The sequence below is a fragment of the Oncorhynchus masou genome, chromosome 22 (genome assembly GCF_036934945.1).
Source record: "Oncorhynchus masou masou isolate Uvic2021 chromosome 22, UVic_Omas_1.1, whole genome shotgun sequence".
Taxonomy (NCBI): Eukaryota; Metazoa; Chordata; class Actinopteri; order Salmoniformes; family Salmonidae; genus Oncorhynchus; species Oncorhynchus masou.
In genome coordinates, this window is record NC_088233.1 from 27,641,417 (window position 1) to 27,785,595 (window position 144,179).

At 42.7% G+C, this 144,179-nt stretch overlaps 7 protein-coding genes across 16 annotated transcripts in view; 5 read left to right on the forward strand and 2 right to left on the reverse strand.

The window, feature by feature from the left end:
• Positions 1-2,874: 2,874 nt before the first annotated feature.
• LOC135509273 (dynein light chain roadblock-type 2) lies at positions 2,875-7,198 on the reverse strand. Its single transcript, XM_064929787.1, has 4 exons — positions 7,097-7,198; positions 3,690-3,765; positions 3,345-3,512; positions 2,875-3,138 (listed from the first exon to the last, which is right to left on the reverse strand). Exons 1-4 carry the CDS (start codon positions 7,097-7,099, stop codon positions 3,095-3,097), a joined length of 291 nt encoding a protein of 96 aa, XP_064785859.1. The 5' UTR covers positions 7,100-7,198; the 3' UTR covers positions 2,875-3,094.
• Positions 7,199-21,944: 14,746 nt separating this feature from the next.
• LOC135509268 (26S proteasome non-ATPase regulatory subunit 7-like) lies at positions 21,945-25,697 on the forward strand. Its single transcript, XM_064929781.1, has 8 exons — positions 21,945-22,078; positions 23,261-23,352; positions 23,516-23,608; positions 23,726-23,823; positions 23,979-24,059; positions 24,228-24,319; positions 24,480-24,678; positions 24,954-25,697. Exons 1-8 carry the CDS (start codon positions 22,005-22,007, stop codon positions 25,200-25,202), a joined length of 978 nt encoding a protein of 325 aa, XP_064785853.1. The 5' UTR covers positions 21,945-22,004; the 3' UTR covers positions 25,203-25,697.
• Positions 25,698-27,235: 1,538 nt separating this feature from the next.
• LOC135509270 (hypoxanthine-guanine phosphoribosyltransferase-like) lies at positions 27,236-35,979 on the forward strand. 3 transcript variants are annotated; one of them, XM_064929783.1, is made up of 9 exons: positions 27,239-27,530; positions 27,941-28,047; positions 28,659-28,842; positions 29,232-29,297; positions 32,160-32,177; positions 32,475-32,557; positions 33,245-33,291; positions 33,826-33,902; positions 34,565-35,979. In XM_064929783.1, the coding sequence occupies exons 1-9, from the start codon at positions 27,516-27,518 to the stop codon at positions 34,610-34,612; spliced, it is 645 nt and encodes a 214-aa protein (XP_064785855.1). In that variant the 5' UTR covers positions 27,239-27,515; the 3' UTR covers positions 34,613-35,979. The 3 variants fall into 3 exon arrangements, with proteins under 3 accessions (XP_064785856.1, XP_064785855.1, XP_064785857.1); XM_064929785.1 differs by lacking the exon at positions 27,239-27,530 and adding an exon at positions 27,624-27,843; XM_064929784.1 differs by lacking the exon at positions 32,160-32,177 and having other exon boundaries at positions 27,236-27,530.
• Positions 35,980-38,729: 2,750 nt separating this feature from the next.
• nudt7 (nudix (nucleoside diphosphate linked moiety X)-type motif 7) lies at positions 38,730-42,472 on the forward strand. Its single transcript, XM_064929782.1, has 3 exons — positions 38,730-39,156; positions 41,333-41,491; positions 41,908-42,472. Exons 1-3 carry the CDS (start codon positions 39,001-39,003, stop codon positions 42,256-42,258), a joined length of 666 nt encoding a protein of 221 aa, XP_064785854.1. The 5' UTR covers positions 38,730-39,000; the 3' UTR covers positions 42,259-42,472.
• A 742-nt stretch (positions 42,473-43,214) lies between these two features.
• On the forward strand, positions 43,215-72,528 carry LOC135509264 (NACHT, LRR and PYD domains-containing protein 3-like). Of its 7 annotated transcripts, none has more exons than XM_064929769.1 (26): positions 43,215-43,303; positions 46,485-46,600; positions 46,782-46,901; positions 47,198-47,311; positions 52,758-52,835; positions 52,913-53,026; positions 53,104-53,217; positions 53,802-53,886; positions 53,977-54,199; positions 54,321-56,136; positions 56,292-56,465; positions 56,706-56,879; positions 57,268-57,441; positions 57,660-57,833; positions 58,124-58,297; positions 58,490-58,663; positions 62,096-62,269; positions 62,419-62,592; positions 62,792-62,968; positions 64,882-65,058; positions 65,479-65,637; positions 67,469-67,642; positions 67,887-68,060; positions 68,308-68,481; positions 69,162-69,335; positions 69,808-72,528. In XM_064929769.1, the coding sequence occupies exons 2-26, from the start codon at positions 46,560-46,562 to the stop codon at positions 69,884-69,886; spliced, it is 5,385 nt and encodes a 1,794-aa protein (XP_064785841.1). In that variant the 5' UTR covers positions 43,215-43,303; positions 46,485-46,559; the 3' UTR covers positions 69,887-72,528. The 7 variants fall into 7 exon arrangements, with proteins under 7 accessions (XP_064785841.1, XP_064785843.1, XP_064785844.1 ...); XM_064929771.1 differs by having other exon boundaries at positions 46,785-46,901; XM_064929770.1 differs by lacking the exon at positions 43,215-43,303 and adding an exon at positions 43,953-44,145.
• On the reverse strand, positions 70,075-89,083 carry LOC135509266 (nuclear factor of activated T-cells 5-like). Of its 2 annotated transcripts, XM_064929777.1 has the most exons (12): positions 88,808-89,083; positions 85,243-85,371; positions 82,656-83,328; positions 78,506-78,689; positions 78,202-78,392; positions 77,918-78,090; positions 77,576-77,710; positions 77,366-77,418; positions 77,151-77,283; positions 76,854-77,035; positions 74,421-76,656; positions 70,075-74,287 (listed from the first exon to the last, which is right to left on the reverse strand). In XM_064929777.1, the coding sequence occupies exons 1-12, from the start codon at positions 88,875-88,877 to the stop codon at positions 73,914-73,916; spliced, it is 4,533 nt and encodes a 1,510-aa protein (XP_064785849.1). In that variant the 5' UTR covers positions 88,878-89,083; the 3' UTR covers positions 70,075-73,913. The 2 variants fall into 2 exon arrangements, with proteins under 2 accessions (XP_064785849.1, XP_064785850.1); XM_064929778.1 differs by lacking the exons at positions 85,243-85,371; positions 88,808-89,083 and adding an exon at positions 83,903-83,972.
• Positions 89,084-95,922: 6,839 nt separating this feature from the next.
• LOC135509274 (WW domain-containing oxidoreductase) overlaps positions 95,923-144,179 on the forward strand; it is a 188,293-nt gene continuing 140,036 nt past the window's right edge. Inside the window, exons 1-5 of the mRNA XM_064929789.1 lie at positions 95,923-96,381; positions 96,547-96,611; positions 97,221-97,278; positions 101,199-101,368; positions 118,438-118,544. Of these exons, the coding sequence (XP_064785861.1) occupies positions 96,275-96,381; positions 96,547-96,611; positions 97,221-97,278; positions 101,199-101,368; positions 118,438-118,544 (507 nt within the window). The 5' untranslated portion in view covers positions 95,923-96,274. The remainder of the gene's footprint in view (positions 96,382-96,546; positions 96,612-97,220; positions 97,279-101,198; positions 101,369-118,437; positions 118,545-144,179) is intronic.

Consider the following 144,179-nt stretch of genomic DNA (forward strand, 5'->3'; position numbering starts at 1 on the left):
TGTCATACTATCCAGGTCTGTGCCCAAACAATTCGAGCTTATACTTCTAAAAATCCACCTTTCCAGAAATAAGTATCTCACTGTGGTTGCTTGTTATAGACCCCCCTCATCCCCCAGCGGTGCCCTGGACACCATATGTGAATTGATTGCCCCACATCTATCTTCAGAGTTCGTACTGTTAGGTGACCTAAACTGGGATATGCTTAGCACCCCGGCCATCCTACAATCTAAACTAGATGCACTCAATCTCACACAAATTATCAAGGAACCTACCAGGTACAAACATAAATCCGTAACCATGGGCACCCTCATAGATATCATCCTGGCCAATTTGCCCTCTAAATACACCTCTGTTGTCTTCAACCAGGATCTCAGCAATCACTGCCTCATTGCCTGCGTCCGTAATGGGTCCACAGTCAAATGACCACCCCTCACTGTCAAACGCTCCCTAAAACACTTCAGTGAGCAGGCCTTTCTAATCGACCTGGCCCGGGTATCCTAGAAGGATATTGACCTCATCCCGTCAGTCGAGGATGCCTGGTTGCTCTTTAAAAGTGCAAATACATCCTGTGGCGTACTGCATTAGCATCAAATAGCCCCCGCAATATGCAACTTTTCAGGGAAGTCAGGAACCAATATACACAGTCAGTTAGCAAAGCTAAGGCTAGCTTTTTCAAACAGAAATTTGCATCCTGTAGCACTAATTCCCCAAAAATATGGGACACTGTAAAGTCCATGGAGAATAAGAGCACCTCCTCCCAGCTGCCCACTGTACTGAGGCTAGGAAAAACTGTCACCACCGATAAATCTACGATAATCGATCATGTCAATAAGCATTTTTCAACGGCTGGCCATGCTTTCCACCTGGCTACCCTTACCCCACTCAAGAGCTCTGCACCCCCCACAGAAACTTGCCCAAGCCCCCCTCCTGCTTCTCCTTCACCCAAATCCAGACAGCGGAGGTTCTGAAAGAGCTGCAGAATCTGGATCCCTACAAATCAGCAGGGCTAGACAATCTGGACCCTCTCTTTCTAAAATGATCTGCCGAAAATGTTGCAACCCATATTACGAGCCTGTTCAACCTCTCTTTTGTATCGTCTAAGATCCCCAAAAATTGGAAAGCTACCGCAGAGGGGAAGACACTCTAGACCCAAACCGTTATAGACCTACATCCATCCTGCCCTGCCATTCTAAAATCTTCGAAAGCCAAGTTAAACAGATCACCGACCATTTCGAATCCCACCGTACCTTCTCCACTATGCAATCTGGTTTCCGAGCTGGTCATGGGTGCCCCTCAGCCACACTCAAGGTCCTAAACTATATCATGACCTCCATCGATAAAAGACAGTACTGTGCAGCCATCTTCATCGACCTGGCCAAGGCTTCAACTCTGTCAATCACCGCATTCTTATCGGCAGACTCAATAGCCTTGGTTTCTCAAATGACTGCCTCGCCTGGTTCACCAACTACTTTTCAGATAGAGTTCAGGATGTCAAATCAGAGGGCCTGTTGTCCGGACCTCTGGTAGTCTCTATGGGGGTGCCACAGGGTTCAATTCTCGGGCTGACTATTTTCTCTATATATATCAACGATGTCGCTCTTGCTGCTGGTGATTCTCTGATCCACCTCTACACAGACGACACCATTCTGTATACATCTGGCCCTTCTTTGGACACGGTGTTAACAAACCTCCAAACGAGCTTCAATGCCATACAAAACTCCTTCCGTTGTCTCCAACCGCTCTTAAATGCTAGTAAAACTAAATGCATGCTCTTCAACCGATTGCTGCCCGCACGTGCCCGCCCGGCTAGCATCACTACTCTGGACGGTTCCGACTTATATGTGGACAACTACAAATACCTCGGTGTCTGGTTAGACTGTAAAGTCTCCTTTCAGACTCACATTAAGCATCTCCAATCCAAAATTAAATCTAGAATCGGCTTCCTATTTCGCAACAAAGCCTCCTTCTCATGCTGCCAAACATACCCTCGTAAAACTGACTATCCTACCGATCCTTGACTTTGGCGATGTCATTTACTAAATAGCCTCCAACACTCTACTCAGCAAATTGGATGTAGTCTATCACAGTGCCATCTGATTTGTCACCAAAGCTCCAGATACCACCCTCCACGGCAACCTGTATGCTCTCGTTGGCTGGCCCTCGCTACATATTCGTCGCCAAACCCACTGGCTCCAGGTCATCTATAAGATTTTGCTAGGTAAGGCCCCGCATTATCTCAGCTCACTGGTCACTATAGCAACACCCACCCGTAGTATGCACTCCAGCAGGTATATTTCACTGGTGATACCCAAAGCCAACATCTCATTTGGCCGCCTTTCCTTCCAGTTCTCTGCTGCCAATGACTGGAACGAATTGCAAAAATCACTGAAGCTGGAAACATATCTCCTTCTCCAACTTTAAGCATCAGCCGTCAGAGCGGCTTGCGAATCTCTGTACCTGTACACAGCCCATCTGTAAATATCACGCCCAACTACCTCATCCCCATATTATTTCTTTGCTCTTTTGCACCCCAGTATCTCTACTTGCACATCATCATCTGCACAGCTATCACTCCAGTGTTAATGCTAAATTGCAATTATTTCACCTCTATGGCCTATTTATTGCCTTTATCTCCCTAATCTCACTGTACATAGACTTTTTCTATTGTGTTATTGACTGTATGTTTGTTTATCCCATGTGTAACTGTGTTGTTGTTGTTGTTTGTCACACTGCTTTGCTTTATCTTGGCCAGGTCGCAGTTGTAAATGAGAATTGTTCTCAACTGGCCTACCTGGTGAAATATATATATTTTAAATCATATCATACATGTGTGGACATCGGAAACAGGAAAAAACGGACATCCAGACATACAATTGTTATGACATCCTTGTTTATTGTTTTGAATTGACGACAATGGCTAAGGAAGATAATCAGTATATAGAGTAAGGCATCATATTGCAGAGTTTCAAAAGTAGACAAAAAAGAAAATACAAAGAAAGCAAAAAGTGTGGTTCAGCTAAACAAAACATATATTCTTGAGAAAGATCAGTGTGTGAGGAGCTACAGCCTGACTCTCACAGGAACATCCTGGGGCTATTCACTGGGGTTCTGGATGACTATCAATAGATACTCCTTGTCTGAAAGAGAGGAGAAAACAAACTGTAAAACCACTGAATGTGTCTCATTACATTTCACTGAATGTGTTTTATTAAATGCAATTGTTTCATTTACTTTACCTTAAACAATTAATGAAATAGTTCACAATATCGATATGTCAGATATATTGATGTTCACATGTGTCTGGGCCTCCCTCGAGAACCTGAACCACCTCTGCTTCACTCACCAGGTGCCACCATGATCTCATGCTTCTTGGAGCGGATGCGGAGGAAGGTCAGGTCGTTCTGAGGGTCGATGTCTCGGACTGTGCTCCTGGCTTTCATAGTGAGCTGGTGCAGCAGACCAGCATACTGCACCGTAGTGGAGTTGTCTAAGGTAGTTCTGATTGGGATACCTGAGAATGACCAACACATAGCATCAACTTTAGTAGAGGTGATGAGAGTAGTACTGATTAGTTAGCCTGCTAGATACATTCAAATTGTATGTCTAAAGTGTAAAATTGTCTCCACATATTTGCGGCTATAGGTACAGCTCCTATAAGAGAATATAGGCATGGGATTGTATTGCTTACCCTCGGCATTAACAACTATTGTTCCAATTACACCTTTGTGAGTTTGAATTCTCTTTAGTGTCTCCTCAACTTCTGCCTGTTTAGGGGAGAAAATAAAACAGCACAAAATCTTTATGCTTTAGCAAGCAGCTTTAGCACGCTCATCTGACCAAGACCCTCAAGACAGTCAACAGTTAGCATAAATGTTACCACATTCATAGAAGCTAACCACTTTAGCGACTATTGATGATATTATCTTCTGACTGGGGAAGTTTTGTTAAGAGCCTTGAAGCTTGCTCTAAACATTAACATGCATCGCTTGCGGTATGTTTTTGGAAATATAAGCAATATATCTTCAGAAATAAATACATTTACAAAAAACAAAAGCTTAAATTCCTACACACCTTTATAGGGTTAGTGTTCCCACATGGCCATATCCACATGTAACATCGCTGGTTTATGGAAAACAGACGGAAGACATAGTCGGCCAACTGTGATAATTGGCTACTGTATCTAGCGTGCTCCGAACACCTGTGTGTAAGTGTAGTTCGTCAACTGGAGGCACACAAATTGTGGATCTGTGCAAAACTGCTACAAAACTGCCCAAGAACACTAAGGTAACCTGCCTAAATGACTACCGACCCGTAGCACTCACATCTGTAGCCATGACGTGCTTTGAAAGGCTGGTCATGGCTCACATCAACACCATTATCCCAGAAACCCTATACCCACTCCAATTTGTATACCGCCCCAACAGATCCACAGATGATGCCATATCTATTGCACTCAACACTGCCCTTTCCCACTTGGACAAAAGGAACACCTATGTGAGAATACTATTCATTGACGACAGCTCATCGTTCCAACACCATAGTGCCCTCAAAGTTCACCACTAAGCTAAGGACCCTGGCACTAAACACCTCCCTCTGCAACTGGATCCTGGGCTTCCTGACAGGCCGCCCCCAGGTGGTAAGGGTAGGTAACACATCTGCCACACTGATCATCAACACAGGGCCCCTCAGGGGTGTGTGCTCAGTCCCCTCCTGTACTTCCAGACTGCATGGCCAGGCACGACGCCAACACCATCATCAAGTTTGCCGATGACACAAGTGGTAGGCCTGATCAACAACAAGGATGAGACAGCCTATAAGGAGGAGGTCAGATACCTGGTCGTGTGGTGCCAGGACAACAACCTCTCCCTGAACATGATCAAGACAAAGGAGATGATTGTGGACTACTGGAAAGGGGCCTCCCGGGCACGAACCCAGAGTCTCTGGTGGCACAGCTAGCGCTGCGATGCAGTGTCCTAGACCACTACGCCACCAGAGACTCTGGGTTCGCGCCCAGGCTCTGTCGCAGTCGGCCGCGACCGGGGAGCCCGTGGAGCGACACACAATTGGCCTAGCGTCGTCCGGGCTATGCCGGTAGGGATATCCTTGTCTCATCGCGCACCAGCGACTCCTGTGGCGGGCCTGGCGCAGTGCAAGCTAACCAAGGTAGCCAGGTGCACGGTGTTTCCTCCGACACATTGATGCGGCTGGCTTCTGGGTTGGAGGCGCGCTGTGTTAAGAAGCAGTGCGGCTTGGTTGGGTTGTGTTTCAGAGGATGCATGGCTTTCGACCTTCGTCTCTCCCGAGCCCGTACGGGAGTTGTAGCAATGAGACAAGATAGTAATTACTAACAATTGGATACCACGAAAAGGGGGGTAAAAATTTAATAAAAAAAATAAAAAAAGGAAAAGGAGGACAGAGCACACCCCATTCTCATTGACAGGGCTGCAGTGGAGCAGGTTGAGAACTTCAAGTTCCTTGATGTCCACATCAACAAACTATCATGGTCCAAACACACTACGACAGTTGTGAAGAAGGCACGCAAAGCCTATTCCTCCTCAGGAGACTGAAAAGATTTGGCATGGGTCCTCAGATCCTCAAAAGCTACAGAGGGTAGTGCGTACGGCCCAGTACATCACTGGGACCAAGCCTCCCGCCATCCAGGACCTCTATACCAGGCGGTGTCAGAGGAAGGCCCTAAAAATTGTCAAAGACTCCAGCCACCCTAGTCATAGACTGTTCTCTCTGTTACAGCACGGCAAACGGTACCGGAGCGCCAAGTCTAGGTCCAAAAGGCTTATACCCCCAAGCCATAAGACTTCTGAACAGCTCATCAAAGGGCTACCCAGACCCCTCTTTTACACTGCGGCTACGATCTATGCATAGTCACTTTAACTCTACATATTACCTCAATTACCTCGACTAACCGGTGCCCCGCACATTGACTCTGTAATGGTAATCCCCTATGTGTCCTCGGATGGGTGTCCTCGGATGGGGCCACAGTGTCTCCTGACCCCTCCTGTCTCAGCCTCCAGTATTTATGCTTCAGTAGTTTGTGTCGGGGGGCTAGGGTCAGTTTGTTATATCTGGAGTACTTCTCCTGTCCTATTCAGTGTCCTGTGTGAATTTAAGTGTGCTCTCTCTAATTCTCTCTTTCTTTCTCTCTCTCTCGGAGGACCTGAGCTCTAGGACCATGCCTCAGGACTACCTGACATGATGACTCCTTGCTGTCCCCAGTCCACCTGGCCGTGCTGCTGCTCTAGTTTCAACTGTTCTGCCTTATTATTATTTGACCATGCTGGTCATTTATGAACATTTGAACATCTTGGCCATGTTCCGTTATAATCTCCACCTGGCACAGCCAGAAGAGGACTGGCCACGGCCTGGTTCCGCTCTAGGTTTCTTCCTAGGTTTTGGCATTTCTCTGGAGTTTTTCCTAGCCACCGTGCTTCTACACCTGCATTGCTTGCTGTTTGGGGTTTTAGGCTGAGTTTCTGTACAGCACTTTGAGATATCAGCTGGTGTACGAAGGGCTAAATAAATAAATACATTTGATTTGATATATAGCCTCACTATTCTTACTGCTGCTGTTGAATTATTTGTTACTTTTATTTATTTATTTTACTTATCTACGTTTTACTTAACACGTTTTTCTTAACTTCTTAAAGCATTGTTATTGGGCTTGTAAGTAAGCATTTCACTGTAAGGGATACACCTCTTATATTCGGCGCATGTGATAAATCAAATTAGATTTTAATTATAGCTATGATTTTTATTTGAAAGACTCTTCCTGATATAAAAGATAAGGGGAATATCAGAATATGTTTCGAAAACAGGTTTGAAATCGATGATTGCCTTTCCTAAATTGTGGTTCACATGGAGCTAAATGCGGGCGAACGTAACCACTGAAACCCCTTTAGGAAGGGTTTTCGAGAGCTAGCATAACGTTAGCTAGCAAGCTTAAGTAAAGTGGGATGGGTTGATAATGGATATTTGTTGTTGTTGCCGTCACGTATCTACCATTTACATAACTATTATTAAACACTTTACATGAGGCAAAACATGTCATGTTAAAATGATTAATTATATTTTTTGTACCATATTTGAAGGTACTGTCAATGTTGTTGTTGTTGTCCAGCAGGCAGATTCCTTTCTTCACTCCTGTCGCCTTCTGTTCTTTCTTCCTCAGTGATACCGCTGTGAAGCAGGCAAGAATAACTAAGTATTTCTGGGTCACGGATTTTTGGAATTCTTCAGAATAAGAGTCCCGTCCTGTAAACTTTGTAAGTGAATCATTTGGGCGAATATTAAGGAAAATGTGCACAATTGTCGATATATTTTACATAGAAAAACGAATTAAACATATTTCTATGAAATATTCTTTGATTTATTTGTTGATTTTTTTTTCAAACCTAAATGGTTAACAATGTTTTTGTGTGTGTACGCCACAGGAGGTTGGTGGCACCTTAATTGGGGAAGTCGGGCACGTGGTAATGGCTCGAGAGGAATAGGTGGAAATGTATCAACAACATCAAACACATGGTTTCCATTCCATTCGCGTCGTTCCAGGCATTATTATGAGCAGTCCTCCCCTCAGCAGCCTCCTCTAGTGTACGCCTATCATTTATTGCACCATACATGTGTCTCTGTGTTCTACTCAGAAGCACTTCTAGAATCCACATCCACAGATTTTACATCCCAATGAGTGTCGCTGCTCATTCTGCGGCCCTTAAAGAGTGGCATATCATCTTAAATCCAATCTGTTTTCATATTGGACATATTGCACTGTACACAATTTTCTGTATGTTGTGTCGCAGTTAAAGGGGGGCGCTTCTAGTTTCCAAATCCACAGACTATACATTACGAAGAGCATTGCTGCTCATTCTACAAACAAACAATCGGTTTATTCAAAAAGTCAAGAGAGAGACGCAATTTGGTAAAAAGCATGATTTATTCATAACAAATATCATGATGAAGTAAATTAATTAAATACTTTTCATGAAATTGATCATCAACAGTAACACAGAAGTTTCAAATTATGTGTAATCTAACAATTCCACAACAACTACATAATACACACAAATCTAAAAGGCTGGAATAAGAATATGTACATACAGTGCCTTGCGAAAGTATTCGGCCCCCTTGAACTTTGCGACCTTTTGCCACATTTCAGGCTTCAAACATAACGATATAAAACTGTATTTTTTTGTGAAGAATCAACAACAAGTGGGACACAATCGTGAAGTGGAACGACATTTATTGGATATTTCAAACTTTTTTAACAAATCAAAAACTGAAAAATTGGGTGCGCAAAATTATTCAGCCCCCTTAAGTTAATACTTTGTAGCGCCACCTTTTGCTGCGATTACAGCTGTAAGTCGCTTGGGGTATGTCTCTATCAGTTTTGCACATCGAGAGACTGAAATTGTTTCCCATTCCTCCTTGCAAAACAGCTCGAGCTCAGTGAGGTTGGATGGAGAGCATTTGTGAACAGCAGTTTTCAGTTCTTTCCACAGATTCTCAATTGGATTCAGGTCTGGACTTTGACTTGGCCATTCTAACACCTGGATATGTTTATTTTTGAACCATTCAATTGTAGATTTTGCTTTATGTTTTGGACCATTGTCTTGTTGGAAGACAAATCTCCGTCCCAGTCTCAGGTCTTTTGCAGACTCCATCAGGTTTTCTTCCAGAATGGTCCTGTATTTGTCTCCATCCATCTTCCCATCAATTTTAACCATCTTCCCTGTCCCTGCTGAAGAAAAGCAGGCCCAAACCATGATGCTGCCACCACCATGTTTGACAGTGGAGATGGTGTGTTCAGGGTGATGAGCTGTGTTGTTTTTACGCCAAACATAACGTTTTGCATTGTTGCCAAAAAGTTCAATTTTGGTTTCATCTGACCAGAGCACCTTCTTCCACATGTTTGGTGTGTCTCCCAGGTGGCTTGTGGCAAACTTTAAACGACACTTTTTATGGATATCTTTAAGAAATGGCTTTCTTCTTGCCACTCTTCCATAGAGGCCAGATTTGTGCAATATACGACTGATTGTTGTCCTATGGACAGAGTCTCCCACCTCAGCTGTAGATCTCTGCAGTTCATCCAGAGTGATCATGGGCCTCTTGGCTGCATCTCTGATCAGTCTTCTCCTTGTATAAGCTGAAAGTTTAGAAGGATGGCCAGGTCTTGGTAGATTTGCAGTGGTCTGATACTCCTTCCATTTCAATATTATCGCTTGCACAGTGCTCCTTGGGATGTTTAAAGCTTGGGAAATCTTTTTGTATCCAAATCCGGCTTTAAACTTCTTCACAACAGTATCTCGGACCTGCCTGGTGTGTTCTTCATGATGCTCTCTGCGCTTTTAACGGACCTCTGAGACTATCACAGTGCAGGTGCATTTATACGGAGACTTGATTACACACAGGTGGATTGTATTTATCATCATTAGTCATTTAGGTCAACATTGGATCATTCAGAGATCCTCACTGAACTTCTGGAGAGAGTTTGCTGCACTGAAAGTAAAGGGGCTGAATAATTTTGCACGCCCAATCTTTCAGTTTTTGATTTGTTAAAAAAGTTTGAAATATCCAATAAATGTCGTTCCACTTCATGATTGTGTCCCACTTGTTGTTGATTCTTCACAAAAAAATACAGTTTTATATCTTTATGTTTGAAGCCTGAAATGTGGCAAAAGGTCGCAAAGTTCAAGGGGGCCGAATACTTTCGCAAGGCACTGTATACGGATGAGCGATGACCGAGCGGCTTAGGCAAGATACAATAGATGGTATAAAACACAGTATATACATATGAGATGAGTAATGTAAGATATGTAAACATTATTATTAAAGTGGCATTATTAAAGTGACTAGTGATCAATGAATTAAAGTGGCCAATGATTTTGAGTATGTATGTAGGAAGCAGTTTCTCTGTGTTAGGGATGGCTGTTTAACAGTCTGATGGCCTTGTGATCTAAGCTGTTTTTCATTATTGGGCAAACCAAGAGTGCAAGTCTGGTATGGAATGGCGTTTTATTTCACACTGGAAGCAAGAAAATAGTAAACTAAAATAGTAAATGTATTGTTTTGTAATTAACATATAGTCCTGAATTATTCAGTCAGCAGAGAGTTAAAACAGTACAAAAGGGCAGACTGGATCTTGATTTTATGAACACAAACAATGGATAGTTTTTCCTGTACAGGGCTTTATTTATGTATGGAAAGGAAAGGGGGATACCCCGTCAGTTGTACAACTGAATGCCTTCATCTGAAATGTGTCTTCCGCATTCAGTCCAACCGCTCTGAATCAGACAGGTGCGGGGGCTGCCATAATCAACATCCAAGTCTTCGGCGCCCGGGGAACAGTGGGTTAACTGCCTTACTCAGGGGCAGAATGACAGATTTTTACTGGCCCAACGCTCTAACCACTAGGCTACCTGCCGCGTGTAATTTGTGTGGTCTAATATGTATGTCCAATATGAAAAACGGATTGGATTTAAGCCACTCACGGCGCAGTTTCGTGGGAAGCCCCAGCAAGGTCCAAGCAAGGCCAGAGAGATAAAATGCAGTTTTATAGCTAATCTCATGCTATTTTACACATTTTGCAATGAGGTTGAGAAAAAGAGATGCTGTTTTAGAGCTCATGGATTCTTCAAAGATTGGACAATGTAAACTTTTGCTCCACAATATTTGCCTTAATATGAACAAAATGTGAAATATATATTTTGATAGACCAAAGTATCAGCTATCACACCATGTAACCAAACAACCAATTTTTAATGTGTATTTTTTTTAAATAAAATGCAACTAACTGGATTTATGTCAACTCTGTCAGACACCAGAAAAGGCATTTCATTTTTACTATCAAATCCAATTTTATTTGCCATAGACACATGGTTAGCAGATGTTAATGCGAGTGTAGCGAAATGCTTGTGCTTCTACTTCCGACCATGCAGTAATAACCAACGAGTAATCTAACCTAACAATTTCACAACAACTACCTTATACACACACATGTAAATGGATGAAGAATATGTACATAAAGATATATGAATGAGTGATGGTACAGAAAGGCAAGATAAGTAGATGGTATCGAGTACAGTATATACATATGAGATGAGTAATGTAGGGTATGTAAACATGTAAAAATGACATTGTTTAAAGTGGCTAGTGATACATCTATTACATAAAGATGGTAAGATGCAGTAGATGATATAGAGTACAGTATATACATATGAGATGAGTAATGTAGGGTATGTAAACATTATATTAAGTGGCATTGTTTAAAGTGGCTAGTGATACATTTTTTACATCAATTTTTCCATTATTAAAGTGGCTGGAGATTTGAGTCAGTAAGTGTTTAAAGGCCTCGATTGTTCAATTCTAACATTAGATTATTCAAATATCTAATACAAATCTTGAAACTTCCTTTTGTTTTGTTTTATAGCACTATTAAATGTTCCAGGGCTAATTTCGTTAGCATTTTGATATGCTTTTTCTAGATTTAGAACATGAAATTATTAAGCAAACATTATGCCTTAGGCCTAGCACAGAAAATACTTCAATTGTTTAAGCACATGTTGCGGAAAAGTGATGACAATATATTTTTTTGAATAATGGGGTTAGCCATCAATGGCAGAGTTGACAAGCCACTGACAGAGTTGACAACAGATACTCAAAACAGATATATTTTTACCTCTAAAAAATAAAAGTTCAATACAAACATGGGAAATTACTCCCTGATGAAGGTCATGCAGCCAAAACGCGTCGGTTTTTAAAAACGTTGTTTCTATTGAACATGCCATACTAATAAAGGTATTTTAATCAATTATATGAAGAGTGCCTTGGTCCTCCTTTCTATTTGATGACCAATTTACCCCTTTTACCAAAGAGCACCTTCTAGCTAAAATGTACTATTGTGTACCTTAGTAGCGCTTCCCTTCCTCCTCTTTCTCCTTTGGGAAATTATTCATTTGAAAATCCCCAATAAAGTTGATGTTAGACAACAATATACCAGAGTTTATGTTTTACAGCATTTAGACATTTTTTTTTATTAATAATTCAGGTGATTTTTTATTTAATTTATTTTTTTCACCTTTATTTAACGAGGTAGGCAAGTTGAGAACAAGTTCTCATTTACAATTGCGACCTGGCCAAGATAAAGCAAAGCAGTTCAACACATACAACAACACAGTTACACATGGAATAAAATAAACATACAGTCAATAATACAGTAGAAACAAGTATATATACGATGTGAGCAAATGAGGTGAGATAATGGTGGTAAAGGCCATGGTGGCAAAGTAAATACAATATAGCAAGTAAAACACTGGAATGGTAGATTTGCAGTGGAAAAATGTGCAAAGTAGAAATAAAAATAATGGGGTGCAAAGGAGCAAAATAAATAAATAAATAATGTACAGTACACAGTAGCAATCTAGCTTTTCCTCTATTGCTTTATGACTCTAAAACCTAATTAGATGTAATATATTTTAACCAAAATCCATATTATATTTTAATCTATCAGGCAGATGGAGTTTAGAGTCCATGGTTGTGACTTGTGACCATGATTATTCCAACATTGTTTGTTAAAATCTATCAAAGTAGAGAACTTTACAGACAATGGGTGGTCTTGTTGCACTATATGAAATAAGGGATCCTTATTATATATAGTGTAATAAGAGGACATGAATAAGGGATCCTTATTATATATAGTGTAATAAGAGGACATGAATAAGGGATCCTTATTATATATAGTGTAATAAGAGGACATGAATAAGGGATCGTTATGGCAGTGGCAATTTTAGCATGGAAACCTTGGTGGGGGTTGTTTTTAGATGCATGCCAGCAAAGCCACTACACAACACAACACTAAACAATACATGAATTGCACTATAACGGTGACAAACGGTGCCCTTCAAACTGTTAGGGCCTACATAAAGCTGTCCCAACAGCAATCACCAACACCTTTCTGCTACTCCTTGCTATCAGCAGAGCCTTGTCTGGCAGCGAAACAGTTCATTCAGCCTCGTTTATTGCCTTTTTTAAAAACATAGCTGATGTGGCTGACTTACTACTACTGACAATTGAGATGTACAAACTATGGCATAACCGGACGACGAGCGGATAAGAGGCAATCTGTAATTTCGATTAAGACATTATTGAGAGAGCTCGGACGGACGTAGTCAGTATAACTATTTGTTCAGCACTTTTGAAGTGTACAGCTGACTTACTACTACTGACAATTGAGATGTACAAACTATGGCATAACCGGACGACGAGCGGATAAGAGGCAATCTGTAATTTCGATTAAGACATTATTGAGAGAGCTCGGACGGACGTAGTCAGTATAACTATTTGTTCAGCACTTTTGAAGTGTACAGCGACAGAATTCAGAACATGGGCCGTTCTTACAGAATTCTCTACACCGAGTCAGAACCGTACGATAAATAAAGGGGGCATATAAGCAGACAATGAAAGCTTAATAATATTCAATGATGACATTTCTCTAAAACAGGCTATAGGCTACATGTGCACCACCAAGTCAGAACAGTAGGCTAAGTTATGAGGGTAAAAGGGACCAAATTATTAGGGGGAGGCACATGAGCTACTGACAGCTTACTACATAACATACACTTAGTATTACTTTCTTAGCTACAGTATACAAATCTCCATGGCATATTACATCAGTTATGCAGCAGCTTACAAGAAATTGTTGGACTCACCTTATTGTGCTGAGCTCACTTGAACAGGAAGGTGGCACGGTAGTCTTTCATGGGCAAATTTTGTGGTCAGATTTTGTCATCAAAGTCTGGCATTCTCTGGATTCATGGTGCTTCCAAGACAACTTGGAACTCATGATGTCAGTGATCTTCAGGTCAGAACTCTAGAAAGAGGCTCAAGTTCCCGAGTTGCAATTCCGAGTTGGAAGACTGTTCAAAGCGTAATTTCCCAATCTGAGCTTTTTTTCCCAGAGTTCCCAGTTGTCTTGAACTCACTGAAGTCTGGGATTTCCCAATTCTGAGTTTCCAGTTGTTTTGAACGCAGCAGAAGTCATGCTGGATTGACAGCATGGCCAATGTTGAATATTTATCCTTTCAAGCTTGGAAAAGAGACCCTTAAACCCAGACTTGGACCACACACCCACTCCACTGAATAGCAGGCTAGTGATTGCAGTTAGCCACTGATTCCTTCCAAACCACTCATTGTTGAATTAGCGATTCCAACTTGTTGTGTAATGTTTATGTCCAATAGCCGATGAGCACCGATACATTTTCATCTATAATTTCTCTTCATTATTTCTCTTCACATGACAAGGATTTAAAAGGATTTGCCGGTAGATTGTCAGCTTGATTCATGATGATGATTTCTAGCTCGCTAGCTAAGATTTTGAAGATATGTCCAATCAACTCTACGATAGATATAATGTGATTTGACTTTAACTGTGGCCAATGACCTTGAACATTCTTGGATGGGCACTTCTTATGTAACTGGGTGCAATGGGCTTACATTTTCGAGGTCTCCCTGTAGATTTTGCGGTGACCAAGTGTCCCATGAGTGACAGAACACTGAGCCAGTCACTGCACAATTAGTGAACATTACCAACCCCTAAACTCCATATTTTCCGCTGGCTGCCCCACCACCACATAAAGCATTGAGCTAGCCTGAAACACCTGCATTTTGGAGCTGCCTTCCTCAAGAAAGCATTGTTTGCAAACTGATATGTGACATGTATTAATACCTGCAGACAAGGGGGGTGCTGTGGTTGTTTTAGACTATGATAAATATAAAGAAGAAATTCAGAGACTACTCAGTAATGAACGTTTCTATAGAGAACTGAGTGTTGATCCCACACAGGTGTTCCAAAGGGATATATGCTCTAATCTGGAGCCCTATTAAACCACCTTATCTCAAAACCGGAATATGAATATCTTTGTTGCAAATGTGCCATACGTCCATGCTTGTACATTTTACCGAAATTACACAAACCTAAAACACAACCAGGCAACTATTCAGGCAGACCAGTGGTTGCAGGAATAGGCTCAATGCTAGAGCCTTTGTCGAACTTTGTAGACTCTTTTATTAAAACTAATGTGTAAGCATTGCCATCACATGTAAAAGACTATATAGACTTCATAAACAAGATCTCACCAATAACGGGTTTAAAAGAAGACTGTATTTTGGTCACATTAGATGTCGAGAGTCTATGTACCAGCATTCCCCATGTGGGGTTGCTGGCAGCACTAGCACACTATTTGAGAGACAGATACTAATGAATATCCACCAACTAACTTCATTTTAGAGCTGGCGGAATATGTTTTGACATATAACTATTTTAGGTTTGATGATGAATATGATGAATCCAAACGAATGGAACATCGATGGGCTCCACATTCGCTCCGAGCTATGCTAACCTTTATGTGGGTCTTTTTGAAGAACGTTTTGTTAACAATCCATTTTTGAATAAAATCCTGGAGTGGTATCGATATATTGACGACATGTTTTGCATATGGGAAGGAACTGATAAAGAGCTGTCCGATTTTATGGCATTACTCAATGACATTGACCCAAATCTTTAAATTCACTATTGAACGTGACACTCCACGTGTTCATTGCCTTGATATGCGGATTGAGAAATCAAATGGAACCCTGTTTACAACTCTGTATAGGAAAGAAACGGACAGAAATACTCTATTGCAGGTAGACAGCTTTCATCCTGAGCCTTTAAAAGGGGGACTTCCAAGAAGCCAATTTTTCAGACTGCGCCGTATATGTCACTCCACAGAGAATTATCTAGAAAAAGCAGCGGAGATGCGCATTAGGTTTCCAAGAAGAGGCTATTCGCACAATGTGTGGATGAAGCTCTTAATTTGGCATTGGAAAAAACACGAGATGAACTATTACAAAAAAGACCGCTAAAGCTAAAGAACACTCCGTAATGTTCACAACTACATATACTTTGAACTCGCGTAAAGTGGGAGGTGTGGTCAAGAAACACTGGCATATTTTATCATCGGACCCAGTTTTGCCGGCGGAATTTAAAAATCCACCACTTATTGTGTATAGGAGAAGACAATCAGCCAGGCCCTTTTACGCCCTCTACCAAATGGTAGCTATAAATGCAGAGGATGCGCACAGTGCAACAATATGATAAAGTGTGAATATTTCTGCCACCCACACACAGGAAAACGGTTTCAAATAAATGACATTATTACGTGTTCCACCACCCATGTTATTTACATTATTAAATGTCCATGTGGGCTATGCTATCTCGGTAAAACCTATCGTTCTCTCAAACAAAGAATTAGTGAACACAAAAGTTCAATCAGGAGAAACGACAGGGATTATCCAGTCGCAATACATTTCAATGACCTGAATGAAGTATGACATTTCTACCTTTTAGATTTTGTGGCATAGAGAAAGACAGGGGAGGGGATATTAATATCAGACAGGGGAGGGGATATTAATATCAGACAGGGGAGGGGATATTAATAATACTCTGAGTAAAAGAGAATGTTTTGGGATTTTCACCCTACAGACATTATTTCCTAAAGGACTTAATGATGAAATGCCTATGTATGTTATGTTGTGAATTTGAACATGAATTATGTGCCTATTTAAGATTTCTCTGTTTTTCGTATGATGTACCCAATGACTAATGTAAACTTGCTATGTTCTCATTGTGATTTTACAAACGTGTTTCATACGTCTTATTTATACACTTTTGTAATATTTATGAAATGCATATTGATATATTTGGTAGCACTTATTTGTTTCCCCCTTGCCTTCAACCCCATTCGATGTGTAGAACAGATGTGGGAGGGGCTAGGTCTACATAAGGGGGGACATTTTTTTTTAAATCACAAAAGCTCTGACGAAGGCCGTGAGGCCGATAGGTAAGCTTATTAAATATCAGTGATACTATCAAGAGCAGTGTGCGGTTTCCTTTCTCCTTCATCTTGTTCAATTGTTGCCATGCACCTGCAAATTAGATTGCTCAGATGTGCAAGTGCCTTTTGAATTTTTTAACATGTATTAATAACAAAATAACAAGCAAAACAGGCAAAAAAATCTAATTCAAATAATATTCATAATAATATATATTTTTTTCTTTTTGTTAAACAGGTGAGGCTCAAAACAGGTGGGGCTCTGCCCCACATGCCCTGAATGACTTGTCGCCACTGCCTTATGGTATAGCTCAGGGTTCCCAAACAATTTCTATTGGCACAAGCACTGTTCACGCCCCTCTTGTTTTTTAGCCAATCAATATTGTTGTAATGTTTGATCTACACAAATCACGGCCTGACCACTCATTAGGCAGAATTAGGCAGCCACCTTCGGCGGGAGAATGAGGACATGAAACCTCACATAATACTGCACAAAAACAGTAACAATTTCTCTCAACCAGTGGCATATGGGCTTTTTAGGTGATCGCTGATGCAACCCTGTTATAAGCAGTGCCATGTTTGTCAAAGGCAGGGGTGCAAAATATTTTGCTTGTCCATTTCCAGCCCACCTCTCCAGGGTGCTGTTGGAGAGAGTTATTGCTGTGGTGCTCTAACATAAATCATGTAGCAGATATAGGATATGGCCGAAAGAGTATGTGGCATTTTATGTAGCCTACAGGAGATAAAATGTATGACAATGTAATGAGATGGACACTGTTTATACCATGCAGGTTTCTCCGATCAAATAGCCTAACCTAAATGGCACCCAATCAAATAAAGCATCTGCTGTCATGTTGACAAACATATCCTAAAAACAGGACAGGTCAAAGTAAAATGGACAATCACAACTGTCCAGGAGTTTCACCCGGGTGTCATGATCAGTGGTTTTAAGTTTGTATCTGTCCATTTTTGACAAGCTGATCATAGCGAAAAAGAAAATACACTATATATATACAAAAGTATATGGACACCCCTTCAAATTAATGTATTCTGCTATCTCAGCCACACCCCTTGCTGACAGGTGTATAAAATCGTGCACACAGCAATGTAAACTCCATAGACAGACATTGGCAGTAGAATGGCCTTACTGAAGATCTCAGTGACTTTCAATGTGGTACTGTCATATGATGCCACCTTTCCAACAAGTCAGTTTGTCAAATTTCTGACCAGCTGCGAAGTGTTAGGCCACACAAGCTCATAGAACGGGACTGCCGAGTGCTGAATTGCGTAGCGCGTAACAAATAGTCTGTCCTCGGTTGCAACACTCACTACCAAGTTCCAAACTGCCTCTGGAAGCAACTTCAGCACAAGAACTGTTCGTCAGGAGCATCATGAAATGGGTTTCCATGGCCGAGCAGCCGAACAAAAGCCTAAGATCACCATGCGCAATGCCAAGTGTTGGCTGGAGTGGTGTAATGCTCACCGCCATTGGACTCTGAAGCAGTGTAAACGCCTTCTCTGGCATGATGGATCACGCTTCACCATCTAGCAGTCCAATGGACAAATCTGAGCTTGGCGGATGCCAGGAGAATGGTACCTGCCCGAATGCATAGTGGGTAGCTACTTTTGGGTAGCTGATATTCAGAGCTTAAATAGCCAAGTTGATTAGTCACAGGAATCAGGACTAATAAAGCCAATGCAATGGCCTGTTTTACAAATGGTGGACCTACAACACGGATGAGCATTCATAAAATCCCATTGCAGGCAGACATGGTAGGCTATACATCAGTAAGCACAAGCCAATGTCGTTTGGAAAGCTTTTTTTGGTCCTGTCTGGACCGGACACCTTTTTTGTTGTTGGTGTTTTACAAACGGTAGGCTTACCACATAAATAGGCATCCATACAATTTAATTCCAGACAACACTGTGGGCTGCTCAGTAAGCACGGACTGACTCCGAAGCATTTTGGATTTCTATTTTGGTGCAGTCTGGACCAGGCTAAAATTCCACATTCACCGACATTGGTTTTTGATCCGGTCTTGACCAAATCTGAACCAATCATTGGCATTTTTTGGTCTCACCTAGTGCGGCAGAGTGGCAATAACCGGCCCTGACCCAAATATCACATGAATAACACATTAGACATGGCAAAATGTATAGAATTGCCAGAAAATTACTCTAAGGTATGCAATGATTTACATGACAAGAGGAAAACTGATGATGCACTATCCAATTTCGAAATTGCACCTTGTGCATTCTACTATTACAACTTCAAGAGTAAGTTCAAAGCCAGACTGCGTTCCTTTGAAATTGTGATAATTTGCTTCAGACAAGCGCATTTCCAGGCATAGAGCTGACATGGAAGTAAATAATATTGAAAGTATTTAGAAAATTCCCAAAACAAACCTTTTTCCTTATAAAATTCCCCTAGATGTACATTTTAAACTCAAAATAACTTTCCCTGACTTTGGAGAATTCCATATGAACACATCATACTGCTTGTGGGCTGTGGGGGTGTGCCACACCAGTGAATTAAGCTGATAAGCCACTCTTTAATGGCTGCAGAATGAGCAGCCAGGCTCCTTGGGTTGTAAACTCTCTGGATTTGGAAACTAGAGGTGCTCCTGTGTAGAATGGACCCCCTTTTACTGCGACACAATGTACTGCACAGGAAATTGTATACGGTGCAAAGAAATGTATACAAATAATAATAATTTGATGTTTTATTGCCACATACACAGGATAGGGTCAGACATATACTGTATATGTCCAATATGAAAAAACCTACTTAACATTGTGCAATATGAATGGGCTAATTAAAAATTGGATTTAAAAGTGTTTTCTAAAGTTGATTATTATAATTATAATAAAAATGGTATGATTAATATTGTTATTACTATTATTATTAATAGTAGCATTATAAATACTGTTTTGTTATTTGTATTACTGTTGTTACCATAATAACTATCTAGTAATCATTACTTTTAATGCTGTTAACAATAATGTCAATGCTATAATATTATTTGTGCTATAAAGGAGATTAAATGTTTTCCTTTTTTCCTGTTGTTAAACAAAATGTCCGTATAGTTTATGGTTCGGCAGCCCCGGACCCCCATTGGAAAGGCTAGATGTCAAACAGGGGCAAGAACTCAGAATATGTAATGGGGCACCTCGGACCTCCCCAGTGGCTGCACTACAGGTGTCGATGGGGGATATGCAGATTAGGAGACAGCAGCTGGCAAATAATTATTGGGTCAACCTACAGGGACATGGGGTGTCTCATCCTGCGAAAGGGATTTGACAGGCATGCTGGAAACATGAGCAAAGACCTAACACAAGCTTTGGGTGGGTAATACCCAAGCGAATGAGATGGGACTGTATGGAAGGGAGTTTAGTCCAAAGGTAACTATTCCCGCCTCCAGTAGTTGAGCTTGTCACGACTCCGACCGAAGGACGCTCCCCTTCCCGTTCGGGTGGCGCTCGGCGGTCGTCGTCGCCGGCCTACTAGCTGCCACTGATTATTTCCTCCCCCTCCTTATGTGTTTATTGAGGGCACCTGTTTTGAGTTAGGTAATATAGTAGTGAGGCTTTATTAGTCAGCCGGCCCGCCTGGTTCCTTGTGCGGGATTAATTATTGTGACCGTCTGTTTGGTGTACTTGTATGCACGTCTATGGGTTTCGTGGTTTTTCCAGTACAGTTTAAGTCCCCCTGTTTGGGGCATTTGTTTGTTCATTACGCCCTGTGTTTTCGTGGGGTTGGCTTATGTTCGCCGTTTCTTTGTGCATTAAAATAGCACTCCCCTGAACTCTTTGCTTCCTGCGCCTGACTCCTCACCCACCACACTCAGATCGTTACAGATCTAGAAGTTTTGGAGAGACTACAGAAAGATAGGGAGAGTGTTGATCCATCTGATTTGTTTAAGAGACACTGTGTATAAGACAGTAGTTTAGGAATTGTTAGTTAGATTACTTGTTGGTTATTACTGCATTGTCGGAACTAGAAGCACAAGCATTTCGCCACACTCGCATTAACATCTGCTAACCATGTGTATGTGACAAATAAATTTGATTTGATTTGATTTGAGACGTATGGCTACTGTGTATCAGGAATTTGTGACCATTTACTCAGATGATTCAAAAGATCCAAGGACAGGACGTACTGGGTCAGCATTTGTAGTGCAGGACTGTGGGGTGGCAGTCGGGAAACGTATTACAGATCATATGGTTGTATATACAGGGGAGCTGATGGCCATACTGTTGGCCTTGCAGTGGGTGGAGGAAGTCCAGGCAGACAGAGTAGCTATTTGCTCTGATTCATGTGCAGTGTTGATGAGTCTCCAGTCCTTCAGGTCACATAGCAGACAAAACCTGCTTTATGAGGTGCTACTAACCCATATCAGGATTAGACAGATGGGTATACAGATAATATTTACTTGGGGTCCCAGCCCATGTGGAGGTGGAGGGCAACGATGCAGTTGATGTACTGGCTAAACAAGAACTTAGTAGTGGGGATGTTAATGTTGTAGTTTCAATGAGCAAGTCAGAGGACTGATATGGACAGTGATGGTGCAGAGATGGCAGGAGCAATGGAATAGAGATGCTAAGGGCAGGCATTTATTTCAATTACAGAGGAAAGTCAGGGTGGGGAGGACAAGAGAAAGGGACAGAAAAGAGGCTATTTTTACAAGATTACGGTTGAATAAGACTTTAAATGTGATAGGAAAGCATCCAACAGGAAAGTGTGATTATTTGCAAGGAAACAGAGACCGTGGAGCATGTATTGCTACAGTGTGGACAGTATCGTCGGGAAAATGAGAGGCTGAGATCTAGTATGAGGGTGAAGGGGATACGGGAAATTAGTTTAAATAGTATATTGAGTAGAATGTCATTAGTTATTGTCTCAAATATTTTGTTATATTTTTTAAGAGAAACGAGGCTGGCAGGTAGGATTTAGTTTCTACCCGTCTCTGGCCCACACTCCAGTTCAGTAGGTGGTGGGAATGCACCATGACGTTGGATGCCAACTGCCGATAATCCCCACCGAAAAAGAAGAAGAAGAAGAAACAATTCGACAGGAAGTAGCTAGCCAAGCAGCTAGCATCCTCAAACACTTTGCTTCAAAAATGCCGGAGTTAGCGGTAGAAAATGTTGTTGTCCATCCACTTGTGTTGCTCAGCGTGGTGGATCATTTTAATAGGTATGTAATTAATAATATATATGTTTGAAAATCACATCCATTCGCTACTTCTGCTAGCTTGCCACTTTTGTACGAGATGATGATTTTGCAGCCAGGCTTGGCTAACGTTAGCTGGCCAGCTAACCTGCTGAGTCAGAAACCCATTTGAAGCTGTGCATTTGTTAGCAATGACAGTAGTATATCTAGTTAGTTTATTTTGTCTGGTAAATTGTAATAACAGGCAAATAGTTAGAAACATTCACTAATTATGGAAGAATTTAGCCACCGCATCATTATGGATCAGAGTAGTTAGCTAGCTAACATAGCTAGGGATAAAGTATTGTAGTTGGCTTATTCAGGTGTTTCCAAACCCTTTCACTCGGGTCTGCCTTCTTCCAGCATTGGAGAACATCCCGCGCCCCCCACGTCTATTTTTATTGGTGCAAGCACTATTTATGACAAACTGTTAACACCCCTCTTGTTATTGTTGTCGACTGGGGTGGGGAGGACATTTAGCAGATTTAAAGTTTATTTCCTGAAATTTTACACATTTTGTCATGGGATGCAGAGAACATTTTGCGGTTTCATAACACATTTTCTTGCAATTCTATATATTTTGCCATGTCTAATGTGTATTCATGTGATAGTTGAGTGACTCAATCAATACAACAACATCTATGGGCTACAAAACCTTGCTAAAGAACGTTTGCTGACATGAGCTAGTTGATCTGGACATTTCTGACAAGTTATAAATACCTCTCTGAGGTCTGCAATGACTTACATGACAAGAGGAGAAACTGATGATGCACTACCCAATTTCGAAAATGTACCTTGGGCATTCTACTATTACAATTTTTACGAGTAAGTTGAAAGCCGGACTGAGTTCCCCCTGCCCTTTGGGAACCACTGAGCTAATTAACTAGTTATGTTAACTTTCTTAGAGATGCACTCTTAAACTTTTGTATAATTTCAGCCAGTAGTTTTTAAAGTGGTACTCATGAGCAAAAAGTGGTCCCAGTTTTTTGTGTACTACGTCATCCATTTCTTATTTACGTCCTGCAATTCATATATGTTACGAATCCAATTCGTACTATATGTTCCAATTTTTTTGTGATTAAGCTCATGGAGCGTGTCTTAAGTTTTTGTTTGATTTCCACTAAGACATCCTATGATATTGATTGTGTAAATGTTCTCTTTTGACAGAATAGGGAAAGTAGGCAACCAAAAGCGAGTAGTGGGTGTCCTCCTCGGCTCTTGGCATAAGAAAGTCCTTGATGTGTCCAACAGCTTTGCAGGTGAGTTATTCTCCTTCCATGTACTAAAATAACGTGTTTGTGACTAGTTTATAACATCTTTATCATATTTGTGAGAGAACTCAAATAATAATTATGATCACTAAACGTTTAGCTATATAGCTAACCCTGATGGATCCAATATTGATTGTGTGTTTTTTGCCAGTGCCTTTTGATGAGGATGACAAGGACGATTCAGTGTGGTTCCTGGATCATGACTACTTGGAGAATATGTACAACATGTTCAAGAAAGTCAATGGTGAGACCACACACACACACTATAGATTATTACATTTGAACTATATACATTCAGTCTCATCAACTTCTACATAGTGTGGCTATGAGATTCTTAAACCTTTCCTTCTCTTCTCTCCAGCCAGAGAGAGGATAGTGGGCTGGTATCACACAGGTCCAAAACTACATAAGAATGATATTGCCATCAATGAACTCATCAAGCAATACTGCACCAATTCAGTAAGTGCTTTCCACGCAGTAAATATTCCACATTAATACCTAAATATCGGTAAGAAATATGTCTCATCTCCTGTTGAAAGGATTAAATTGTATTGATAATGCAGCAGATAATTAAGTGAACATTGACTATGTTTGTATGGCACTTTCCCCCTCAGGTATTAGTGATCATTGACGTAAAGCCTAAGGACCTGGGCCTGCCTACAGAAGCCTACTTCTCGGTGGAGGAAATACATGACGTAAGTGGAGCATAGACTTGTTTGAGACGAAATGACAAAATAATTCAAACCCTGGACCAGCCAACCATAGGGGCTGTGGGCAGATTTTGGACTGAGCATACAATTGATCATTGTGAAAGGAAGGAAGACTTTTACTCTAAAAGGGTTCTTGTCTCTTCACTCTTCCAGGACGGCACCCCAACCTCCAAAACATTTGAACATGTGACCAGTGAGATTGGAGCCGAGGAGGCAGAGGAGGTGGGCGTGGAGCACCTTCTCAGGTACACCATTTTTTTAACTGGACTACGCAGACACCAAACATTTCATGGATTTTCAATTATTTCTACGGTTTCAATTATTTCTACGGTTAACACACCGAACAGACTTGCACTAATGTCGACTAAACTTGATATATTCTACCCTATTTTCTTCCGTCTACAGAGACATCAAGGACACAACAGTTGGTACTCTGTCACAGCGTATCACTAACCAGGTACATGGCCTAAAGGGGCTCAACTCCAAGCTGCTGGACATCAGGTCTTACCTGGAGAGAGTGGCTGCAGGCAAGTTGCCCATCAACCACCAAATCATCTACCACCTACAGGACATCTTCAACCTGCTTCCTGATGTCAACCTTCTGGTAAGCTGGGGTGTAGGTTTAGGATGGGGATGGGGTAATGTGTGTGAGTGGGCTGGGTTCTGTGGGAGAAAGGGGGCAGGGGGTGGCTGGCATGGTAATCAATATTAGCTTTTTTATTTTGAAGGAGTACACAGATTCATTATCCTTCTCAAATCGAACACATGGTATGATCTACTTCATTACAATAAACAGATAGTCTGGCTTTTTTCACCAGATTTTCACTGTTTAGTTCATCATTATACACAACGCCCTAATCCTGCCACTTCTCCCTGCAGGAGTTCACAAAGGCCTTCTACCTGAAGACCAATGACCAGATGCTAGTGGTCTACCTGGCATCCCTCATCCGCTCAGTGGTGGCTCTCCACAACCTCATCAACAACAAGATCTCCAACCGTGATGCTGAGAGGAAGGAGGGACAGGAGAAGGAAGAGGGCAAGAAGGAGAAGAAGGAAGACAAGGAGAAGAAGGAAGAGAAGGAGAAAGGCAACACCTCATCTAGGAAAGATGAGAAAAAGAAGAAATGAGTGTGCACTATTGGTGTTCGTCTTTGTCATACCCTATTCCCCTGGATAGTGCACTACTTTTGGCCTGTGCCACAGTCGTCTGTATATGGGTCTAGCTAAAAGTAGTGCTCTATATGGGGGTCTGGTGTCATTTGAGACTTGCCCTTTGTCATAACTGGCACTGAATAACTATAGTGCTGAGGGTGACAGGATGGTTATGTGTGTTGGATGTTCTCTTCAATGAGAACATGTTGGTTCTGCACCATCTGGGCTGCGTTTAGTAGGGCACAACGTTACAGAACCTCAGATAGAAATCCATATTGTAGAACAAACATGCCTTTTTGACATGTGAAGAGTCAGGTCAGCTCTATTCTGGTATTTCTATCTACAACTTTCAGTAAATTGCCCCCTCCCGAATGTGATCCTTTGTGTGTGTGTGTAGTGAAAGAAACCTTCAGTTTCTGTATCACTTCATTAAAGTAGGGTCATATTAAATCATTTTTGTTAAGTTTCTAAGTTGTAAATCTTTTCTTTTGTCCCTTGCCTTTGTTTGGGTGTATTTTGTTGTACTGTATGATATTTCATCTCATAGAAACACAGGGAGGAGAATTGTGAGTTTATGAAGCCACGCCTGACATTTGTGGGGAAGATTCATTCAAGTCTAGTAATGGACTGCATATTATGAATCTCTAACAACACAGGCGATACCATGTGAAGAGTGGTTTGAAGTTTATTTTTCCATTTGGATTAACTGTAGACAAAGATTATTGATAAAGGATCTATACTGGGTTACGTGATGACACAACCTTTACAGCCAAGGAACTAATAGTTCCTGAAGTGCCTTCAGAAAGTAATCATACCCCTTGACTTATTCCACATTTTGTGTTACAGCCTGAATTCAAACTATATATTTTTCCCCCTCACCCATCTACACACAATGCCAATTTTTAAAATTTATATTTTACCAAGTAAGTTGTGTTCTCAGTCATTCTCATTTACAGCAATGGCCTAGGGAATAGTTACAGGGGAGAGGTGGGGGATGAATGAGCCAATTGTAAACTGGGGATGATTAGGTGACCATGATGGTATGAGGGCCAGATTGGGAATTTTGCCTGTAATGACATACAAAAAAAAAAAAAAAAAAAATACGGAAGTATCACACCTGAGTCAATACATGTTAGAATCACCTTTGCAGCGATTACAGCTGTGAGTATTTCTGGGTAAGTCTAAGAACTTTTCACACCTGGATTGTACAATATTTGCACATTATTCTTTTAAATATTCTTCAAGCTCTGTCAAGTTGGTTGTTGATCTTTGCTAGACAGCAATTTTCAAGTCTTGCCATAGTTTTTCAAGTCGATTTATGTCACTAACTAGGTCACTCAGGAACATTCAATGTCGTCTTGGTAAGCAACTCCAATGTAGATTTGGCCTTGTGTTTTAGGTTATTGTCCTGCTGAAATGTGAATTTGTCTCCCAGTGTCTGTTGGAAAGCAGACGGAACCAGGTTTTCCTGTATGATTTTTCCTGTGCTTAGCTCTTCTGTTTATTTTCATCCTAAAAAAAACTCCTTGCCGGTGACAAGCATACCCTTATCGTGATGCAGTCACCACCATGCTTGAAAAAATGTGGTGGTACTCAGTGATTTGTTTGATTTGCCCCAAATATAACGCTTTGTATTCAGGACAAAAAAAAAGTTCATTTCTTTGCCACATTTTTTGTAGTTTTACTTTAGTTCCTTATTGCAAACAGGATGCATATTTCTGTACAAGCTTCATTTTTCACTGTTATTTAGGTTAGTTAACTTCAATGTGGTTGACGCCTCTGCGTTTATTACTATCATCCTTGTCATGACGCAGCACTAGGTTAGTATGGCGAAGATGCGTTTCTGGTAGATTTGGATGTGTAGATATATATTCTAACATACAGTAAAATAACGGTAGGTATGTTTTTTTTGTACGACAAACTGCTTATAGGCTTAGATTATTTTCACACTAACGTCAGTAGCTAATTCGAAAATTGTACCATGCAATCGATGGTATGCAACAAGGAATACAGCCGTAGGATTTTATAAAATGTTCAAGTTAGATAAATCAGATTTTGGTCGGTAAAATGGATTGTGACGTCAGGGTTTAAAACCCCCAGGGGAGCGAGAGCAAGGTTGGAGTATCGTATGTAAGCTATTCGCCCACGGTAAAGTCGGCAGTAGGCGAAGAAGAGCGAGCACGAGAGACGCACCACCCACCAAGCTAAATAACATTCTTATTCCCTATTGATCAGGGCATGACTCCTCAAATATCACCCTAGTGAGGCGTGAACAGCAAGAGCGGTGATATGGCCTATATCCAGGTAAGGTGTACGCTGTCCCTATGTTATATTTGTAATGTCAGTCAGACCACTCGTCTTGCTCTGGGGTGAATGGTAATCTGCAGAATGGACGTTTCTGAGTTGTGTCGGAGTGTGGTTTCATAATGACATCAGGGTTGCGGGGCGTGATTGATCACTGGGTTTTTACTCCGGTGTCAGATGACATAATTTCAGAATTCACGCAGCTAGTCCGACCAAGTAGGCTAGTCTTAAAAGCGGGTCTGCACCCTATCTCTGTCTCACCCACAAACCGGTGGTTTAAAGCAATCTTAAACGTTGCCAGGGCTCCTGGCTGGTGTGTGTGTGGAGCTTCAGTTTGCTAAGACTTTTGGTCACCTCAATTGCACATTTCTGTGCCATTTCCTAAATGTGTTATCTCTTTGCTCCTTCAGATACCCGATGATGAGAAGGGGTATAAATTGGACCTCTTCTGTGTCCCCAAACACTATGAGGAGGATTTAGACCAGGTTATCATCCCCCATGGACTGATCATGGACAGGTAAGTCAAACATCACCACTGGACTGGCACTCTTGGGGACTGGGTAGGCTACTGTACTATAACATAATTGCACATTTTCTTATTCCCTTGTGGAGTAAATCAGAACTCTAATTTTGTACAAATTCCTATGCCTCCATTGTTTCCTTAATTTACACCGTGGTTGCTAAGGTACTTTGTCGGATTCAGCTCACTGACATATTTGTTAGACAAATCAGTGTTAGCCATCGAAACCAGCAGTATTTTTTTTTTTTTGTAATGGTGTATAGCCATCATCAATTTGCATTGCAGACAGGGAGAAGGCAAGCAGCAGCCTTATGAATGAAACACACTGTTCATCGGATACCCTGTTGTAGAATGCCAAGTTAAACCCTGTTATGAATAGTAGGACTCCAGACAGATCATTTGATTTGACCCAGTCAGCAACTTTTCAGCCAGTTTTCCACACATTGCCAATACTAGCCTTAAACCATGATGTTCTGACTGACCAGATCACAAACCATCTGAAGATTGATTGATGTGCCTGCCCAGAAATTTCAGGTCCCATGCCGTTGTATCGCCCTCTCTCCCTCTCTTTTTTTATCCTTCTCTCTATTCCTTCTGTCTCTCTCTAGGACTGAGCGCCTGGCTCGTGATATAGTCCGGGACATGGGGGGACACCATATAGTAGCACTGTGTGTTCTCAAAGGAGGTTATACATTCTTTTCTGACCTGCTGGACTACATCAAGGCCCTAAATCAGAACAGCGATAAGTCTGTCCCGTTGACTGTGGATTTCATTAGGCTAAAGAGCTATTGCGTGAGTGAACCACTCCACGTTTCTCTCACTCTCCTTCAATAGCCTCCAATTGTGTAAGAAAGATGGCAATCTTTATATGTAAGCAATGCAGTTGTTGCTTATTCTGTCTCTCGCTGTGTGTGTTTAGCCTGGTCTCAGATCAGTTTGTTTAGCCAACCCCTCTTATCTGTTGTCTGTCATGACAACAAACATGACACAAGGGTTGGCTAAATCACAATGTGATCTGCTACTAGACTCATCTGATGCATGAGCAGATAACACTTCCATTGGCCAACACGGTGATGTCTTTTAATGTATTACTAGATGACCTTATGATTATTTAGAGTAGACCATCACCCTCTTCCTGGGTGAGATGTGTAGTTTTACTGATATGTGTGTATTGTCCCCAGAATGACCAGTCTACAAACATTGTCAAAGTTATCGAAGGGGACGAGCTCTCAACTCTAACCGGGAAGGTGAGATTTGATTGCTTGACATAACCACAGATGAAATACAAAATATTTTAGGAGTGAAGTTGTAATCCTTTAACCAATGAGGTGCTGTATTTGTTTAATATATATATATATATATATATATACACACACACAGTGGGCAAAAGTATTTAGTCAGCCACCAATTGTGCAAGTTCTCCCACTTAAAAAGATGAGGCCTGTAATTTTCATCATAGGTACACTTCAACTATGACAGACAAAATGAGAAAAAAAATCCAGAAAATCACATTGTATGATTTTTAATGAATTTATTTGCAAATTATGGTGGAAAATAAGTATTTGGTCAATAACAAAAGTTTCTCAATACTTTGTTATATACCCTTTGTTGGCAATGACAGAGGTGAAGACTTACAGAAAACATTTGACAAGGTTTTCACACATTGTTGCTGGTATTTTGGCCCATTCCTCCATGCAGATCTCCTCTAGAGCAGTGATGTTTTGGGGCTGTTGCTGGGCAACACGGACTTTCAACTCCCTCCAAAGATTTTCTATGGGGTTGAGATCTGGAGACTGGCTAGGCCACTCCAGGATCTTGAAATGCTTCTTACGAAGCCACTCCTTCGTTGCCCAGGCGGTGTGTTTGGGATCATTGTCATGCTGAAAGACCCAGGCACGTTTCATCTTCAATGCCCTTGCTGATGGAAGGAGGTTTTCACTCAAAATCTCAGGATACATGGCCCCATTCTTTCCTTTACACGGATCAGTCGTCCTGGTCCCTTTGTAGAAAAACAGCCCCAAAGCATGATGTTTCCACCCCCATGCTTCACAGTCAGTATGGTGTTCTTTGGATGCAACTCAGCATTCTTTGTCCTCCAAACACAGTAGCGTGGGGCCTGGGCCTTCAGTGAAGTCCTACACAGTCCCACCCGAATTAATCCACCTCTTATTACCATCATTATGATGCCATGGCTCTAGACACTATACATTTAGACAGAAACGCAGTATAACCAGGCATTGCGTCACCTTGAAATTGACATTTTTATTCAGAGAATTGCAGGGGAAGAGTACAATACCTTTTCGTTGAGCTGTAGATCCACTCGGGTGTCCCCAAAAGTTTTCAAAAGCACCATTGCTTGTAAGTGCCCAGCTGTACTTTGGTGTCTCGTTGCTGCCTTGGTTAGAGAACTCAGGTTTGCAAAGCCAGTGTGGCTCCAAACACCAAATTGATCACTTGTAAATAATAGGCATTCCCAGCAGTACAGTTTGCAGTGCTTCTTGGAGCCTGTGAGTCATTGATAGCGCCCATAGTTGAAAGTGGCGAACGAACCCCTTTCCCGCCTGTGACAGGCTTTGTAGCGTCGGCGTCTACCTCTCCTGACAATGTCTAACTTTTCTTGAAAAGTTTGTCTTGAGAATGGCGTTATAATTATATCCTCGACCAAATCGATATCTTCTCCTTCCGCCATTGTGGGTTGAAAAAACAGCTTAGTAGTACGCAAATTAATTTGTTAATCAATTTCAGTTTCCTAATTCTGAGACCTGCCCATATAGGACCTGCCTCTCAATATTGGTAATCCAATCAAAAGACGTGCACGCACTACGCCTGCTAGCTGGCTCCTGTGTAACACTGGAGCCAGCCAGCAGGCGTACAATAGGCATTTATTTTCCATTCACTTTAAGCTACAAGTGCCCGCACTGTTGATTCTGAAGGCCTGAGGACAGATTTTAGACCCCTGGCAACACATGATGGCTGAATATGATTGGATAAAAGATCTAACATAAAGACCAGCCCTCCAAATCTCAACCTGGGGCTGGAAGCAGTGCAACCAAGAGGAACGCTATGAAATGAAGAGTGTAACTCTTACTCTGGGGAATAATTTAATTCATATTTGTGGGAAAATATATTAAAAAAAATATATATATATATTCTGATGATGTTTAGGCCAGCAGAGAAGGTCTTGCTGGCCCTGACGGCCCACCACTGTCTAAACACGACGAGTTGAGTTTTTACCAAAAAGTTATATTTTGGTTTCATCTGACCATATGACATTCTCCCCATCTTCTTCTGGATCATCCAAATGCTCTCTAGCAAACTTTAGACGGGCCTGGACATGTACTGGCTTAAGCAGGGGGACACGTCTGGCACTGCAGGATTTGAGTCCCTGGCGGCGCAGTGTGTTACTGATGGTGGGCTTTGTTACTTTGGTCCCAGCTCTCTGCAGGTCATTCACTAGGTCCCCCCGTGTGGTTCTGGGATTTTTGCTCACCGTTCTTGTGATCATTTTGACCCCAGGGGGTGAGATCTTGCGTGGAGCCCCAGATCGAGGGAGATTATCAGTGGTCTTGTATGTCTTCCATTTCCTAATAATTGCTCCCACAGTTGATTTCTTCAAACCAAGCTGCTTACCTATTGCAGATTCAGTCTTCCCAGCCTGGTGCAGGTCTACAATTTTGTTTCTGGTGTCCTTTGACAGCTCTTTGGTCTTGGCCATAGTGGAGTTTGGAGTGTGACTGTTTGAAGTTGTGGACAGGTGTCTTTTATACTGATAAGTTTAAACAGGTGCTATTAATACAGGTAATGCGTGGAGGACAGAGGAGCCTCTTACAGGTCTTACAGGTCTGTGAGAGCCAGAAATCTTGCTTGTTTGTAGGTGACCAAATACTTAGTTTCCACCATAATTTGCAAATAAATTCATTAAAAATCCTACAATGTGATTTTCTGGATTTTTTTTTTCTCATTTTGTCTGTCATAGTTGAAGTGTACCTATGATGAAAATTACAGGCCTCTCATCTTTTTAAGTGGGAGAACTTGCACAATTGGTGGCTGACTAAATACTTTTTGCCCCACTGTATATGTGATCAATTGTCTTCTAATTTCCTTTGCAGAATGTTTTGATAGTTGAGGTAAGACCAATTTCCCTGTCTTTTTAGCACATAATCTGAATATTCAGTCTCTGTAAATGTTAAAACGGCTGTACATAAATGTGTGGCGCACACTAGCTCTCTCATGAACTATAGCTGTATGACCAGGGTGCAAATCACATTCACTAATGGGTGTACCCTAAAAGAAGTGGGCTGTACCATCGCTGTAGTTGTCCACATTTATATTGAATTGCTTCCCTTGAATTGTTGTTGGACTTCCTTGCACTCCTTAAATTGAAGCCCCTTATGCAACGTTATCTGTCCTGCTGACGTGTTTAGGACATTGTGGAGACTGGGAGGACTATGGAGACACTGCTATCACTGCTGAGTGAATGCAATCCAAAGATGGTCAAAGTCGTCAGGTGAGAACCGATGTATTAAGCACGCAGTACTTATTTTTATCCCATTATTGTGCTTACTGAACAGTCCCTATAAGTGCTGTGTAGCCCTGATTTAGACAGAGAAGTGGTTCAGCTCAGAATGTCACTCTCTGACTGCATTTACACAGGGGTCCAAATTCTGATATTTTTTTCACTAATTGGTCTACTGACCAATCACATCAGATATTGTCACATTAGATATTTTTTTTAGAGCTGATCCAATTGGTCAAATGTGACTATCTGATGTGATTGGTCAGTAGACCAATTAGTGGGGGAAAAAAATCGATCTCGACAGCAATATTAATGACCGCACTCTCTATCTATTGTAATGCGCACTCTCCCCTTAAGCACTGATTTAGAGATGGTATGTGACTGGATCAGATTAAGAGTTAATCTATGTACCATACTGTTAATTGAACTGTGGATGGGAAATCCCTCTGCTATGGAAGGGACTATTTTACTCTAGTTTAGGTTGTAGATGGCTGTGTTGAGCGCATTTATAGCTATGCTATGTTATTGAACAATGCAAGGCCATTGAGTGGATTATATTGTTTGCTGTGTCATTGAGATTGTTGAAGACCATGTCATTGAGAACAATGCATGCCATTAAGAGCATGGTTTGCATAGAGATCCTATTCAGTTTTGTGCTTGTATGCATTGTCCTTTCAGCCTTCTAGTCAAGAGAACACCAAGGAGCTCAGGATACAGACCAGACTGTGAGTTCTGCCGTGTTTTGTGTGTGTCGTGCATGCCTTCCCACCGTTGATACACTGCTGTACTCGAAAGAGTCTTTGGCAGGATGACCACGTATAATAGTTATATTTTTCGCATGGAATTAATGTGCATATCTAACGACCGACTTTGAATGTGTAGGTCAACATGGTACTCTGGTACTAATATTCTACACACACATGGTTAGTGATGTATGTCATTCCTTTAAGTCAGAGTTGGATAAGCTTTCTAAGATGGTTTTGCAAGGACAGCTGTTTACCTTTGACCTGCTCTGTGACCCTTGAAGCTAAAGGGTCAACCCCAGTCACAGACAACAGGAGTCAACTAGCTGACCTCCAGAGATAGAAAAGAGGAACATACTTTATATCTGTGTTAATGTTATGAAATGCTAATGCAAAACTCATCCCATAAGATCTTTTGATACTGCTAACTTAATACTGCACAGCAAGATGTCTAACTTACATGTAGCTTATTATTGTATTGTGCAGTAAATTATGTCCGTATCTGTGTTTGGTCAGACATGGGGTTTGAGGTGCCAGATTGGTTTCTGGTGGGATATGCCCTGGACTACAATGAGTACTTCAGAGATCTCAGTGTAAGTTCGCTGCATTAGAGAATATAACTGCATATCAGGATCATCTCCATCTGAGATTCAGCCAAATTCAGTCAAAACCTAGTGAAAGATGTACACTGAGTGTACAAAACATTAGGAACACCTTCCTTAATATTGAGTTGGACTCCGTTTTGTCCTCAGAACCGCCTCAATTCGTCGGGGCATAGACTCTACAAGGTGTCGAAAGTGTTCCACAGGGATGCTGGCCATGTTGACTCCAATGCTACACACAGTTGTCAAGTTGGCTGGATGTCCTTTGGGTGGTGGACCATTCTTGATACACATGGGAAACTGTTGAGTGTGAAAAAACCATCAGCATTGCAGTTCTTGCCAAACTCAAACTGGTGCACCTGACACCTACTTTTGTCTTGCCCATTCACCCTCTGAATGGCACATACACAATCCATGTCTCAAGGCTTGAAAATCCTTCTTTACCCTGCCTTGTTCCCTTCACCTACACTGATTTGAAGAAGAACAAGTGACATCAATAAGGGATGGTTGCTTTCACCTGGTCAGTCTGACATGGAAAGAACACTTGTTCCTAATGTTTTGTACACTCAATGTATGTATGAGGGGTCAGTTTAATCAAGTCTGCTGTTGGTGTATTCTTTTTACACTTTACCATGTGTTTTTGCTCTGTGCAGCACATCTGTATACTGAACGAGAAAGCAAAGGAAAAGTACAAAGTGTAAGCTGAGGCGATGGACAGATGGATGACGAGAGACTCGGACCACTGTGATGATCCTGAGCTTTTTAGGGTTCTGAACCTTATTTATCTGTGTATGAAACCTATTGTGAATTCAGTTTGCAAGATACTATTTGAGAAAACAAATGTATTGAATTCATATTTTTGTTCCCCAAGAAGTGTAACAGTATAATTTTAGACCGTCCCTTCGACCATACCCGGGCGCGAACTAGGGACCCTCTGCACACATCAACAACAGTCACCCACGAAGCATCGTTACCCATCGCTCCACAAAAGCCACGGCCCTTGCAGAGCAAGGGGAACTACTACTTCAAGGTCTCAGAGCAAGTGACGTCACCGATTGAAACGCTATTTAGCGCGCACCGCTAACTAAGCTAGCCTTTTCACATCCATTACAGAAGCAATGGGATGAGTTATGTGTTTTAAGTAGAGGATTCGTGTAAAGATAGTTATGGGAGTACACTTTTTATTTAGATTTGTTATTCTATATAATATCGGGGCCTTGGATGCCTCTCATCTGATTTCTGTTAGTAAGGATGGATTTTGTTATGTTGCTTAATACAATCCACAGGATCTCAGGCGACTGGACATATCCACAGTAAAGTCATGTACTGCATTGTACAAACCAGTGACGCTGTTTAGCTCATATGCCTAGCCCATGCAAAGACAAGCCTGGAATGTAATGTAATAATTTTGTTTAATAATGGCAATGTTTTTATTCACATTAACAATCCTATTTTAATATTGCTGTGAATCTTACATTTTTGTGTTAGAGAGAGATGCCTTCCATGAATTGACTTTAAAGAAAAGAGAAATCCGCACACTTGTTTTTTCATTTTTCTTGAAGCATTTAAGGCCAAGACGCTGACATGCAGTTGAAGTCGGAAGTTTACATACACTTATGTTGGAGTCATGAAAACATGTTTTTCAAGATCATGAGGAAGGAAAATGATGTGGATATATTGAATCAACGTCTCAAGACATCAGTCAGGAAGTTGAAGCTTGGTCGCAAATGGGTCTTTCAAATGGACTATGACCCCAAGCATACTTCCAAAATTGTAGCAAAATGGCTTAAGGACAACAAAGTCAAGGTATTGGAGTGGCCATCACAAAGCCCTGCTCTGTCAGGAGGAATGGGACAAAATTCACCCAACTTATTGTGGGAAGCTTGTGGAAGGCTACCCATAACATTTGACCCAAGTTAAACCATGTAAAGGCAATGCTACCAAATACTAATTGAGTGTATGTGAACTTCTGACCCACTGGGAAATAAAAGAAAGAAATAAAAGCTGAAATCATTCTCTATTATTCTGGCATTTCACATCCTTAAAATAAAGTGGTGATCCTAACTGACCTAAGACAGGGAAGTTTTACTACAATTAAATGTCAGTAATTGTGAAAAACTGAGTTTAAATGTATTTGGCTAAGGTGTATGTAAACTTCTGACTTCAACTGTACATAGTTGTGGGAAGTAGGGGTGCTGAGTGTTTAATAAATATTAAGATAAACATTTTTTTCACAAAGGTAGTGGGGCTTTACTAGTATTAACGGACCGATATAGATTTCTGTAACATGGGCAAAAACATTGAGACAAAGTGGTTTGAGATGATATGGCTCAGTTGGTAGAGAGTGATTCCCACCGGGGACCAGCATGAAAATGTATGCACTCACTACTGTAAACTGCTCTACTAAAATGTAAAAGGAATTAAGACCATTTCAGTTCACATTTAGAAATAAGTTGCATTTGCAAAGTATTTCAAAACTGGAAAACATATCAAGCAAGTATTTGTGTATTCAGTCCCAAGTATTATCAGATTAACTGTTTTGTACAGAACCACATTGGCTTGCGAAAGTATTCACCCCCCTGGCATTTTACTTACTTTGTTGCCTTACAATCACCCCATTGTATCATGAGATTTACACAACATGCCTCCCACTTTATTTATTGTGAAACAAACAAGATAAGACAAAAAAACAGAACTTGAGCATGCATAACTATTCACCCCCCCAATGTCTCTATAAGCTTGGCACATCTAGCCACTGGGATTTTTGCCCATTCTTCAAGGCAAAATTGCTCTAGCTCCTTCAAGTGGGATGGGTTCCGCTGGTGTACAACAGCCTTTAAGTCATACCACAGATTCTCAATTGGATTGTCTGTGCTTTGACTAGGCCATTCCAAGACATCTAATGTTTTCCCTTAAACCACTCAAGTGTTACTTTAGCAGTATGCTTAGGGTCATTGTCCTGCTTGAAGGTGAACCTCTGTCCCAGCCTCAAGTCTCTTGCAGACAAACAGGTTTCCCTTAAGAAATTCCCTGTATTTAGCACCATCCATCGTTACTCCAATTCTGATCAGTTTCCCAGTCCCTGCCGATGGGGAAACACATCCCCACAGCACGATGCTTCCACCAACATACTTCACTGTGGGGATGATATTCTCGGGGAGATGAGGTGTTGGGTTTGCGCCAGACAGAGTTTTCCTTGATGGCCAAAAAGCTAAATTTTAGTCTCATCTGACCAGAGTACCTTCTTCCATATGTTTGGGGGGTCTCCCACATGCATTTTGGCGAACACCAAATGTGTTTGCATATTTTTCCTTTAAGCAATGGCTTTTTTTCTGGCCACGCCCATGAAGTGGGAAGGCAGGTAGCCTAGTGGTTAGGTCGTTGGACTAGTAACAAAAAGGTTGCAAGATCGAATCCCTGAGCTAACAACGTAAAAATCTGTTGTTCTGCCCTTGAACAAGGTAGTTAACCCACTGTTCCTAGGCTGTCATTGAAAATAAGAATTTGTTCTTAACTGACTTGCCTAGTTAAATAAAGGTAAAATAAATAAATATAAAAAGCCCAGCTCTGTGGAGTGTACAGCTTAAAGTGGTCCTGTGGACAGATATTCCAACCTCCGCTGTGGAGCTTTGCAGCTCCTTCAGGATTATCTTCGGTCTCTTTGTTGCCTCTCTGATTAATGCCCTCCTTGCCTGGTCTGTGAGTTTTGGTGGGCCGCCCTCTCTTGGCAAGTTAGTTGTGGTGTCATATTCTTTCCATTTTTTAATAATGGATTTTGAAGGTGCTCTGTGGGATATTCAAAGTTTCAGATATTTTTTTATAACCCAACCCTGATCTGTACATGTCCACAACTTTGTCGCTGACCTGTTTGGAGAGCTCCTTGGTTTCATGGTCATTGAAAATAAGAATTTGTTCTTAACTGACTTGCCTAGTTAAATAAAAAATAAAATGGTGCTCCTTGCTTAGTGGTGTTGCAGACTCTGGGGCCTTTCAGAACAGGTGTGTGTATATAAACTGAGATTATGTGACACTTTGCACACAGGTGGACTTTATTTAACTAATTATGTGACTTCTGAAGGTATTGGTTGCACCAGATCTGATTTAGGGGCTTCATATCAAAGGGGGTGAATAAATATGCACACACCGCTTTTCTGTTTTTGATTTCTTTGAAATAAGTTATGTTTTTCATTTCACTTCACCAATTTGGACTATTTTGTGTATGTCCATTACATGAAATCCAAATAAAAATCAATTTAAATTACAGGTTGTAATGCAACAAAATAGGAACAATTCCAAGGGGGTGAATACTTTTGCAAGGCACTGTATCAGACTCAAGTTACAAATGCTAGTGAACACGCAAATACAATTAGTAAAAAAAAAAATCACAAATGTAGTGCACTGGGCCTTTACTCGTCCTGTATTAGAGGATCAAGAAAGACATCTTCAGCACAGGTACTTTTTTTTGCCGGATCGCAGCACCCCCTCCCCAAACTACTTCCCGCGGCGCATGACCTTCATAATAAACCGTGCCTCTAGCAAGGTAAGTGTGCAGGTTTATTTTTCTTATGTTATCTCTTTGTTACCCTTCACCTGCAACACGATAGCTCAGCTGTGCGAGTGTCTTTTTGAATTATGGATTGACTTGAAAATGGGTTGGTATATTATTAATTTCACGGCAGTTATTTTAGATGTTAATTTGAGGCACAACTGTTCAACATGTCCGTGCAAAACATAGAGCGTTATCATTTTCCAAGATGTTGGTCTCTGGTTCCCCGCTAGATGGAGTGCCCTACATTTTCTTTATCCTGAAGGGACTCGCTTCCGCAATCCGCATGCAAACACTGTGGCCTAATGTCAAGTGGAAGCATTGTAGCAACAACGATCGTTTTGCACAGCAGGTGCCTGTCCGAAGAAAATATTTAATATTGGGATAGTAGTGACAGGGCGGCAGCAGGATTATAGCATTCTGAAGCTTTTCTCCTGTACAGCAATAACACACTCAAGCTATATTTTATAACAAAAACAAGGTAGGCTATTGGTATGTTTCACTGTGAGGTCTTTGCCTCTGGCTACATTGTTGACCTTCAGGATGGACCTAAAAGAAAAGACAGCTGCCATATTGAAGCAATATGAAGTCGGGAGCAGATTCTCGTACTTGCCGGTCTTGCCCAAAGCCTCGGTGTTGATACCGCTATTTGTGAGGGACGGAGAGGTCCACATGCTGATGACTCTACGCTCCCAAGAGGTCAGTAATATGGCTCGCCCTTACTCCTTAATTTAACTAGTTTACCTTAACTATTATGTAATCGATTCTTAGGCCTACAGTTTTTCCTTTGACCATACAAAATTGTGTTATGAACATTGAAAGCATTAATACAAAAGTAAAGCATGACAGTGTTACATCTAAATGTGTGAAATTGTCCACTGAATTTATAAACATAGCCTTTGGTATTTGTGCGTTAGCATGCGTGAGTGTGCTTGTGCACTGCACGGTGTGCAAATTATAGCACATTGCGACGTGTGAAATATACTACTCAGTTGTGGTGAGTCGCTCTTTTTGAACGGATCTGGTGAACGAATCGCATCGATGAGAGCCGTTCATTTGGCTCCCTGATTCGCATACTGCTGGTACTGCTTTTTGAGATCAAAACGTTTTTCTGCTGCTAAATTACAGAAGTGTTCTCCAAAGAATGTGAATCCTTACAGCAGAAACAATAAATAGTGGGGAGAGAGGGTCAATCTAGTTCACGATTATTTTTTAAAATTCATTGCAGGCCATCCAAATAATTTGGCCAGGTGAAGGGAAAAAAAATGTATTTGAACGTGCATTTCAAGATCTGACACAATGGTAGCCAACCTTTTGGGCTTTACATTAGAGATTAGCAACATTTTCATGGTTCTCGGTTTATTTTTAAGCATTTTGAATGAAGATTTGTTTTTCGAGACAAATTAGCCGGCTCAACGAAATTACTCGAAATGCCCATCACAACTCAGCTTGAAGTGTCCCCATTTGCCCTAGCGAATAGCTAGCTTTTCATGTGGTGCGGACTGGTAAGAATCACATCAAATGTTATTTGACACGTTATTTGCCATATTTGTTATTTGCCACGCTTCGTAAACAGGTGTAGACTGGCAGTGAAATGCTTACTTACGGCCTTTCCCAGCCTTGCAGAGAAATGAAAATAGAAAAGTAGAACGGGTAATAAATACACAATGAGTAACGATAACTTGGCAATACACAGGGTACCGAGTCGATGTGCAGGGGGACAAGTTCATTGAGGTAGATATGTACATATAACTAGGGATAAAGTGTCAGATAATAAACAGTAGCAGCAGCATGTGATGAGTCAAAAAAAGTTAGTTAACCGAATAGCTACCTGGACAAACTATTTAGCAGTCTTATGGCTTGGGGGTAGAAGCTGTTCGGGGTAGCAGAGAGAACTGTCAATGACTAGGGTGGCTGAAGTTAGAATTTTTTTTAGGGCCTTCCTCTGACACTGCCTGATATAGAGGTCCTCGATGGCAAGGAGCTCAGCCCCAGTGATGTACTGGACCGTACGCACTACCCTCTGTAGCTCCTTGCGGTCAGATGCCAAGCAGTTGACATACCAAGCGGTGATGCAGCCAGTCAAGATGCTCTCAATGGTGCAGCTGTATAACTTTTTTAGGAAATATTTTCCGCCCCCTGAGGTGGTAGAGGCATTGTCGTGCCCTCTTCACAACTTTGTTGGCATGTGTGGACCATGATAGTTCCTTAGTAATGTGGACACCGAGGAGATTGAAGCTTTCGACCCACTCCACTACAGCTCCCTCGACGTGAATGGAGGCGTGCTCGCCTCTCCGTTTCCTGTAGTCCACGATCACCTCCTCCCTATAGGTTGTCTCATCGTCGTCAGTGATCAGTCCTACCACCATCATGTTGTCTGCAAACTTAATGATGGTGTTGGAGTCGTGCGTGAACAAGAAGTACAGAAGGTGACTAAGCACGCACCACTGAAGTGCTCCTGTGTTGAGGGTCAGCATGGCGGATGTGTTGCCTACTCTCACCACTTGGGGGCAGCCCATCAGGAAGGCCAGGATCCAGTTGCAGAGGGAGGTGTTCAGTCCCAGGATCCTTAGTTTAGTGATGAGCTTTGAGGGTACTACGGTGTTGAACGCTGAGCTGTAGTCAATGAACAGCATTCTCATATAGGTGTTCCTCTTGTCCAGGTGTGAAAGGGCCGTGTTGAGTGCAATAGAGATTGCCGCTTCAGGAGGACACTTATGGGCCAGCTTGGCAGACGTCCTGGGTTTGCACCAGGTATCGGCCGAATCGGGAGGAAGTGGTACTCTCTAAGCAAGCAGCGTGATGTCCTTTACACAAGAAAACAAAATGGAATGCTGTAGAACTCACTCTTTGTCTCTCTCGCTCTGTGCTGTAGCTGAGGACCAACGCAGGCGAGGTGTGTTTCCCAGGTGGGAAGAGGGACCCGAGGGACAGGGATGACGTGGACACGGCTCTGAGAGAGGCAGAGGAGGAGATAGGCCTTCCTCCTGACCAGGTGGATGTGGTCTGCACACTCTTCCCCATTATGAACAAGGTACACATGGGGAGAGGTTGCTTTTACATGAACAAAGATAAAACGTTTCAAAGCAGACTGATGATTTCTCAACATCCCCACTATCATGGTGTAGCAGGATTCAACAGGATTCTGGTCCTGGAGGACTATGAAAAATTAAAAATAAACTGCTGATAGCATAATTAGCTGAATCAGGTGTTTTATTGAATCGGGTTGGATAAAAATCCTGCACTCCAAGTAACTCCATGACCGAAGTTGGAGAACCCTGCCCGGTATAGTACAGTATATTTTGGAATTAGATATTGCCAATAGATTACAGGTCATACTTCTCGTCAGAGATATTCATACTTTCTCCTCTCCCCTCTCTAACACATCTTTTCTCTTCTCCCCTTCAATTCCCCTCGCCCCTCTTCTCTCTCCCTCCTCTCGCTCTGTAGAGTGGTTTGTTGGTGACTCCAGTGGTGGGGTTCATTGAGGCCTCATTCTCTCCTCGCCCAAACCCAGCCGAGGTCAGCGCTGTGTTCACTGTCCCTCTGGAGTTCTTCACTAGAGAGATAGACCACTCATCCTTCAGCGCGACTGGAATTGCTGGCTTGCTCCACAGTTTCCAGTTTCCGGACCCTGAATCAGGCATCCACTATCAGATATGGGGCCTGACTGCCATTTTGGCTATACTGGTCTCTGTCCTAGCCCTCAGAAAAAAGCCTGAGTTTGAGACTGGTTTTGATTCTGATGACCCGGTATCTTTCTTCCAACACAATCTGAACAAGAGGATCAGTAAACTATGACATATATCAATGTTAAAAAAAATAAATGATTTTTAACCAGATAAATATCTCCATTGCATTATATAATTTTCCCTAAAATGTAATTGTTCTGCCAACTGTAAATGTGGAATCATGTGCAATACCTACATTCTTTACAAAATGTATTTTTATTTTTACTTTGAATGTAATTTGTGAATATTGTATATTGATGACAATAAAAAAGTATGCTATTACAGTTTGAATCGGTAAATGCATCCAGTTGAGTTCATAAATGTAACGTGTGAGAGGAGAGTGGGCAGTGGCCTGTTTAGAGCTATGTGGAAGGACAAGACTGAGTTGATACCTGGACAAGGGCCTGTATTCACAAAGAATCTCAGAGTAGGAGTGCTGATATATAATCAGGTTAGCCTGATTAGATCATAATGAATAATATTGGACTAGATGACTGATAGGGGGCGCTGTGTTGAAGCCACCATGCCTCCATCTTGGCACACATTTCTGAAGCTATAGAAATGCATTTGTCTATAATCGTTTTTGCCACATTTATTCTATTAAGACACCTTAATGAATACCCAGTAAATTTGATTTGTAGGCCAAAAATGAAAAATATTGAAACTTTTTTTTAGGTTACTAATGTTACTGTCCCTACTTCAACATAACAATACTTAATTTTGTCCTCAACATTTTTTTATTGAAATATTGTAGAACTCTCGATGGCCAATACATAGCATCAGAAATCCAGGGTTTATTTTCATCATTGGTTCTAACCTAAATCAGAGGACTGGCAGGACAGGAGCTTCAACTGAAGCAGAACAATGTAGAAATAATCCACCGCTGTATATGCAATATGAGTTCAGTGAATATAGTTTTAAATGCCCTGAAATTATATCTACAATAATTCATCTAAAATTGCACATGACCTACACGATCACACCATAGCTAGATATCCAATCCTAAACTCTTGACTTCAGCTCCACCTCCTCCAGAGTCAGGATCTTATTGAACGATGCTAGGATCCATTTTGAGGAAATGAACATGATCAAAACATTTGAGTGGACTGATTAAAGTAAGTGGATTGTGATTGTTTATTATAACACAGACAGAAGGGCTATTGTCAATGTAATTCATGGTGTTAGATAGCAGCTAATACAACTCACCAGCTGTAATGATAACGAAACAGAATGTTATTCAAATGGTGATTCAAAAGTGCCTCTATAGCTAGGTTTCCATCCAGTTGGCTACATATTTAATATATATTCTAAAATCCTACCAAACTGACTTGTTGCAGGTGTTTCCACCATAACGACTCGTCGTGGATAAAAATCAGGGCTTGATTGTGTTGTGTTAATAACATTTAGACTACGTTACCCAGCAGACTATGCGGATGGTTAAATAACGCCTTGCATGGCCAAACATTGAGTTTTCTAGCTGAAGTATATGTTCATTAAAAGTAGTTAAACCTATGCCCCGGTTTGTCATTATATAAGGAACAAACAAAACAGTGATGACAGTGCACACAAAATATAAATTGTTAGCTTAAGTTTTCATGTACCGAATAAAAATCTAAAGTTGAGTGTGTAAAGAGCGTCAATTCACTAAACTGCGGTAGTGTATGGCAATTTATTTGTCATGAAAATCCATAAAACAATTTTATGTTCGCTATGTAGCCCTTCTAAATTATTTAAATATTTGTCAATGTATTTGTCATATGGGAGCCACCATACCTGCATGCGCTCAACAGATAACGTTATGTTCTAGCTCATGAACTGAGGATAGTTGTAGCTAGCACACCTGAGAAGTTTATAAAGAATTTCGCTAGTCTTGTTCGTCTACATAATAGTATTCTCTCTTGAAATCGGAGTTCTTCGAGTTTCGTAGCCTGTCTGCCTGCGATCGACATCAACACAGGTAGGCTACAATGGTTTTAAAATATGTAGCCTATTTAACTGATAAACCTTAGTTTACAGCCCAATACATTTCAATCGCGTCCGAATACTCAAACTAACGTACTAATTGTGACTTGAATTGAGTATATAGTATGCTTATTGGACATAGTATGGATATTGTTCGTATGCCAAAAGTTCCCGGATGTCGTACTAAATTGGCCAAAATATACATGCAGTGGACACTATTTTCGTGATTTTTAGGGCCCATAATGCAATTCTACAGAAAATTCTGAAAATATGCAGGCGAGGTCCGAGGCATGTTGAGGTTTCCAGGGTTAGAGTAGTGCAGAAGTTGTTATATGTTGAGGCAGTGAAGAAAGTAGAGGAAAATGGGTCAAGGGGGAGGGATCCTGAGAGGAGTGGTGTGCGTAGATCTGTACCAGTACAGAGGGATAGGCCCACAAGTGATGTTTCAGTGAGATTGAATTTTTAGGAATGGTTATCAACTGTACTGCAGGGATGGAACGTAAATCGCAGAAAATTGAGGTTGTGGTAGCAGCTGCAGAGTTTTTTTTGTGTGAGACTTGACATCAGAAGAGTTACAGGGTGTGTTAAGTGATGGTGTCCCATCCTTTCAGGTTGTTGACCTGAGGTAGGACTAAATAGATTTAAATAGTGGAGTAGTGTGGTGTTATTTTTTTATGTATTTTTTGTGAGTTGTGTGAGATGGTATTTTTATTTTATTTTTTCAGGCAAAGTGTTAGGGAGTTGTACTCCAGTCTAAATCAAATCAAATTTTATTTGTCACATACACATGGTTAGCAGATGTTAATGCGAGTGTAGCGAAATGCTTGTGCTTCCAGTTCCGACAATGCAGTAATAACCAACAAGTAATCTAACTAACAATTCCAAAACTAATTTCTTATACACAGTGTAAGGGGATAAAGAATATGTACATAAAGATATGAATGAGTGATGGTGCAGAGCAGCATAGGCAAGATACAGTAGATGGTATCGAGTACAGTATATACATATGAGATGAGTATGTAAACAAAGTGGCATAGTTAAAGTGGCTAGTGATGCATGTATTACATAAGGATGCAGTAGATGATAGAGTACAGTATATACGTATACAAATGAGATGAATAATGTAGGGTATGTAAACATTATATTAGGTAGCATTGTTTAAAGTGGCTAGTGACATATTTTACATCCTTTCCCATCAATTCCCATTATTGAAGTGGCTGGAGTTGAGTCAGTGTGTTGGCAGCAGCCACTCAATGTTAGTGGTTGCTGTTTAACAGTCTGATGGCCTTGAGATAGAAGCTGTTTTTCAGTCTCTCGGTCCCAGCTTTGATGCACCTGTACTGACCTCGCCTTCTGGATGATAGCGGGGTGAACAGGCAGTGGCTCGGGTGGGTGTTGTCCTTGATGATCTTTATGGCCTTCCTGTAACATCGGGTGGTGTAGGTGTCCTGGAGGGCAGGTAGTTTGCCCCCGGTGATACGTTGTGCAGACCTCACTACCCTCTGGAGAGCCTTACGGTTGTGGGCGGAGCAGTTGCCGTACCAGGCGGTGATACAGCCCGCCAGGATGCTCTCGATTGTGCATCTGTAGAAGTTTGTGAGTGTTTTTGGTGACAAGCCGAATTTCTTCAGCCTCCTGAGGTTGAAGAGGCGCTGCTGCGCCTTCTTCACGATGCTGTCTGTGTGAGTGGACCAATTCAGTTTGTCTGTGATGTGTATGCCAAGGAAATTAAAACGTACTACCCTCTCCACTACTGTTCCATCGATGTGGATAGGGGGGTGTTCCCCCTGCTGTTTCCTGAAGTCCACAATGATCTCCTTAGTTTTGTTGACGTTGAGTGTGAGGTTATTGTCCTGACACCACACTCCGAGGGCCCTCACCTCCTCCCTGTAGGCCGTCTCGTCGTTGTTGGAGATGAGAAGGTGACGGTCGGTAATGCAACATTTATTGGATGCCAACTGCTATTAGACCTAATGATTGTTTCTAAATTATGTCTGAGTGTTGGTGGACCCCTGGCTATGTATACATTTAAATAACAAGACATTTGTGCCATCTGGTTTGTTTTTAATATAAGGAATTTTAAATGATTTATACTTGTACTTTTGATACTTAAGTATTTTTCAGCAATTACATTTACTTTTGATACTTAAGTATATTTAAAATCAAATACTTGTTCACTTTTTTAACTTTTACTTGAGTCATTTTCTATTAAGGAATCATTACTTTTACTTAAGTATGACAATTGAGTACTTTTTCCACCCCTGGTTGTTTGTTTCACCAAAGTATCAGGGTTTGTCAGCATCAGTACAGTATATGGTGGTTGTGTGTTCTCAGCGCTGCTTCACTGGGTCAAGTTCTAATCCTGGATTCACCTGGTCTGCCCATGAGGAGGGGGCCACTGACTCTAAAATGAGTCTCCCTGAACCCAACATTCAAACAGATGCTAGGAGGTAAGAGGAGAGATATTGTTCTCACCCCTCTCTTTCCCTCTGTATGTGTTTTTGTGTGAAGGAAGAATACCCATAAATAATGTTAACTTAATTACCAATATTACTATTACAAAAACACATTACACTATTCATTGTAAGAAGAAATGGCTAGGGATTCAATGTCAGACCACATTGTGTTCAGCAGCCCACTATGTCAGGAGAGACCTGGGTCTCCTGTACCTGGCTGTGTGTCTATGAAGAGTGATGGGTCCATGGGACACCCAATCAACGTGAGAGAGGCTGCCCTCTCAACTGTTCAAAGGTGCCAACTAGTAGTCACTTTTTCTTTGTATTTCCTGTTTCACTTTTTTAAAGGGATTTGGTTGATGTGGCTTAAACAACATTTTACCCTTGTCTTCCCTCTTTATTTATGATCTAGATCAAATATTTCTATGATATTGTATCATGGTAGCCTGAAATCCAAAACCTGTTTTGCTAACATTCCATTTCATGCCAAACATTTGGTGTCACAAGGAGTGTAATGATAACTCAAACAGACTGGTACAATAGGCTGTTATATTCCAAATAATTTGAAAATGGCAATGTGCATTTTTACAGGGTCTGTCAGGAGAGACCAGACTCACCTGTGCCCAGTTGTGTGTCCATGAAGAGTGATGGGTCCATGGGACAGCCAATCAACTTCAGAGAGGATACCGTCTCTACAGAACAAAGGTAAAGCAACCAGTGGTGTCTATTTATTACTTTTCTTTTTGGGGGCTGGGGGTGGAGTGCGATTCGACGACATTGATCATTTTCTCTCGCTACTTTCAATGATTTACTCAGTGTTGGGGTCGTTACTGTTAGGGTTTGTTCCCTACGTCCTTCTTTGTCAATCATTGGTTCATTGGTGAAATTAGCATTATGACAGTATCTTTAATTAAATCATTCAAAAATCTTTATTAATGCAATTGCAGACAGAAGTTGACAAACAAGAACATAGCACGCATGTTTCTGAGTAAGTTCCGCATCAATCAAAAGGTCTCAAGTTGTTTTATTAAAAAGAAGTCCCACCTTAGTGATGTCACTCACCTTTTTACTCCTGAGACCAAAACCCTGCATCCATAGCTATACAAACATAGAGTTTCAGTGTTTATCTAAAAGCTAGGCAATAAATGTCCCCTCCCCAAAGTTGATTTATAGTGGAATGTCTGAGTAGTCTCTCATCTCCCACACTCCCCTGCAGAGTTCTCTCAGTCACACATTATAAGAGAGAGAAAGAGCAAACAACTGTGGAACAATTCTAAAACTATATAGTGTATATATATATATATATACACACACACACACACACACACACACACACACACACACACACACACACACACACACACACACACACACACACAGTGGGGCAAAAAAGTATTTAGTCAGCCACCAATTGTGCAAGTTCTCCCACTTAAAAAGATGAGAGAGGCCTGTAATTTTCATCATAGGTACACTTCAACTATGACAGACAAAATGAGAAAGAAAAATCCAGAAAATCACATTGTAGGATTTTTAATGAATTCATTTGCAAATTATGGTGGAAAATAAGTATTTGGTCACCTACAAACAAGCAAGATCTCTGGCTCTCACAGACCTGTAACTTCTTCTTTAAGAGGCTCCTCTGTCCTCCACTCGTTACCTGTATTAATGGCACCTGTTTGAACTTGTTATCAGTATAAAAGACACCTGTCCACAACCTCAAACAGTCACACTCCAAACTCCACTAGGGCCAAGACCAAAGAGCTGTCAAAGGACACCAGAAACAAAATTGTAGACCTGCACCAGGCTGGGAAGACTGAATCTGCAATAGGTAAGCAGCTGACATTTCCCCATTTGAGACTAATTAGTGTCACAGCTTCAATCATAATATTCTCCTCTGAAATAAAATAGATTAGGCAAATCCCCCAGATCCATTTGATCCCAGGGATGCCTTTCTAAAGGGTGAAACAACTCCTGAGGTTCCTGGAATGCTGGTGGGGGTGGGAGAGTCTGGCTATACTCCCATTCCTCTTGTGTCCTGGGAAGAACCACAGAGTTAAATAAACAATGGGATTAAGAGAAATTAGAAATGCATCAGTATCACCTTCTGTACTATTTGTATCAGATTCCACCAACACCATCATTCCAGCATGTTAATGAGCAGTTAGTCATTTTCTTACAAATATAAACAGTAACCAAAATCTCCAAACCTCCCACCAGAATAAACAATGAAAACAGAGTCAACCTATATTTTCCTATCACATTTCCAAATTTAGCATTAAACCAGTCACCAATTTTGTCAAAAAGAGATTTTTCAGATTTTGAGAGTTTTACTAAGATCAGCAATCTTATCACTAATTTCAGTCATATTCTCGGAGTCAGGGAGGAACATAACACAATTTTCAGGATCAATAATACCTAGTACGTTACACTGTCCTCCTTCCTTCGCCGAAAAGATCATCTAAAGCCAACTCATGGCGGCTGACTACTGCTTTCAGATTTCAGACATCTAATGAGAGTTGGCCAAATCCTTGGACTGTTAAATTCATATGGGCCTGTAAAGAATAGGTTAAATTGTTTACCCACTTTCCTAGGACAGCCACATCCCAGGAGTGTGATAGACATACCATAAATGTCACCCGGGTGTAGGACATGACCATAGGCTTCCTGATAGTCTGGGATGAGTCGTTTGGCACGCTTCAGTACCCCAGAGTTGATTTTACCTGTTTCATTGAAAAGTGACCGGCATTCTTTAACATGAACATTTCTGTTCTCCTCAAATAACAACATCCCCCCCCATGCAGGAGGTAAAGTGAGATACACCTTATCACTGCATACTCACATTCCTTCAAAAAGTGCTCCCATTCCTTCCTCTATCCTGGAAAGGTTTACACCTGTCACCTGTTGCTGTAAGTCTAACACACTAAAATCCCCTTTATCATAGGAGAAACTATCACTATACTCTTCTCTCAGTTGACCCATATATACACGACAAGCTCTAGTATCTCTCATATCTTCCCTCTACCACATTAGGTAAGTTTGCTCCCTTCTTGTGACCACCCCAACATACATGTGTCCCATAATCCCCAAATGTTCAACAGTCTTTCTAGCCAAGCACTTTATTATACATAAGTCAAAAGAAAAAGTAGTCCTACCAGGAGTGGAACAATCATGGCAGTCAAGGACATCATTACCTTACCCATCAAGTTTCCAAATACACCATTAAACCAGTGTCCAATTTGGTTAAATATGGTGTTTTCAGCTTTTCCCAGAGTACCTCCTAATCTAGCCAGGTCATCAATTTTTTTTATTTATAATAGCTGTCATGTTGTCAGAGGAGTCAGGAAGCAACATGACACAGTAATCCTCATCGTTTATTCCAAGGGACCTGTAGGCCCCTCTGTCTTTAGCCAATATGTGCCATTTCGTCTCTGGTCACTACTGCCTTCAAATTCTGCACATTTAGTGACAACTGAGTAAAACCCTGTTTTATCAAATTAGTAAGGACCTGCACGGAGTATGTAAAATTGTTAATCCATTTACCCATTACTATAACTTTCCATGCTGCTTCCTTCCCCCTTTGACCAACATCAGAAGAGTATAATTGATTTTTCTTTGTCGAGCCCTAGTTTTGTTCCTTTTCATAAAATGGGGGAATCTAACTCCAAAATCATTCTTTCCAATTGGTACTGCCTGGGTTTCCCACAGAAATGCTGTGGAGGTGTGTTTCTGGAAAATCATTACCCATGTGCCAGATGTGTTTCCCATCCTCTGTAATCCTATGTACAGTGGGGAGAACAAGGACAGTGGGGCAAAAAAGTATTTAGTCAGCCACCAATTGTGCAAGTTACAGGCCTCTCATCTTTTTAAGTGGGAGAACTTGCACAATTGGTGTCTGACTAAATACTTTTTTGCCCCACTGTATTTGATACACTGCCGATTTGACAGGTTTTCCTACTGTAATTTTTATCATGGATACACTTCAACTGTGAGAGACGGAAGAGAGACGGAATCTAAAACAAAAATCCAGAAAATCACATTGTATGATTTTTAGTAATAAATTTGCATTTTATTGCATGACATAAGTATTTGATATCAGAAAAGCATAACTTAATATTTGGTACAGAAACCTTTGTTTGCAATTACAGAGATCATACTTTTCCTGTAGTTCTTGACCAGGTTTGCAGCAGGGATTTTGGCCCACTCCTCCAGGTTTCAGGGGCTGTCGCTGGGCAACACGGACATTCAGCTCCCTCCAAAGTTTTTCTATATGGTTCAGGTCTGGAGACCAGGCCATTCCAGGACCTTGACATGCTTCTTTTTTAAAATATATTTTCTATTTTATTTTAGCCCCTTTTTTCTCCCCAATTTTGTGGTATCCAATTGTTAGTAGTTACTATCTTGTCTCATCGCTACAACTCCCGTACGGGCTCGGGAGAGACGAAGGTCGAAAGTCATGTGTCATCCGAAACACAACCCAACCAAGCCGCACTGCTTCTTAACACAGTGCGCATCCAACCCGGAAGCCAGCCGTGTCGGAGGAAACACTGAGGAAACACTGAGGAAACACTGAGGAAACACTGAGGAAACACCGTGCACCTGGTGACCTTGGTTAGCGTGCACTGCGCCCGGTCCGCCACAGGAGTCGCTGGTGCATGATGAGACAAGGATATCCCTACTGGCCAAGCCAGACAATGTTAGGCCAATTGTGCTTCTCCTCACAGACCTCCCGGTTGCGGCCGGCTGCGACAGAGCCTGGGCGTGAACCCGGGTCTCTGGTGGCACAGCTAGTGCTGCAGTGCAGTGCTCTAGAACACTGCTCCACCCGGGAGGCCCTTGAGATGCTTCTCACGGAGCTACTCCTTAGTTGCTCGAGCTGCATGTTTCGGGTCGTTATCATGCTGGAAGACCCAGCCACGACCCATCTTCAATGCTCTTACTGAGGGAAGGAGGTTGTTGGCCAAGATCTCGCGATACATGGCCCCATCCTCCCCTCAATACGGTGCAGTCGTCCTGTCCCCTTTGCAGAAAAGCATCCCCAAAGAATGATGTTTCCACCTCCATGCTTCACGGTTGGGATGGTGTTATTGGGGTTGTACTCATCCTTCTTCTTCCTCCAAACACGGCGAGTGGAGTTTAGACCAAAAAGCTATATTTTTGTCTCATCAGACCACACGACCTTCTCCCATTCCTCCTCTGGATCATCCAGATGTTCAATGGCAAACTTCAGACGGGCCTGGACATGCGCTGGCTTGAGCAGGGGGACCTTGCGTGCGCTGCAGGATTTCTAATCCATGACGGCGTAGTGTGTTACTAATGGTTTTCTTTGAGACTGTGGTCCCAGCTCTCTTCATGTCATTGACCGTGTAGTTCTGGGCTGATCTCTCACCTTCCTCATGATCATTGATGCCCCACGAGGTGAGATCTTGCATGGAGCCCCAGACCGAGGGTGATTGGTTCTGGGATTGGTTCTGCTGCTTTCCTAGTGTGAGAGTGAAGAAGACTTACAACAGCAGTTAGTTTATTCATGTACTCAAGATGGTCACACATTATCTATCGGTCAGTCATATGTCTCACCCCTGGGGTGTTCATTGGTGGTCTTGTTAACATTTCATAAGGTGTACACCCAATACCTTTGTTAAGCTGCTGCGCATTTTCATGAGACGAGGTAATCCCTCTACCCATGTCATTCCTGTGGAATGGCATAGTTTGACAAGGGAGCATTTCATGTTCCTCTTAGCCCTCAGTAACTCTCGTTACTCCGCGGTTGATAGATGGACACAAACTTCTGGTCAGTCAACATCCATCATTTTGGCCATTTGGTTAACCACACCTCCTATGAGATGGGTCCCATTGTCTGTAGACAAACCTCAGGTATTCCAAACCTGAGTATAATTTTGCTACTGTTCGCGCAATGCAGTTGGATGGTTCCACCCACCTGATAAACCTGTCAATTATCACCAGGCAGTATCTCTTTTCTTTTTGCTCTATCATGTCTAAAATCCATAGCTATGTTGACAAAAGATCCTTTTGGAGTGGGGAACTTCCCTGGTTGCAGTTGAGTTCCCTTGTCTATATTATATTACAAACATGTCGCACAACGATAAATGAACTGCTTTACGTGCCAATTCAAATTTCAAACATTCTCCTCCAGCTGTGTGTCTATGAAGAGTGATGGGTCCATGGGACAGCCAATCAACTTCAGAGAGGATGCCCTCTCTACAGAACAAAGGTAAAGCAACTAGTGGTGTCTGTTTTTTCCCTGTAGTTCTCAACATGATTAGAAAATAGCAATGTGCATTTTGACAGGGTCCAGCAGGAGAAACCATACTCACCTATGCCCAGCGGTGTGTTTATGAAGAGTGATGGGTCCATGGGACAGCCAATCAACTTCAGAGAGGATGTCCTCTCTACAGAACAAAGGTAAAGCAACTAGTGGTGTCTGTTTTTTCCCTGTAGTTCTCAACATGATTAGAAAATAGCAACGTGCATTTTGACAGGGTCCAGCAGGAGAAACCATACTCACCTATGCCCAGCTGTGTGTCTATGAAGAGTGATGGGTCCATGGGACAGCCAATCAACTTCAGAGAGGATGTCCTCTCTACAGAACAAAGGTAAAGCAACTCGTGGTGTCTGTTTTTTCCCTGTAGTTCTCAACATGAAGAGTGATTGGTCCATGGGACAGCCAATCAACTTCAGAGAAGGAGAGGCTAGAACGTTCTAGCTATACTAAAATATTAACTTATTTCTGGCTCTCTTTTTCTCATTAACATGCACTTTTTAGTTTTTTTAAGCTCATTACACTCTTCAATATATTAGTATTTTTGTATTGTAAACATTTTAGACCAGGGATCCTCCACTACATTCAGCCACAGGGCCCTTTTTCTTTTTTTCTTGAGCGAATGGTCAGGAGGCCAAAAGATGATTACAAATTATTTGTACACTGCAAATTGACAGAAAGAAGCCCAAACCAATATAAAATGTGTATGCCTTGCTAACATTTGTATACGATCACATATATCCCTATTATGCATGGGAATTAAAATCACTTGGAGCTGATTTGCTGGTGTTTTTACAATCTTCTATGTCCAACAATAAAAATCCTATAAAAAAAAGAAAAAATCTATTCAACTTATTTTTTTATCAGATAAGTTGGGGGGCAAATAAAATCACCGCCTATCTCACATTATGTCCACAGAGACCAACAGGAAATATCAAAGTCCGAGACCCTGAATGATCAGTCTACCCAGAGTCAGCTAACAGACCTCTCCTCCATATTCAAGGTATACTGAAATTGATATTACCATTGAACATCTAGACATATTGCAGATTGCACCTTATTCAAGGTTTTAACTTTATTCCTTTAATTCCAGTTGCTTGAGCAACATATCATCAGTTTTGTGAAAAGTGAGTTGAAGAGGTGGAAGAGGCTTCTGACTCCAGATTACCCAGAAAGCTTTGACAGTCAGGAGGAAGATCAGGAAGTGGTGGATGCTGAACATCAGGAGAGCAGTGCCAGATCGGAGACTCTTAATATCACACTGCACATCCTGAGGAACATGAACCAGAAGGAACTTGCTGATACACTTGAGAAATGTAAGAGCTCTGCCAAACACTCAATTGTTGATCACAGTCCTATATGTTTTTCATATCAATCATTATTTACAAATAGTATGTGATTTAATGATATCTTAAACATCCTTGCATTTCCATTCAGACGAGCGTCATGATAGGTGCCAACATAAGCTCAAATCCAACCTGAGAAAAAAGTGTGAGCGTGTCTTTGAAGGAATTGCTAAGCAGGGGAAACCTACAATCTTAAATAAGATCTACACAGAGCTCTACATCACAGAGGGCGGAAGTGGAGAAGTCAACAAAGAACATGAGGTGAGACGGATTGAGACAGCATCCAGGAGACCAGTAGAGCAAGAGATGCCAATCAAATGCAACGACATATTCAAACCCTTACCTGGACAAGTCAAACCTATCAGAACTGTGCTGACAAAGGGAGTCGCTGGCATTGGAAAAACGATCTCTGTGCAAAAGTTTATTCTGGACTGGGCTGAAGGAAAAGCAAATCAGGACGCCCACTTCATATTTCCTCTTACTTTCCGGGAGCTGAATTTGATGAAGGTAGAAAAACACAGTTTGATGGACCTCCTCAATCATTTTTTCATGGAGACAAAAGAATCAGGAATGTCTATCTCTGACAAGTACAATGCTTTGTTTGTCTTGGACGGTTTGGATGAGTGTCGACTACCTCTAGACTTCCAGAACAATGAGAGCTGTTTTGATGTCACAGAGTCAACCTCAGTGGACGTGCTTCTAACAAACCTCATCAAGGGGAATCTGCTTCCATCTGCTCTCCTCTGGATAACCTCCCGACCAGCGGCAGCCAATCAGATCCCTCCTGAGTATGTGGACCAGGTGACAGAGATACGAGGGTTCAATGACCCACAGAAGGAGGAGTACTTCAGGAAAAGAATCAGCGATGTGACCCTGGCCAACAAAATCATCACACACTTGAAGTCATCAAGGAGCCTCCACATCATGTGCCACATACCAGTGTTCTGTTGGATTTCAGCCACTGTTCTACAAAGATTTTTGGCTGGAGCAGAGAGTGGAGAGATCCCCAAAACTCTGTCAAAAATGTACATGCACTTCATAATGTTCCAGATAAAACAGAAGAATCTGAAATATCATGGCGACAATGTCATTGATCCCCACTGGGATAAAGAGATGATTCTGTCACTGGGAAAACTGGCATATGAGCAGCTGGAAACAGGCAACCTGATCTTCTATGAAGAGGACCTGACAGAGTGTGGCGTTGATGTCAGAGAGGCATCTGTGTACTCTGGAGTGTGCACTGAGGTCTTCAGGGAGGAGTTTGGGCTGCATCAAGGGAAGGTTTATTGCTTTGTGCATCTGAGCATCCAGGAATGTCTTGCAGCTTTTTATAGGTTTCTCTCTTTCAATGATGACTTCAACACAACAAAAAACAATCAGCAGTCCATCCCCAAGAATCTGAAGAGGCGAGTCAAAATAATGCCTGCAATTCACTTCTATCAGAATGCAGTGGATAAGGCACTACAGAGTGAGAATGGCCACCTGGATCTTTTCCTCCGCTTCCTTCTTGGCCTCTCGCTGCCATCAAATCAGGCTATCTTTCGAGGCCTACTGAAATGGACAGGAGGTCGCTCAAAGATTGACACGGAAACAGTTGAGGTCAACAAGAAAACAATTGATTACATCAAGGAGAAGATCCGAGAGAATGCCTCTTCAGAGAAGTGCATCAATCTGTTTCACTGTCTAAATGAAATGAATGACCCAACCCTAGTGCAGGAGATTCAGAGCTACCTGAGCTCAGGAAATGTCTCAGGAGCCAAACTCTCACCTGCACATTGGTCAGCTCTCGCCTTTGTGTTGCTGACTTCAGCAGAGGAGCTGGGTGTATTTGACTTGAAGCAATTTAGTGGATCAGATGAGGCTCTTCTGAGGCTGCTGCCAGTGGTTAAGGCATCCAAAACGGCTCTGTAAATAATGTCCCTGTGTAATGCAAGCAGACATGAGCCAATCATGCTCCTTCATTCAACTGAATCCTCTCTAACAACATTTCCCAGTTTCATGAGATAGCAAAGCTAGTGGGGATGAATGACTTTTATACTTTTTTACTCAAATTTTCTTCCAGGTTAAATAAGTGTAGCCTCTCAGTGATGTCCTGTGGAGCCCTTGCCTCAGCTCTCTGCTCAAGCTCCTCTAGTCTGATAAAGCTGGACCTGAGTGACAATGACCTCCAGGATTCGGGAGTGGAGCTGCTCTCTACAGGCCTGGATAATCCGCGGTGTAAACTGGAGACATTGAGGTAGGCTACTTTCCCTGAGAGATGTAGGCTACTTTCCCTGAGAGATGTCTGGGCCTGTATTCACAAAACCTTTTATCATTAAGAATGATTTTTTTTTTTTTTGTGAAATCTCATTTGTTAATTCAAAATCAATCTAAACAAGTTAAGAGTTTTTTTTCACTGGCCACTTTTGCCATGGAGGAATCAAATTAGTGTGGCATTGTATTGAGTGTAAAGAGTGAATAGATTTTCTCTCTGCAGCCTGTCAGCCTGTGGCGTCACAGAGGAAGGCTGTGCTTCTCTGGCCTCAGCTCTGAGATCAAACCCCTCTCGGCTGAGAGAGCTGGACCTGAGCTACAATAACCCAGGAGACTCAGGAGTGAAGCTGCTCTCTACTGTCCTAGAGAATCCAAGTTGTAAACTGGAGACATTAAGGTGGGGTCATTTCTCTGTTTTATATATATATATATATATATATATATATATACATATCTCTATAGTCTTCATGTTTCTAAATGACTCTGGGCCTGCATTCACAAAATCTCTTATCACTAAGAAGTATTCTCTAATGTTTTTTTTTGTATGTGTGAAAATCTTTTATCAATTATCATTATTTTGTCCTAAGTGTAATAATTTACCTGATAGTAAGTTCTGAAAACCATGAGACTTAATAAACCTGCAATGAGAGTATTCAAAAGTAATCTATACAAATTAGGAGTCATCTTTACTGCCCTCAGTTGCCATGGAAGAATAAAACAAAGAATGTAATGTGTGTAGCATTGTATTGAGTGTTAAGAATTTAAAAGACTTTCTTTCTCTGCAGCCTGTCAGCCTGTGGCGTCACAGAGGAAGGCTGTGCTTCTCTGGCCTCAGCTCTGAGATCAAACCCCTCTCAGCTGAGAGAGCTGGACCTGAGCTACAATAACCCAGGAGACTCAGGAGTGAAGCTCCTATATGCTGTACTGGAGGATCCACACTGTAAACTGGAGATACTGAGGTCAGTGTAAATAAAAAAAAACATTGTTTTAATGCTGATCATATAGTCATTGATACTTTCAATAGATTACACGACACACTCTATGATACATTGGGTTACTGTCATGGTCTAACGTATTAAAATAATTTAGAATATTGAATAATTTGCTGTGGTAATTTCACAGATTTATACATCTCGGTTGACAGTGAGAGAGTGATTGATCTGTTGTCTCTGTGTAGGCTGTCAAACTGTGATTTCACAAACAAAGATTGTGCTTCTCCGACTTTAACTCTAAAGTCAAACCCCTCTCACCTGAGAGAGCTGGATCTGAGCTACAATAACCCAGGAGACTCAGGAATTAAGCTACTTTCTACTGTACTGGAGGATTCTCACTGTAAACTGAAGACACTGAGGTGAATACGGTCATAACAAACTAAACTAATGTTAATTGATATAAAACATTTTAACATTTTCATTGATATTTTTATCTTATTTGAATTAATATTATCTAAACCTTTTGTACTAGATACAGTATCATACTAAACAGATGTCATATAGAAATGTACCTAGTGCATAGATCATGTTCAATAAGCTGGTGTTTAGACCAGTACATGCCCCCCGCCAAGTACATGTCTGCCTCTTAATTTGTTCTGCGATGTGTTGAAATGGTCTAATAGACAAGCGGCTGTTTCTCTTACCGCAGGTTGTCAAACTGTAGAATCACAGAGAAAAGCTGTACTTCTCTGGCATCAGCTCTGAGATCTAACCCCTCACATTTGAGAGAGCTGGATTTGAGTGGGAATAACCCAGGAGACTCAGGAGTAAAGCTGCTCTCTACTGTACTGGAGAATCCACACTGTAAACTGCAGACATTGAGGTGAGTGTGGAATTTGAGGACATTTTCCACTAACTTTTTTTTCTCATTCTTTTATATCCACTGTTTATTTGGTCCGAAAAAGTTACATTTGCATTTTTGTAGTTGTTAATTGAATAGCTTTGAATATGAATTGAAATTAGAACCGTATTTTATGTTGAAAAGTTTCGGACTGAAATATAATTTTCTCTCAAGGCTATCGTGCTGTCGAATCTCAGAGGATAGCTGTGCTTCTCTAGCTTCAGCTCTAAGGTCAAACCCTTCTCACTTGATAGAGCTGGACCTGAATGACAATGAACCAGGAGATTCAGGAGTGATGCTGCTCTCGGCTGTATTGGAGGATCCACACTGTAAACTGGAGACACTAAGGTGAGAATGGAGGTTTGGGGTCTGTACTTCCAAATACTTTACTCCAAGCTAAACCAAGTTCACTTTAAACAATAATTTGACCGATTTCACCTGGGGATAACTGAATATGCTTAACTGAATATTTTCTTAACCAATATTTTATAATAATCATGACATTGGTCACACCTTTCACCATTTGAATATAAGTCCATATGTACTGTGTGTATTGACGTAAACACAATGTCATGTTTTATAATGATAATGTTTGAACGGCCCATTTTAAAATGACTCCCTTTGTAATGGAGCACATGCCAATGACACAGAAACAAATAACGGGTCGGAGAAAGACTCTTTTATTGTATCTCTTCATGGTATAGCCAAGAATCCCAAAACAAAAGAGGATATGTTGGATTGAGTAGCGCGTTCCGTTTGCCAACAATACTTTGACGTAAGGCGCAAAAGTCGAGTGTTAGTTGTGCAAGCCAGTTCGTAAAAAAAATTAACCATGTTTTTACCATGTATAAATAAAGCTGCCCATTTTAAACGTACATGCTCTAGCAATGTGAAATATATTATCAGAATAATGATTGAAGTGTTGGTAGAGTATAATTCTATATTTTAACCTACCTTGTGTGTTTGTCTGAAGTGAATATGTATTGTGTGACTTAAAGTAGAAGTTATGGCACAAGTTGTTGAAGTGTGTGTTTATGATGTTATATGTCCATGGGAAATTATGCATTTATGGTAGGAATGTGTTTTGGGGCTATAATGATGGAACATTCCTAGTTGAAGGGAGTTCCTGGAAAGAGTACTTAGGTGCTCAGTTGTCTTTTGCCTGGGGGAGAGCAGGCTGGGCAGATAACAGGTTGGCTAGAGTAGAGTTAGACCTGGGGGAGAGCAGGCTGGGCAGGTAACAGGTTGGCTAGAGTAGAGTTAGACCTGGGGGAGAGCAGGCTGGGCAGGTAACAGGTTGGCTAGAGTAGAGTTAGACCTGGGGGAGAGCAGGCTGGGCAGGTAACAGGTTGGCTAGAGTAGAGTTAGACCTGGGGAGAGCAGGCTGGGCAGATAACAGGTTGGCTAGAGTAGAGTTAGACCTGGGGGAGAGCAGGCTGGGCAGGTAACAGGTTGGCTAGAGTAGAGTTAGACCTGGGGGAGAGCAGGCTGGGCAGGTAACAGGTTGGCTAGAGTAGAGTTAGACCTGGGGGAGAGCAGGCTGGGCAGGTAACAGGTTGGCTAGAGTAGAGTTAGACCTGGGGGAGAGCAGGCTGGGCAGGTAACAGGTTGGCTAGAGTAGAGTTAGACCTGGGAGAGAGCAGGCTGGGCAGGTAACAGGTTGGCTAGAGTAGAGTTAGACCTGGGGGAGAGCAGGCTGGGCAGGTAACAGGTTGGCTAGAGTAGAGTTAGACCTGGGGGAGAGCAGGCTGGGCAGGTAACAGGTTGGCTCGAGTAGAGTTAGACCTGGGGGAGAGCAGGCTGGGCAGGTAACAGGTTGGCCAGAGTAGAGTTAGACCTGGGGGAGAGCAGGCTGGGCAGGTAACAGGTTAGCTAGAGTAGAGTTAGACCTGGGGGAGAGCAGGCTGGGCAGGTAACAGGTTGGCTAGAGTAGAGTTAAACCTGGGGGAAAGCAGGCTGGGCAGGTAACAGGTTGGCTAGAGTTACACCTGGGGGAAAGCAGCCTGGACAGGTAACAGGTAGGCTCGAGTAGAGTTATACCTGGGGGGAGCAGGCTGGGCAGGTAACAGGTTGGCTAGAGTAGAGTTAGACCTGGGAGAGAGCAGGCTGGGCAGGTAACAGGTTGGCTAGAGTAGAGTTAGACCTGGGGGAGAGCAGGCTGGGCAGGTAACAGGTTGGCTAGAGTAGAGTTAGACCTGGGGGAGAGCAGGCTGGGCAGGTAACAGGTTGGCTAGAGTAGAGTTAGACCTGGGGGAGAGCAGGCTGGGCAGGTAACAGGTTGGCTAGAGTAGAGTTAGACCTGGGGGAGAGCAGGCTGGGCAGGTAACAGGTTGGCTAGAGTAGAGTTAGACCTGGGGGAGAGCAGGCTGGGCAGGTAACAGGTTTGCTAGAGTTAAACCTGGGGGAGAGCAGGCTGGGCAGGTAACAGGTTGGCTAGAGTAGAGTTAGACCTGGGGGAGAGCAGGTTGGCTAGAGTAGAGTTATACTTGGGGGAGAGCAGCCTGGACAGGTAACAGGTTGGCTAGAGTAGAGTTAGACCTGGGGGAGAGTAGCCTGGACAGGTAACAGGTTTGCTAGAGTTAAACCTGGGGGAGAGCAGGCTGGACAGGTAACAGGTTGGCTAGAGTTACACCTGGGGAAAGCAGCCTGGACAGGTAACAGGTAGGCTCGAGTAGAGTTATACCTGGGGGGGAGCAGGCTGGGTAGGTAACAGGTTGGCTAGAGTTACACCTGGGGGAGAGCAGGCTGGGCAGGTAACAGGTTGGCTAGAGTAGAGTTATACCTGGGGGAGAGCAGCCTGGACAGGTAACAGGTTGGCTAGAGTAGAGTGAGAGCAGCCTGGACAGGTAACAGGTTGGCTAGAGTAGAGTTATACCTGGGGGAGAGCAGGCTGACAGGTAACAGGTTGGCTAGAGTTACACCTGGGGGAGAGCAGCCTGGACAGGTAACAGGTTGGCGAGAGTTACACCTGGGGGAGAGCAGGCTGGGCAGGTAACAGGTTGGCTAGAGTAGAGTTACACCTGGTGGAAAGCAGCCTGGACAGGTAACAGGTAGGCTAGAGTAGAGTTAGACCTGGGGGAGAGAAGGCTGGGCAGGTAACAGGTTGGCTAGAGTAGAGTTATACCTGGGGGAGAGCAGCCTGGACAGGTAACAGGTTGGCTAGAGTAGAGTTATACCTGGGAGAGAGCAGGCTGGACAGGTAACAGGTTGGCTAGAGTTACACCTGGGGGAGAGCAGGCTGGGCAGGTAACAGGTTGGCTAGAGTAGAGTTATACATGGGAGAGAGCAGGCTGGACAGGTAACAGGTTGGCTAGAGTTACACCTGGGGGAGAGCAGGCTGGGCAGGTAACAGGTTGGCTAGAGTAGAGTTATACATGGGAGAGAGCAGGCTGGACAGGTAACAGGTTGGCTAGAGTTACACCTGGGGGAGAGCAGGCTGGGCAGGTAACAGGTTGGCTAGAGTTACACCTGGGGGAGAGCAGGCTGGGCAGGTAACAGGTTGGCTAGAGTAGAGTTATACCTGGGAGAGAGCAGGCTGGACAGGTAACAGGTTGGCTAGAGTAGAGTTAGACCTGGGAGAGAGCAGGCTGGACAGGTAACAGGTTGGCTAGAGTAGAGTTAGACCTGGGAGAGAGCAGGCTGGACAGGTAACAGGTTGGCTAGAGTAGTTACAGTTTTGTTGTAGGTATTAGAGTTGTTGCCAGAATAGTTTCTACTGAGAATACAGTAGTCTACTGTTTTCATAAAAAAATTTTTTTTAACTTTTCTCTTATTCTGCAGTCTATCATGGTGTGTTGTCAAAGAAGGCGGTTTTGGTTTTCTGGCTTCAGCTCTGATGTCAAACCCCTCACATCTGAGAGTGCTGGACTTGAGCAAAAACACCTTAGGAGACTCTGCAGTGATGATGCTCTCTGCTGTACTGAAGGATCCACATTGTAAATTGGAGAGACTTAGGTAAATACTGTCACAACTCACTAACTAAAACAATAATAATTGTTCCAATGTCATGCTATATTAGGCTTTAGATGTTTTCAGTTGAGATATTTGGACATTTATTCCTATGTTATTTTATGTGTAGTGAAGAAATCCCTCTTCCTTTGCAGGCTGTCACACTGTAGTGTCACACAGGAAGGCTGTACCTTTCTGGCTTCAGCTCTGAGGTCAAACCCCTCACACCTGAGAGAGCTGGATCTGGACTGGAATTCAGAAGTAAAATTAGGAGTGAAGGAGCTCTCTGTGGTGCTGGATGATCCACTCTGTCGATTGGAAACACTGAGGTGTGGATATGATAAACAATATTTCCAGAACCACCTTATTTTAGTTGCAGTTGTTGTAGTGTTAATGATGAATAATATACACCATTTTAGCAGGTGCTTTATCCAACGGGATTTTCTGTACAGTGAGTGCATCAGGCTTGGGGTCAATTCCAGTATGTCAGTTTTACAGTGAGGTAAAGAAAAGCTTCTCTGTCTGCAGGCTGGTAGCTTGTAGTGTCACAGAGGAAGGCTTTTGTTCTCTGGCTTCAGCTCTAAAGTCAAACCCCTCACACCTGAGAGAGCTGGACCTGCGCTACAATTATGAAATGGCTTCATCAGGAGTGAGGCAGCTCTCTGCTGTACTGGAAGATCCACTCTGTAAATTGGAGATACTGAGGTAAAATGTGACATATTGACCATATTGTTCCTTAGATGGTACTGTAAACATCTGTTACTAGTACTATCGTATTATAGAATTTATTTGAGAAGCACATGCAGCTATGTAGGACATACTGTACAACACCACAACTATTACACTTGTTCTCTGCTTTTACTGTTACATGTTATCATTTTTTACATTATCATTCTGCTGAAGGACCAAAATGTAAAAGTATACAGTGGGGAGAACAAGTATTTGATACACTGACGATTCTGTAGGTTTTCCCTACTTACAAAGCATGTAGAGGTCTGTAATTTTTATCATAGGTAGACTTCAACTGTGAGAGACGGAATCTAAAACAACAATTCAGAACATTTTTAAGTAATTCATTTGCATTTTATTGCATGACATAAGTATTTGATACATCAGAAAAGCATAACTTAATATTTTGTACAGAAACCTTTGTTTGCAATTACAGAGATCATACGTTTCCTGTAGTTCTTGACCAGGTTTGCACACACTGCAGCAGGGATTTTGGCCCACTCCTCCATACAGACCTTCTCCAGATCCTTCAGGTTTCGGGGCTGTTGCTGGGCAATACAGACTTTCAGCTCCCTCCAAAGATTTTCTATTGGGTTCAGGTCTGGAGACTGGCTAGGCCACTCCAGGCCCTTGAGATGCTTCTTACGGAGCCACTACTTACTTGCCTTGGCTGTATGTTTCGGGTCGTTGTCATGCTGGAAGACCCAGCCACGACCCATCTTCAATGCTCTTACTGAGGGAAGGTTGTTGGCCAAGATCTCGCAATACATGGCCTCATCCATCCTCCCCTCAATACGGTGCAGTCGTCCAGTCCCCTTTGCAGAAAAGCATCCCCAAAGAATGTTTCCACCTCCATTGTTCACGGTTGGGATGGTGTTCTTGGGGTTCTACTCATCCTTCTTCTTCCTCCAAACACGGCGAGTGGAGTTTAGACCAAAAAGCTCTATTTTTGTCTCATCAGACCATATGACCTTCTCCCATTCCTCCTCTGGATCATCCAGATGATCATTGGCAAACTTCAGATGGGCTTGGACATGCGCTGGCTTGAGCAGGGGGACCTTGCGTGCACTGCAGGATTTCAATCCATGACGGCGTAGTGTGTTACTAATGGTTATCTTTGAGACTGTGGTCCCTGCTCTCATCAGGTCATTGACCAGGTCCTGTGTAGTTCTGGGCTGATCTCTCACCTTCCTCATGATCATTGATGCCCCACGAGGTGAGATCTTGCGTGGAGCCCCAGACCGAGGGTGATTGACCGTCATCTTGAACTTCTTCCATTTTCTAATAATTGCGCCAACAGTTTTTGCCTTCTCACCAAGCTGCTTGCCTATTGTCCTGTAGCCCATCCCAGCCTTGTGCAGGTCTACAATTTTTTTCCCCGATATCCTTACACAGCTCTCTGGTCTTGGCCATTGTGGAGAGGTTGGAGTCTGTTTGATTGAGCGTGTGGACAGGTGTCTTTTATACAAGTAATGAGTTCAAACCGGTGCAGTTAATACAGGTAATGAGTGGAGAACAGGAGGGCTTCTTAAAGAAAAACTAACAGGTCTGTGAGAGCCGGAATTCTTACTGGTTGGTAGGTGATCAAATACTTATGTCATGCAATAAAATGCAAATGAATTACTTAAAAATCATACAATGTGATTTTTCTGGATTTTTTCTTTAAATTCCGTCTCTCACAGTTGAAGTGTACCTATGATTACAGACCTCTACATGCTTTGCAAGTAGGAAAACCTGTAAAATCAGCAGTGTATCAAATACTTGTTTTCCCCACTGTATGTAGCAGTAAGAGTGGAGTGAGTACAAGCGTAATAGTTGTGGCATTGTATGTATTATGTTACTGTATATTACTGTAGTAGTGAATGAAGAGCTTCTCTCTTTGTCTGCAGACTCTGTCTCCCTCACTCTGATTATCAAGGGGAAGGCTTTTCTTATCTGGCCTCAGCGTTGAGGTCAAACCCCTCACATCTGAGAGAGCTGAATGTGGCTAGTTACTCACAAGACTCTAGACTGAAGCTGTTCTCTGCTGCACTGAAGGATCCACGCTGTAAACTGGAGAAACTGATGTGAGGTGATAACTTATCTTAATGATTGGTAGTAGCACACTATTTTGACAATTTGAAATGCAACCAAGGCCCGTCTCACATCTTAGAAATTAAAGTCAACACAATGTTCTATTTTCCAGATATTGTCAGAATAACTGCACTCTTAGAAAAAAGGGTTCTTTGGCTGTCCCCATCGGAGAACCCTATTTTGTTCCAGGAAGAAACGGGGTTCTACACGGAACCCAAAACATTTCTACTGTGAACCAAAAGGGTTCTACCTGGAACCAAGGGTTATTTAAATGGTTCTCCTATGGGGACAGCTGAAGAACCCTTTTATGATAGCATCTTTTCTTCTAAGAGTGTAGTATTCTATCCCATAAATGAATAATGCAGATCAATGTAAACAGAATGAATTATGATATAATCTTTCTCTATCTGCAGCTGTAGTGTCCCAGAGCAAGACTTCGCTTCTCTGGGTTCAGCTCTTAGATCAAACCCTTCACACCTGAGAGAACTGGACCTGCAATTCTCAGAAGACTCAAATTTGAAGCCTCTCTTCTCTGTACTAAATAATCCACTCTTTAAACTGGAGAAACTAAGGTGAGTGTATGGCAATAACTCAAGATACAAAATTGAAATTATAGATAATGTGACTCACTGAATTAAACATACTAATTACTCTCATCATCCTAAATGGACTCAACAAGAAACCTATATGGTTTAGTTAATTCAAGTTTTTATTGTTATGTTGTACAGCTACTGAGGAATAATCTACAGAGTGAACAATACACATAACTGAACCATATGGGTTTTATGTCCCTGGTCGTGTTACCAAATAACCATTAGATGATAACTATTAAGATATTAGCATCTGAAGAGTATATTTCCAAAATGTTATATCCACCAATTCTTTAAAGAATTGTGTGTTTTTTCTCCAGCAATATGGGTGTGAAGGGATCACTGAGAGGTTAAAGTGTGTCAAATATTACTGTTCTCAGATTTATTTTTATTATAAATTTGAGGTGTGTATTAAAATGTTTTTTTGGGGGGGGTAAACCCTATATATATATATATATATATTGTTTAGCTGGAATGGAATCTTCATACCCTGTATATGTGACTGTGATATGTGGTTGTCTCACCTAGCTACCATATCTTAAGATGAATACACTAATTGTAAGTCGCTCTGGATAAGAGCATTTGCTAAATGTCCAATGTAAATATTTTACATACAGAACACATGTTACTGTATTAATTCATGTTTTAAAATGTTGATGTCACAAATGTGTACAGTTCTTTCTAAAAAAATCTAGTTGTGTTAAATTTGACTGTAAAACCTAGCAGTGCTACTTATTTCTCTGAGAGTGAGGCGCATATATTGTGTTTTGCAAATAAACATGATTTTGTCTCTCTGAAATGTAACCAAATGATTTCAAACAAATAATTGTAATTGAACAAGCCCATGCCATGATTAGATATGAAAAGAGATGTGTGTTATTTCACTAAGTTCTTTAAACAATAAAAGCTATTTACCATTTCTGAAAATGGATATACATTCAGTAGGTAGACCACCCCATTCACGAAAATGGTTCACTCCTACAGACAGTGAGTCAGGTGGCCATGGTTTGTTATATAAAACAGGTATCGAGGCATTCAGTTAGTGTTCAGTTGAACGTTTGAATAGGCAAAACCATTAACCTAAGCAACTTTGAGCGTGGTATGATCATCAGTGCCAGGAATGCCCGTTCCAGTATCTCAGAAACGGCCTGCCTACTCGGTTTTTCACGCACTCAGAATGGTGCAACAAACAAAACATCCAGTCAGCGGCTGTCCTGTGGGCGAAAGCAACTCGTTGATGAGAGGTCAAAGGAGAATGGCAAGAATTGTGCAAGCTAGCAGGCGAGCCACAAACTGGCAAATAATGGAGCAGTACAACAGTGGTGTGCAGAACGGCATCTCAGAACGCACAACTCATTGGTCTTTGTCACGGATGGGCTATTACAGCAGACGACCACACCGGGTTCCACTCCTATCAGCTAAAACGTGGGAAAACATTGCCTTGTCTGACGAATCACGGTTCCTGTTGCATCATGCTGATGGCAAAGTTAGGATTTGGCATAAGCAGCATGAATCAATGGCCCCATCCTGTCTGATGTCAATCGTTCAGGCTGGTGGCAGGGGTGTAATGGTGTGGGGAATGTTTGCCTGGCACACATTAGGTCCCCTGATACCAATTGAGCAACTTTTCCATGCCCAGAAGAATGTAGGCTGTTCTTTAGGCGAAGGGGGTCCGACCCGGTACTAGATGGACCGGACCTAATAAACTGGCCACTAAATATATAGCATTTTGGAAAGAAACTCATCTGTATTTAAAACCTGATTAGTAATATGTGATTGGTGTCAGTTAACAGGTTTTCTCCTGTATCTACAGGCTATCAGGATGTGACGTTGAAGAGAAACGCTGTGCTTTGTTCTCAGCTCTGAGGTCAATCCCCGTTTCCCACCTGAGAGAGCTGGACCTCAGCAACAATAAACCAGGAGACTCAGGAGTGATGCAGCTCTCTGCTCTACTGGATGATCCACGCTGTAAACTGGCAACACTGAAGTGAGCAGGGAAACTAATTGTAAACATTTCCGTTTTGAATATTGTCTAAAATTGTTTTTTTTTTCCAATAGATAACATACTTTACATAAAGATATTTTGCACAAAATATTTTTTATGTAAAAGCCTATTTTGATATTTTACTATCAGTGTAAAATACATTGTTGATCACTGCCTGCTCATGCCACACCCACCTTAATCAATGACTTAGGCTGATGGATATCATACCATCTCTTTATATCTGCAGACTGTCAGACTGTGGTCTTACAGAGGAAGGATCTACATCTTTGGCTTCAGCTCTGAGGTCAAACCCCTCCTACCTGAGAGAGCTGGACCTCAGCAACAATAAACCAGGAGACTCAGGAGTGAAGCTGCTCTCTGCTGTACTAGAGGATCCACGCTGCAAACTGGAGAAATTAAGGTGACTGTTAAGATGACTAGATATAAAACCTTTGATCCAGTTTCTCTACAGCAAACATTATTGTTGGTGATTTTTATAGACTGACTTGTGCACTGAATTAAGCATTACAACTGAATACTGTTCTTCACAGTGCATTACATGTGAATAGAATAATTACAAAGTTGATAGTCATTATTAATGTATGTAACCAAGATCATATGAATTGAAATCATACCGTGTTGATATATCATTAATTCTCTCCACACAGCTTGTTAAACTGTAGAATTAAGGAGGAAGGTTGTGTTGCTTTGGCTTCAGCTCTGAGGTCAAACCCCTCACACCTGAGAGAGCTGGACCTCAGCTGCAATAACCCAGGAGTCTCAGGAGTGAAGCTGCTCTCTGCTGTACTGAAGCATCCACTCTGTCAGCTGGAGATACTGAGGTGAATATTTTCAACTAAACATCAATAATGTTCATCTGTTTAATGAAGTGCTATTGCCACCTGTTGAACTTGCACACAAATACAACTGTATAACTATATCAAGCTTTTCTGTATACATCAGCTTGTTATCAATATGAACATTGTCTGAGCATGTTGTGAGTCCTGCAGTATATTTTGTACAGCAGATGAATCACTAATCTACATTGCCTCACTAAAGATAATACATACATTATCTGAGTCACTGAATATCATGCCTTGTGTGGTTTAAATGATACTTGCAGTTGTATCTCTAGAAATGTACTGTCGCAACTAAACATGAGTGAATCACACACAGCCCCCCCTTTCGAAAAAAGATTGCAGTATAACCGCAGTATGCACTGTTACTGCAGTTTCAAAACTACAATATTTTCTGTAAAGGCCATATCAGGCTTATGTATGCATCAGCCTGTAATCAACAGTATGGTTATGAACATTAGTCACAATCAGTCATGCTTTGTGTTCAAAATGAATGGTTCTGCACATCTCTAGGAATGTAAAACAACCTGGTGTTTTGACATAAGCAATGCTTAACAACATGCATCATATTTTCTGCATACTCTGACTATTCTCCACCCATGCTAAACAAATCTCCAACTGCATAGAGTTGCGATAGTGAGGTGCTTCTCTCTTCTCCTCTGCAGGCTTTTGCACTGTGCAATCACAGAGGAAGGCTTTGCTTCTCTGGCTTCAGCTGTGAAGTCAACCCCCTCACGCATGTGGCAGCTGGATCTGAATGGGAACGATCCAGGAGACTCAGGAGTGAAATTGTTCTCAGCTGTACTGAATGATCCACAATGTAGACTGCCCAAACTGATGTAATTAATTAATCAACCACAACAAAAAATCCATTAATTTTTGGGGTTTAAATAAAACATGCTTGTGCGAGCTGGAGCCCATCTCCCGTTGCTGTAGTGTGAGGCAGTTTGATGTACAAGTACACCCCCCGGACAGGGCGCTAGGCTATTGCAGGTCCTTGCCCCCAATTTATCTCCTTAATGTTGAGTGCCAAGCCTCCGATCTCACGGTGGACACGAACCAGCTGTTTACAACTACATAAAATCCTTAATGTATAACACATTGCATTTTAAGATAAAAGGATTCAAGAACCCTCAACATGACATTTTCCTCCTACAAAATTATGAAATATGATATTTAAGTGTCAATTGGCTCAGTATGTTGGGAAAAGGTTGACTTTTTTGCAGTTAAGTCATTTTCAAACCCCCAAAAATGTATTAACTAGCCTAGTAAAAAAGGTATGTCAAAGACCATTTATTTTTCTCTTTGCAGAGTGACTGGCTTGGAAGTACGACCCAGGAGCCTCAGCAGTGATCAAATGAACCTTCTGGAATCGATGGAAATGACATGACTGAAATTCCCCTCGAGTTCAAATATACATTTCTGATGTATTGTAAAACGTGTGAAATGTTTAGTATACTTGTGCAGATACTTTGTTCAAATGTAGAACTATTAGGCCTACTTATGTCACTACATCTTGTATTTGATTTTTAAAAATACATTTTAATATCCAGCCACCATTGACCCAGAAGAAAACAGTTGAAGCAAAGACCTTCATCTTTATTTACTCATCATGTAGCAGCAGAATGAGAAATATATCACAAAAATACATTTCATATGTATGACAAAACAGAGGGTAACTTCTGACGCATTGCCTGAATAGATACTGATAAACGCTTATCACTTCTCCTTTTGATCTCATGTCAAGCTCTTCACAGCAACAGTAATACTGACAAGCACACACCAACAAGAGCTTTCTGCAACATCTAATCGGAACAATCACCTTCCTTTTCCATCTCACAACTATGAATCTCAACAGTCCTGAAATTAGGATAGAAACAAACATGTATACAGTTTGTGTTAAGCTGCACAGCAGTTCAAGAGTGAAGGTGATCACATTTGTAGTATTGCAACCAGGGATGGATGACATTAAATCACACTGCATTGGTTAAGGTGGTCATGGAACTAAAAGCAGATCGCTGACACTAGACTGAAGAATGACAAGTCAGAGTTCATCTAGACATAGAACATTAGACAGCGGAGATGTGCAGTCTTGACTCACGACACAAAGGGAATCTGGTAAACATACTACACTGATGGTTTTTCAAGGCACACAGAACTTCACAACTGATCCCCCCTATCTCACATTTCAACATGGATATTCATTTTCACATGAGATAGTGACAACTGATTTGTGGATGGAGACCATGTGTGTGCTATTTTTCCACTTCAAAGTGAACTTTTTAGCTAGTATTTTCAGATGAATGTGATGAATTCAAACAGTTAAGAAATAGATACATCGAAGTGAGTGTGACAGGAGGTCTTGGAACATGAAACCAGACATTAGAACCACAAAATAATGCATTTCCACACGTCCAACGTACCAAAGGGTCAATATTAGGATACCTCAAATTTTCTCTAAAAACAGTGGAATTGGTCTGGTACTAACAGATTTCTCACTGAGGTAAAGCTACATTCATCACAGAGAGGAGATACTCAAGGTTGGCTTCATCTATTTGTATGGTATTACTATGCCACATTATGTGCTCTTGAAAATCCCCCATTGAAATGGAATGGAGGCTTGAACATCAGTATTTAGAGATGTGATCATCTATTGTGTTTAGGACAAACTGACATTTTGGATAGGTGAAACCAATTGTGTTCAAAATACTATACATTATCTGTGAGAATAAATAACTTATTTCTATGCTGGAACGGTGTCCATTTCAAAATGTATGGTTAGCTTAGAATGAGTTTACTACTGTTGGCCCGTGTTCTACATGAAGACATCTGGTAGTATACACACCTAACTGTACACTGGAGTTCGTCCAACGTTTTAACAATTATATACTGTACATCAGACCATCATGTAATCTGACTCATGGGTGAAAACATCTGTATATGGACTAGATACTTTCTCAGGACAGAATGAGAAAATATGAAATGTCAAATGCCTACATGAGCATATAGGGATCTGAGCAACAACTGAAAAGTTGTCATTCCATCTGTTTATGTCAATCTGTCAAACAGACTACTGCTTATTGGATATGGAATAGCAGTATCACCTTTCATCTAAAGCAGGGTAGAGCAACATGGGTTCAAATGCATATTAATTTGCATGGAAATGACAGAAGAGGCAAAACTGTTGGGAGAGTACCATACAAATGTCATTTTAAAATATTTGTACAAAAACACAATGTTAATATCCATGAAAGCTGCATGATTTAAAGTAGTTTAAAAAAAGAGTAAACAAACTGAGTAAATGAGTTAACAAACATTAGGATGTTTTGAACAGAACATTTGTTTTCAGTAAGTCCAGATACACTCCCCTCACGCTGCCTGCTCACAGCCATCGCTATAGAAACACAAGACTGAACCACAAGATTAATATCAGTTTTGTTGATATGAGTATAAAATATTAGTATAAACATCGCATTAGAAGTGTCCATCACATCTGCACATAGCACCATAGATAACATGAGAATGGCTCTCTCCATGGCTGTGTTTAGATAGGCAGACCAATTTACATTTTTTTCACTAATTGGTCTTTTGACCAATCAGATCAGCACTGAAAAAGATCTGATGTCAAAAGACCAATTAGTGGAAAAAGATCAGAATTGAGTGGCCCGTCTAAACAACCAAAGTAAGAGATTTTAAGCGCATGTTCCAATGCCCATACAGGCATAGCATACCAATAGACTACTTTGGCTGTGGAAGTCCATAGGAAATGGTATGCTAGTGCGGATATTGGAACAGCCTTTGTGTTGCTGTGAGTCCCTAGTGACGTTGCATGGGAGAGGTACTGCGTGTCTATTTCGCACAGCTCTGCCCTGAACACTGGCAGTACTAGTTCAACATCTGGCAGTACATGAACCAGAAACCAACTAAAAACTACAACCACACACAAGACAGGGTAAAACACAGTCTGTTAAATTACGCAGATTGTTACAGTACACAGTAAATTGTAGGCTACAGATAGCAATATGCTGTAAATCTTTTAGAAAAATGACACACTCACTCATGTATGTGTACACACAATGTATCGACTTAAATTATAAATGTTTTGTGGGGTGTAGGCAGAGATATGCAAGCCTACGAACAGGAGCTAGTTACACACAGACATCAAAACGAAGACTGTATACTCACTATGGGAAATCCGACTGAATTGACAGACACTGGCTGGATCACATGATATAAATAGGCTCCAGATGAATTCAATACTAAGACAAAAACATCTTTAGAAAAATCTCCAAAAATATGGTGAAAATGTATAAATGCATGGACAATGTGTTAAAATGTATAAATGCATGGACAATGTGTTAAAATGTATAAATGCATGGACAATGTGTTAAAATGTATAAATGCATGGACAATGTGTTAAAATGTATAAATGCATGGACAATGTGTTAAAATGTATAAATGCATGGACAATGTGTTAAAATGTATACCGTGACAAAAAGCATTTACAAATGATTATTTAAATGGAGGTCAACAAGTACATGTGCTCTAACCCCAGAGTCTCTGGATGGATAAGGATTGGCTGGTCACACAAGACAGTTTATAAAGTGCTTAATGTTTAGAACACCACACAACGCTTCACTTTCCCCAGTAGAAAGCATCCTTCCGTTCACAATATACTGGAAATGCTTCCAAATCCAATTCTAAAATCCCCCCACAAACAAAAGTTGCAGAACATACGCAAACTAAGCATTTACAATGGAGAAAGCCTGTGTGTACTAATACACAACTAAATGCAGACTATGGGAATTGCCAAAAGAAGAGATATGAGATATGTTGGACAGATACACTGACTGCTGTATGATCTGACTGAAGCTGTGGTGGACACTCACAAGAACACAGTAAGATGCCTTCATCTGCCTGCCCTTCTCTTTCACTCTCTCGCTTTTAAATCTCACAATCTATCCACCATCTGTCTTTCTCTTTTGCTCCGGCTTTCTGTATCCCCCCCATGTTAGGCCATCAATAACACAGTATGAAATAGAAGAACCACTGCATGTGAGACTGATGGATACAGAAGTTAATGTCCTCTGATCCAGCAAGAGGAGTAGTCACTCAACCAATCCATCATAACGCAGTCTGCCCGGCCGTCTGTCTATCAATGCATGTACAGACACTCATCAAAATATGAGCTAGGGGTACACAAGCACATCTGACTAAATCTTTAAAATGTCTTCATTACTTCATGTTCTTAGGGGGTTCATAGCATGGCCAGACATCTCTACCCCTATTCTCCATATCTGTGTTTCTTGGAGGGGTTGTATTGTAAGCAGCAGACACAACCTGGCCCAGTCTGCGGTTCAAAGAGTGGGCAGAAGTCACTAGAACCCCCATCAGTGTGTCGGTGGTCCCAGTAAAGATCACTGCTCCTGTAGGCTCTCCAGTAGGTCCTCTATCTTCTCCATGTTCTGGGAGGCGCTCATGGGGGTCTGGAGGTTGGTCTGCATGGGGGTCTGGAGGTTGGTCTGCATGGGGGTTGTTTCTATGGTAGTCTGTATGTTGGTCTGCATTGGGGTCTGTAGGTTAGCCTGCAAGGCATTTTCTAAGCTACTCATGGCGTTTTGTAGACCAGTCTGCATGGGTGTCTGAAGATTAGTCTGCATGGGCGTGGCGGTCTGGGCCATGTTTGGGTCCATGAGAGGCTGGATGTGGCTGGCCTGCAAAGGGTTGTGGTTTTGGGGCTGGCCCTGCGCAGACATTGTAGAACCAGAGGACGTCATCAGCTGGGAGGAATCTGAGGAGAAAGAAGGATGTCACACAAGGATGTCTTAAAATGTATCAATTGGGGTATTATATATCAAGTAAGTAAATATTCCTCTACTATTGTCCATGCGGAGTACTGATCCTGTCAGGTAAAGCAGTCTCACCGTTCTGGAGGCCAAACACAAACAGGTTGGGTTGTCCTCCTGGCTGGCCAACGTTCCCGCTCACTCCCGTCTGGAACAGCTGCTCTGGGGGTCTCTTACCAGGGGAGGATGTGGTACTTTGCAGTCCCACAACCCCCAGCCCACTCTGCATTACAAAGATAGTTTCCCCTGCTGCAGCCTGGTTTCCTAGTTCCTGTGTAGCCATGCTGCCCTGCAGACCAGAAAGAGAACCCTGTGGCAGGAACAGATCCCCCTGCTGGCTGGGAGGGCCATTAACTGAGCTGGAGCCCACCTGCATAGGTTGCGGCCCCTGGAACAGACCCTGCGGAGGGGTATTTCTGGAGGCAGGGGTCCCCCCTACAGAGGAGCTCTGGTCCTGGAATAACATGGGCTCCACTGGGTCCGTCTGGGCTACCTCAACCCTGACCCCCACCATGGTGGGCTGGGAGAACAAGAGGGAAGCAGGGGTGTCCTGGGGGCAAGGGGTGCTGTTGCCCATGGAGGGGCCCTGGGCCTGAGTACTAAAGAGGAGGGCTGGGGGCAGAGCCTGGGGTTTGAGGGAGGCGGTGCAGAGAAGGAGGCCGGTGGGCTGGGGCTGAGGGTGCTGGCTGGGGGGCAGAATGCTAGTCTGGAACAAGGAGCTCTGCTGAGCCATGGGAAGCTGCTGGGTTTGCTGTAGTTGTGCCTGCTGAAGGGACTGCTGATGGTCCATGGGGGTGCTCTGCTGCTGCTGGGCCTGGAACATTGACATCGTCTGGGGCTCACAGGCTGATGTCTCCATGGAGGACAGGAACGCTAGCTGCTGTTGACTACCCTGGTTAGAGAGGGTGTTGGGAGAAAGGAACAGTGTGGACCCTGTGGCCTGCTGCTCCTGACTGAGGCTACCACTGGTCAGCACAGTCAGAGTGTTCTGCAGCAGGGCTGCCTGGTGCTGGGGGCTGGAGGTCTCTGACAGAGGCCTGGGGGACTGGAAGAGCTGCTGGGGAGGAGAGGAGTGGGAGGGGGGCTCCTGGGGGAAGCTGGAGGTCTGGATGGTGAGCAGCTCCCCAGTCTGCTGGAGGAGAGACACAGGCTGCTGCTGGGGCTGAGATGAGGAGTGGATCTGGGGCTGGAGGAACTCAGTCTGGAGCTGCTGTTGTAACTGTTGCTGATGTAGCTGGTGCTGTTGCAGGTTGCCTAGTGCTTGGTTTTGATGTTGTAGGTTGTCCAGTACTTGCTGCTGCTGCTGAAGTTGTTGATGATCATGTAGCTGTATGTTGCCAAGTACCTGCTGCTGCTGTTGAAACTGTTGATGTTGTTGTAGGTTACCCAGTATCTGTTGCTGCAGTTGTTGATCCTGTGGCTGTAATAATAATTGCTGTTGTAGCTGTATGTTGCCAAGGACTTGCTGTTGATGTAACTGCTGCTGCTGTTGATGCATGTTGCCAAGGATCTGCTGTTGTTGCTGTTGTATCTGTAGGTGTTGTGTGGCCAGAGAGCCCTCAGCTCCCCCCAGTCTCAGGCTGTTCATGGTGTCCTGTACGTGTTGCTGCAGTGAGTCAGTGGAGGGTGTGGGGCTGTACAACACTGAGTTGAGCTGCTGTTGAGCCACTGCTGCCTCCATAACCTGTTGTACCAGGTCACTTCCCCCTGCCTGGAGCTCCCTTACTGCCCTCTCCAGCTGTGCCACCCCGTCCTGGGGGAACAGGGGGATCTGGGACTGTGCCACCCCGTCCTGGGGGAACAGGGGGAGCTGGGACTGTGCCACCCCGTCCTGGGGGAACAGGGGGATCTGGGACTGTGCCACCCCGTCCTGGGGGAACAGGGGGATCTGGGACTGTGCCACCCCGTCCTGGGGGAACAGGGGGATCTGGGACTGTGCCACCCCGTCCTGGGGGAACAGGGGGAGCTGGGACTGTGCCATCTGCGACATGCCCACTACCACCACCTCACTGCTGGGGTTGGAGGAATCTTGAGGCAGGCTCTCCTGGGGGTCCCGGAGGAACTGCTGGGGTACCTCTGTGGGGACAGGGGGGAGGGTGGTGTTGTCGCTGGAGACAGGGAAGGAGGTAGTGGGGGCGATGTCCTGCTTCTGGATGGTGCAGAGGGGCTCCAGGGAGGGGAAGACTGGGGACTGGGGGAAGTCAACCTCCCCAGACTGGAGAGGCATGGGGCTGGGGAAGGACTCAGTGCTAGGCGGGGTGCTGGAGCTCAGCTCCAGGGTTTGCTGGACCGAGACGAGGGTGTCAGATGACGGCTAAAGGAAGGAGACAAAAAGAGAGGAATTAAATATTTTCTAGAGTCTACACACTTCCCTACAATTTTCCCAATGACTCTAGATCCCGATGTCTTCTTTTATTGATACAACTGAAGAGTGACGTCCCAGCCAAACCACCTAATCTAAATGTACAATCAAGGATCCTGGGATAAACATAACCGGTATATTTCTCCTACCTTGAAGAGTGCTGTGGATGGGGTATTGCTGGAGACCTCCATAGGGGTGACCTCCTGTCGTTTGACCAGTTCACCAGCAGACTGGGCAGGGTCAGAGGCCAGAGACTTGTTCTGGTCCTGGAAATTGCAGGCCTTAGCCAGAGAAGACCCCTCTGTCTTCACAGACACGTCCAGGGAGTGCTCTGGTGTGGGAAAGAACAAAAAAGCAGGTTGACCAAGAGAGAGAAACACACGCCTTGTATACCATAGAGGGAGCCTTAGTGAACCCTTCATCACTCCTTTCATAGCAGGGCACACCTGATTCTGGGGTATATGTGAAGGGCTGTACGTCATGTGACCTCCCGGCATTGGTCATGATGTAGACGCCCACAGAGACAGGAGAGGAGACAGACAGGTTGTGGTAGGGAGGAACCTTCACTATCACATGATTCTAGAGGAAACAACATCATCATTAGGGCAAAGTCAGCTCGTGATCCGTATGCATCTCTCATGCAATGATATCAATGGGCTACCTGATGGAACAGCTCCATGTCAATCTCTGCCTCGGCCTGCCACAAGTTATCATCTGGAAACGAATCAATGTTTTATCAATATATATATATATATAGAGAGAGAGAGATTTTTAAAGCCACTCAATGAGGAGACATCACAGAAAGGGATATGAGGAAAGGGAAAAGAGGACAGGAACGAAAGGAAGAAGACAGGCAGGTTAGTGTTGGTACCTGCTGGGTTCTCCTGGAATATGACCTTGGTTCCTTTGAGGAAGTTCTTCCCTATGATGAAGAGCTCCTCTCCTCCTCTCACTGAACAGCTGTGGAGACTCTTCTTCAGGATCTCTGGCACCCCCGCTGGCTGGGCTGGGGAAGGACACAGCAGATTATGAATAATTGCGGTCCACAAAACCCTACTAATGGAGCTACGTGTTGTGTCAGCTTTTGTTCCAGCCCGACATGAACACACTGCATTGAATGAACATCAAACAAGCATATATACATCCAAATTTACTTTAAAGTCTGGATACCCAATAGCTATTTGTGTTTGTATGAATACGGTGGTAGACTCACTGCAGAGGATGGGTGAGGAGGTGGTCTGCAGGGTAAGGACAGACCCATCAGCATGGGGGATGTTGACTCTAAAGGCCAGCCTGGCCCGGGTGCTCTTCTTCTTGGACCCGGCAACCCCAATACGAGCCTCCACGTCCGCGTTACGCAGCTTCAGGATCCCCACACAGTCAACCCTGTCAAGATTCAATGTTACAAAATGTTCAGATGGTGAAACAAACACACAGTAACATATGATATTTCAACAATGCATCAATTTTCATTAACTCAATTAATGAGTCCCTTACGCCAGTGACATGGCGTTGCTGGGCTCCAGGGGGACCTCTATGACAGTGGTTCCCTCGATGTCCACTTCTTTGCAGGCTTTGGTATTGCGGCCTGTCACCCTGCAGGCCTGGTAGAACCCATGAGGCTTCACTCTGCCTGTGTCACTGGCCACAAACACCTGCAGCACCACCGGCTCACTGACACCCTCCAACTGGAGAGAGAAGATGGTGAGTAGAGTTGAGAGTGCAACACAGCTTAACAGACAAATCAACCTAATGACTTATATGGTTTATTTAAAATGGTTGGAAAAAGAAAGCTTTTCACCTTGACCGTGGGGAAGCCCTGTTGGGTGCGGTCTTTGACAGAGCCGCGGCTGCCCTCGGTCAGGTAGCGTGCCCGGTGCTGGGTCTCTGGCTGCAACAGGATCTTCAGCTCCTTACCCTCACTCTTCTGGGGGTACTGACCTGACAGAAGACATCCCTTCAGCAGGCACCCAGCCTCCAGAGAACTGGAGAACACGCAACACAAATAAATTCATTAAGCCCTAATCTATGGATTTCACATGACTAGGAACATAAATATATCTGTTGGTCACAGATACCTTAAAAAAAAACACAAGTAGGGGCATGGATCCGAAAACATGTCTGTATCTGGTGTGACCACCATTTGTCTCATGCAGCGCGACATCTCCTTCGGAATAGAGTTGATCAGGCTGTTGATTGTAGCCTTTGGAATGTTCTCACTCTTCTAATGGAGCCGTGCATTATCATGCTGAAACATGGTGATGGAGGCACCTCTGTGCATTCAAATTGCCATCAATAAAATGCAATTATTTTAGTCCGTAACTTATGCATGCCCAAACCATAACCCCACCACGGGGCTCACCCACACGACACAATACACTGTCTGCCATCTGCCCGGTACAATTGAAACCGTGATTTATCTGTGAAGAGCAAACTTCTCCAGCATGCCAGTAGCCACCAAAGGTGAGCATTTGCCCACTGAAGTCGGTTACGGTACCGAACTGCAGTCAGGTCAAGAACCTGGTGAGTACGACAAGCACTCAAATGAGCTTCCCTGAGATGGTTTCTGACAGTTTGTGCAAACCCACAGTTACATCAGCTCTACGGGTGGCTGGTCTCAGACGATCCCGCAGGTGAAGAAGCCGGATGTGGAGGTCCTGGGCTGGTGTGGTTACATATGGTCTGTGGTTGTGAGGCCGGTTGGAGACACTGTTAAATTCTCTAAAATGATGTTGGAGGCCACTTATGGTAGAGTAATTAACATGAAATGATCTGGCAACAGCTCTGGTGGACATTCCTGCAGTCAGCATACCAATTGCACGCTCCCTCAAAACTTGAGAAATCTGTGTCATGACAAAACATAACATTTTAGAGTGGCCTTTTATTCTCCCCAGCACAAGGTGCACCTGTGTAATGATCATGCTGTTTAATCAGCTTCTTGACACTGTCAGGTGGATGGATTATCTTGGCAAAGGAGAAATGCTCACGAACAGGGGTGTAAACAAAACATTTTTGGAGAAACACGCTTTTTGTGTATTTATATTTTTGTTCAGGCCAAAATATTTTTTATTTTACCCCTTTTTTCTCCCCAATTTCGTGGTATCCAATTGGTAGTTACAGTCTTGTCCCATTGCTGAAACTGCCGTACGGACTCGGGAGAGGCGAAGGTCGAGAGCCGTCTGTCCTCCCAAACACAACCCAGGAGTCGCTAGAGTGCGATGGGACAAGAACATCCCTGACGGGATTCTGGGCATGAGCATGTGCATCTTCAATATGTTCCATTCTCCCACTTTAGTGCATTTAACAATATGTCACAAGTAAAGCGAGTTGAGTAGCTAGTTGACACAATTCCAAGACTGATACACACATCCAGGCTGGGTAAGGGCTATTTGACCAAGGAGGGTGATGGAGCGCTGCATCAGATGACCTGGCCTCCACAATCACCAGACCTCAACCCAATTGAGATGAGTTGGACCGCAGAGTGAAGGACAAGCAGCCAACAAGTGCTCAGCACATGTGGGACATCCTTCAAGATCGTTGGAAAAGCTTTCCAGGTGAAGCTGGTTGAGAGAATGCCAAGACTGTGCAAAGCTGTCATCAAGGCAAAGGGTGGCTTCTTTGCCTTGATGACAGCTTTGTTTAACACTTTTTTTGGTTACTACATGATTCCAAATGTGTTTTCATAGTTGATGTCTATTATTCTCCAATGTACAAAATAGTACAAATAAAGAAAAACCATGGAATGAGTAGGTGTATTCAAACTTTTGACTGATACTATACATCTATATAAACTCAGCAAAAAATAAACGTCATCTCACTGTCAACTGTGTTAATTTTCAGCAAACTTAACGTGTACATATTTGTATGGAAATAACATATAACAGACATAAACTGAACAAGTTCCATCAAATTTTATTCGTCACATCCCCCGAATACAACAGGTGTAGACTTACAGTGAAATGCTTACTTACGAGCCCCTAACTGACAATGCAGTAGCAAAAACTGCACTGTCCATTAGTTGAGGTAGTATGTACATGTAGGTAGAGTTCATTGAAGTGACTATACATAGATGACAACAGAGTGGCAGTGGTGTGGAGAGGGGAGGGGCAATGTGAATAGTCTGGGTAGCCATTTGATTAGATGTTCAGGAGTCTTATGGCTTGGACGCCGTTTTGAAGCCTCTTGCACCAAGACCTGGCGCTCCGGTACCGCTTGCCGTGTGGAAGCAGAGAGAACAGTTTATGACTAGGGTGGCTGGAGTCTTCGACAATTTTCAGGGCCTTCCTCTGACACCACCTGGTAAAGAGGTCCTGGATGGCAGGAAGCTTAGCCCCAGTGATGTACTGGGCCATTCGCACTACCCTATGTAGTGCCTTACGGTCGGAGGCTGAGCAGTTACCATACCAGGCAGTGATGCAACCAGTCAGAATACTCTCGATGGTGCAGCTGTAAAACCTTTAGAGGATCTGAGGATCCATGCCAAATCTTTTCAGTCTCCTGAGGGGGCATAGGTTTTGTTGTGCCCGCTTCATGACTGTCATGGTGTGCTTGGACCATGTTAGTTTGTTGGTGATGTGGACACCAAGGAACTTGAAGCTCTCAACCTGCAACACTGCAGCCCTGTCGATGAGAATGGGGGCGTGCTCGGTCCTCTTTTCCTTTCCCTGTAGTCCACAATCATCTCCTTTGTCTTGACCTCCTCCCTGTAGGCTGTCTCGTTGTTGTTGTTGGTGATCAGGCCAACTACCACTGTTGTCTCATCGGCAAATTTACTGATGGTGTTCGAGTCGTGCCTGGCCGTGCTGGAGGGGCATGTCAGGATGAGCCTGCAGGAAGGGTACCACATGAGGGAGGAAGATGTCTTCCCTGTAACGCACAGCGTTGAGATTGCCTGCAATGACAACAAGCTCAGTCCAATGATGCTGTGACACACCGCCCCAGACCATGATGGATCCTCCACCTCCAAATCGATCCCGCTCCAGAGTACAGGCCTCTGTGTAATGCTCATTCCTTCGACGATAAACGCAAATCCGACCATCACCCCTGGTGAGACAAAACCGCGACTCGTCAGTGAAGAGCACTTTTTGCCAGTCCTGTCTGGTCCAGCGACGGTGGGTTTGTGCCCATAGGCGAAATTGTTGCCAGTGATGTCTGCTGAGGACCTGCCTTAAAACAGACCTACAAGGCCTCAGTCCAGCCTCTCTCAGCCTATTGCGGACAGTCTGAGCACTGGATGGAGGGATTGTGCATTCCTGGTGTAACTCGGGCAGTTGTTGTTGCCATCCTGTACCTGTCCCGCAGGTGTGATGTTCGGATGTACCGATCCTGTGCAGGTGTTGTTACACGTGGTCTGCGACTGCGAGGACGATCAGCTGTTTGTCCCGTCTCCCTGTCTTAGGCGTCTCACAGTACGGACATTGCAATTTATTGCCCTGGCCACATCTGCAGTCCTCATGCCTCCTTGCAGCATGCCCAAGGCAAGTTCACACAGATCAGCAGGGACACTGTTTTTCAGTCAGTAGAAAGGCCTCTTTAGTGTCCTAAGTTTTCATAACTGTGACCATAATTGCCTACCGTCAGTAAGCTGTTAGTATCGACCGTTCCACAGGTGCATGTTCATTAATTTTATTATGGTTCATTGAACAAGCATGGGAAACAGTGTTTAAACCCTTTACAAAGAAAGATCTGTGAAGTTATTTGGTTTTTAATTAATTACCTTGAGACAGGGTACTGAAAAAGGGACGTTTTTTTTTTGCTGAGAGATATATATATATATATACATACATACATACACACACACATCTTGTTTTCTTGTGTATTGTATTAAACTGAAACATGTTCTTATATTTGTTTGTAAGTATCTATTTTTAATAAACTATACTTGATTGATATGTATCAAGTCTGGTAAGACTTCTGCCGTTGTATTGGGACTAGCATTCTATTCAACCTACCTGGGCTTGGGGCTGGCCTTGTCTGGTCCCAGCTGAGACAGAACAAAGTGTGGGGCCTTGGCACTGTCTGCATCAAACACGTCCATGCTGTCCTCTGGGGGTGCAGGCTTGGGCCCGGGCCGCTGGCGGGGGGTGCGTTTACGGGATTTGCGGGGGACCTCTGTGTTGTCGTTGTAGGAGCTGGAGCTGATCAGGCTGAAGTTGGAGGCTGAGTCGTCGGCCCAGATGCTGCTGCTGTGTTCTGAGTCTGGCCCTGCTGGGCCAGCCGGGGCTGGATCCTCCTGGCAGGACATATTGCTGTCATCAAATAGGTCCTCTGGAGGGGGAGAGATGCTCAGCACTGGCCTCCGCTTAGAGGGGGTGTTCTGGGGCGGCTGCTGCTGGGCTCCCACCCCCCCTGCTCCTGGGTCTCCTCCTCCTGTTCCAGAGCTGGTCCCACTGCAGCATCCACCTCCAAGGGTAGACAGAGCTCCCTCTACCCCCTGCATCTCTGAAACCACTGGGTCTCCGGAACCCTCTCTAGGGGCACTGCTGGGATGGTGGAGGAGGGGGGGCTGGGGCTGTTCCATGGCTGAGGTAGAGGGGGCTGTGCTGGGTCTGGGGCCAGTGGTGCAGGGGTCTCCCATGTCTTGAGAGGAGGATGGAGAAGGGCTGGAAGTGGAGGAGGCGTCATCTGGAGTGTGGAAGATGTCATTGTTAGTACATATGTCAATACAAGGCAGGCTAGCAGTCCCATTCAAACAGCATAATTTGGCCATGATTTATCAAAATGTCTTTCTTCCCAACTCTAAATTCATTTGAGGATGTTTTGTGTGTGGCTACATTCCCTCACTGTGCATGCCAGAGCTCTCTGGTGTTGATCAACATTTCTGAAGTTAAAGTTGAGAATGGTACAAATAGGCCCCATGTTTCCCCCATTGGAATGTTTAATTCCTACTACAACTTGCTCTTTAAAAATCAACGTGACAAAACTGACATGCTTTGTTTACTAAAAAAACTAAAGCAAGCTTCTAAAATTGTTACATACACATTGCCAGAAACAAAAAACAGCAAAATCTGGTCAGTAAGACTTTCCTCTAAACAAACAAATTTGCAAACTAAAGATGCGGTGCCAAATTAAATGTAGAGTGAGGATAGAGCAGTTTGTGCATACAGTCTTAGGCCTATACAATGGTCTGAACATGCCAATTGGAGGATTGGGTTTGGACTGAGCGTAGCCATGGCAACAGAATAAACAAGGCTCTGACCTATGAAGCAGTGACCTGCAGGCCATTTTATATGCAGCCACCCCCTGCCTCAGAGGGAGGAAACTTCCTGCAATACAAATGAGACAGCCAATGAGCAACAAGAGCTGATCAGTCATGACTGAAATTGCTGGCAATCGGCAAATGAAATCAATGAAATACTGTTGTGAGGATATAACTTTTTAAGTTGTCTCTTCATAGATTTGTCGTGCTTCAGTACAGCTGTGGCAGATATGTTTGGTGTGAAAAGCTAGTGCGATGACAGGTCCCAAGCTAGACTTGGAAAACTGAGCTTGAGGTAGAAGATGACTGTAACCACAGATCTAGGATCAGATTACCCTAGCCTGGCACATGTATGGCATGACAAGGAGAGTCAGAGGAGTTGGCTAAAACACATATAGATCTGGGACAGGCTACCCTACACCCCAATCCTAACAGTAACCAATAAGGGGGTTAAGAATATATCGGAGCCTGTATCAGTGGTTAGGGTCAACTTATACCTACTTCTGGTTTACTGTGCACAATGACAGCAGCCACAAGACTACCAAGTTCAGTCAGCTTCCTGTGATAAAAGGAAGTGGTCTACTAGTCTTGGGTATGAGTACTCTTCCATTTTCAAAACCATTTCACGTTCTGTTTTAATACCCCATTCACTGAGGTGACACTACCACATATCATTTTGTTCTAATCTAGGCCTAATACAAGATCTCTTGAGATATTTCTTTATGCTCGTCATCTTATCTTCTTCACAGAAAGGCTATACCAGACAGGCATTCAGATGTGCTAAAAGGACAAGATAATTGCCTTGCTAATTATAACCAGCTTTTTTCACCTCTTCCCACCATCTGAGAATAGAAACTGACAGTAAATACAGTCTCTAGTGATGGGTTTAATTAATTTACATCTCCCTATGTAAGAGAGATGAAAACATAGAACAATCAAACGAATGAAAACAAAAGTTAATTATATTTTGATTATAGATTCTAGAGCGACAGATTACAGGCAACAGTAGTCTAAAGCCTAATATGACTTTAGGAATATATAGACCAAGGCCATGCTCATTCACTTTTTATTTAAACTATATTTATTCCCACTCTCTCACACCTGTCCTGTCTACAGTAACCACGGCCTACATTTGCCCTTCAGAGGTGAAGACTCAATTTCCCACAACAGAGCACCACTAGCACCCACCACTAGGCACTCAGCAGGAAGGGTGGAGAGTTGTTCCCTAGACACTGATCTAAGGTCAGCCTAATGTTCTGCCTACTAATTATCTAGGTGAGGTTATGAGGAGAGTAATCTGATCCTAGGTGAGGCTGGTGGGTTGAGAGTGAGGGGCTTACCTGAGGCCAGGGATGCAGAAGGGGGCGGGCCGGCCTCTCCCCCACTCTTCTGACTCATGGTGGGTGTGTCTGTCTTGGAGGAGGACGGCTGCAGCTGGAGCTCCTTAGGGAGGAGGTCATACACAGACTCTGGTGAGGAAGAGGAGGATGAGGAGAGAAATTAGGAGGTTTAAAAGTGCACCAAACACCACCACTAAGAGTGAGAGGTCGCCTGGTTGCTAAGAAACATAGCTCATCTACACCCTGACACAGATATATCTGCTGTGGATATGCAGCGTATCCATCCAGCATATGTAGCCTAGCAAGCAGTCATCTGATCTGCCTGTAATAAGTCAACCCCAGCAGCATAGTGACCAAACCAAAAGGCTTAGGCTAGTCCTACCTTAACTAAGAATTCTCAACTCCACCATTCTCGATGGAGATGAGTCCCGAGACGATGAGTTTCGGCAGTGTAGCCTACCTCCGACTACATTGAATCGGTATCAGTCGATACTTGTAAAAAATATCCATAGGTACAATGGACATTTTTACAAGTACCGACCGATACCTACTTGATGTGGTTGGAGGTAGACTACACTCCACCAAAACCCATTGCCCCGGCACTAAACCCATTGCCCCGGCACTAAACCCATTGCCCCGGCACCAAACCCATTGCCCCGGCACCAAACCCATTGCCCCGGCACCAAACCCATTGCCCCGGCACTAAACCCATTGCCCCGGCACTAAACTCATTCGCTCCCCCATACCACAGTATTTCTCTCCTTCTAGTTCTCCATACTAGGTGGGGTCTGCTAATTTGCTATGGAAATTAGACATTTGCAAAAGCCCCATAATGTTTGCATGAAGTGAAAGAAATCAACAGAAAGATTGTGATTTGTACAGATTTTGATGTGGGGGGGAAAAAGCACAGCAATAGGCCTAGATTATAACAATTCTCTTTTATTAGCCTAGGCCTACAAGTCAGCCAAGTCTTGCATACCTCCCCTACTACAATCCGATTACCTCACCACATACTTATGCTGTCTGCTGGCTACACACTGCTCACATTACACTAGCTCTGAAGCTGTGCCAAGCCAACGGTCAGACTACTTTTTTCTCTTGCAGCTGGCCCTTTGCTTTGATGACACAGAAATGTGTTTATGTTACAACTGCCAGCCCACAAGCTGGGTGCCAAAAATCCACCAGTCTCTAGCAATGCCCAGTCTTCTAACATGCATATTTAACTCATAGGTAATCATGCATGACAGACTTCACAGCTACAGCTTGTATGCAATATTTAGACACACGTCTGGTTCTATGAGATTAAAAGACAAAGATCCTACCCACTCTGCAGTCTGCACTCACTGCAAATACAAAGCCAGGCATTGAAATACAATAGGTCATGGATAGCACAGACAGGTCTATCCATGGGCTGATTGTTTTTTGGGCGGATGGTCGGAAGATAATTACAAATAATTTGTAAACTGCAAATTGACCGCAAGAAGCCCAAACAGATATAATACGACAAAAACAATAATTTCAAACCTTGCTTACATTTGTATCCCATCACGTCTATTATGCGTGAGAATACTTGGGAACAGATTGCTAAATTAAAATCACTTCGAGCTGATTTCCTAGTGTTTTTACAGTCTCATGTCCAACAGTGACAATAAATAATACATGTTTATATTTTGTGCTCATTAAACTTGAGAGGTCAAATAAAACCACCCCGGGCCAAAGTCGGCCCATGGGCCGCCAGTTATGGAACCCTTATTGGTTACATTTTATCTACCTACAGTAAACCACTTGAAGTATTTATGAATTCCCCTTAGCCAATTACTGTCATATAAATAAGGTACACACTCCTCATCACATTCGACAGCAGCACCATATGGCTAGCTCATGTTAGCATGCCAGGGCCTTTACTATACTGCCGTTATTAGTGTACAACACACAGGGTCTGGACAGATGTGTCTGAACCATTGTATCAGCAGGTAGGCTAGTCCGTATACAGGGCATCTGTAGATTGTGGGGAAAGAGAGTTCAGAAGAAGAAGAAGAAAGAAAAAAGCATTGCATTAGGCCTACATCAGAAAACAGAACTCAAAACACACAGTAGCATTCCTTCGCTGCAAGCCCCTAACTAGTCCTAGATGACTAGCCAATAAGGAATAAGACGAGAGGTTCAAAACCACTAGCAGACCTCATGCACCAAGACAGCAGTGTGTCTATAATTCTGTTTTTTATCAAGTTATACCAAGGAGTTGACACCACTATCAACATATGCCAGTCTTATCTTCCACCTGTAGAAGGTATTTTGACTGGAACCCCCCAGGGTTTGATCACTTCCGGGCACAGCTGGACTGGATGAGGAGTGGGCTGAGCAGTGACAGAGGAAAAGGAAGCCTGTTCATAGCTGTTATCACAGGAGCAGCTTTGCATCAGTCATAACTCAGTCAGCACCCACCACATCAGCTGGCCAAGTAGCCTAATCAGAGATACACAAGATACAGCAAGGCTTGGACATTAGACGTTTCTAAGAAACTGGTTTGTAGGTCAAGCTTCACATTTATCTTACAACCTTACTATTATTATACCAATAATATAATGCACTTCACTTTTGTTATTCAGACCGAAAGGGGTTACATTGTTTCAATATGGGGACTAGATGTTATTCAAACCAATAAGATTAGGTAAGTAGATAATATTGATAATATAGCTAGCTATAATGTTAAATATAATTCTGAATAGGGTGATTTCTGAACCTACCTTAAAACTCGTACTTAACTTTTGACAAGGCCTGCCAATTCGCTATTTACTGTAACATATGTGACCAAACAATTGATTCCCATTCAAAATATTATTTCTCCTAACCCTTAAACCTAAAGTCGCATTTTTTCCTTTTGGGGACCTGCGACATTTCCCCTCTTGTCTGAATTTTCTTTGTTTAACTATCCTTGTGAGGACTTCTGGTACCCACATGGATAGTAAAATCAGAAACACAACGAAAAGGGGGGCACTTTCACGCAGTCCACACCAGGCAGATGACCTGGTTTTAACCTGTTACGCGCCTAAATGCTTGCCAACTGGTCTAGTCTGATTCTCGGTATTTGGTTCACCGGGCCATGGCAATGGAGCATGGTGGCTAATGTAGCCAACGAGCTAAACCATCGTGACACATTCAACAATACATCGAGGAGACGTTTGTTACTATACAACTTGAACCTAACCTTAGAAAACGTTTAGATATCACGCCGCCCATAGTCATGGGACCGAACCACAACGAGTGCCCCGAGGGAAAACAATAACACAACACGCCTCCTGCTGCTAGCTAACGTTAGATGCTAGTTGGTCCCTATAGTTTGTCCATCATGCACACATTAGCTAACTAGCTATCGCGCATCAGTTCTCTGGATACTTTAGCCAACGAACGGTACTAACGTTAGCTAGCTAACGTTATCTAGCTAGCCAACTAGCTAACGTTATCTAGCTAGCTATCTACCAGTTAATCAGTCATAGTCCAAAAAAAATGGAAAACTGTTCAAATGCATTTATGCCACAAGGGATAACATTTATATAATTCTTACCTTTAGAGTAAAGGGATTTGGGGGAATTAAGGTCGAGATCGGAGCTGAGGGATATAAAATCAGAGGGCATCGCAGCGCTTCATCTTCACCTGGATCAGGATGAACCAGTCAGCCAGCGAACATCAGCGGGCAACAAACCAACAAAATATGACTACAGTACAAACAATAAATATTGCATCTGGGTGAAATATACTGATAAGAAACAAAAGTTAAATGGACCCAGACAACCGTTAATTAGCGCGAACTATTCTGCTAGCAGCAGCACTGGCAATGACGTCACGTTTTTGTTATATCGTAATGAGGAAACATTCAAAATAAAAGTCGGCACTTCAAAATCTAATTTTATTTGTCACATACACATGGTGAGCAGATGTTAATGCGAGTGTAACGAAATGCTTGTAATAACCAACGAGTAATCTAACCTAACAATTTCACAACTACCTTATACACACAAGTGTAAAGGAATGAAGAATATGTACGTAAAAATATATGAATGAGTGATGTTACAGAACCGCATAGGCAAGATGCAGTAGATGGTATCGGGTGAAGTATATACATATGAGATGAGTAATGTATGGTATGTAAACATATAAAAGTGGCATTGTTTAAAGTGGCAAGTGATACATGTATTACATCAAGATGGCAAGATGCAGTAGATGGTATATAGTATAGTATCAAATCAAATCAAATTTTATTTGTCACATACACATGGTTAGCAGATGTTAATGCGAGTGTAGCGAAATGCTTGTGCTTCTAGTTCCGACAATGCAGTAATAACCAACAAGTAATCTAACTAACAATTCCTAAACTACTGTCTTATACACAGTGTAAGGGGATACAGAATATGTACATAAGGATATATGAATGAGTGATGGTACAGAGCAGCATAGGCAAGATACAGTAGATGGTATCGAGTACAGTATATACATATGAGATGAGTATGTAAACAAAGTGGCATAGTTAAAGTGGATAGTGATACATGTATTACATAAGGATGCAGTCGATAATTCCAAGAACACAGGATGAGATGTTACTATCCTTTGTGCAAGCACTTCCAAGAGTTAATGAACAGTGAGTGTGGTGAAATTTGGGGAGCGCATCGTCAGTAGTGTACCTTTGGTTCCTAGGGTGTTTTGGCCTTTCACACTATACACCCTCCCCAAAGGCGGCTAGCGACAGGGTGATCAATCCTACGCTTGCGTCCCATTCCCAATTAGTCATATGAGTGGCCTTGTTGTTGATAGCCAACATCCCATGGGACTATGCATGGCAGGGGCGTCCTCCTCCCTGAGTCAAGCATTGTTGACCGCATACCTCCTGGCCCTCTCACTTCGGGGCCCAGCTGGGGTCTTTCCTCTTCATCCAGAGCCACTGACTGCTGCCTTCTGCCGCCTCTGATACAGCTTTGATTGCCGAACGCTGGCTCTGGCCCTTAATTCCCAGGTCTCTAAGCAGTCTGGTTGTAGATGTTGCCACAAAACCTCCGCAGCCCACCTCCACTGGTCGGACTTCTGTGTTCCAGCCATGATGCCGTGCTTCGGCAGCTAGATCAGCATAGCGCAGATGTTTTCGCTCATAAGCCTCATCTACTGAGTTTTCCCAGGGTACTGTGAGCTCAATGATGAAGACCTTATTGAGTGAACGGGACCAGAGCACCATGTCAGGTCTTAGGGTGGTGGTTGCGATCTCCGGAGGAAACACAAGTTGCCGGCCAATGTCAGCTAGCATTTTCCAGTCGCGGGCCAAGCGCAGCTGGTCTCGCTCTAATGGTGTAGAGCCGCTCTTCGGTGGTTTAACCCCTTCGCGGACAAAGTTTAGTTTAGTTTTTAGTTTTTTTAGTACATATTTTCTTAACTCTATTTCTTGAACTGCATTGTTGGTTAAGGGCTTGTAAGTAAGCATTTCACGGTAAGGTCTAAACCTGTTGTATTCGGTGCATGTGACAAATAACATTTGATTTGATCAGCTACTCTTCCTGGCGTCCACATGAAACATGACAAAATACATAGTGCAGAACATTATTAGTCAAGGACTGAAATACATAAACTCAAAACGTCACACATAGCCTACATATTAGTATATACACACAATATCTAGGTCTAATGCATAGTACAATGCAAATTACAATACAATATATATAAAATGGCTGTGTCTCTTCACAATCCGCTTTGTACAGTAAGGTGTTCTTTTGTCTGTTTTTTTTTAACTGGTTTGATTGCTAGCTTGTGTTACCTGGGGTGGCAGAGAGTGTCATGTAGTCATGGCTCTATTTAATACTTTGCATTTCCCAGCCTCTGTTCTGAACCTGGGGACTGTGAAGAGACCTCGGGTTGCATGTCTTGTGTTGTACGATAATTGATTGAACTGTGTGTCAACTCCTTGAACAGACAGTTCAGTACCTTCAACACATCAATACCTCACACAAAGACCAATAATGATGCAGTGTCGTATCTTTGGCTCTGCTGGATTAAGTGATATGACATGCTATTTTATAAAATAATTTCTCTGTAATTAATATTACCTGATTAAGCAAATCAGGTAGATAATTAACTAGAAAGTCGGGTCACCACAAAATAATGTTTATAGAGCTGTTATCTTCCGAATAAGCTCTTAAAGTCCTGGTAATTGTCACGTTCTGACCTTTATTTCCTTTGTTTTGTCTTTATTTAGTATGGTCAGGGCGTGAGTTGGGGTGGGCAGTCTGTTTGTTTTTCTATGTTTGGTTTCTGTTTCGGCCTAGTATGGTTCTCAATCAGAGGCAGGTGTCGTTAGTTGTCTCTGATTGAGAATCATACTTAGGTAGCCTGGGTTTCACTGTTGGTTTGTGGGTGTTTGTTTCCGTGTGAGTGTTCGTCGCCACACGGTACTGTTTCAGTTTTTGTAGATTTCACGTTATCGTTTATTGTTTTTGTTCGAGTGTTCATTTGTCTTTATTAAAAACATTATGGACACTTACCAAGCTGCATCTTGGTCCGATCCTTACTCCTCTTCGTCTGAAGAGGAGATCTGCCGTTACAGAAACACCCACCAACCGAGGACCAAGCAGCGTGGTAACAGGCAGCAGCAGCAGCAGCAGGGGAGGCAGCGATATTTGGTGAAATGGGCTTGGGAGGAGATTTTGGACGGTTCCCTGGGGAATATCGCTGCCCCAAAGCAGAGCTGGAGGCAGCAAAAGCGGAGAGGCGGCAGTATGAGGAGGCAGCACGGCAGCGCGGCTGGAAGCCCAAGAGGCAGCCCTAAAAATGTATTGGGGGGGACACATGGGGAGTGTGGTGAAGCCAAGTAGGAGACCTGCGCCAACTTCCCGGGCAGGCACCGTGTTATGCGGTGGAGCACACAGTCTCCCCAGTAGTGTGCATAGCCCGGTGCCATTCCAGCTCCTCCTCATGTCGGCGTACATGGGACCAGCCTTAAGCATGGTGTCCCCGGTTCGCCAGCACAGCCCAGTACGAGCTATTCCACTTCGTCGCACTGGCCTGGCTACCGGGATGCCAGAGTCTCCTGTCCGTCCGGCGCTGCCAGAATCTCCTGTCCATTTGGGATCCATGGCTAGGGTTCCCAGTCGGAGGTCGGCGGCGAGGGTCGCCGCTCATAAGAGGCCACAGGGGCAGTTGAGGAGGCGGACAAAAATTGTGGTGAAGTGGGGTCCACGTCCCGCGCCAGAGCCGCCACCGCGGACAGACGTCTACCAAGACCCTCCCCTATAGGTTCAGGTTTTGCGGCCAGAGTCCGCACCTTTGGGGGGTGGATACTGTCACGTTCTGACCTTTATTTGCTTTGTTTTGTCTTTATTTAGTATGGTCAGGGCGTGAGTGGTCCGATCTTGGTCCGATCCTTACTCTTCTTCAGACGAAGAGGAGATCTGCCATTACAGTAATCTTTTACATCAATAGCAGTCAATATTTAGTTGTCACCTTGTTTAGTCTCATCTGAAAGTTGTAAATTCTTGCATATCTTTACGAACCCTGGCGAACCAGTTGAATCAGCAAAACAAAATTTGGTTAAAATATTTATTTACTAAATAATCACACAGAATACATTGATTACAAATGATGTCATAAAGAAAACATCCCTGGTGGACGGAACAGATACGACGGCTGGTTACACAAAGAGCAGGGGGGGTTTGAGTGAAAGAGCGGGAAGACTGAATAACAAAGGGAGAAGCTATGCTATCGTAAATACAGAATCTTATGCATTCTAAATAACCGCCCATTTGAAAAAGGAGTATGCAATAAATATTTACTCTGAGCTGCGCTTCGGCTGATGAGAGGCCGGGTTGTCCAGCGTGGATCTCTGGTCCTCTGAAGACTGTCTAGTGGTGAACTGGAGCGTGGTAGAATGGATACTCTGTCAGTCCTCTCCTAGCCCACGTTTAGTGACGACTGCTAACTCAACGGCTAGCAGGTATCACTTCTGGAGAATAAGAGTTCAAAGTTCATACCAAGTTGCCATACTTTTAAGCTCATGCTATATTCTGGCTGGTATAGTCGAAATTCATCCTTCCGGGGTGTAGGTCGTCACCTTCACGTTGAAATTCAATGCTAATTTCATTAGGTTCTCTAAGGTTGGCTTAGTTCTGTAGGTGGTCTTTGTCCTTTCAACGTGGGGACATCAAGTCCACACATCCTTGGAACAGCTTATTATCTGAGCCCTTTTAAACGTAGAACTGTCACCCTAACGTCCTCGGAACAGAAAGTTACATTTTCGTCAAGGGCCTTATATAGGAGGGGAGAGAAGGGCGTGTTTCATAGTTTATAACCAATGTCTGATCACATGGGCAGGGCCACTAAGTTGAGCATAGTTTACTCTATGATAAACCTTTCTCTCCTTAAGAAGCTAAATTACATTTAATCTTTTCACAAATAGTTTCATATTTAAACATTTAAATTGCACAACAATTCCATATGAACCTGATAACTATAATGTGTAGACTTTCCAAGATACAGTTTATGTCGTCCTATCATCATTAAGAATGTCTCAGACGCCAACTGATCATCTTTTGATCTTCCCAGACTCTCTATGTTTAGCAAAGGCTTTTCAAGAGAGAGGAAAGGGAGAAAGGTATTTATGGGGGGGTCATAAACCTCACCCACAGGACAAAGTCATGACAGCAGTCAATCTCTCCTCAACTTTGACCCAGGAAAGACTGACATACATGTTACTGACTCTTTCCCTCCGTGTACATCTAAGTGCGATACGTCCTGCTTTGTTCTGGACCAACTGCAATTTACCTATGTACTTCTTTGCGGCACATGACCACACAGCTAAACAGTAGTCCAGGTGCGACACAACTGGGGCCTGTAGGACCTATCTGGTCGACTGAGATGTCAAGAAGGCAGAGCAACGCCCTATCATGGACAGAACTCTTCCAATTTTAGCAACCATTGAGTCTATATGTTTTGACCGTGACAACTTGCTATCTAGGGTTACAATCAGCAGTTTAGTCTCCTCAACTTGCCCAATAGCCACATTATTCAATAATAGATCTTAACAAGGTTTTGTGTTGAGCGAGTGATTTGTTCCAAGAATTATGCTTTTAGTTTTTGAGATATTCAGCGCCAGCCTTTTTCTAGTTAACCATTCATAAACTGACTGGAGTTTTATGTTAAATATCTCAGTTATTTATTTTACTGTTGCAGCTGATGTGCATACTGTTAAGTCGTCAGCTTAAATAGACAAACAGGCTTTATTCAAGGTCAGTGGAATGTCATTTCTAAAAACTGAAAACAATAATGGCCCTAGCCGGCTGCCCTGCGGTACACCACAATCAACTGAATTTGCATGAGAGAGGCATTGGTTAATGAAAACCCTCTGTGTTCTATTAGATAGGTAACTGTCAATCCATAATAAAGCAGAGGATGCAAATCCATAACACCTAAGATTTTTCAAAAAAGGTTATGATCAATGACATCAAAAGCTACACTGAAGTCAAACAAAATAGCTCCCACAATCTTCGTACTATCAATTTCTTTCAACCAATCATCAGTCATTTGTGTCAGTGCTGAGCATGTTGAGTGCCCTTCCCTATAATCATGCTGAAAATGTGTTAATTTGTTTTCCGTAAAATAACTTTGTATTGTAACTTTGAACAAACAACATTTTTTCCAAAAGTTTGCTAAGCACTTGTAACAGGCTGATTGGTTGGCTGTTTGAACCATTAAAGGGTGCTCTGCTATTTTTGGGTAGTGGGATGACCTTTGCCTCCCTCCATGTCTGAGGACACACAGCATCTTTCTAGGCTTAAATTGAAGATGTGGCAAACAGGAGTCACAATGTATTCCGATACCAACCTCAGAAATTGACCATCCATGTTGTCGGTACCAGGTGGTTTGTCCCTATTCGATACATTTAAGTTTTGTAGACTCTATTCAGTAATTCCAATGTTATATATTTGCATTTTATTAAAAGTGTATTTCTTTACATATTTTTTTATTTAACTAGGCAAGTCAGAACAAATTCTTATTTCCAATGACGGCCTACACCGGCCAAACCCAGACCACGCTGGACCAATTGTGCGCTGCCCTATGGGACTCCCAATCACGGCCGAATGTGATGTAGCCTGGATTCGAACCAGGCACTGCAGTGACGTCTCAGTCGGGAGCCCTACATATAGCCTTCAATATACTAGTAGCTTTCAAAATACCAGTATTTGTGTAAACTTTCTAAAGAAATGCTGGTATAAATAATACAATATTAAAAATAAAAGTATTTCAAATGAACTATAATTGTTTTTAAAGGTGGTTGCAAAGCTGTGAAACACTGTTGTATTGTACTAAAGTGTAAAATCTAAAATCCCCAAATATATGTTTTGTAGGGGGACTCTTATTTTGAAGGGGAAAATCCGTAATCGCGCTACCAGTATAATATCAAGCTGCCATGAGAACGATAATCTGTTTCTGATGCCCACTCGCAATTGCTCATATGTCGGTGGTATCTGGATCATTGCAACGTCCCTACCGCATTGACATTGAGGTTTAAACTAGCTAAGGGGTTAGGGACGTCCCAAGGAACCCGAATAGCACGCTGAACCTCGCTAATATGCTAACGCGGTTCAGCCTCTCGAAACCCCTCCCATTCTCGTGCGCAGACGCAGTTTTGGATGAGTACATTTTGTCACTTTGTTACCCCTAAAATGTATGCTACACATGGTAATTTACGGTATGCATACATTATTCATTGTACAAATTATATTAGTGTTGCCATTTTTGTAACTGTAATGTTTCAGTATCTTATTTGAACTGAGGAACGGAATGACTTTACTCCTGCATTACTTCATTACCCAAACAACACTTCGCCGACATAAAACGCATCACCGTATTATTGCGGAAGTGCTGAGGCAGGATTATAACTATAGCTCAGTGGATTATAATCACAGAGTTTCTGATTTCGGTTTTCACAGCTCCGTCGCTTCTGCAAAATATAGATTGTCATTTTGCTATATCTCTGAATTCGAAAGAAACACGGGATATGGCAGCTTTAAAGTATGCTGGTATGGACGATACAGACAGCGAGGATGAGCTGCCCCCAGGATGGGAAGAGAGATCTACGAAGGATGGATGGGTTTACTATGCGAAGTAAGCGAAAATGAACTATTGCGCATTGAATGCTTCCCATAAACCAGTCCTTGAACATACAAGCATTTGGCTGTAACATCGATGCAATATTGCGCACAGAATAGAGCAGTGCTATCAGTAATTGCTAGCTAGTTTGATGGATTCTCTGTGTCTCTCTCTCCACAGTCATGAGGAAATGAAGACTCAGTGGGATCATCCCAAAACAGGGAAGAAGAGACGCTGTGCTGGAGGTTAGAGTTATTCTCCGAGCAGACCCCATTCTCTACTTTGTTCTTTCTCCCACCAACCCCTTACATCCCACCCCATTCAATTTCCCTGGCTACCCAAGCTCCTTGCTCCGCCAAACGCTACGCCCACGGACAGTAGTTTCCTCCCCGCAATGAGTCTGAATACCTTCCAGATGATTTCTTGAATGGAGATGAATTCTTGACCCGATGGGTTGGGCTAGATCCAGAACACACGTGCATAAAGTGGCGTATAGAAAATACGTTTTTGGCTTTGATACTATGATTGGTTAGTGATGAGGAATTCAGTTGGAGTCGTCAGGCAACCATTCAATATGCCTTTTTGCAAGTGTGTAATTGTCATTACTTATCCACATTGGACCCAATCTTGTGTGTATCATGACTCAGCAGATTTTTTCTTATGGCTCTGGGTGCACCTGAATGTTCATAGTGAGAGGTCAAAACACTGATACAAATACAATTCTGCTATTATATATGTCTCCATCAGTTAGGATGACATTCAGTAACAGACCATTCAGAGACAATGAGTTAATGGTATGAATCATGTTTCTGAATGACTTGAGGAGTCTAACTGGAGGATTTTCTTCCCCACAGATCTACCTTATGGATGGGAGCAGGAGATGGATGGCAAAGGACAAATCTTCTATGTGGAGTAAGTCTTCATTTCCTGATGTACTGAACCAGCAAGTTAAGGGGTGACAGTAAAGAAATCAAAACAGGAAGCACTTTATTTTACGGTACATCAATTTACCAGGCATTTCAAAAAGAATGACAAGGTATGGTAAATACACAGTAATGACATACTAATTACTCGTTTGTTTCTTAGGGCTTCAGTTAAATAAGCACCATATTCATATCAGTTACATGTTTTATTCAATACCAGGCAAATAGCAGTGGAAACTGTTCCGTAACATAAAGTGCTACCAAAAATGTATGGCGCCGGACGGGATGGCTGCCATTTTACTGGCTCCTAACCAATTGTGCTATTCTGTGTGTTTTTTTGCTTAGTTTGTAACTTTTTTGTACATAATACATCCACACTGAGCTAAAGGCTAGAGCTGCCACTTTCAAGGAGCTGGACACTAATCCGGATGCTTATAAGAAATACGCTTTGCCCTCCGACAAACCTTCAAAACAGGCAAAGTGTCAATACAGGACTAAGATTGAATCCTACTACATCGGTTCTGACGCTCTTTGGATGTGGCAGAGCTTGCAAACTATTACGGATTACAAAGGGAAACTCAGCCACTAGCTGCCCAGGGAAGAGAGACCACAATATGAGCTAAATGCCTTTTATGCTTGCTTCAAGGCAAGCAACACTCAACCATGCATGACAGCAACAGCTGTTTCGGACAACTGTGTGATCACGCTCTCCGTAGCCGATGTGAGTAAGACCTTTTAAACAGGTCAACATTCACAAAGCCGCAGGGCCAGACGGATTACCAGGACGTGTACTCAGAGCGTGCACTAACAAACTGGCAACCTCTCCCTGTCTGAGTCTGTAATAACTACATGTTTCAAGCAGACCACCATAGTCACTGTGCCCAAGAACGCCAAGGTAACCTGCCTAAATGATTACCGCCCCGTAGCACTCACGTCTGTAGCCATGAAAGCTTTAAAAGGCTAGTCGTTGGTCACATCAACAACATCATCCCAGAAACCCTGGACCCACTACAATTTGCATTCAGCCCCAACAGATCCACAGATGACACAATCTCTATTGCACTCCACACGGCCCTTTCTCACCTGGACAAAGGAACACCTACGTGAAAATGCTGTTTGTTGACTACAGCGTTCAACACCAGAGTGCCCTCAAAGCTCATCACTAAGCTCAGGACCCTGGGACTAAACACCTCTCTCTGCAACTGGATCCTGGACTTCCTGAAGGGCCGCCCCCAGGGTCCAGGGTCCGCCACGCTGATCCTCAACACGGGGGCACCACAGGGGTGCGTGCTTAGTCTCTCCCATACACCCTTTTCACCCACGACTGCTTGGCTAAGCACGACTCCAACACCTTCATTAAGTTAAGAGGACACAACAGTGGTATGCCTGATCACTGACAATGATCTGACAGCCTACAGGGAGGAGGTCAGAGAGGTGCCAGGATAACAACCTCTCCCTCAATTTGAGCAAGACAAAAGAGCTTATCGTGGACTGCAGGAAAAGGGCGGCTGAGCACGCCCCCATTCACATCGACAGGGCTGTAGTGGAGTGGGTCGAGAGCTTCAAGTTCCTTGGTGTCCACATCGTTAACAAACTATCATGGTCCGAACACTCCAAGACAAGACAGTCGTGAGGAGGGCATGACAAAGCCTATTCCCCCTCAGAAGGCTGAAAAGATTTGGCATGTGTCCTCAGATCCTCAAAAGGATTTATACAGCTGCACCATTGAGAGCATCCTGACTGGTTGCATCACCGCTTGGTATGGCAACGGCTTGGCATCCGACCGCAAGGCTCTATAGAGGGTAGTGCGTACGGCCCAGTACATCACTGGTGCCGAGCTTCCTGCCATTCAGGGCTTCTATACCAGGCGTTATCAGAGGAAGGCCCTACAAATTGTCAAAAACTCCAGCCACCCTAGTCATAGACTGTTCTCTCTGTTACCGCACTGCAAGCGGTACCAGAGCACCAAGTCTTGGTCCAAAAGACTCCTGAACAGCTTCTACCCCCAAGCCATAAGACTTCTGAACAGCTTCTACCCACAAGCCATAAGACAGCTGAATAGCTTCAACAATCCAAGCCATAAGACTGCTGAACAGCTTCTACCCTCCAAGCCATAAGACTGCTGAACAGCTTCTACCCTCCAAGCCATAAGACTGCTGAACAGCTTCTACCCCTAAGCCATAAGACTGCTGAACAGCTTCTACCCCCAAGCCATAAGACTGCTGAACAGCTTCTACCCTCTAAGCCATAAGACTGCTGAACAGCTTCTACCCTCTAAGCCATAAGACTGCTGAACAGCTTCTAACCCCAAGCCATAAGACTGCTGAACAGCTTCTACCCCTAAGCCATGAGACTGCTGAACAGCTTCTACCCCCAAGCCATAAGACTGCTGAACAGCTTCTACCCCTAAGCCATGAGACTGCTGAACAGCTTCTACCCCCAAGCCATGAGACTGCTGAACAGCTTCTACCCTCCAAGCCATAAGACTGCTGAACAGCTTCTACCCCTAAGCCATAAGACTGCTGAACAGCTTCTACCCCCAAGCCATAAGACTGCTGAACAGCTTCTACCCTCTAAGCCATAAGACTGCTGAACAGCTTCTACCCTCTAAGCCATAAGACTGCTGAACAGCTTCTAACCCCAAGCCATAAGACTGCTGAACAGCTTCTACCCCTAAGCCATGAGACTGCTGAACAGCTTCTACCCCCAAGCCATAAGACTGCTGAACAGCTTCTACCCCTAAGCCATGAGACTGCTGAACAGCTTCTACCCCCAAGCCATGAGACTGCTGAACAGCTTCTACCCCTAAGCCATAAGACTGCTGAACAGCTTCTACCCCTAAGCCATGAGACTGCTGAACAGCTTCTACCCCTAAGCCATGAGACTGCTGAACAGCTTCTACCCCCAAGCCATAAGACTGCTGAACAGCTTCTACCCCTAAGCCATGAGACTGCTGAACAGCTTCTACCCCTAAGCCATAAGACTGCTGAACAGCATCTACCCCTAAGCCATGAGACTGCTGAACAGCTTCTACCCCTAAGCCATGAGACTGCTGAACAGCTTCTACCCCCAAGCCATAAGACTGCTGAACAGCTTCTACCCCTAAGCCATGAGACTGCTGAACAGCTTCTACCCCTAAGCCATGAGACTGCTGAACAGCATCTACCCCTAAGCCATGAGACTGCTGAACAGCTTCTACCCCTAAGCCATAAGACTGCTGAACAGCTTCTACCCCTAAGCCATAAGACTGCTGAACAGCTTCTACCCCTAAGCCATAAGACTGCTGAACAGCATCTACCCCTAAGCCATGAGACTGCTGAACAGTTAATCAAATTGCGACCTGGACTATTTGCATTGACCCCATTTTTTTACTCTGCTGCTTCTTGCTGTTTATTATCTATGCATAGTCACCTTCCCCTACCTACATGGACATATTACATCAATTTCCTTGACTATCCTGTACCCCTGCACATTGACTCGGTACCGGTACCCCCTATACATAGCCTTGTTATTGTTATTTTTATTCATTACTTTAGTTTATTTGTTTTTTGCAAGTATTTTCTTACTTACTTAAAAGAAACCATGCATTGTTGGTTAAGGACTTGTAAGTAAGGTCTGTTGTATTCAGCGCATGTGACAAATACAATTTGATTTGATATCTCCCCACTGGTGTAAAGTAGACTCATGGCTGTGAGCAGCCTAACTATTCCCCACTGTCTGCCTGAGACTGTTCATGAGGCCTTGTTTTGGTAGAGAGGGACCTGTTGGAGCATCCGCACAACCACTTAGCTTAGTGTTGTCTTGTCTCATCTGAACTTGGGTATTTCATTTGGTAAAAAATACAACATACGATCTACTCCTTCACCCTTCTCTCTTTCTCTCCCTCTATCCCTGCCCCTTCACTAACAGTCACATTAACAAGAGGAAGACCTACTTTGACCCGCGACAGGCGTTCACGGTGGAGGACGTGCTGGTGAAGCCGAAGCGTTACGACGGGAACACTGCAGCTCTGGAGATCCTGCAGGGTCGTGACCTTTCAGACAGGGTGGTCCTCATCACCGGGGGAAACTCTGGCATCGGTGAGTTTTGGACTGTGTGTGTGTATGCACATGTGCCTGTGTAATTAACTTATTTATGCCTCAATATAGTTAAATGCACCTTCATTATTTCACCAGTAGGTGGGGGTGTTGTACCACAATCTTTTTTGCCCGGTCCTGACAGTGCTTCTCTGTCATCCCCCTCATTGTATGCCTCTAAAACCAGGCATTCATAAACATTATGAAATGTTACACTTAGACTGAACAAGTCATTCACTAATACCCAACATGATTGTATTGAAACGTCAGTAGCACTTTTCACTCATACCTGTATACGGGTTGAAAATGGCAGATAGTAATTGTAATTGTGTGATGGTGGGATGCAGGGTTGTGTTCCAAACAAAACAACTACAAGTGTTCTTGCTCTACTTCCTCAACGGCACAGCTAGGAGAGAGAAAAAAAACACCTTATAGTTGAAGACTCTTCTTTGAGTCATGAAGGTGCATGGAAATGACTTAGTAGCTGTGCACACTTTAGAGAGGTCTGTGACCACTTGGAGACACCGGTTAGTCCTCTCACTCAAACCCTTGTCATGTTTTTATCTTATGTTGCACCTACCCCACATTTTCCAGGAATAATCTTATGTTACTGAATGTATCCAGAGTATTTTTAGATTCTGTTATCAACAAATGCAGTGAAATGTACAGTAAATGTAATATACACATAAAAATCAACAGTGTAATGTTTGGATTCAGTCTTGTGTCAGGTGAACTGTTGTGTCCTCAACTTCGATCTAATCATTTCCCCATAATCTCCAAACCGTTTAATTGCTACCATGCTTTTGCATAAGCTTTTCTTCTGTAAGAAACATGTCAATTTAGGCCTAGCCGTACAGGCCAATTCCCACAAGTGTAAAGGGTTAACCAAGCTGAATTGGATGCCATTGTTAACTGTAATGAATGATGGCCATTTATGGTGAGAAAATGCATGGCTCACTGTATAATGGCCCTGGAAACAAATGTATTTCTCTGTGTAAATTAGCACAAGTAGCAGCCATTTATCCATAGTCACCGCTTCAGTTGCAGGGAGATAACGACAGCGCGAGGAAAATTAAACAAACATAAAATCGTTAATTGTCTTTGTATTCAAATCATTCCTCTCTCCTAAAGTTCTAGCTTTGTAAATGGAGTGAGTATATCACTAAAGATGGTTGTAGCACAGTGTTGTTGTTTTCAGATTTATAATGACTTCAGACCGCGACTGAACTCATGTGGTTGTAGACTATCTCAGCTTCTCACACTTAATTACTTGTTAGTATATATTACTTTGGGCCAGAGGTTCTGCAACACAGTCAGGTCTGTACCTGGTTATTCACAAGAAGGAACAAAACAACAAGGATAGCATACAGGGTAGAATAAAGGGTTAAGCTCTGGCTATCATGTTGAAGTCATTCGAGAGAAACAACTTTTGCCAGGTAAAAATGAACGAGTCCAATGCAAAAACACAGGCCTTCTGTCACTAAACATATTTAGTCAAATGGATAAAGCTGATGTAGCTTACTACCTGTAACAGTCCTCTTACCGAGACACTTTCCAGTGAGTGAGATGGTGTTTTGTATTCCTCCAAAAGAGGGCACAGAAGCTCTTTCAGGTGCAATGTGGCGACCTGAATAATACGCCGATCTTTACACTCATCAGTCCCTTTGTTTCTCTTAAAATACCGACTATCTAACGTATCAAAAACACACTTCGATATTTTAACAAAGTTTCGCTGTTGGTCTATTGATTCTGATTAACCATGGTGCATTGCACCCGGTCTGTAATTTATTTCCCCCTGTGATAGGGTTCTTGTTTTTCATTGAAAATGATCAGACACAATTATAAATGAAATAACCCATTGATATTATTACAAATATTGTCTAAATTGTAATGTTTGTATTGCAGTGTCAATGCCTAATGAACACATATTTACCTAACCTTTGTCCTCTACTTGTCTCCCAGTGTACTGAATATGAATTATCCTGCTAAAATAAACAGTATTCCAATAGTAATTGCCACCAGTAGCGAGCTCCCTTGACATCCTCATGGTCCACATGTGAAATGTGCTTATGCCAATTGACGAGACACAGTGGGAATTGAAATAGCACCAGTTGTGTTTCAATCTTAACGTCAAGGCTATTTTCATTTGTTCAACAGAATTGTTTTAACAGGAAATATGAGGACAATTATTTGTCACTATAGCTGGCTATTATTTATTGTGTTAATTTAGCTCTTAATGCATGGGGAATGTACATATATGAGGCCATTAAGGCATGAAATGTAATGCTGTCTGGTGTTGTTAACAGGCCTGAATAGGCTCTAGTAATGTTGCTGGAAGGCGATACAGGGATTTGGTGCGTCTCAGCTTACAACATTAGTCTTCTTTTCTCCCTCTCTCCTTTTTCATTTAAAAACCAGTAACAACTCCTGTTTTGCTGTAATGGAAATGAATGGTCGCTGTTAGCCGATCTCAGCTTCTCGCTCTTTCTCCTTCTCTCTCTCTCGCAATTCATTTAAAAGGGGCTTTATTGGCATGGGAAACATATGTTTAAACGTTTGTTTGTATACTGCTGCTACTCACTGTTTATTATCAATGCATAGTTACGTCACCCCTACCTACATGTACAAATGACCTCTAACTTGTACCCCTGCACACTGACTCGGTACCGGTACCCCCTGTATATAGCCTCGTTATTGTTATGTTATTGTGTAACTTTTTACATTTTTTACTTTAGTTTATTTGGTAAATATTTTCTTAACTCTTCTTGAACTGCACTGTTTGTTAAGGGCTTGTAAGTAAACATTTCACAGTCTACACTTGTTGTATTCGGTGCATGTGACAAATAAAGTTTGATTTGATTTACATTGTTTATTTCACTTGCTTTAGCAATCAACACGTGAGAATAAATTAATTTAACAATATCAACAAAAAACTCTTAGAAATTAACAATAAACTTTGCACTCAAAGGTTTAAAAAAAGATAGACATTTCAAGAGTTATATTATCAGCTATGTTTTAGCAATGTGCAAATACTGTCGTAGTACGAAATAGTGGTGGAAGATAAGTAAACAGATAAATAGTGGTAGTATTTACAATGTTTGTACTCCACTGGTTTCCCTTTTGTCATGGCAAATGGCCACATCTTGCTGCTGTTATGTGAAAATTGTGGCATTTCACCTAACACATATTGGAGTTTATCGATGTTTGACTTGTTTTAAAATTATTTGTGGGTCTGTGTGATCTGAGGGAAATATGTGTCTCTAATGTGGTCATACATTTAGCAGTCGGTTAGGAAGTGCAGCTCAGTTTCCACCTCATTTTGTGGACAGTGGACATATCCTATCTTCTCTTGAGAGCCAGGTCTGCCTATGGCGACTTTACTCAATAGCAAGGCTATTGTCTTAATGTTGGGTCAGTCATAGTGGTCAGGTATTCTGCCACTGTGCACTCTCTGTTTAGGGCCAGTCACAGTGGTCAGGTATTCTGCCACTGTGCACTCTCTGTTTAGGGCCAGTCACAGTGGTCAGGTATTCTGCCACTGTGCACTCTCTGTTTAGGGCCAGTCACAGTGGTCAGGTATTCTGCCACTGTGCACTCTCTGTTTAGGGCCAGTCACAGTGGTCAGGTATTCTGCCACTGTGCACTCTCTGTTTAGGGCCAGTCACAGTGGTCAGGTATTCTGCCACTGTGCACTCTCTGTTTAGGGCCAGTCACAGTGGTCAGGTATTCTGCCACTGTGCACTCTCTGTTTAGGGCCAGTCACAGTGGTCAGGTATTCTGCCACTGTGCACTCTCTGTTTAGGGCCAGTCACAGTGGTCAGGTATTCTGCCACTGTGCACTCTCTGTTTAGGGCCAGTCACAGTGGTCAGGTATTCTGCCACTGTGCACTCTCTGTTTAGGGCCAGTCACAGTGGTCAGGTATTCTGCCACTGTGCACTCTCTGTTTAGGGCCAGTCACAGTGGTCAGGTATTCTGCCACTGTGCACTCTCTGTTTAGGGCCAGTCACAGTGGTCAGGTATTCTGCCACTGTGCACTCTCTGTTTAGGGCCAGTCACAGTGGTCAGGTATTCTGCCACTGTGCACTCTCTGTTTAGGGCCAGATAGAATACCCATTTGCTCCGTTTTTTTGGTTGATTCTTTCCATCTGGCTGAGGGGACTCTTCTCTAGGTTACTCTCTCTGTAGGTAAGGGCTTTGTGGTGGAATGTCTGGGTAGCGCTTCCTCTGTGGTTGTAGAATTGAATAGCTCTTTTCTGGATGTTGATAACTAGCGGGTGTAGTCTTAATTCTACTCTGCATGCATTGTTGATGTTTTGCGTTGTACACAAAGTATATTCTTGTAGAATTCTGCATGCATCTCAATTGGGTGTTTGTCTCATATTGTGAATTCTTAATTGTTGAGTGGAACCCAGACCTCACAACCATTGGGGGCAATGGGTTCTATTTAAGTGATAATGCCCAAGAAGCCAGTGTTTGAAGGATATATTGGCATGGGTGTTGTTAGGCCCAATACTATAAGGACACAAGGCGAGACCCAAATGCAGACACAGGAGGCAGATGGTTGAGCTCCGATATTTATTCATCCAAAGGGGAGGCAAAAGAAAGGTTCGGGACAGGTGAGAGTTCATAAACCGGGTTAGAGTCCAAAACAGTACCAGACGAAGGGCAGTCTCGAGGTCAGGCCAGGCAGGGGTTCAGTAACCAGATCAGAGTCCAAACAGTATAAGGGGATAGGCAGGCTCGAAGACAGAACAGGCAGAGTGGTCAGGCAGGTGGGTTCGGAGTCAGGAAAGGCAAGGGTTGAAACCAGGAGGACTAGAACCAAAAGAGTTTGGGAAACAAATAGGAGCAAGGAAAACCGCTGGTTGACTTGGCAAACAAGACGAACTGGCACAGAGAGACAGGAAACAGGGATATATACACCGGGGATAATAAGTGACACCTGGAGGGGGTGGAGACCATCACAAGGAAGGTGTGACAAATATATCCTCTAAACACCAGCTTCTAGCACATTATCACTTTTATACAACGGGTTGCCAAAATAATGATTGACATATTTTCATTAAAAACATTTATTTTGATAAAAACAAAACTTTTTTTTTTGTTGTTGTTGAATTTTACCCCCCTTTCTCCCCAATTTCATGGTATCCAATTGTTAGTAGTTACTATCTTATCTCATCACTACGACTCCCGTACGGGCTCGGGAGAGACGAAGGTCGAAAGCCATGCGTCCCCTGAAGCACAACCCAACCAAGCCGCACTGCTTCTTAACACAGCGCGCATCCAACCCGGAAGCCAGCCGCACCAATGTGTCGGAGGAAACACTGTGCACCTGGCACCGGCCCGCCACAGGAGTCGCTAGTGTGCGATGAGACAAGGATATCCCTACCGGCCAAACCCTCCCTAACCCGGACGACGCTAGGCCAATTGTGCGTCTCCCCATGGACCTCCCAGTCGCGGCCGGCTGCGACAGAGCCTGGGCTCGAACCCAGAGTCTCTGGTGGCACAGCTAGCACTGCGGCCCTTATTTTGATAAATGTATTCATAATATTTCATCCTTCCACAAGATGTAGTCCTGACACAAATCTAGGTTTGCTAGAGACGCGACCCAGTCGTTCAACCTTTTTTATTCTGTATCTATTTATATCTAGATCTATTGATGTTCCATTGCCAGCCTGTATCTAGCCAACTACAGATAACTTACAGTCATGTCAAAAAGTGCAGCCAGAATAACAGCAAAGTAGCTCCATTTTCATTTGTTTAAACTGTTTTCTAGTGACATTTATTTGGATACATCCATAACAATGAGCTAATGAGGCGCGATTTCACCTGGCATAGAAAATGTGCTCACTCGTCAGGACACCGTTGTTCAGAGGAACTAGCCAACAACACAGCTACAGTAACACAATCACTTCAAACTGAAGCTGGAAAGACTGCAAATTAGCTGCGATGATATTTTTTTCAATTGACATTTTTTGTTGTATATATCCATAAAAATGATGCCAGCAGATTCATGATTTCGACTTGCTGAGAAATGCTGCCTGCCTGTCCGTCTCATCCCGACTTCCGACACGTTCATTACTATGGGACAGCAGGAGATCGAATTTGAATATTGAAACAATGTTGAAAATGTCGGAGAGACCGACATCAAGGTTTATACAAATCTCCGCTGTTGAAAACTAAATGTTAGTCTTAAAGAAATGTGAGATAATGTCTAGGTACTTTTATAGTGGAGATCAACTTTATAAATTGCCTGGCTGGGCTGATGAGACTGTGGATTGCACAGTCAGATGGAACAGAGTAAATAGGCATTTTAACGTCATAGATTTAGCAGGTGGTAACTTGTGGAATAGACACTGGCTCGAATGCAGTTTTAACCAATCAGCATTCAGGATTAGACCCACCAGTTGTATAAAACTGATTGAAGTATTGCTTTGCCGGATCCTATTTGGGATGTCGAGTTTTATGTTCCTTTTGATGGCATAGAAGGCCCTTCTTGCCTTGTCTCTTAGATTGCTCACAGCCTTGTGGAATTTACCTGTTGTGTTGATGTTTAGGCTGAGGTAGGTATAATTATTTGTGTGCTCTAGGGCAACGGTGTCTAGATAGAGCTTTTGTCATGGCAACTGAACTGTTTTAGGAACACCATTCATTTTGTCTTACTGAGATTCACCGTCTGGGCCCAAGTCTGACAGAATCTTTGCAGAAGATCTAGTTGCTTCTGTAGGCCCTCATTGGCTCCTCTTTCATTCTCTCTTTCTTTCTCTCTTTTGCTCTGTCTCTTTCTGTCGGTCTCTCTCTCTCTCTCTCACTTTCTGTCTCTTCCCTCTGTCTCTCTCAATTAAATTATATTCAAAGGGCTTTATTGGCATGGGAAACATATAACATTGTCAAAGCAAGTGAAATAGAAAAACAAAAATTCCAAAAGAATAAAGAAATGTGTCTATATACAGTGTTGTAACAATGTTCAAATAGTTAAAGTACAAAAGGGAAAATAAATAAATAAATAAATATATACATATATATATATATGCCATTTTCTTGTGGCAACAGGTAACAAATATTGCTGCTGTGATGGCACACTGTGGTATTTCACCCAGTAGATATGGGAGTTTATCAAAATTGGATTTGTTTTTTTCAAATTCGGCCTGTGTAATCTGAGGGAAATATGTGTCTCTAATATGGTCATACATTTGGCAGGAGGTTAGGAAGCTCAGTTTCCACATTTTGTGGAATCTCTCTCTCCTCTCTCTCTCTCTCTCTTGCTGTCTGTGTAAAGGTAGTCTCCTCTAGTCCTCAGGTCCACCTGTATGTGTGTACCATTGATCCTGTAGGGAACTGTAATCCTGCCTCAGGCCTCTCATCCAAACCCATTAACAGCTCCTGTTCTAGCCTCCCTCCATTCTTTCATTCATTCATTCAACTAACTAACGCTACACGGTTACTGTACATTTACTGGCCAAGGGTCCACTGTACTGTTTGTCCTTAAAGGGCTACCATCACTGAGTGCAGCAAAGGACAACTTATTTAACTTAATTAGAATATTGTTAGCAATACTCATAGTGGTACTGCATGGTCCAGGGGAGGCGTGTGTTCAGTCGGTTAACTTGAGAGCCCGTCAGTATCGTTGTATTTGTAGTTCTTCATGACACTAAACCTGCTAGCAGTCAACACTTTGTCCTCTGCATGTTCACACCCGTGAACATGTCCTGTTTCAGCTATTCTCATCCAATCTCTACACAGTGAAAGGTTTTGTTTCTGCCATATCTTCAATCGGGAGGATAGGATGTGAATGAGGCAAAGCTTGTATTTGTACTAAATATCTACATCCATATACAGTGTTACATGTGTACACTAGACACTCTATAGAACCCGTGTGTGTTCAGGTGAGGGGTGTTGGTCTCTGTGGTGTCTTGTTATTAACTTGATAATATGACGTATGATGAGTTATGGTTAGTTATGCTCCTAGCAACCCTCTGTCTCAGTACAGCAGGACTAGATGGAGAGACAACTACCCATTCATATCCATCATGACCGGCTCCACAAATAAGACTTCTGTTAAAGGATTCTTCCATTCTTATTTTAATCAAATCAAATTAATTTGATTAATACATTTTTTATCAAGTTGATTTCAAGAACATTTAATTTCACTGTCACAACATAGATTTTTGTGTGCATGATTTGTGGTTTTGGTTTGGTAAATTTCAAGATTTTACAGAGGACATTTTTAGATTGCTGGTTTACAGGTTACTCTAGCTCAGAGTTGTTTCTCTAAACATGCAGAGAATTGTACCTAAACAGCTTTCCCCAGTCCAGCAAGAGAACAAGTCCATTAGAGTGTCTAGTTTGAGAAACAGACACCTCACAAGTCCTCAACTGGCAGCTTCATTAAATAGTACCTGCAGAACACCAGTCTCAATATCAACAGTGAAGAGGCGACTCCGGGATGCTGGCCTTCTAGGCAGTGTTTCTCTGTCCAGTGTCTGTTCTTTTGCCCATCTTAATCTTTTATTTTTATTGGCCAGTCTGAGATATGTCTTTATCTTTGCAACTCTGCCTAGAAGGCCATCATCCTGGAGTCGCCGCTTCACTATTGACATTGAGACTGGTGTTTTGTGGGTACTATTTAATGAAGCTGCCAGTTGAGGACTTGAGGCGTCTGTTTCTCAAACTAGACACTAATGTACTTGTCCTCTTGCTCAGTTGTGCACCGGGGCCTCCCACTCCTCTTTCTATTCTGGTTAGAGACAGTTTGCACCGTTCTGTGAAGGGAGTAGTACACAGCGTTGTATGAGATCTTCTGTTTCTTGGTAATTGCTCCCATGGAATAGCCTTCATTTCTCAGAACAAGAATAGACTGATGAGTTTCAGAAGAAAGTTCTTTGTTTCCAGCCGTTTTGAACCTGTAATCAAACCCATAAATGCTGATGCTCCAGATACTCAACTAGTCTAAAGAAGGCCAGTTTTATTGCTTCTTTTATCAGGACAACAGTTTTCAGCTGTGCTAACATAATTGCAAAAGGGTTTTCTAATGATCAATTAGCCTTTTAAAATGATACACTTGAATTAGCTAACACAACGTGCCATTGGAACACAGGAGTGATGGTTGCTGATAATGGGCCTCTGTACACCTATGTAGATATATAAAAACCAGCCGTTTCCAGCTACAATAGTCATTGACAACATTAACAATGTCTACACTGTATTTATGTTCAATTTGATGTTATTTAATGGACTAGAAATGTGATTTTCTTTCAAAAACAAGGACATTTTTAAGTGACCCCATTTCTAAGTGATCAACCTATCTCTAAAAATCATTCCCTTGGCGTTTTAGGTATTTGAATGTTATTTGTTATTCATGAAAGAGTGTTATTGTTTGGTTTTTGTGTTGATCCCTGTGTTGTGTTGTGTGGATTATGAGCTAGGCCTGCTCTCTCCTCTCTCTGGAAGGACAGCTCACTAAACTGATGCAGCCAGTCGCAGAGAAAGAGAGAGAGAGAGAGAGGGAGGGAGTGGACAGGAGGGAGGCTCAGTGTGCAGGTTAAGCCCATAGCCAGGCTTTGTGAGTGAGCATTAGATTGAGGGAGATTTGTTAAGCATAACTGCCATTAAATTGGCAGCAAAGCCCTGGTATTTACTGCACCACTGCTGTTTGTGAATAAGGAGCCCTTAAAGAGCGGCCCAGCCATGTGTTAAGCCCACCGCCTGGTACGGCGGGGATTCATTATTCATGCTTGGACTGACTGGGAGGAAGTAGAGGATAACAAGATGCAACAGACATGTGTGTGTCTCTGTATACACTGTATGTGTGCAAATATGCTTGAGTGTGTATTATTACTGTGGGACAATCTCTTGTGTAAAGTACCCTGTCCCAATCTCTTGTGTACAGTACCCTGTCCCAATCTCTTGTGTAAAGTCCCCTGTCCCAATCTCTTGTGTAAAGTCCCCTGTCCCAATCTCTTGTGTAAAGTCCCCTGTCCCAATCTCTTGTGTAAAGTCCCCTGTCCCAATCTCTTGTGTAAAGTCCCGTGTCTCATTGGACTTGGCTGGTGTTATTATAAATGAGGAAATGGAAGGGTTTTACAACTGGCATTGCATGTCCTCTCTGAGGAAGACGTTTATTGTCTACGTAATGAGAACCAGTTATGGTTGGTTAGTCAAATTATTCAACTTTATTAACCTTGGATCAAATTCACCTTGCAGTCCCAAACTGTTGTAACATGCAAGTGAATTGTGTTGTAGGCCAAGAGGGTTCGATAATGATTACAGCTGTAATATAATTTAACTGGTATGGTTAGAGAGAGAGGATGGAATACATATGTGCTTAAAGCCCTCTGGATTCAAATGAAAGGTGACTGGGTTATTGTGTGTAGTGAAGTAGTTTATGGAACCATCAGGTTTACAGTGTGGGGATGACGAGGAGATGAAGCTACGTAGGGGGGGGTTTGATGACAGTGATGAAAATAGCCCTCCGTTGTGTGTGTGTGAGAGAGCAGTGTGGAGCATGAGATAGGGGACAGGAGGATTGTGCGGGCCAGGTGGGAGGTTAAGAGGGGTCAGACCAGGGCTAATAGAACCACTTCAGGCCTCTCAGGTGGACCGACTTACACCTGGGCTGTAATTACAAACCATACATCCCACTTTTGGGGTGACGCCACCTCCCTGGAACTAATGGAAGGGCTGCAGTTGGAATGGAGGAGAATTAGAGCGCTCCTCATTGCAGGCGTGGAGTCCGGTCTTTTGGGGCTTAAAATACTCTAGAGTAGGAACAGTTGTATTCATCGTTGAGACGCACAGGAGGTACTGCAGTAAGAATAGTTAGGAATTGGGGAGAGCTGAGTGTTAGAGCAGGTGGAAGTTCTCTATAGAGCGAGAGAATGAGTGTAAACCTTTTTAGTTAACACTGTTAGTGGGGTGGTGTTAGGGTGTGAATAATTATGTTGTACAGTTTTGATTTGGTAGAGAGAAAGAGAAGGAGCATGAGATATTTGGGGGCAAGAGAAAGTGAGGTTATTTACCAGAAGATACCGACCCTACCGTTACGCTTGTTTACACGGCGCTGGGGTCGGAACACAATCATGGTTACATTAATACACCGGAGCCGGCCGAGATATGGGTTGGAAAATTCACCTCAATGCAGGGATGGGAGATGCCACTGTTTTCCTAACTTCAACTTTATCCACACTGCTCGGTCGAGAAGCTTGAAATACTGCTTGTTTTGGGTATACAGTGCCTTGCGAAAGTATTCGGCCCCCTTGAACTTTGCGACCTTTTGCCACATTTCAGGCTTCAAACATAAAGATATAAAACTGTATTTTTTTGTGAAGAATCAACAACAAGTGGGACACAATCATGAAGTGGAGCGACATTTATTGGATATTTCAAACTTTTAAAACTTTTATTACTGTTCATATTTAAACAAGGTATCTAACTACACACACTAGAATGGTGAGTGTATCTCTCAAGCCACGCATGTTTGGATACCGGGTGCGTGTGAGCGCCGTACAGGGAAGATGAACAGGCGCAACCAACCAACGGACGGGTTGGGGGTGGGGGGGGTGAACTTGATGACAACTTGCAGGCAGTGAATTCCGAACAACAATGACGAAGAATGTATACAAAAAAATGATTTTGGCGTCCTTTGGAGACTGGAAGGGGAAAGGGGCATGTGCATGTGACTGCCACTAGTCTAAGGGCCGGGGATGGGTTTCTACTAAGCTAACGTATGGAATTGTTTTAAGATACCAAGGATCATTTAACTATTTGATTTGGAATTTTAGATATGAAAATACATACACCGCTCCAAAAAATAAAGGGAACACTTAAACAACACAATGTAACTCCAAGTCAATCACACTTCTGTGAAATCAAACTGTCCACTTAGGAAGCAACACTGATTGACAATAAATTTCACATGCTGTTGTGCAAATGGAATAGACAACAGGTGGAAATTATAGGCAATTAGCAAGACACCCCCAATAAAGGAGTGGTTCTGCAGGTGGTGACCACAGACCACTTCTCAGTTCCTATGCTTCCTGGCTGATGTTTTGGTCACTTTTGAATGCTGGCGGTGCTTTCACTCTAGTGGTAGCATGAGATGGAATCTACAACCCACACAAGTGGCTCAGGTAGTGCAGCTCATCCAGGATGGAACATCAATGCGAGCTGTGGCAAGAAGGTTTGCTGTGTCTGTCAGCGTAGTGTCCAGAGCATGGAGGCACTACCAGGAGACAGGCCAGTACATCAGGAGATGTGGAGGAGGCCGTAGGAGGACAACAACCCAGCAGCAGGACCGCTACCTCCGCCTTTGTGCAAGGAGGAGCAGGAGGAGCACTGCCAGAGCCCTGCAAAATGACCTCCAGCAGGCCACAAATGTGCATGTGTCTGCTCAAACGGTCAGAAACAGACTCCATGAGGGTGGTATGAGGGCCCGACGTCCACAGGTGGGGGTTGTGCTTACAGCCCAACACCGTGCAGGATGTTTGGCATTTGCCAGAGAACACCAAGATTGGCAAATTCGCCACTGGCGCCCTGTGCTCTTCACAGATGAAAGCAGGTTCACACTGAGCACATGTGACAGACGTGACAGAGGCTGGAGACGCTGTGGAGAACGTTCTGCTGCCTGCAACATCCTCCAGCATGACCGGTTTGGCGGTGGGTCAGTCATGGTGTGGGGTGGCATTTCTTTGGGGGGCCGCACAGCCTTCCATGTGCTCGCTAGAGGTAGCCTGACTGCCATTAGGTACCGAGATGAGATCCTCAGACCCCTTGTGAAATCATATGCTGGTGCGGTTGGCCCTGTCTTCCTCCTAATGCAAGACAATGCTAGACCTCATGTGGCTGGAGTGTGTCAGCAGTTCCTGCAAGAGGAAGGCATTGATGCTAAGGACTGGCCCGCCCGTTCCCCACACCTGAATCCAATTGAGCACATCTGGGACATCATGTCTCGCTCCATCCACCAACGCCACGTTGCACCACAGACTGTCCAGGAGTTGGCGGATGCTTTAGTCCAGGTCTGGGAGGAGATCCCTCAGGAGACCATCCGCCACCTCATCAGGAGCATGCCCAGGCGTTGTAGGGAGGTCATACAGGCACGTGGAGGCCACACACACTACTGAGCCTCATATTGACTTGTTTTAAGGACATTACATCAAAGTTGGATCAGCCTGTAGTGTGCTTTTTCACTTTAATTTTGAGTGTGACTCCAAATCCAGACCTCCATGGGTTGATAAATTTGATTTCCATTGATCATTTTTGTGTGATTTTGTTGTCAGCACATTCAACTAGGTAAAGAAAAAAGCATTTAATAAGAATATTTCATTCATTCAGATATAGTATGTGTTATTTTAGTGTTCCCTTAATTGTTTTGAGCAGTGTATATATTTGATGAAACATTGAATTTGGCCTTAATGCTATTAGCCCATAGAAACGCATTTAATAACAGATTCATACATGGAAAAACAGTCAAAATGTTATCAAAAGGAAGTATGTTTTGAAGTGTCTGTTCTGTATGTGAGAGAGAGAAGAAAGCTCAATAATTTTTATAATATTTTATCATGGAATTACCTTTTTAACGTGGAAATGCCATATTGACTTCCATTCATTTTTCAGCCCGGTACCTTCAGGTGAGTCTAGTGACACTTGTGGGGGTCATAGAGAAAAACATTGTTCGTAAGTCTCATCTTTCCATCGAGGGTCATATAATCGTATAGCCCAAACTGTTCGGACGCTACCAATATTTTCGTGAGAAGACCGATTTTCCGGATGTCTCCTGGCCTGACAAATACTGATGTAGCTCGGCCACCTTCCACCGCCGACAGATACAGTGGATTTATTTTTTTATTTAACTAGGCAAGTCAGTTAAGAACAAGAGCATGAGAAGACCTCAAGCTGAGAAAATATTATTTTTGTATCTATTTTTTTATGCCCAGATCATGAGGTCCCCTGATGGTGTGAGGCAATCGCCTCTTCTGCCTAATGGTAAATAGACCAGTGCCTCCGACTTCAGTGCAGCTCAGTGTAAACAAGAATAACGGTAGGGTCTGAATCTTCTGGCAAGGGAGGTTATCTGTTCGCCAAATAAACATGTTTACCATTGTCAGTTTTAATGATCTGATTTTAGTTCTGTTTGCCCAAATTAACACAGTTCATTGTAGTAAAATGCTTTTCCATTTGCCAAATAAACAGGTTTATTGGTAATGATCTCATTAGGCTGAGCCAATACACCTGTGTATGGAGGAAATACGGAGAGGGGCGTTGGGCCTCGCAGGACAAACAGAGCGTTAAATCACACTCATTATTGGGGATATCAGGGTGGCCAGGATCCTAATGTACCATGCAGAGCATCCATCCACTGCTTTATAGAGATGTTTCTCTGATTGTACAATAATACAGTGTTTTACTTATGGATGCTACGGACCTTCAAAGTGATGAAGATTCTCCATTGAAAATGCTTTTTAATCCTGAAGTAGTCTTAATCTGGGTCCAGGAAACCAGCCCTAAGAGTGTGGTGTGTCTTTCCCTAGTCTAAACGCTTACTGTTGAGTAGGCCTCTCATTATCCCTGAGTAGAACATACCCCAGCCTGACCTCCTGTCATGTTCTACAGTCTGAGTGCCACGCTAAATAACCTCCCCCTGTTGTTCACCTGACCAGGAACTAATCTCCACACCACCTCCGTACAGGAAACACAGGCTTGAGGGTGGGGAGTCTTTGTAAACCAACGGCACTCTCGTTATTTCACAATTAATGCCAAGCCCTTGTTATTTGTCATGAAGAAAACACGTCTCTGTCACCCATGTTGTTGTTGTAATATTCTAATTTGTCCTCCATTATGGAAAACACTGGTGTCGATTAATTTCACTTTCATGCTTGGTACACACAACAAGTGAGTGTGGGGTGGCATTGTTTACCCAGCTGCCAGTGTTCTTGTCCAATTTAGACAGGATGGAATAATCATTGATTGAAGCTGTAGCAGGCATGTCTAACCTCCTGTTCTGACTGCTGTTTATTCTTTGTAAATATGAGTAGAACCTTGGGTTTGTTGCTGTCTGGTTCATTGTATAATGTAGGGTAAATCAGATGTTTTGTTTGAGAAACATTCCCATTTGACATATTAGTATTTGAACTGGTAAGGGGTATTTGAACAACTATAAAACTAGTCGGAGAGGGCGAGAAAAAGTTTGTGTCAAGGCTCTGTGATACTTGGTATGTAAGATTATGCCTGTTCAAACACCATTTTAAAAAGTGTTTATTTATAATTTTCTCACAGTCAAAGTGCAACACTTTCTCTTCTTTCATTTTGTTATTATGTTTGTGTCCTTTTCCTGCGATGGGACGCGTGGCAGCGCATTTTCCATTACACCTAATAAGTGTCATATGATTGAATTCCATGCTTCAGTTGTCATCGAGACCTTCCAATCCCACTCCAATTTACAGTTTTAATAGATATTACTCTTTAACACTCCACTCACAATTAGGCCTCCTAGTTCTCCATTTAATGAAAATCAGATTAAGACCTAATCTAATTACTGGTTGGTTTTAATCCACGCTGGCTGTGGCACTGCCTGTCTGCCACTCCCTCTCTGTCACAACCACTTAGCGGGCATCAACCTGCCCTACCGGCCTGTCACTCATCACTCTGTGTGTGTGTGTGTGTGTGTGTGTGTGTGTGTGTGTGTGTGTGTGTGTGTGTGTGTGTGTGTGTGTGTGTGTGTGTGTGTGTGTGCACCTGCTGTGTGTATCTGTTTATTAAAGATGTATACATGACTGTCAAAGGAAATGTTTGAGAAATAGTGTACCACTGAGTGGATACTGAACGGTTTATAGCACACTGTTAATATCAACATCCACGGATGGGAAAGTTAGTCAATCTTAACAGGAAATAAAAACATGATTTAAGGAAAATGTAATCTCGTAAATGAATTCTACCTCTGGGTTGAAATGACCCATTTAGACTGGCAATTTGGAAATGAACTTCCGTCTCTATCTAGTTTTTTGTCCGTTTTATCGTGACTACATGATTTGTATGGAGTCGTGAAGTAGTCTTGTACTGATAAATCCAGTTTCTATCAGAACCACTCTTTTGATGTAATAAATGTCTTTATCAGTCAGTCTTTGAAGTGCTAGAATATCACACCAAGGTTTTATATGGACGTTTTCTTCAAGTCAGTCGAAAGATTCACATTTTCTAGTTGTCCTCTCTATAACTTCAGTAGTTAACCTAATCATCAACATCATTATTGTTATTGCTAGCAGAACTGATATCACATTATCACTCCAACCAATATGAATCTCCATGTTTCTCTCAGTACTGTCAGTGGATAGTGATAACTTGTAAAATGGCTTGTGGTTGGTTTCCTATAACTGTATCCGAGACTAGTGGGTGAAGTCCTGAACCACATTAATTCAATCAGTTTCATCACTTCACAGAGACATGATTAACTTTCCCTAGTAGACCCTTTGGCTTCCTCCTCAGTGATAGAATCCATATCTATGTTTAATATAATTTCTAACTCATCTTATTCCCCTTCACAGTCAATTGCCCTGAGTATCTCCAAATGATCTCCCAAAATAACTCCTCTTTAAAGCATTACTCCCTCTGTCTCCCTCCTCTCTATCTTCTCTCCCTCCACCCCCTCTGCTGCTCCCCTCTTCCATGCCCCTTCCTCTCCATTCAATTCAAGGGCTTTATTGGCATGGGAAACATTGCCAAACATTGCCAAAGAAAGTGAAGTAGATAATAAACAAAAGTGAAATAAACAATAAAAATTAACAGTAAACATTACACTCACAGAAGTTTCAAAATAATAAAATACATTTCAAATGTTGTAACGATGTGCAAATAAACATAAATATGGGGTGTATTAACAATTATGTTCTTCACTGGTTGCCCTTTTCTTGTGGCAACAAGTCATAAATCTTGCTGCTGTGAAGGCACACTGTGGTATTTCATCCAATAGATATGGGAATTTATCAAAATTGGGTTTGTTTTCTAATTCTTTGTGGATCGGTGTAAACATCTCTCTCTCCCTCTCTCCCTACCCCTGTTGCTACCTCCTCTTTCTGTGTAGGTTTTGAGACAGCCAAGTCGTTTGCCCTCCATGGGGCCCATGTGATCCTGGCCTGTAGGAATCTCTCCAAGGCCATCAAGGCTGTCAGCCTCATACAGCAGGAGTGGGTGAGTCACACACTGCTGGAGTTTAATGAACCTACACATACAGTACACACTGCTGGGGTTTTATTAACCTACACATACAGTACACACTGCTGGAGTTTAATGAACCTACACATACAGTACACACTGCTGGGGTTTTATTAACCTACACATACAGTACACACTGCTGGAGGTTTATTAACCTACACATACAGTACTCACTGCTGGAGGTTTATTAACCTACTCATACAGTACACACTGCTGGAGTTTAATGAACCTACACATACACACTGATGGAGATTTATTAAACTACACATACACACTGCTGGAGGTTTATTAACCTACACATACAATACACACTGCTGGAGGTTTATTAACCAACACATACACACTGCTGCAGGTTTATTAACCTACACATACACACTGCTGGAGGTTTATTAACCTACACATACAGTACACACTGCTGGAGGTTTATTAACCTACACATACACACTGCTGGAGGTTTATTAACCTACACATACAGTACACACTGCTGGAGGTTTATTAACCTACACATACACACTGCTGGAGGTTTATTAACCTACACATACACACTGCTGGAGGTTTATTAACCTACACATACACACTGCTGGAGGTTTATTAACCTACACATACACACTGCTGGAGGTTTATTAACCTACACATACACACTGCTGAAGGTTTATTAACCTACACATACACACTGCTGGAGGTTTTTTAACCTACACATACACACTGCTGGAGGTTTATTAACCTACACATACACACTGCTGGAGGTTTATTAACCTACACATACACACTGCTGGAGGTTTATTAACCTACACATACACACTGCTGGAGGTTTATTAACCTACACATACACACTGCTGGAGGTTTATTAACCTACACATACACACTGCTGGAGGTTTATTAACCTACACATACACACTGCTGCAGGTTTATTAACCTACACATACACACTGCTGGAGGTTTATTAACCTACACATACAGTACACACTGCTGGAGGTTTATTAACCTACACATACAGTACACACTGCTGGAGGTTTATTAACCTACACATACACACTGCTGGAGGTTTATTAACCTACACATACAATACACACTGCTGGAGGTTTATTAACCTACACATACACACTGCTGAAGGTTTATTAACCTACACATACACACTGCTGGTGCTTTATTAAAGATATTCTCTGATACTTATGTGTACTTTTGAGCCAGTAGTTCTGAAACTAGCACTCACGAGCCAAAAGTGGTCCCCTAAAATTAGTACGTCTCACATGTGCACTTCAGTGGAGGCTGGTTGGAAGAGCTATAGGACAACGGGTTCATTATAATGGCTGCAATGGAATAAATGGAACGTTATCAAACACATCAAACATATGGAAACCAAATGTTTGACTCCATTCCACTTATCCACTTATCGCTCTGCTGTCTGTGCATGATATGCCTCTTGCTAGCTGTCACTCGCATGGCGAGGGGCTGAAGCTCATTGGTTGAACTCAAATTGGTAGTGGGCTGGCCCACGGGTGGGAATGTAGGGAAAATGGCACAGCACAACAGTTTCCAGCAAAAAAAGTTTCTTTCACACTAGGGATTGTGTAGCTAGTTGAGGTAAAACAATAATTCTGCTCATATGTTATGCATGTATGAACTATGCATTGACACATCCAGCCCAAAGTGGGTGGTTTAAAAATACTTAGTAGTCGCCAAAGTTCCGGAGCATGTCTTTAACCTACACATACTGTACACACAAACTGAAAACACTTGAATCCCACATCAGTGAGAGTTACAAAGGGATGGCTGTTTAATATAGAGGTGGGGGTAAGAGAGTGACGGAGAGATGGAGGAATGGAGAGAGAGGGTGTCTGATAATTACCTGAGATTATAACGGTACAATTTTAGCTCCTCCAGATTTACGAGTGGGGGGAAATAAACAAGTGGGATGTGTCTGCTGGAGCAGAAAGAATAAGCCATTAGTACTGAGTTGATTACCGGGAGAGAGGGGAGGGAGAGAGAGAGAACTCATTGCACAAAGTGAGATAGAGTAAGTGAGGGAATGAGTGAGAGGGAGAGAGAGCATAGTGGGAGAAACTGAGAAGAGAGGGAACACTGAGTGAAGAGAGATGAAGACTGATAGATGTGAATGATAACAGACCTACAGTTTTAAACTCAACCCGGATCTCTAATTAAACAAACATATTCCTAAACAGCAATACTTGTTTTTTCTTAAATTAATTTGTTGTAAAAGTTTAGGTAGCAGATAATAGACCATATCAGATATTTATGTAGTTGGTGCTGTATATGAACTTTTTCTAACTTGAAAAATGATTGCCGGAAACTAACGAACCATTGCCTGTAGACTAGTGTACATGGTAAGCTGGTGTTCAAGTGGTACTTCATCTTTAGTATGGAAACGGCTGTGAGATGTTTCTAAAATATTCACAATGTATTGGCACATTTAAAATCTAATTTCATCAATTACATGTGATCCTTTTTTATTTGAGTTAACATTAGCATGTCAGCAGCAAATGAAACAGAATGTGAATCCTCTCCTCCCTCTCTCCCCAGTTGTAGCTTGTGGCTATCACTGTCTCGCTGGCTAGGCTTGGAATATTTATTAGCCTATACCAGTGTCAAAATTAGCAGTGTTATCGACATATGGCAGTACACAAACCAAATCTAGCTCACTTATTTTGCCAGCTAGAAAGAAATAGCCACAAATTCATTCAGAAACAGAGGAAGAGAACTAGCTATATCAAGCTAAAGCTAGCTGCTGCCTCTTCAACTTTGAAGCAACTGTGACAACATCGATCCAAAGATAAAAAACAAAAACACTTTCCCATTAAGCAAAATCCACCCATCCAAAGACTGGCTCCGGGGATTCTCAGAAATACCACCAGATCCGTGATCGGATCCATGGCCGGAGCATCGCATTTCAGTGAAGCCTGCACCTAGCAGGCCGTTTAGAAAACTCCCCCGGAGCCACAGATTGAATTACTGCAGTGTGCAGTCCCCACATCGCGCAGGCCCAACATATTACATATTCCATTCCTAAAATCTGCCATCAGTCCAGTGTAGGGAATACAGTGCCTTCAGAAAGTATTCATACCACTTGATTTATTCCACATTTTATTGCCTGAATTCAAAATGGATTAAATTGATTTATTGTCTCACCCATATACACACAATACCCCATAATGACAAAGTGAAAACATGATTTTAGACATTTTTGCAAAATTTTTGAAAATTAAATATTGAAATATCTAATTTACATAAGTAGTCATACCCCTGAATCAATACTTTGTAGAAGCACCTTTAACAGCGATTACAGCTGTGGGGTTTTCTGGGTAAGTCTCTAAGAGCTTTCCACACCTTGAACATTTTTTCTATGTATTATTTTCAAAATTTTTCAAGCTCTGTCAAATTGGTTGTTGATCATTGCTGAACAACCATTTTCAGGTCTTGCCATAGATGTTCAAGTATATTTAAATCACAACTGCAACTTGCCCACTCAAGAACATTCACTGTCTTCTTGATAAGCAACTCCAGTATATGTTTGGTCTTGTGTTTTAGGTTATTGTCCTGCTGAAAGATTAATTCACCCCCCAGTGTTTGCTGGAAAGCAAACTGAACCAGGTTTTCATCTATGTCACACCCTGACCATAGTTTGCTTTGTATGTTTCTATGTTTTGTTTGGTCAGGGTGTGATATGAGTGGGCATTCTATGTTTGGCCTGATATGGTTCTCAATCAGAGGCAAGTGTTAGTCATTGTCTCTGATTGGGAACCATATTTAGGTAGCCTGTTTGGTGTTGGGTTTTGTGGGTGATTGTTCCTGTCCTTGTTTCTGTCTCTGTGTTACTTTGCACCAGTATAGGCTGTTTCGGTTTTCGTGTTACGTTTGTTGTTTTTTTGTATTGAATCGTGTTTTCCTTGTTTCATTAAAACATGAATCTCAATAGCCACGCCGCATTTTGGTCTGACTCTCCTTCACACCAAGAAAACCGTTACAATCTAGGATTTTGCTTGTGCTTAGGTCCATTCCGTTTCCTTTTTAACCTGAAAAACTCCCCTGTCCTTAATAATTACAAGCATACCCATAACATGATGCAGCCACCACTTGCTTGGAAATATGAGGATTGGTACTCATTAATGTGTTGTATTGGATTTGCCCCAAACATAACACTTTGTATTCAGGATAAAAAGTTAATTGCTGTGTTACATTTTTTGCAGTGTTACTTTAGTGCCTTGTTGCAAACAGGATGCATGTTTTTGAATATTTGTATTCTCTACAGGCTTCCTTCATTTCACTCTGTCAATTATGTCAGTATGGTGTAGTAACTGCAACGTTGTTGATCCATCCTCAGTTTTCTCCTATCACAGCATTTAAAATCAACATTGGCCTCATAGTAAAATTCCTGAGCGGTTTCCTTCCTCTCTGACAATTGAGTTAGGAGGGACACATGTATCTTTGTAGTGACTGGGTATATTGATACAAAGTGTAATTAATAATTTCACCATGCTCAAAGGGGTATTCAATGTCTGCTTTTTCAAAAACATTTTTACCCGTCTACCAATAGGTGCCCTTCTTTGTGAGGCCTTACTAATTGACCTGGCCTGGGTATCCTGGAAGGATATTGACCTTATTCCGTCAGTAGAGGATGCCTGGTTATTCTTTAAAAGTGCTTTCCTCACCATCTTAAATAAGCATGCCCCATTAAAAAAATGTCGAACTAAGAACAGATGTAGCCTTTGGTTCACTCCAGACCTGACTGCCCTTGACCAGCACAAAAAATCCTGTGGCGTACGGCATTAGCATCGAATAGCCCCGCGATATGCAACTCTTCAGGGAAGTTAGGAACCAATATACACAGGCAGTCAGGAAAGCTAAGTCCATGGAGAATAAGTGCACCTCCTCCCAGCTGCCCACTGCCCACCGATAATCTATGATAATCAATCATTTCAATAAGCATTTTTCAACGGCTGGCCATGCTTTCCACCTGGCTACCCCTACCCCGGTCAACAGCTCTGCACCCCCCACAGCAACTTGCCCAAGCTTCCACCATTTCTCCCTCATCCAGATAGCCGATGTCCTGAAAGAGCTGCAAAATCTGGACCCTTACAAATCAGCTGGGCTAGACAATCTGGACTCTCTTTCTAAAATTATTCGCCACAATTGTTGCAAACCCTATTTCTAGCCTGTTCAACCTCTCTTTCGTATCGTCTGAGATCCCTAAAGATTGGAAAGCTGCCGCGGTCATCTCCCTCTTCAAAGGGGGTGACACTCTAGACCCAAACTGCTACAGACCTATATCTATCCTACCCTGCCTTTCTAAAGACTTCGAAAGCCAAGTTAACAAACAGATCACTGACCATTTCGAATCCCACCGTACCTTCTCCGCTATGCAATCTGGTTTCCGAGCTGGTCATGGGTGCACCTCAGCCATGCTCAAGGTCCTAAACGACATTATAACCGCCAACGATGAAAGACAGTACTGTGCAGTCGTATTCATCGACCTGGCTAAGGCTTTCGACTCTGTCAATCACCATATTCTCATCGGCAGACTCAACATCCTTGGTTTCTCAAATGACTGCCTCGCCTGGTTCACCAACTACTTCTCAGATAGAGTTCATTGTGTCAAATCGGAGGGCCCGTTGTCCGGACCTTTGGCAGTCTCTATGGGGGTGCCACAGGGTTCAATTCTCGGGCTGACTCTTTTCTCTGTATACATCAATGATGTTGATCTGCTGCTGGTGATTCTCTGATCCACCTCTACGCAGACTGTATACCATTCTGTATATATCTGGCCCTTCTTTGGACACTGTGTTAACAAACCTCCAGACGAGCTTCAATGCCATACAACACTCCTTCCGTGGCCTCCAACTTCTCTTAAATGCAAGCAAAACTAAATGCATGCTATTCAACCGATCACTGCCCGCGCCCGCCTGCCCATCTAGCATCACTACTCTGGACGGGTCTGACTTAGAATATGTGGACAACTACAAATACCTAGGTGTCTGGTTAGACTGTAAACTCTCCTTCCAGACTCACATTAAGCATCTCCAATCCAAAATTAAATCTCGAATCGGCTTCCTATTTCAAAACAAAGCATCCTACACTCATGCTGCCAAACATTACCTCGTAAAACTGACTATCCTACCGATCCTTGACTTTGGCGATGCCATTTACAAAATAGCCTCCAACACTCTACTCAGAAAATTGGATGTAGTCTATCACAGTGCCATCCGTTTTGTCACCAAAGCCCCATATACTACCCACCACTGAGACCTGTATGCTCTTGTTGGCTGGCTCTCGCTTCATATTCGTCGCCAAACCCACTGGCTCCAGGTCATCTATAAGTCTTTGCTAGGTAAAGCCCCGCCTTATCTCATCTCACTGGTTACCATAGCAGCACCCACCCGTAGCACGAGCTCCAGCAGATATTTTTCACTGGTCACCTCCAAAGCCAACTCTTCCTTTGGCCACCTTTCCTTCCAGTTCTCTGCTGCCACTGACTGGAACAAATTGCAAAAATCACTGAAGCTGGAGATGTATATCTCCCTCACTAACTTTAAGCATTAGCCATCAGAGCAGCTTACCGACATGTGCACCTGTACATAGCCCATCTGTAAATAAGCCCACCCAACTACGTCATCCCCATATTCTTTTGTTGTTGTTGCTCCTTTGCACCCCAGTATCTATACTTGCACATTCATCTTCTGCACATCTATCACTCCAGTGTTTAATCGCTAAATTGTAATTATTTCGCCATTATGGCCTATTTATTTCCTTACCTCCCTAATCTTACTACATTTGCACACACTGTATGCAGATTTTTCTATTGTGTTATTGACTGTACGTTTGTTTATCCCATGTGTAACTCTGTGTTGTTTTTGTCGCACTGCTTTGCTCTATCTTGGCCAGGTCGCAGTTGTAAATGAGAACTTGTTCTCAACTGGCTTACCTGGTTAAACGAAAATAAACAATTCTGCTGGAATTCCGAGGAGTCATCCACACACACGGTTTTTGCCCCAGTCGTAGAAACAACTCTTTCCCAAAGGCTTGTACTGTCTATAGTATGACAGCACCGGTAGTTAGCTACCAACAGCTGGCAGACATGTTTACATTTGGTTAGTTTGATTAGTTTGATCAGTGTTATTTAGATGGAAGACGTGAGCTAAATGTGGTAGCTGTATTGCAAGGTAACATTAGCATAGAGGTAGCAAGTTAGCTATTTCACTTACCCGGTTCAGTTCCATGCTCACTGAAGCCCTTGATAATGCTGTCTCTACTGGTGCTGCGGTCTGTTTGAGATGCTTTAAAAGCCACCTTGATGGTAGGGAAAGTAACTTCTTGCTGAATATTGACGAGTAGACATCCAATCCACCCGCCTTATTATCACAAATGTATCCCACAAAGTTTTACATTAGGTTTTATTTATTCGCATCAAAGATAACAAGTGAAAGACAAAACGGTACACATAAAAAAACCTGTTAAAAACGGTGTGCAGGTGTGGTTGGAAACCCAAAAGGGCTTATATGAAAACAATACAAATATAAGTTCAAAACAAGTTTGTGTGATGCTGACCGCGGGGTGTTGTGGGATTGTTTCTGAAGTTTGTGCTGATTTGGAGAAACCTTCAAATCCAACTTTTAGAACAACATTACAATATTATAAACATTTATTTAAGAGTGTGTATTTTGGGAATGTTTTCTTTGGGTGCTCTAAGTTACTATTATAGCATTTCTGGCATTGAGAAATAGGTTCTACATTTCTTTAAAGGGATAATCCACCCTAGAAATGGAATGAGATGTGCTATGCCATTGTCACTGGAGATAGGGGATAGCAAACATGTATCACATTTCATAATGGTTTTTAAAAGATTACCTGCACTACAGATCACAAATAAGCCAATAGATGGTATACATGTCTACAACACATCCAGCCGTCTATATCACCATGACAAAGTATATCTTTCTTTAAATATCCTCAAAGTACACAGTGCACATTAATATCCTTTCTTCTTTGAAGTACCAAGATGGAAAGCGGTTTTCTCTTCTCGTTTCCATGCTCGCAACCTGACTCACACAGCTTTGAGCCAGAAACGCGATCTCTACCAGGTTGAATGTGATGAGATTGTAATTCCTAAATTGATATTACAGTTTGTTTCTTCCATTTTACAGCTAGCTAGCTATTTTACATGCTGATATTGACTTTGTTATTATTGTGTGTAGCTATGTTTGCTAGCTGGCTAGCCAGCTTTACCAGAGAGAGAGAGAGCAGTGGGATTGTGGGTTTTGTAGTCGACTTAACTGCAACAGATTTCCACAACCCTTTTCACACGTTGCTCCCAATCTTATTATATCGACAGAATGAAGCAGTTGTTCACAATTTCTTTTTTAATCTCACATATTGGAGTTATTTAACCCTGTAAATCAAAGGAATTTGTGTTTTTTATGCCTTTAAATGTTTTTTTTTGTAATCATTGTCATTAGATCGTAAGTGTAAATAGACAGTAATTTATTATTGGTTAACCATTGCCAGCGTGCTACAGTGTTGACTAATTCCAAGCATTCCATCCTCTCCTGGCTTCCACACATAGCCTACAAGTCACTGATGCAGACCGTTGGAACATCTACATTTTAAAAAGTCTAATAAATACATGTAATATAGTCTACACCTTCACAATAAATCCATTAATTATTTTAGACGGGTCTAAACAAACATGATATGAAGAAAATGTAGTCTATTTCAGAAGAACAGAAAAGGTCCTGATCTGGCTATGACATCTGGCTGTGGACTACAGTAGTTCATTTAGCAGACAAGATCTGCTTAGAATTCAGCTGCATTATTTTATATTATTTCATAGTATAAAGAATATACTTGAACAAAGCTGAATAAAATGGAAAGGATGACTCCAAACAATTTGAGGGAGTGCATTCAAGTGGCTATTCTGTGTTGAGAGGTTAACAAAGAAATAGGTACTCCTATATGCTTCATTTATAGTTATTCATGTAATTTTAGTTGTTCTACGAACGTTGGGCTATATGTTTTGATTTATAATACATTGTAAGGATGTACAGTGGGGCAAAAACGTATTTAGTCAGCCACCAATTGTGCAAGTTCTCCCACTTAAAAAGATGAGAGAGACCTGTAATTTTCATCATAGGTACACTTCAACTATGTCAGACAAAATGAGAAAAACAAATCCAGAAAATCACATTGTAGGATTTTTAATGAATTTGCAAATTATGGTGGAAAATAAGTATTTGGTCAATAACAAAAGTTTATCTCAATACTTTGTTATATACCCTTTGTTGGCAATGACAGAGGTCAAACATTTTCTGTAAGTCTTCACAAGTTTTTCACACAGTGTTGATGGTATTTTGGCCCATTCCTCCATGCAGATCTCCTCCAGAGCAGTGATGTTTTGGGGCTGTTGCTGGGCAACACGGACTTTCAACTCCCTCCAAAGATGTTCTATGGGGTTTCGATCTGGAGACTGGCTAGGCCACTCCAGGACCTTGAAATGCTTCTTACGAAGCCACTCCTTCGTTGCCCGGACAGTGTGTTTGGGATCATTGTCATGCTGAAAGACCCAGCCACGTTTCATCTTCAATGCCCTTGCTGATGGAAGGAGGTTTTCACTCAAAATCTCACGATACATGGCCCCAGTCATTCTTTCCTTTACACGGATCAGTCGTCCTGGTCCCTTTGCAGAAAAACATCCCCAAAGCATGATGTTTCCACCCCCATGCTTCACAGTAGGTATGGTGTTTTTTGGATGCAACTCAGCATTCTTTGTCCTCCAAACACGACGAGATGAGTTTTTACCAAAGAGTTCTATTTTGGTTTCATCTGACCATATGACATTCTCCCAATCTTCTTCTGGATCATCCAAATGGACACGTCTGGCACTGCAGGATTTGAGTCCCTGGCGGCGTAGTGTGTTAGTGATGGTAGGCTTTGTTACTTTGGTCCCAGCTCTCTGCAGGTCATTCACTAGGTCCCCCCGTGTGGTTCTGGGATATTTGCTCTCCGTTCTTGTGATCATTTTGACCCCACGGGGTGGGATCTTGCGTGGAGCCCCAGATCGAGGGAGATTATCAGTGGTCTTGTATGTCTTCCATTTCCTAATAATTGCTCCCACAGTTGATTTCTTCAAACCAAGCTGCTTACCTATTGCAGATTCAGTCTTTCCAGCCTGGTGCAGGTCTACAATTTTGTTTCTGGTGTCCTTTGACAGCTCTTTGGTCTTGGCCATAGTGGAGTTTGGAGTGTGACTGTTTGAGGTTGTGGACAGGTGTCTTTTATACTGATAACAAGTTCAAACAGGTGCCATTAATACAGGTAACGAGTAGAGCACTGGGAGCCTCTTAAACAAGTTTGTTACAGGTCTGTGAGAGCCAGAAATCTTGCTTGTTTGTAGGTGACCAAATACTTAGTTTCCACCATAATTAGCAAATAAATTCATTAAAAACCTACAATGTGATATTCTGGATTTTTTTTCTCATTTTGTCTGTCATAGTTGGAGTGTACCTATGATGAAAATTACAGGCCTCTCTCATTTTTTAAGTGGGAGAACTTGCACAATTGGTGGCTGACTAAATACTTTTTTGCCCTACTGTATGATGTGAAGTACGGTAGGCCTTAACGAACAGCAAAAGCACTAACCTATGTCAATCTACTATCCCCCATAGTACAAAGTTGACCTATTATATTCTGTGTGAGAAATAAATATTCCAAACATAGTCTGGGACAGTTGTGGGATGCGATAGATCCCAAATTAATACAACCACTAGCATCACAAATACTTAAAAAAATTAACTATTAGGCTATTTCTTCACACTATAAGCACAGCAATGTTCACACAACAGTAGGCTATAATCTCAAATGTTCCATTAGCAGGAAAACACCATTATCATAAGTGGCCACAAATGAGATTATGCATGTAATTATTTTAATATAAAGGTGCATTTTTATGTTGAAAATATTCTTCCCCAAACTTGAAACTCACGCGCTGCTTAATGTATTCCAGTTAGGCTCTACACCCTTTGTAAAGCAGATTAATGTGCTTCATTTTAAGAAGTTATTTGGCCACTTTAGTTGTGATACAAACCTTATGAAAACATATATGCCTATGGGCTAGGCTACATGAGGTGTGCGACTATGATATAACAGCATTGTTTCTTGCCTTAAACTGGGCATCATTCACAAGTGATCAGCTAATATTGTCAACCATCAGACTATTCTTGATTTAATGTTGTCTTTACATTTACTAAATCATATATGTGTGAAATTAGTTTTGATTGAGAATGGACCGTTATCATGCACCTGTCTCAAAACAGGGGCAGGTGAAAAAATCCATGTTATCTCTGCACTTAAATAGCAAATGGAGGATGCTTTTCCTGTGGTTCATTTTCATGCCAGCCAGGTAGGCTATACTCCTGTTGTTAAGAGAAGCAATGTGCTTAAAATTTGTTTAATATTAGGACATTTGAGAAATAAATATAGTAGGCTTAGCCTATAGAAAGCTGATGGGATCCTCTTCTTTTTAATAGAGGCCATCAGTCTGTTTTCTTGCACAATTTCATAGCCTATAGAAATGTTGCACAACATGAGCTCATGGGCTCTCATGAAGTGTTTTGATTTGATTTTTGATTACATTTGCATTGATGTCAGTGATAGAGTGCTGAGTACCAGGCAGTTAGCAAGTTTGGTAGGCTAGTAATGACCATCAGTAGCATCAGAGCTTGGAGAAGCCTAATTACCATGACTAAATGTTCACATGGAATTTGACTGCCTTTACAACTGGTGACCACCGGTGTGGTGCTAATACGGTCAACAGCCCTATTCACAATGTCTTTTTAGAATAGGTCAATGAGTACTTGATTTTGCAGTCTAAATGAGCTGTCAATGAGCTGAGATTTTGCATTCTAAAAAAAAAAGCGGAGTCGTCCATATTCCTCTCTAAAAGGAAGGCCCCTATTGCAGGTTAATTAATAGAAATCACAATATCAGAATAAATCTTGGGAGCAAATTCACCCCTCTGGCATCATTATTAATAGATGGAGCAGAAGAATGGTGAGGAGGATTAATCTGTCCTATGATTGATGTTTCTCTTCCTTTTCCCATGCTCCCACGTTAAGGTCGTTGTGATTTAGAGCATATTTTGGGGTCTTCTACACAAAAGGTCATGGTATCTACTTCTTGGTGGCAGGCAGGCAGGCAGAGTTCCGTCAGAGCTGCCAGGCACTGAGCTGCTTTCCTGATAGCACCTGACCCCTGACCCCTCACAACCTGCCTACCTGGCCTGTCATCCAGATTACAAAAGGAGTCTCTCTCTCTCTCTTCCTCCCCAAACTCTCGTTCTTTCTCTTCTCTCCCTCTCTGTCTACTCAGTGGGCTACTTTCTCATAAGCCCCCCCCCCCAGTGTAGTGGTAGCTTATGTGATGATTGCTGGGTTATGGGGTTATCTCCTGACAGTGGTATAATTCTCAGGTGACGGCGGGATAATAGCAGGGGTCAGGACAGACAGTCTGTTTGGAAGAACAAGGTCATAGGTCAGGGGTCATATCCTACTCCTTTCTGCTATGCCTACAAACACACACATACACACCACTGATTCCTGGAAGTCAGTATTTGTGGAATTTTCGTTCTCTTTGTGATGTTTTGGACGTACAGTATTCTGATGAGGGCCAGCTGTGATTTTTGTCTGCACCCATTACCTTGACCTGTTGAAGCACTGTCCACCCATCTCCTGTGAACTATACAGCTCCATACCACTGTGCCCCTGAAACAGACATATGTTATTGCACTCACATTAAAGCAGGTTAAGCTGCTGGTTAACAACCAAAGCGTTGTTACTCTGGCCAGTGATTCATTTTTCCTTATTGCTTCTAAAATTCTGCTTATATTTGTCCCCCCCTCCCGATACCAACGGCCGCTGTGCAGAATATCACTTACACTTTATCTCTCCCCTCTGTGGGAAATGTTAATGAGATGTTTTGTGAGGATGTTAATTAGTGAGCCAGCCACTGATTATCCTGTTATTCTTGTTTACAGTGTGGGTTTTTTCAGGCTTGTGCATGTGTTGTGTCGGGGCATTAACATGGCTGTTGGCTGTTGTGCTCAGGGACCAATTAGGATATATCCTACTGTCCAGCGGGGCTGGTGGGAGAAGAAACCCCTCTGCCTGCAATGTCAAACAACAGGATTAACACGAAGAGATGGGCTACACGATAAGCAGTGAGACAGAGTAGTTAGTCACTGATGCTGCTAGAGTCCAAGCAAAAGTAGTCAGTTTTACAGAGCTGGTGTAGGGAGAGGCTTCCCTTCAGGCAGGCAGGCAAACAGAAGTCAGTCATCCACAGACGGTGGCACATTGAGCCACAGACACAGAAATGAGACAGTGAGGTAGCAGAGTTCTCCATTCCTCACATACAGCTTCATAAACTACATTAATATGGCAAAGTTCTAGTGGAAAGTGTGTGTTTGTTTCTGCCTGTGAGAGCGCTTATATGTGGTCATGTGAGTGTATACCTGTGTGTCGGTTCATTAGTTCTTACGTACAGTATGCATATGCTGAGGCCTGTGTATGCCACATATACTGTATTGTACCCTCACCCAGATCCAAACTAGTTTGGAGACAGATGAGGTGTGTGTGTGTGTCTCTCCCAGTGTGGTAATCTCCTGTGCCAGTCTTCTCTGCCCGCAGCCATAGTGCCAAGCTGCGATCCTGCCGCACTGGACAACAGGAAGTGACACATATGAAATGCTGACCTCGACACACACACACACACACACACACACACACACACACACACACACACACACACACACACACACACACACACACACACACACACACACACACACACATCCCGCAGGGCCTCAGGATGCTCCTATTTTAGTTAGCACTCAGAAGACTGTCACTGTCTCTCCCCTCTGTTCTCCTTCCTCTGTTCTCCTTGTCCCCCCCACCCCATTTCCCAGGTCAGTGAGCAGGGCCCTGTGCTCGCTTGTTCTCTCTCTCTCCCTTCCTCTCTCTCTCTCTCTCTTCCTCTTTTTTTCTCTCTCTGAGTACAGTTACATGCACACAATTATGTGAATATTGTGGATAGTCAGGTTAATATAATAGTTTGATTAAAATGTTGACATGCTTTGCAAGAAGAATGATTTTCCTAATAATCTAGTTTACATGACATCTGAAATCCTGCTACCTGATGGCACTCTGACAAATGATGAAAATCCCCAATCAAAATAACCACAGAAAACTTGTTATTTTTGGGAGTTCGAACATATAAAATTGTTATGTTGAAACTATTTTAAGATGCAAATGCAGTTGAAGTCGGAAGTATACATACACTTAGGTTGGAGTCATTAAAACTCGTTTTTCAACCACCACAAATTTCTTGTTAACAAACTATAGTTTTGGCAAGTCAGTTAGGACATCTACTTTGTGCATGACACAAGTTATTTTTCCAACAATTGTTTACAGACAGATTATTTCACTTATAATTCACATTATCACAATTCCAGTGGGTCAGAGGTTTACATACACTAAGTTGACTGTGCCTTTAAACAGCTTGGAAAAATCCTGAAAATTATGTCATGGCTTGGCAGGTGTACCTGTGGATGTATTTCAAGGCCTACCTCCAAACTCATTGCCTCTTTGCTTGACATCATGGGAAAATCTAAATAAATCAGCCAAGACCAAAATTGTAGACCTCCACAAGTCTGGTTCATCCTTGGGAGCAATTTCCAAATGCCTGAATGTACCACGTTCATCTGTACAAACAACAGTACGCAAGTATAATGTCACGAACGTTGTTGTAAGAATCCGTCCAAAATGCAGCGTGGTTTAGGTTCATCGTCTTTTATTATGAGAACCGGCACAAAAACAATAAAGAGCCAAGAAACGAACGTGCAGGTTTGTCGTGCTCAAAGGCAACAATACAAAAACAAGATCCCACAACCAACAGGTGGGAAAGGCTGCCTAAGTATGATCCCCAATCAGAGACAACGATAGACAGCTGCCTCTGATTGGGAACCATACCAGGCCAACAAAGAAATAAAAAAACTAGAGTACCTACCCTAGTCACAGCCCAGCCAAGATTGCTGCTAGATGTTTTGGCTTGTACAAAAGCAGTCCCAGAGCCCCCTTTCAGATCCTCCCACAAACACATCTCACGTTAAAGAACACTTTCCTCCCTTGCCTCCCTCCTCTCCCCTCTCCTCTCATCAGCTACATGAGCAGAATCATTCACAGGCCTCTGTCCTAGTCCCAAGACGACATGCGCTGCAAATTGGTCTGTTTCCTCACATATTAGTAGCATGTCTCCTATTCTCCTCGGACACTTTCACGTCTCTCACCTTATTTTATTTTTTTACTTCCTGTTTACCCTTCCTGCTCAGCCATAAACACCCCCCGTCCCGGCATTAGTTTAGTGGAGAGAGGGAGGAGAGAAGAGGCTTGGAATGGCGTGATGTAAATGAGATGGGAAGACTCTTCTCATCCCCTCACTCTCTCCTTGATTCCTTCTCAGAGCAGACCCACACAGAGCCACTCAACTACACCAGATTTACCATCTTATTCCATAGGGGATTTCAGCAGGATATAACACCGGTGCATAAAATGGGGGGATATTGTGTAATATATCCAGGTTGGATAGTATAGAAAGGTTTTATAGAAAGCATTGGGATGATTGTGTGTGTGTGGACAAACGTCACTGTATGTGTGGCTGATGTGCATGTAGGTGTGTGTGTGTTTGTATTTGCGTTTGTGTGTGTGTGTGTGTGTGTGTGTATGTATGTGTGTGATAGAGAGAGTGTGTTTTCAATGCTTGATTATGCATTTCTCCTGGCTTGGGACATACATCACTCTCTCCAGACTGCTAATAGCGTATCCGGGGAGAAGAGGAGAGCCTAAATGAAGCCTAAAGTGCCTTGCTAGCATTCTTCATTCACTCTCCCCACGTAGGAGTAGACTGGACTGTGTAGTTATTACACACAAACAAAGAACAAACAAACCCACTCCCACACAGTTAGCTGTCTTACATCTCTTAGTAAGAAGAAGCCTTCTTTCTTCTGAAGACGAGAGGGTGTTGGGTACGGACCCCATGAGCTATATGGCAAGTGTTGTATGGAAAGAGACAAATAGGAATCATTTTGAGTAAATCATATAATAAACTGGCCTTATTTTGCTAGATATGCAGTATTTTCAAGGCCTGTCGTGAAGGTTTGTGTGTTAGAGTGATGAGTCACTATCCAGGGGTCATATGGGGATGAGTCCAGCTGACTGATGCTGTCACTGTAGAGGATGGCTCAGTCTTTATGGATATTACACCTCCTGGCTTTGTTGTCTGAACCCTGTTAGGACTTCAATCTCCCTCTCCATCATTACTCTGTCTCTTCTCTCACTCTTTTTCTCGTCATCCTTTTGTCTGCTGAAAGGGTGTGAACGTTCAACGGAAAACTGTGTTTTTTTTTCTCCACATAATTAGTCACAGTGCCGTTAACACACAACTACCACTAACAGGTCCTGATCCTCATCATGAAGGGAGAAAGAAAAATGAAACAAATACCTAATGATACAATGCTGTAACGTTAATAGGAGATATGCATCTTTCAAATGATTTGCCACGGATATACATTGAGTGGACAAAACATTAGGAACAGGCTCTTTCCATGACAGACTTACGAGGTGAATCCAGGTGAAAGCCATGATCCCTCCTTGAGGTCACCTGTTAAATCCACTACAAATTGAGACTGTTCTGAGGGCAAAAGGGGGTGCAACTCAATATTAGGGGGTGCAACTCAATATTAGGAAGTTGTTCCTAATGTTTTGTACACTCAGTGTAGATGGGTTGGCTGACAACGTCACGAAAATGATACACACGCTTCATGGGGCAGACGTCTGTGAGTTGTTGTGATACTGGATGGCCAGATAAATATCAACAATGACAAGAAACTGCCATGTGGCGAATCTTAAGTGACTCGTTTCATCTTGTTCTTCATACTACTTCTTGTTTTGAGGTGTTTTGACTGATTTCATGTCAATGCTGATATGGCTCAAATTCGCTAGCTAGCTAACCAACAACTGCGGTAGATAGAACTTCATTGCCTCCTAGCAGTCATACGCAATAGACCCACCATACGCAATAGCACAATATTCTGCATTGTGAATTCACGTGGTCTTTTATGAATTTTTCTCATTGTTTTAACCCCCCAAAACAGCCTGATTTAAATGTTTAAAAATCTATTTGTCACATCCCTCTGGTCCCTGTTTCTCTCCCTTTTTGAAGAAAGAGTTCTCACCCGCAGGAGGAATGCTCTTAATGGCAGGATATGTGGAAGGTAACAAACATCTGCAGTAGATGTTTTACTGGGGTTCAGCTTCCCTCACTCTCACACTCACTCACTCACTCACACTCACTCACTCACTCACTCACTCACTCACACCACTCACTCACTCACTCACTCACTCACTCACTCACTCACACTCTCTCTCTCACTCTCTCACTCTCTCTCCCTCCATTTCTCCATCTCTCCTCTGCCAAGCAGGGCCAGTCTTTATTAGTGAAGAAGAGAGAGAAGTGCTGACCAGAGCAGAGTGGTAGTCTTCAGAACACTACAGAATAGTAGTAATAGTCTGCTTTATTCTGGGGGGGGGTTATTTTAGTCTGGCTATGGCTGCCAGTCTGTCTGCCATTGTTGCAGTCAATTTATGGACCAAGGTAATGATGTAGTGTCATTGAATTTAGAGACATTCACACACTTACGCCATGTTTATCTTTTTGTCTTCAATCATCATATCTAGCAGCACCACAAGGATATTATTTACATAGCAAGGTCTCCAACTGAAATGGCAAGGCCCAGAATCTTTATCTAAGGACCCAAGACCGACTATTGAAAGTCTACCAAGGACTAACATGATGAAGGATTCTACATATGGTCCAAGCATTAATTAGACCTAATGAGATGTTTGATGTTAGGATAGTGACTGACTGTCTCTGTGAGCTCCTTCCAGTCTGATGTTGTCTCTCCTCATCATCACTGAGTCCCTCCAGACACCACCCTCTTCACTGTCCTCTACCCTGGGTTTGATATAGAGGACAAGAGGCTGTGTGTGTATTTAAACCTCCAGGCTCATAGAATCAGTCAAACCTCGATGCATCTCTCACACACACACACACGCACACACACACACACACACACACACACACACACACCATGCGTACACAGCCATAGGGTGGGGGGGTTGAGACATACTTGGTCTCACGTGACAAATGTTTGTGTATTGTGTTACTGTGATACTATGCACAGTGATTTCATGATAGTTATATATATATATATATATATATATATATATATACAGTGCCTTGCGAAAGTATTTGGCCCCCTTGAACTTTGCGACCTTTTGCCACATTTCAGGCTTCAAACGTAAAGATATAAAACTGTATTTTTTTGTGAAGAATCAACAACAAGTGGGACACAATCATGAAGTGGAACGACATGTATTGGATATTTAAAACTTTTTTAACAAATCAAAAACTGAAAAATTGGGCGTGCAAAATTATTCAGCCCCTTTACTTTCAGTGCAGCAAACTCTCTCCAGAAGTTCAATGAGGATCTCTGAATGATCCAATGTTGACCTAAATGACTAATGATGATGAATACAATCCACCTGTGTGTGGAAGTCTCCGTATAAATGCACCTGCACTGTGATAGTCTCAGAGGTCCGTTAAAAGTTCAGAGAGCATCATGAAGAACAAGGAACACACCAGGCAGGTCCGAGATACTGTTGTGAAGAAGTTTAAAGCCGGATTTGGATACAAAAAGATTTCCCAAGCTTTAAACATCCCAAGGAGCACTGTGCAAGCGATAATATTGAAATGGAAGGAGTATCAGACCACTGCAAATCTACCAAGACCTGGCCGTCCCTCTAAACTTTCAGCTCATACAAGGAGAAGACTGATCAGAGATGAAGCCAAGAGGCCCATGATCACTCTGGATGAACTGCAGAGATCTACAGCTGAGGTGGGAGACTCTGTCCATAGGACAACAATCAGTCGTATATTGCACAAATCTGGCCTTTATGGAAGAGTGGCAAGAAGAAAGCCATTTCTTAAAGATATCCCATAAAAAGTGTCGTTTAAAGTTTGCCACAAGCCACCTGGGAGACACACCAAACATGTGGAAGAAGGTGCTCTAGTCAGATGAAACCAAAATGGAACTTTTTGGCAACAATGCAAAACGTTATGTTTGGCGTAAAAGCAACACAGCTCATCACCCTGAACACACCATCTCCACTGTCAAACATGGTGGTAGCAGCATCATGGTTTGGGCCTGGTTTTCTTCAGCAGGGACAGGGAAGATGGTTAAAATTGATGGGAAGATGGATGGAGCCAAATACAGGACCATTCTGGAAGAAAACCTGATGGAGTCTGCAAAAGACCTGAGACTGGGACGGAGATTTGTCTTCCAACAAGACAATGATCCAAAACATAAAGCAAAATCTACAATGGAATGGTTCAAAAATAAACATATCCAGGTGTTAGAATGGCCAAGTCAAAGTCCAGACCTGAATCCAATCGAGAATCTGTGGAAAGAACTGAAAACTGCTGTTCACAAATGCTCTCCATCCAACCTCACTGAGCTCGAGCTGTTTTGCAAGGAGGAATGGGAAAAAATTTCAGTTTCTCGATGTGCAAAACTGATAGAGACATACCCCAAGCGAATTACAGCTGTAATCGCAGCAAAAGGTGGCGCTACAAAGTATTAACTTAAGGGGGCTGAATAATTTTGCACACCCAATTTTTCAGTTTTTGATTTGTTAAAAAAGTTTGAAATATCCAATAAATGTCATTCCACTTCATGATTGTGTCCCACGTGTTGTTGATTCTTCACAAAAAAAATACAGTTTTATATCTTTATGTTTGAAGCCTGAAATGTGGCAAAATGTCGCAAAGTTCAAGGGGGCCGAATACTTTCGCAAATCTGATGGCCGAATGGTAAAGAACATCTAGTCGCTCGAGAGCACCCTTACCTGCCAATCTATACATTTTGTCTCCGTAATCTATCATGGGTAGGATGTGCAATTACGATAGAGGAAACGTTAGGTTACAAACGTAACCCCAGTTCTCTGATGTATGTGTGAAGTATTTCACTTATGGGAGACACCCCGAGCGTATTCGTGAGAAGTCTTTATTACAGTATGCCAGCCATGATTGGCTGGACGTAGAGACGTGTGCAACGGGGATGGGTGTTCCTCCTACCCTATAAAAGGTCAGACGCAGTGTCTGAGTCAGTCAAAAATAACAACACCTCTTCCTCGATCATGTAAGAAGGGTGATCTGGTGAAATGCCTCACTCATACTATCAAAGACACCGGGGTTACCACGAAATTGGGGAGAAAAATAAATAAATAAATAAATAATAGATACCCTTAAATAAAACCCAGGACAAAGCCATAGTGCAGGTATTCCCAAACTGGGGTACACAATGCCATCGGGGTACGCCAAATAAAATGTGAGTCATATTTTCAAACAATTCATTTATAGGGTTTAGGGTTCATTTATAGGGTTTTCCAACGGGTTTTCTCTCTCGCCTGAGTAACCTCGTTTCACTGCCAAAAATGTAATTAAACCATCTAGTGTTCAGCGAAATAATAACACAATGTCAAATACAGGTAGCCTAGTCAAATAATTAACATCCAATCACATTAACCGTTACTCTCTCGTGGGAATTCCACTAACAGTCCGTATGTAGCCAAATGTTGCTTCTGCTCATGTTGGTATCTGTACTGATGGCGCAAAAGCCATGCCAGGGAGACATGGTAGAGTGGTCACGCGCATATAAGCAGTTGCTCCCGACGCCACTTGTGTACACTGCAGCATCCACCCAGAGGCTCTTGCTGCTAAGGGAATGCCTGACAGCTTGAAAGACGTTTTGGACACTACAGTTAAAATGGTAACTTTGTTAAAGCAACTTCCCTGAACTCTCGTGTATTTTCTGCATTATGCAATGATATGGGCAGCGACCATGTAATGCTTTTACAACATACAGAAGTGTGCTGGTGATCAAGGGGCAAAGTATTGACACGTTTTTAAAAATTGAGAGACAAGCTTAAAGTTTTCTTTACTGACAATAATGTTCACTTGTCTGACTGGTTGCATGATGACGAGTTTCTTGCACGACTGGCCTATCTGGGTGATGTTTTTTCTCACCTGAATGATCTGAATCTAGGATTACAGGGGCTCTCCACAACTATATTCAATGTGCGGGACAAAATTGAGGCTATGATTAAGAAGTTGGAGCTCTTCCCTGTCTGCATTAACAAGGACAGCCCCAGTCTTTCCATCATTGTATGATTTTTTTGTGTGCAAATGAACTCAAGCTTACGGACAATGCCAAATGTGATATAGCGAAGCACCTGAGTGAGTTGGGTGCGCAATTACGCAGGTACTTTCCTGAAACGGAAGACACAAACAACTGGATTCGTTTTCCCTTTCATGCCCTGCCTGCAGTCAAATGACCGATATCTGAACAAGAGCCTCATCGAAATTGCAACAAGCAGTTCTGTGAAAATGTAATTTAATCAGAAGCCACTGCCAGATTTCTGGATTGGGCTGCACTCAGAGTATCCTGCCTTAGCAAATCGTGCTGTTAAGACACTGATGCCCTTTGCAAACACTTGCCTATGTGAGAGTGGATTCTCTGTCCTCACGAGCATGAAAACTAAATACAGGCACAGACTGTGTGTGAAGACTGAGACTCTCTCCAATACAACCCAGCATTGCAGAGTTATGTGCATCCTTTCAAGCACACCCTTCTCATTAACCCGAGAAGGGTTAATTGATCATTTTCGATGAACAAATAAGGCTTTATATGTAAGATGGTTAAATAAAGAGCAAAATAATTGATTATTATTATATTATTATTTGTGTCCTGGTTCTATAAGAGCTCTTTGTCACGTTCATACGAGTCGGGTTGTGACAAAAACTCACTCATTCTTATATTTAATAAATGTATTGTATAGAGTGTGTGTGTGGCAGGCTTACAATGATGGCAAAAACAACACGTGAGAGTGTGCTGACCCTGGTGCTGGAGGGGGTACGCAGCTGGAGGTTGAATGTTTTGAAGGGGTACGGGACTATAAGAAGTTTGTGAACCACTGGTCTAGTGGAATGAACCCGTAGGTTAATCAAATGGCCACCCGGACTAGTAGTGTTTTTACTCTGCTGCGACTCGCTGTTTATTATCAATGCATAGTCACGTCACCCCTACAAATGACATCTAACCTGTACCCGCGCACTGACTCGGGACCGGTACCCCCTGTATATAGCCTCATTATTGCCTAGTTAAATAAAGGTTCAATAATAACAAATAAAAATATTATTGTTATTTAATTTTTTTACTTTAGTTTATTTAGTAAATATTTTCTAACTCCATTTTATTAAAACTGCAGCCTTGTGCTCCTTGTCAGTAACAACCACATCATCAACATTAAGGGACATGGGCAGCTGTGAGGTGGAGGGTTTATTCTCCAGGTCTTTCATTGTTTTACAGAACTTTTTGGGGTTTGACCCACAGAGAGAGAAGTTCTCCTTAAAGTAACTACCTTTGGCCTTCCGGATAGCCTGAGTGTACATGTTTCTCACTTTCTAAACGACAGCCAGTCAGCCTGAGTATGCGTGTGCCGAGACGTTCGCCAAATGGTGTTCCTGAGGTGGAGTAACTCTGCCAGATCACGGTCAAACCAGGGACTGAACCGGTTTTCAATTCAAATTTGTCTTTATGGGGTCATGTTTGTTAACAATACCACGGAAAATATCAAAGAATAAGGTCCAAGCATCGTTGACAGAGAGGATCAAGCTGATTCTATACCAAGTTACTGAGCCATGTCATGAAGGAGGGCTTGCTCATTAAAGTGTTTCAGCAAGCATCTATGATGAATCAGGACAGGTTGTTTAACTGAGCAGTTAATTACAGAACACACCAGACTGACATCTATCAGTATTATTTGTGAGGATAACATCGAGGAGAGTAGCCTTTTCTAGGTGTTTGGAGTCATACCTTGTGGGATTGGTAATAATCTGAGTGAAATGTAGGGAGTCCCATTGTTTTGTGATTTTGTTAGGTGGTTTAAGCATGTCCCAGTTTAGGTCACCTAGCAGGACAAATTCAGATTTGTAAGGGGCCAGGAGAGAGTTTAGGGCAGGTTAGGTACAGGCTGGGCTAGCCATTATAAATTGAAATAGTCACTCGCACCATCAAGATAACTTGACAGAGTAGTTCTCTATGAGTCCAGTAGGCTATAAGGTGTGAGAATAAATAAATAGTAGGAATAGACTAGTTAAAGTGTTTCTGAGTAAGCTCACATAATAAGCTTCACAAGTTAATTAGCCGACATAAAATTCAGATCAGTCCAAAGTCGGCGGAGTGTGTGTGTGTGTGTACTGGAGGTGAACAAAAGCTCCGGAGAGAGGGGGTACCAGAGGGGGAGACAGGCCAGGGCAGACGGGGAACGGATGGCCAGGTGGGATCCAAGCAGCAGTGTAGCAGCAGGCAATGGGAGTAGGTGTCACACTGGCTTGGGAGAAGCTTTTTTTGGGAGGCTGAGTATGAGCGGAGGCCTTCAACCTTCCCAGATAGGTGTGTGGTAGAGCAGATAAAAATGTCCGAGGCGAAAAGCTCGGTGAAAAACCGTGGTAAAGTTGACTTGAGTTTCGATATTCGCCAGACATTCGGGCCTTCAAAGATCAATAGCTCGCAAACCATTTCCTGAGATGTGGAAATTGTTCACGCAACAGACCGGAACAATATGTGGCATGTATCGATGATGTCGTTGAGCTGATGGTTGACTTGCAGATAATACATTTGTTAGATTCATTTCAGAGCAGCATATTGCTAATAGATCTGATGTATGATGCAGCACATAGCATGATTTACTGCTGTGAAAAGGACATTGAGGTATTATTTTAGCATAGCATCTCTGTATCTGCTTGGAATCGGTTGTGAGTTCGCGTGTGCATGTACCTTTAACACCAGTTTGGTATCTACTAAATCTGTTTAAAACGTGTGTGATCCACAGCCGGGAGTTGATGTGGTATTGTCACAGCATGACGACAAAGCAGTGTTTTAATGTGTTAACACCATATTAGCTTCTGTATTCCAGTGACCCTGCAGTCACCCTGTGAGGAGATGAGAGCCGTTCAAGGACTATACAGACTGTTAATCTGTTATGGCCGTCAGAGAGACTCATATTTTTAGAGCAGAATCAGGGTTTTAATGGAGTGTGAAGCATCACAATAAAACGTTTTGTTGTTAAGTGATGTTGTGGCAGCTAGAGCCTAAATGCAGCTACATTACAGACACACACACACACACACACACACACACACACACACACACACACACACACACACACACACACACACGTCTGAAGATTCAGTGCTTATATGTGTGTGTTTCATTGTGTGTCTAAATGTGAGAGGTTTACCTTTGTGTCCTTTCCCTGTTCCACTAACTAGTTTTGTAATTCAAAGCAAGTGTGTGTGTGTGTGTGTGTGTGTGTGTGTGTGTGTGTGTGTGTGTGTGTGTGTGTGTGTGTGTGTGTGTGTGTGTGTGTGTGTGATTGTGTGTGTGTGATTGTGTGTGTTGGTCTCAAGTCAGAGAACAGGTGTAATTTCCCCTGTAGTAAAACCCAGCAACGGGGGAGCAGGGAGCATATTACAGGTTAAACCCTATTCTGCTCTGTTCTTCTCTGCCCCGCTCTGTTCTGTTCTGCTCTGTTCTTCTCTGCCCTGCTCTGTTCTGCTCTGCTCTGCCCTGCCCTGTTCTTCTCTGCCCTGCTCTGCTCTGCTCTGCTCTGCCCTGCTCTGTTCTTCTCTGTTCTGTTCGGCTCTGCTCTGTTCTTCTCTGCTCTGTCTTGCCCTGCCCTGCCCTGCTCTGCTCTGCCTTGCTCTGTTCTTATCTGCCCTGCTCTGTTCTGCCCTGCTCTGTTCTTCTCTGCTCTGCCCTGCCCTGCTCTGCTCTGCCCTGCTCCGTTCTGCTCTGTTCTGCCCTGCCCTGCTCTGTTCTGCTCTGCCTTGCTCTGCTCTGTTCTTATCTGCCCTGCTCTGTTCTGCCCTGCTCTGTTCTTCTCTGCCCTGCCCTGCCCTGCCCTGCCCTGCCCTGCCCTGCCCTGCTCTGCTCTGCCCTGCTCTGTTCTGCTCTTTTCTGCCCTGCTCTGCCCTGTTCTGCCCTGCTCTGTTCTTCTCTGCCCTGCTCTGTTCTGCCCTGCTCTGTTCTGCCCTGCTCTGCTCCGCCCTGCTCGATTCTGCCATGCCCTGCTCTGCCCTGCCCTGCTCTGCTCTGTTCTGTTCTGCTCTGCTCTGTTCTTCTCTGCTCTGTCTTGACCTGCCCTGCCCTGCCCTGCCCTGCCCTGCTCTGCTCTGCCTTGCTCTGCTCTGTTCTTATCTGCCCTGCTCTGTTCTGACCTGCTCTGTTCTTCTCTGTTCTGCTCTGCCTTGCTCTGCTCTGTTCTTATCTGCCCTGCCCTGCTCTGTTCTTCTCTGCTCTGCCCTGCCCTGCCCTGCCCTGCTCTGCTCTGCTCTGCCCTGCTCTGTTCTGCTCTTTTCTGCCCTGCTCTG

Bases quoted from the DNA above. Each gene is read 5' to 3' on its own strand.
- LOC135509273 (XM_064929787.1), bottom strand. The intron at 3,513-3,689 runs GTAAGCAATACA...GGTCATTCTCAG, and splicing joins AATAGTTGTTAATGCCGAGG to GTATCCCAATCAGAACTACC. The intron at 3,139-3,344 runs GTGAGTGAAGCA...CCTCTCTTTCAG, and splicing joins TGAGATCATGGTGGCACCTG to ACAAGGAGTATCTATTGATA.
- LOC135509268 (XM_064929781.1), top strand. From the start codon at position 22,005: ATGCCGGAGTTAGCGGTAGAAAATGTTGTTGTCCATCCACTTGTGTTG. The intron at 23,353-23,515 runs GTGAGTTATTCT...GTTTTTTGCCAG, and splicing joins TGTGTCCAACAGCTTTGCAG to TGCCTTTTGATGAGGATGAC. The intron at 24,320-24,479 runs GTACACCATTTT...TTCCGTCTACAG, and splicing joins GGCGTGGAGCACCTTCTCAG to AGACATCAAGGACACAACAG.
- LOC135509270 (XM_064929783.1), top strand. The intron at 32,558-33,244 runs GTGAGAACCGAT...TTGTCCTTTCAG, and splicing joins AAGATGGTCAAAGTCGTCAG to CCTTCTAGTCAAGAGAACAC. The intron at 33,903-34,564 runs GTAAGTTCGCTG...TGCTCTGTGCAG, and splicing joins AGTACTTCAGAGATCTCAGT to CACATCTGTATACTGAACGA.
- nudt7 (XM_064929782.1), top strand. From the start codon at position 39,001: ATGGACCTAAAAGAAAAGACAGCTGCCATATTGAAGCAATATGAAGTC. The intron at 39,157-41,332 runs GTCAGTAATATG...TCTGTGCTGTAG, and splicing joins TGACTCTACGCTCCCAAGAG to CTGAGGACCAACGCAGGCGA. The intron at 41,492-41,907 runs GTACACATGGGG...CTCGCTCTGTAG, and splicing joins TCTTCCCCATTATGAACAAG to AGTGGTTTGTTGGTGACTCC.
- LOC135509264 (XM_064929769.1), top strand. From the start codon at position 46,560: ATGAGTCTCCCTGAACCCAACATTCAAACAGATGCTAGGAG. The intron at 56,466-56,705 runs GTAGGCTACTTT...TTCTCTCTGCAG, and splicing joins TGTAAACTGGAGACATTGAG to CCTGTCAGCCTGTGGCGTCA. The intron at 68,482-69,161 runs GTGAATATTTTC...TCTCCTCTGCAG, and splicing joins TGTCAGCTGGAGATACTGAG to GCTTTTGCACTGTGCAATCA.
- LOC135509266 (XM_064929777.1), bottom strand. From the start codon at position 88,877: ATGCCCTCTGATTTTATATCCCTCAGCTCCGATCTCGACCTTAATTCC. The intron at 78,393-78,505 runs GTGAAAAGCTTT...TTCTCTCTCCAG, and splicing joins AGGGCTTCCCCACGGTCAAG to TTGGAGGGTGTCAGTGAGCC. The intron at 76,657-76,853 runs GTAGGAGAAATA...TCCTTCCTTTAG, and splicing joins CATCCACAGCACTCTTCAAG to CCGTCATCTGACACCCTCGT.